This window comes from Aphelocoma coerulescens (assembly GCF_041296385.1).
Source record: "Aphelocoma coerulescens isolate FSJ_1873_10779 chromosome Z unlocalized genomic scaffold, UR_Acoe_1.0 ChrZ, whole genome shotgun sequence".
In the NCBI taxonomy this organism is placed as follows: Eukaryota; Metazoa; Chordata; class Aves; order Passeriformes; family Corvidae; genus Aphelocoma; species Aphelocoma coerulescens.
The window spans coordinates 39,299,708-39,443,886 of NW_027184085.1; the positions used below are offsets into that span (position 1 = coordinate 39,299,708).

The 144,179-nt window shown below is 38.8% G+C and overlaps 1 protein-coding gene across 3 annotated transcripts; it reads left to right on the forward strand.

Moving 5' to 3' along the window:
* Positions 1–45,396: 45,396 nt before the first annotated feature.
* ERCC6L2 (ERCC excision repair 6 like 2) lies at positions 45,397–101,373 on the forward strand. 3 transcript variants are annotated; one of them, XM_069001416.1, is made up of 19 exons: positions 45,397–45,663; positions 48,168–48,592; positions 52,891–53,010; positions 54,466–54,659; positions 57,272–57,433; positions 58,632–58,839; positions 60,226–60,366; positions 61,880–61,993; positions 63,418–63,537; positions 72,686–72,757; positions 73,927–74,072; positions 74,690–74,785; positions 76,179–76,278; positions 78,181–78,333; positions 79,221–79,301; positions 80,692–81,865; positions 82,574–82,728; positions 96,036–96,220; positions 97,855–101,373. In XM_069001416.1, the coding sequence occupies exons 1-19, from the start codon at positions 45,642–45,644 to the stop codon at positions 98,780–98,782; spliced, it is 4,596 nt and encodes a 1,531-aa protein (XP_068857517.1). In that variant the 5' UTR covers positions 45,397–45,641; the 3' UTR covers positions 98,783–101,373. The 3 variants fall into 3 exon arrangements, with proteins under 3 accessions (XP_068857517.1, XP_068857518.1, XP_068857520.1); XM_069001417.1 differs by lacking the exons at positions 96,036–96,220; positions 97,855–101,373 and adding an exon at positions 95,314–95,466; XM_069001419.1 differs by lacking the exons at positions 79,221–79,301; positions 80,692–81,865; positions 82,574–82,728; positions 96,036–96,220; positions 97,855–101,373 and having other exon boundaries at positions 78,181–78,339.
* Positions 101,374–144,179: the final 42,806 nt, after the last annotated feature.

The window sequence follows — 144,179 nt, forward strand, 5'->3', positions numbered from 1 at the left end:
AACATCAGCTCAAATCTAGGCCAGGATAGCAGCCACTGAAGCTCATTATGTCAAGGGAACAATTGTGTATTTTGTTAAAGAGGGGTTGATGAGTACAGAAAGCTTTTTGTTATGTGGACACTACTGTGGAGGACTAATACTACGACGCAATTCCTCTTTCAGTCCTTCCTAGGATGCAGCTCAGCAAAATGAAAGCTAGGTGGAAACACTAGCACTGCCATTACCTGCAGTGTATCACTTGTAAACAAAAAGGGAACATCAAGCCCTACTAATTTAAAGATATAATTTTGAAACTGTATTGGCAGTGTATCCAATCCCTATACATATCTCACTATTTAACTGTCACGTGGATTCCATTCAAGGGGAGACTCCACTGGATTCAGTCAGAAAGGATACAAAATAATGGAGCGGTGCCTTATGTACTCTCAGAGTTTTAATTTTGTTTGGAAAAAATACAGACGTCATGAACTTCAAAGAAAATAAATTATTTATATGTTTTCCTGTTTTTCTTTAGGTGGTTGGAAACAGTCCATCATCATGAAGATTGAAGTTCTCTGGTCATCTAACCAGGCAGATCCCTGGTTATTACTGCTAATACATTACTCAGCAGGGCTGAGCAGACAGCCCTCTATGGCCTTTCAGAATGGGCATTACAAACCACTGCTGTAAAAGGATGTGACAGGCTCCACATGAGGAGAATGACATTTGCTACATAGTGCCATCTTCTGGTGTGGTCTACTCTTGTCTCTAATATCAGTTCTGTGCTGGTAATAATTTTAAAAGCCTTGTCTGCTTCTATCATGAGCCAAAAAACATTCTGTACATATATTACATGTACATTGAGTACATACCTCTCTATCACCACTTTCAGGAATCTCCATTTGAGTGATTTTTCTTTTCCTTTTCTAAATGCGTATAATCTGAGCAATGGCATACCTATTTACACAGGAAATGTGTGATGAATGCTTTTTTTAAGACTGGTTCTTCCTTTACCTGCAGCAGAGGGCAGAGATAGAGAAAATACATCTTGCCTTTGATAGCCAGAATATAGCTGTGAAAGTGATTGTGAACAGTTTTGGAGTTTCACATTGTTCAACTTACTGTTTCTCCAGCTTGAACAGAAGCAGTTTCCTATCCACTTACTGCAACCAACCATCTAAACTGCAATCTTCCCTATTGTTTGTGGGGTCTTTTTTTGCAGATTTACCCTGAATTCAACCATTTTCCCAAGGAGGTACAACATTACTTACTCTTTGCTCACCTGGGCTCTGTTTTAAACTTCTGATCACTTTCCAATCATCAGAGGGCTCCAAAACCTCTGGAGGCAGGAAACATCATTAATCCCCAGCTGGTCAAGAGCATGGGATCCAAGCAGTGAAACCTGACGTGGAGACGACCTTGCCATATGGTCTTTGATTCATTCTGTAGCATCATCAGCAACAAATCACTGAAATGAAATGGTAGCATCCTGAAATTTCTCACTAATAAGCAGAAATTAGTAACACCAGGATTTTGATCTTGTTTCTGTATCTTGGTTCAATGCCTCAACTTTTGAGGATGAGGTCTTGCACTGTTTTACCCCTTATCATTATTTAATTTAGATCAAATCCGCATCACTCTTTAAACAAAAATTTTACTGCTTATTAGTTGCAACAACCCCATCTTGAATAACCAACAGCGCTTTTCCTCACTTGGAAGGTGGGAAACTCAGGCTGATGTCCCTGTGCCAAATGCTCTGACACCTGGTCTCCAGTGATGCTATGGGCTGCTGAGCTCAGAAAGAGCTCTCTGCTTCAGGCATGGAATCTCACAGGCTGGAGCTGCATGTGGTCTCTCCAGAAGAACATTCCAGAAAATAAAAAGATGTATTTTTTGACAAATTCCTTATTGTTTTTCTCTTAGGGCTGACTTTGGAGCATGCAGTCAAAAGCTCAAAACTACAAGAGAGCAGAGAAATAATAGACAGGGAGGTGCCTGCTGAAGACACATAGAACTTGTGCCCTACTCCATCCACTGGTACTCATTTCAAGAGTTAATGAGAAGAGGAATACAGGCTACTGCTTTCTTGTGTCTCTTATTTCAGGTAACTCTGTAGAGCATTTGATCACAAGAGCCAAAAGAAAAATATAATTTTATGAATAAAAGTGACTGGTCCCTTTCAATGGGCCACAAGCCCATTGAAATGCTGTGTGACTTTCCCTCTTGCAGTTGATTTTACTTGCCTCATACTGACATAACAGTAGGCTGTTCCCTTTACTTCATTTATCTAGTTACAGCACACACACAGACACATGCACAGATGAAGGCATGCTGAGCCTAAGTCCTGCAGGACAGAGTTAATGATGACACACATCATTACTACATCTGCATGGAAAAACTGAAATAGGCAGAGATGTATCCCCCTTGCCTTAAGCCTGGAAGTCCACATGTCCTAGGAACATTTTGCATATGCAGCAAGCATATTGTATGTTTATTTCTAACGTAAATCTTGTGCTTTACATTTTGTTCGATCTCTTTCTCAGTTTTCCATGACATGCTTTTTGATGCCTGCAGTGCTGCCAGAAGAACAATCATAAAAGTCCTAATCCTAAAGCTTTTTCTGGCTCTTTGGGTGAAGTGCAGATTTTTAAGATGTTTGCCAAGACAGCCTGTGCAAAGGATTTGTTTTTGCAAATATTTGTGTGCATATGCATGCACGATCCATTTGTGTGGCCTGTGTGAATACCAAGAGCCATTTACCCTTAGGCTCTCTAAGCGACCCTCTGCCAGTGTAGAAAACATTTCCCTGCTTCAACGAAGCAGAATTAAAATAGTTATTTGCCCATTTTTTCTTTTATGTACACCCACTCTGCTCCCTCCCCCATGAACCTCCTTTGCAGTTTTCCTACATGTTCTGAGCAGCAGCTGGAAGTCCCCTTATGTTATCATGCATATAAGGCAGAGCTGAGGAGGGAGGAACAAGGCACTGGAAGCACATTCATTACTGCTCTTTTTCTTGTAGAGCAACTGCTTCAAACTTCCTCCCTGCTGCACCAAGACTCGCATAAATCTATTTTTCCACACATGTTCCTCCTTCCTGGTCTCTAGTTGCTACTCTGTCTATTTCATCTCCCTCACTTTTGATATGCTTTTCTAGCACTGTTAATTGATTTAAGTCTCTCACTCCTCGGAGGCTTCATGATTGAGCTTCTTGGATAGTGACATAGGAGCTCTGCTTCAAGGGCCATGAAAACACTGTATTTTTCTATCCTATTGAACTGTTTCTTCTAAATAACTAAGAGAGGCACAGAATAAAACCATACCAAATTAATAGTTGCCCTTTTGACATGATTTCTACAAAACTTTGGAAGTGATTTGTTTAGTTGCTTTCTTTCTCATGCATGCTTGCTTCTAGGAATCTACTGAGTTCATTTAACTATCAGTGCAAGCAGTTTTATACCTCACTGCAAAGCCTTGGGTAAATACCCTAGTTTTTAAATTTAAATAAAAATGTTGTTGGCATACAAAGTTCATTGTCAAAGTAACGATACCACTTCACTGCTAGTGTACTGAAAATTAGATTTTTCTGTCTTGAAGTCTGAGATAATTGTAATCACTTTATTGTGAGTAGCCTAAAAAACTAAGTCCTGTTTGCTGCAGAGCACAATACTTACTATTCAAATGCTGTCTTTCTTTTAATTTAATTATTTTAAAAATGGTGAGTGTTTTATCCCCATTTTTCTGTTAGAGGAACTGTCATAGAGGGAAGACAAATAACTTTCACAATAATTTGAGAATCTTGCCGGTCTAATGGCTTTCCCTTAGCCTACATCGCTTCCATTTTAGGAAGGCAGATTGCTCAGATTCTTTAAATGTATTTGTGTTCCCCACCTCAAAGCTGCTTTGAAACGATTAAGCACATGGCCAGGAACCACAAGTTCTTCCTCCTTCCACAGCTGGATGCTCGTCATATTTTACAACTATATGAAGCTCTGCACACAGCACTTAACTTTTGTGAGTGGTGGAAAAAGGGTTTGAAAAGAGTGAGGATGCACAACCATCTGTAGAGATACTCACAGCTTTTTACCGGCTAGACTCATAGTTCAATGCCTTAGAAAGCCTCGGGCAGCCTAGAGAGGTAGCACGAGCAATCCAGCATTTCAGTAGCTCTAAAAGTGGCAAAATGCTGATACCACCAGCAGAAGCAAAGAGGGAGAAATACAGCTTTTGGTTTGCCCAATTCCTGCAGTTAGAAGCTTTCAAATAGAAACAGACACAAGATGTTCTCAGAAAGGGTGCAAAGCCAAAGAGGGTGGGCCCCCTCTTTGTCCTTTCTTTTATTCGGAGAAGGGAAAAGGGGAGGAGTGGGGGCGGACCTGGGGTGACCGCCCAATCAGACACTGCTGAAGAGTTTGAGTTACATTTGGTTTTGCCCGCACTTGGAACAAAGGGGTTCAGAGCATACGGCAGAGGCAAGTGTCTTGGGGAGGGGAAGCTCAGAATAGGCAGCAACAACCATCCAGGAAACTGATACCAGTACTTTCACCTGCAGATACAATACAGATATATAGTAGACCACAAAAACTGATGATGAATTTGCATCACTCCTTTTGGTGGAAACCTAAGTCCTTTCACTCTATACCTCTATACCTCAATGGATCCCAATCTTCCTCTTTTCTCTTTATTTTTTTTACTGATTCATCTACATTTAAATTGGTCTGTGTAGCTTCAGACTCATGACACTTAGCGCCTTAATTTCAGACAATTGTTTTCCACTTAAAAAGATCAAGAAAATTTTGCCACAGAGAATCAGGGAAGCATGCCTGTGAGATGAACGCCTCTCACAGGCATATGAAGAAGCAGGCTGGGACTGAATGCTTTTTTATCTTGCCTTTGACAAGCTAAATATTGCTTACTGTTTGGGAAATTGTGATGGAAATGCACACAGGTATTTACTGCCCAGTCAATGAGGTAAACAATGTACTAGTGAAAATCTAGCTGACATAGTGGTGTTGTCATCTGAAATTTTATTGCACTTAATTTCCGTTCGAAATCCTTGTATATCTGAAAGTACACAAAAAACTAACTCAGCATTTTTAAAAGACAAGGCAAATACATCTCTCAGAACCCCATTTGTGCATTTGAGTAGAAAAATGTAATCTTGTGCAAAGGAAATGAAAGTATAGAATAATCTCTCAGAGTATCCTGTAATCTTTACCATGGATAAAAGTGATGATTGAGCAAATAAAACTCCCTTGTGTTTATACTACAGATTTATAAAAGCTAATCTTTGCTATTTAATCCAAGCAATATGCTACAACTGCCAGTGTAGTGTGGGCAGCAGATTTCTCCCTACAGCACACCCTCCATTTGTATTATCACCAGACAAACTGAAATGGCAAGGAATGCACTGCCCCTCAATCTGCAACAACCCAGTAAGTACTGAGCTACTGCCTCAAGGCTATACTGCTCAAAAACCAAATAATAAAATGCTTTAGTTAAGGATTCATACTGCTTTGTGCAAAAGGTGGGGCACTGGACCCATTTTACTGCTTTCAGTGAGCAATTATAGTCTGTTGTTTCCTCTGCTTTCAAATTGTTACTGCATTCCTCCCACCCTCACCACAAGGTTGTGCAGCATTTCATGTACTGTTAAACAGCAGCTTTACTCCACCCTGTGAACACCTGTATTTCATTGTTGATGATCCACCCTGTGGTGATATTGATCCAACCAGTGAAACAACTTGTCCAGTTCCCCTTTTTGTGGAACTCGCTTCATGAATCAAGTGTGCATAGGGGCCACATCTTGTTGGCAAGAGCTGCCACTAAATTGTAGCTATCTACATTCTTATATTTAATCTTTTCCACTGCTGTCATCTCATCATGCTCCTTTAATGTCTGTATTCATATGACTTCAGCTAAGAGGAAAGTGCCACTTTCTGAGCCAACACTATAGCACAAGGAGCGTGGTACCCAGCACTCACATCAGTAGCTCTGAACTCCCTAGCTAGGAATGAGTGGTAGGCCTCTGACTGTTCTTGGGCTTATTCTTATTAAAACTAATTGAAATAAATTCCCAAATTACTTTGCTTTTTTTTTTTTTCCCTAGTGTGAGGAATTGGCTACATGAGAAAGGACATATAGACCCTTTGCAGTTTGCTGAGCAAGACCTTGCTCAACACTGCACGCATCTTGTGTAACAATTGAAGTTGCAAAAAGCTGCATGTAGCCTGCTTAACAACTGAGCTACCATTGAGTTCTTATTGCTGGGCTATGTGTTTTATTGCAGAGTTAGCAAGGTTAGTCTTTGGCAGTAAAACAATAAAATGCTTGTGGTTAGAAAAGACAAAAAAAAGGAGAACTGCTGACCACAGAAGAGGAACTAGGAGGGGTTAGAAATCAGCTAAGACAACGTGAACCACTTAGAATGCGCCTTTACGAATATGCATGAGCCTATTATTGATAGTATATAAGAAGCCTGTGTTCAATCAATAAACACTTTCCTGCTGATCACTCATATTGAACGTCTGGGTTTTCCCTCCATCGCGACACCCTGGTAGATGTAGAAAGCCCACAGAGGTAGCAAAAGTAGAGAGTAGTTATACGAACTATGAATCCATTCTTGATCTAGTTTATCTTCAATACAGACAGAAGTTTCTTGTTCTAGTAGTTGTAATTGATCGCTTTTCTAATGGTAGGTAGATGGCACAAGCAAGCAAGACGAAATCAGCATGATTTCTCCATTGAAAACAACAATTTACAAAAAGCCAGGAGCATAATTGTCATGCACTGTTTTTTTCTGACAGGCAGCAGAATGCTGCCTGAATGTTATAACTGCACTGGCTTTTGCTTCAAGAAGTGGTGAGAAAGTCATTGGCTTCCAAATACGTGTGATGGGAGTATGGGCAACTCCGAAGTAGCTCAGCAATTCACATTGAATTATACACTGTTTCATACTGCAGGGAGCCTAGGATATTTTGTTTTTAAAATGTGGCCAAGGAACTTCAACTGAATTTTTGAAAAGGGGTTGTGTGAGAAGTTCCGCAACACCTATAGTTAGGCGGTTGGTGAAAGGAATGATTTCCCCAAGGGAACTAAGGGAAAGTGGGTCAGGGCTGAGGAAAACACATAGCAAAATGAAGTACAAGTTTCCTCCTGTGCTATCACCTTCCCTACCTGGTATTATTTCTACTGCACTTACTCAGAACAGGTAAACTTCTGTGGTTAGGAACATGCACTGTTCTGGACAGGGTGAAGTTAACTTCCTTCTTAGGTGCCACATTTGGGATTTGTGGATAAAACCCTTGAAAAGTCACCTCTGTTTTGGTTGTTGTGAACAGCCCTGGAACAGCGCCAAAGCTTTCTCTTTTTCCCTCTCTGTCCTCCCAGCAGTAGGCCAAGGGTGGTCAAAAAGTGGGAATGGGGTGGGATCTGGACAGCTGACCCAAACTAACCAAACTTTAGGTTAGCTTAGTTGAGCTTAGTTTAACTTAGCTTAGCTTAACTTAGTTTAGCTGCTGACTGGCTTCAAATGACCCCAGAATGTATTTATTTAAATGAAAAAATTAACTCTTCCAGCTAGAAGAGACATATAATAGGAGGTCCTGGTTTTGGTGAATCTGGAATTGGTCATTGATAAAAGTACTGCTGCACCTACTTTGTAGAAAAAATGTATGTATTATTTAATCTAGCAGATAGCAGCAACATACTTTAGAGAACACTGAAGAACCAGAGCTCATGTCATGCTAATTTGTCTTGAACCAGCACATTATACATGGATTTTGTGTTCTCCTCTAAACTTTCCAGAGAATGATCACTATTCCAATGGATCGTTACTCCAGGTATTACTAGCAGATCTGATTTGTAAATGAGAGAACCATCACGCTTGGACTCTGACAGTTCACCTAATTGTTATTGCTACTAATACTCCAGACTTCTCTAATTTCTTCTCTGTTTTCAACTGAAGAGCTCAGAAATGTTGTAAGAAGTTCTTTTTTCTTCTCCATATGCACTTTCCCATGGGCATGAGCACAAACACAGCTCATCTGATGTGTGTTCTTCAAAGCAGCCACATTAGATATCAGAAAATGACAGATCTGTATGTTTTCTAGATGAAGTACTCACCAAAACTTTAAAATAATTCTTAGTAAGTATTTTGAGTTTTCTTCCATACTGTTAATGTTCTATAAATTTTTGCCTGGGTTAACTGATGTTACACATTATTTGAAAACAAAAATGGTGACAGATTTTAATACTACAAAATTAGCATTTAGCAAAATATTTCAAAGACATACTGTAACTTTAAAATATCAAGCCATTTTTAGCAGAAAGTCTAAGACAAGTAACTATTTGGTAGCGTGATAATTTAGAAGTCAACTAATACTTGTAGCTGAATTATTAAGGGAAGTTGCAAAACCTGGAGAAAAAACAAGCTTAGAATTCTGTTCTCTCTGGTCCTCCAGCTGGGAGTCTGTAGAGAGAGAGATGCAGAAAGAGACAGATCTGAAAAGAGAACTTAATGCCTCTGTTTGCTTACCAAAATCTTAATATTTTGATTTCCCAGAGTAAAAAGGCACTGCCACTACCAAGAGCAATATCTTCAGAAAGATAAGCTTGTGTTTCTTTGTACCCTTCTTTGCTTTCTCTGAGAAGAGACAGACATTCATGGTACATTAATATGCTCTCCTTTCTTCATAAATCTTTTGCCCATAAAACATGTTTGTTAAAGCCCAAGAGAAGTAAGTTCCCCTGGAGTGTGCTTGGAACAGCACCAGCATCAAAGCAGGTGAAGTAATCGTCTCATTTATTAAGATCCAACTCTTACAGCAGTTAATTTCTAGGAAATCAGGAGGAAATTCAGCAAAAGGTTATACTTCTTGCTGCAACTTCTACTTAAATGACATAGGAAATTGGCTTATTTTATTTAGATCGATGTCAGATGTTGCTAGAAGACAAGAAAACTCAGTCATGGGAAACAGTTCCCTAATACAGCAGGGTACTCAGAAGGCTTGTTGTAACTGCTGGCTAAACTTGTAGGTAGTGAAGCATTCAGCCAGTGAACAGAAAACAGCTTCACCTTCCAGCTTTTTTGAAGACCCTTTCCGGCGGTACATCGTACACCTTTGGGTGATTTGTGTCATTTCTGCATAGTGGAGGTCAATGCCAAGGTTCTAATGACCTGGACTAGTATCCCTTAGCAGTCAGGACAACAGTATCCCTAAGAAAAAAATCAACATTTAGCACTAGGTTCATAAACATGTTATACTTCAGTTGCAAAGAAATCTATGAAAATGTTCTAAAACTTGATTAATTCTTGAAGCTATTAATTATTAACATGGAACATGTTTCTCTAGGAAAAAGTTGGTAATATATCTATGCCAGATATGCCTGATTTTCAGTAGTAAAGCACATTTTTTTTTTTAGAGATTGCAATTTCAGAGACTGCAAATTCAGTTACGAAAATTAACTGAAGCAGAACGTAGAAGGGAAGTAAAAACTAGCACAGGTGAGCAACATTCATCAAACCAGTAGGAAATCTAACTGAAGTGAGCATTCTGGTTCAGCTTTAAGGAGAGCCAGTGGGAGAGGGGCCATACTGAGCGTCCTGTTCATCATACTACACAACAAAAATATGTATTTTAAAAGCCTAGAAAGCCTAAGCCAAACTTAGATCTGTCTCACTTTCAACACTTAGAAGTGTTCTCTATGCCTCTCATGTACTCGCCATTTCAGCAGAATAATCTCTGTTCATTTAGCAGGTTTTTTGTGTCTTTTTTTTTTTTTTTTTTTTTTTTTTTTTTTTTGTCAGGGTCCAGGTCCACATATTGAATTTTCACCCACACGATTTTGGTTCTGATACTGGCGAGAGTCTATATGCATACTTTATTTTCACCAGAAGTATTCCCCTTGAGTAACCCCATCATTTGTGAGGCCACTTTTGCATCAATCTATATGTAATAGAGGGGCTTTGCAAACTAGCAAGCAGACCCAGTTGTTTGCATTTAGAACTGTCCAGTTTAACTAGCATTAGTTTATACTTAGTCCATCGCACATTAACTCAATATTTATCTCTTAATGAGAAAAGCATTATTTCCAATGTACAAAATCTGGTAGATTTAATTCATCCAGATTCATGGATACATGGAGGAAGACATTTATTATGCTGGTATACCAGAAATTAAATGGTATGTGATTAACATAAGAATTGGAAGATGTGGAAAACACAAACTAAATAGGGAAACAGTGAGTTATGCTTAAAGGGAAAGTTCCTAACTAAAATAAAGCCATTCAGTGGAAAGGAATTATTTCAGGAAATCCATACTGAGGATAAAATTCATGTTTTATTTTAGTTGATTAAAAAATCATAAATAGGTGTACAGGTAAAAGCATTTACTGTTGCCCTAGAGAGTGGGGGAAGATGCCAATTATCCAGAGGAGAACCACACATGACACAGGAATTAGGCAAGTTTCAGGATGGGAGCCACAGCATAAACTCAACAGTGCAAAAATATAAAGTCATGCATTTAGCATCTGTTAAGAAGAATTTCCTCTCTCCCAAAAGGTCGCTTTTTGGAAGAACAGAACGTCTACTATCTGTTCTGCAGTAAGACTTGAAAAGTACTGATTTTTAAATGAGATGTTCCTGTGTTTATTAATATAACCCAGGTACCCTATCATTGCAGTTTCTCTCTCCTGTGCTACCCATGAGTCAATGCCAGAAAACTGGGATAACAGAAGGGAACACAGGAGAGAGGACAAGATGAAGGAGTGTTTTGAAATAAATGTTTCATGAGCATTTTTATATTAGTGTGACCTCAGTAATAAACTGAGTATAGCATGCCTGAGCCTAGCAGAGTCCTGTGTGCCATATTCACTCACGTTGATGGTATTCCACACAATTTCAGATGTGACTGTATCTCAGCTGTAGCCAGAGGACACTCAATAGTCTTTCATACACAGACAGATGCAGGCAGTTACACACCATGGCTGGCATGCTCACTTTGTCTCTGATGCTAAACAAAAGATCTCTGTATGAGGTCATAATATAATGAGCCATAGCTCTGTTTTAAATAAATTTTCAATGTTTCCATCCCAGTGCAGAACAAAGAGGAGTGCCCCAATTCAGGCCACCACTTTCCAACATCATCATTTGAGTAGAAAAATTATTTTTGTCATCAGTTGTCTCGGCATCACTGTTTCATGGGAAGCAGACTTCCTTATACATTTGATACTGGCTTTGATGTCAAATGCCTGTCATTGCCCTCTTTAATCTTAATTCGTGATCTCTTCTTTGAGCTTTGTCACATTTCTGCACACTCAGTATTATACAAGTGAATATCGTCTTGATTGTCCTTCAAAATTATACTGTTTTGGTTATCAAATATTTGCTTCCTTGGAGTGCTTGCAAGTGTGTAAAATCTGGGGTGAAAAACAAAACACCACCAAAAGACATGCTGGTTGGTTTGTGATTCCATAAGAAGGCGATTTTTCAAGTTGCTCTCCATAATTCAGTCCTTTTCCAGAATGCCAGGTCAACTTTCAGGTCTGCAGGTTCATAACATAGTGTGTTTTCACTTATAGTTTCTATATACACTTTATGTTCTGATTTTGAAACTTTCTCAAAACACTGAATTTCTTCTCGTTTCTGGATTGTAATTTAGGATTTGAACTGCTGCACACTATATCTCAGGTGTGCTAATGTACTCTTTTCAGACAGTATAATTAAACATGAGGGTACAGAATGTTTTTAGGATTCCAACATTAGATTTGCTTTAACAAACACCACAGAATACAGAAAAGTGGTTTTTTTTTCTGAACTGAAGATTATAGAAGACTTCCTACAAATCATCTAATTAATGCTATGAACTAGAATAAACAGTTTTATTTTCAGCTGGATATGTTTGCATCTATCTCACTGCAATTTACAGGCAAAGCAAAATGGAAAGCTATTTTAAAAATCTTCAGCTTTATTTCAGTAATTTGTCATCACAATGGGGCTTAGAGAAGTCTGTTGCATTACAAAATCTGAACTCAAAATCTTTGGCAAATCTCTCCTCCTTGAATAATCCCAGCTCCCTGGCACATCTCAGTTCTGCTTTTGGTCTCTTGTGTTCTTCACTCTGTATGTATCTTGCTTGGCAAGTTTACAGGTAGATGCACAGAAACAAGAGATTAAATGTTGCAGTAAGTATTCTACACACTGTAGTCATATCAGGTTTTTTTTTTCTCCTGGAAGTGCTTTCTGAATGTTTTATATGATGTTGGTCTAAACTTGCAGTAGAAGCAAAAAATAATTTCAGGTGTCACATTCCTAGTATCAGGTAGGTCTTTGCAATTCCATTGCTGAAATAATGCACTTGGAAAATACACTCTATTGGGCTTCTAAGTAATGAAACATACAGACAGATTTTCTTGGCAAATTCTAACACTAACATACCAGCACATTAACAAGGTACTTTATGGCAATATATGGACAGCCAGGTTACTGTGCAAAATATTTAGTTACAGAAACAGCAGTAACTTTCACTATAGCCCTTGAGCTCCCTCTGTTCTGAGTGCTTTGCATGCTTTCACTTACTCTCTTCCAGACTTCCAGAACATGTCTGCATCTTCCCATAGCTTTGATGATCTGAACCCCTTTCTGTGTCTTGTGGGAAGTTCCTGTTGTCTGATGACTGCAGTCTCCACAGAATTAGATTTTTCTTCTCACAGACCTGCATTTGTACTACAGCTCAGACCCAGGCACAATGGTAGGGTTTCAAGCCTCTCACAAGAGACTACCTCAAATATGTGTCACCAAATGAGGCAGAATGTGAAATATTCCTTGAGTAAACAACTCGCTAACCTTCAGCCCTGCTCACTTCTCACAAATCAATCAGGTCTAGGTGTTCTTCATCTCTGCTTTTTCTGAATTGATGGTTTCTAACCCACCGGACCTTTTTCTAGTTATGTAATGGCTTATCGACTGGCATCACATCAAAGAACAAAATGTTGCATGGAACAGGCTGCAATCTGGCTCTTCTGTAGCTGAGCTTGTGTTAGAAAATGGAGGTAGGGAGCTTTGCAGAATGGATGTCTTTTTCTCCCTTCCGTCCTCTGTCTGGTCAAAGCAGGGAGGCTTCTGACTTCTGTTTTCAATTGAGATTTTATTTTGACTATTGTTAAAAACAAAAAGATTCTGTGAGGAGAAAACAGCTTTTAAAAGAACGTGTGTGTGGCTTTTGCTTCTCTCTAGCTGGTGACACAGCCTATGCAATCGTACTTTGAAAACACTTTTCCTGGGTGGGAATGAGGAGTCTGAATGTCTCTTGCAGCATAAAAGATTCTCTCTCCATAATCATAGTAACAAAGACAAGGTAAAATGTAAGGATTTCAGAGATTTGTAAGGACAATTCATCATGATGCACCACTTTAACAAGCATGTTAGATGTACGGCCGATTTCTCTGATCCCACAGTACTGCAAAGAAAACTCCAGTAAGCTTCTCTTTTCCATTTATTAATCTACGCCCCTTCATTATTACTGCCAAAGAAAGCACAAGAGTTTTAACATTTAAGCATAACTGAAAAAAAGTTCAAGGAAAACATCAGTCAAAAGGTCTATTTACAAGGGTCTCAGGAACTCCAGGCTTTTCATTTGGTGAATTTAAAAAATCTTCATGAACAAGATGTAGAATTAGACCTCTCTCTTCAGGACACAGTAACACCACAGTTGTAGAAGCCCTACACTTTTTCTATTTCTTTTGAGTGTTGGAGTGTTGTTTTTTTCATAATAGAGAACTTCAGAATCTTTAAACACTGCTGGGATAGAGGAAACAGAGTAACTGGAGCAAAAAAGCCCTGAACTTCCATGTTTTTGTATTTATTTTAAGCATGACAGGGAACTACAAATAGATCAGGTTAATGTCTGTCTGATAGCTGGTTTCCACAGACAGTTATATTTATTAGTAAACTTCATGCAAAGCCTGTTTTCAAGATATTTCTTGTTTTACAAACACAACTAAACAAGCAAGAAATATAGATTGGGCAAAACTGAGTATTTGATGCACAATCAAAAAATTATGCCAGTGCCAAAGCAAATAAAGAAATACAATACCAAAAGCTTTGGTTTTGTTCTGCTAAATTATAACCTTATTTTGAAAGTTGGTAAGTGTTTTGTAATTTTTTTGTTTTCTTGTTATGACAAAGAACAGCATTCACTGCAGATTTAATTCACTTCAGCATGTTCTTCGGGGATTTTCTGAAAGCTGATAGTCAGAAAACAGCTTCTTATTTTTAAAATAATTTAAATTTTTCTTTTAATTTTAAACATTTTTATAGCATTTATTTAGGAGGCTTTGATTTGAAAGAAAGAGAAAAGGATGGTAGAGAAGTCCCCATGGCTTCTAACACAGATAGAATTATTTTTTCTTTGAAAAATACATTGAGCCAAAGCCTATATTTACATATGTTGGATAAAGTACCAAAAAACTTCAGTGAAGTCAGTGAACTTTCTCTGGTTTTGCAGGTATAACAGGCTAAGTCATACCCATGTGTGTTTATGTTTCATAACAAGGAGTATGCATTTGAAGCATTAATGTATGTAAGCCCTAAAAAGCTCTATCTAGGTATAATGAGTAAATCTTATTTTATGGCTAACAAAGAATTACAAATAGAAGTGCCTCGCTCTTCAAAGAAACTGTTTACTTTTCCTCTGACTCTAGTCCTGATTTATATTTGAGTCCTTATTTTATAATTTTTGTGTTGAAAGGGTCATGATTTTGACAAAACTATTTAAAAGGCCTTTCATATGTTTACAAAATCATCTAGGCTGTCCGTCATTCTGTAAGGTACTGTTTTCCTCCTTAATAAAAATCTGGCTCCTAGAAATCATTAAATATCAAACACTACTCCAGTTTTTTTATTACCAATGGATTTCTGCCTAATATTGTGCAAAATCAGTACCAAAGCATTAATTTCTTAACTGAGGCCTTCACACATTAAATTGCTTGCTATGTTATGCTATACTTCTATTTAGAAACATAGAGCCACAGAATGGTTTGAGTTGGAAGGGACCTTCAAAGACCATCTAGTTCCAACACCCCTACCATGGGCAGGGACATCTCCCACTAGACCAGGCTGCTCAGAGTCCTATCCAAACTGATGTTGAACATTGCCAGTGACGGGGCATCCACAGGTTCTCTGAGCAACCTCTCTCCCCCTCAAAAAATTCTTTACTCACAGTAAAGAATTTCTTTTTTATGACCAACCTAAATCTACCTTCTTTGAGTGTAAAAACACTGCCCCTTGTTCTATCACCTCAAGTTCCTCAGTCTGTCTTAGAAACCCCCTTTATGTATTGAAAAGCCACAGTAAGGTCTGCCTGGATCCTTCTTTATGCCAGACTGAACAACCCCCATGTCTCTCAGCCTGTCTGCATAGCAGACATGCTCCATCACTCTGACAATCTTCCACTGGACCCACTCCAACCTGTCTATGTCTTCTTTCACCTGGAGACTCCAGGGCTGGAGACCCGAGTACTGACTGCAGCACTGCAGGTGGGGTCTCACCAGAGCAGAGCAGAGGGGCAGAATCCCCTCCCTCCCCTGCTGCCCACGCTGCTTTGGATGCAGCCCAGGACACGTTTGGCTTTGTGGGCTGTGAGGGCACATGGCTGGGTCATACGCAATTTTTCATCTTACCAGTGTGCTAAATCCTTCTCCATGGGGCTGCTCTCAATCCATTCATCCCTCGGTCTTTATCAACAGCAGGGCTTGCCTTGGCCCAGGTGCAGGACATTGCACTTTGCCTTGTTGAACTTCATAAGGCTTACTTTGGCACAACTTTCCAGCCTGTCAAGGCCCCTCTGGATGGCATCCCTTCACTCATGTGCAGAACTGGACCACACAGCTTGCTGTCATTTGTAAACTTGCTGAGAGTGCACTTAATCCCACTGCCTATGTCATAAATAAAGATATTGAGCCAAAGAATGACCTCTGAGGGATACCACTTGTTACTGATCTCTATTTGGACATTGAATCACATCTTCAGATGTGGCCAGCCAATTCCTTAGCCATCAAATAGTCCCTCCATCAAACTCAGATCCTTCCAATTTAGTGACAGGGTTATGTAGTTTTTGCAGAAGTCAAATAAAATCCATGGTTTTTCTCTTATGCACCAATGCAGACCTAGAAGGCCACTGGATCAGTCAGGCATAATTTTCCCTATGTGAACTCAAGTTGCTTGCCTCCTTCATCTCTTCACCTGTCATCCCTATGCCTTGACAAAACTTCCAGGAGGATCTTCTTCATTTTCTGTACCACTGGGTATAGAGGCAAGGATGACTGGCTGATAGTTCCCAGGGTCCTCCTATATTTCTTTTTTAAAAATAAATGAGATTCTTTCAATTTTTTTTGAAAAAAATTTCCAGTCATTGAGGACTTTGCCTGACTGCCATGACTTTTGACTTTGTACAGGCTGTAAATGGTGTGGCTGATAACACAGTCTTCTACAGTTACCCTGCTACCTACCTTTTACACAGAATTCTAAGGAAATTTTGTGGTTCTCTTCTATTTACAAGAAAAACATAAATCAAGAGTTGTCAATGTCAAGCTAGAATAATATTTATTCTCCATCCCCACTTAAGAGTATAAATGCTTTTATTTATGCTTAAAATGTTGCATTTCCTTATTTAAATAATTTTGTCTCTTACTACAGTAGATCTTTATCCTTGAACAAAAAATACTGTTTTGCAACAGTTGGTATTGGAGCTTCTGCACCTGTAGTTATCCTCCCCAATCTCTTTTCCTGTAGTTTTGTTTTTTTTTATTTAAATGTAAAATGCAGTAGGCATTTTACCTTTAAAAATACTCTCCTTATGAGAGAGACTCCCATTGCTATAAAAGCCAAACTTACTTATTACACCTTTCAGGAGAAATTCAGGGAATGAATGATCTGTATACCATGGTCCTAAAAATCAGTGAGCTTAGAATACCTTTGGGAAAAAGGGATAATGCATCATCAAGTTATGATATTAGAAAAAGGAACAAGAACAACTTCAGAAACTAATGCTAGGAACTAATGTTAGAATTTCTAACCTTCATACGGTAAACTTAATGTGAATGTGAACATAGACATGCCATGTCTACAGCATTATTCCTGTGAGCTTCTAAGTAGTTTGCCTGTCATGGAAAAAGTTCTGTGTTTTGAGCTCACTGTATCTCTTAAACGAATATCATCATTTACTCCTGGTTAAGACAACTGTAGTAATCCAAACACGAGATGTTAGGACCAGGGAGTCCTATCAGAGAAAAATCATCATGAACCACCAGAAGGATTATGGAGATTTTGATCATTAAGTCCATGCCAGGGAATTTTGGGCCACAGATGTTTCAATTTAGTTAATGAAAGTGGTATGACATACTTCTGCCACATAACTGGATTAGATATTAATTTAGGAACACTAAATATGCTAAATTATCAAAAGATGTTCACTTCATAAACAGGAAATCTGTGCAGGACAGATCTGCAACAGGGTGAGAAGTTACAGAAAACTCAGTAATAAACAGGTTGCTAGAGACACACATGCAAATGCCAACTACTACTGCCAGAAATTTATTGTGATTAGTGTTGAAGATGGGTCAACAGCTCACAGCAATGGTGCTGAGAGCTTGGAAATAATTTTTCTGAAAATAACTTTTTTGGGTATCACAAAATCCTCATTTGAGTGAATAGTACAAGCGCACAGATTTGAAACCAGTAAGACCTGCTACACTGGTTGTAATCTGGAAAGACAGAAGAAACTGGTTCTTAGCAACTGTTTGGACCCACTCAGGTTAACTTAGGAGACAGATCAGTGTGATCAGGAAGGCTGAGGACACATAGGTATTCTGAAACAAAGATCAAGAGTTATAAATCACTGAAGTGTCACAGGAATGGAGCAAGGTACTTATTAGTAAGGGGATTTCTGATCATTTGTGCTAGACAAATGGGCTGAATCTAGATAAAAATACTACTAAAATTAATATATTTGTCTCAGGAGAGTGAGAAAGGAAAGCATTCATAGCACTGGCAACAGGAACTTTAGCAGGTGAGACAAACATTGGACACAAATGCACCGCAAGATAAAAGTAGGGCCTCAGTTCTCCACACTCTATTGATACAAGTCAGGGTAGCAGATGAAGCAAGCTAGTTTTGTTAGAGGGTCTTTTGTCAACTAAAAATGTCAAGGGTGATGGGGCCTTGGTCTTTTCTCTAGATGAACCCATCTCTACTCCTTATGTCTCTTATTGCCTGCATAATGCATTATAGTTCAAATCCTGCAACCACATAATCATATATTTAAGAATAAAAACATAAATTTAATGGCTCATCTAGATGAAATAATTCTACCATATTCTTACAACTGCGCTTTAAAAATTATATTTCCTATAGAAATAAAAAAAAATAATTTCAGAAACTCTATGATACAATAAGCAAACTACTTATCTAGTTCAAAAGAAGTAATTCTTCTAAGTATTATGTGTGACTTCATGTGGAAATCAGGTTGATAATTATTGATATTTCAGTTTTTTTGATGCATTGTATATATGCATTTCTAAAGTCAAAGTCAGACCACAGGCCTTAGCTAGACATATAATACTGAAGGTTTGCAGGCCTAATGCATAAAAACCATTTCCACAGTATTTATTATCAAAACTTACATTGCTCTTCTTCATGTATTCTTTAGCTTAACACTTAAAAGACCTTGTCTTTCATTCTGAATTTCCTTAAGAAAATCAAGACCAAAACATCTCTCTAGGAGATTCTCATGATAGTCCCATGAAATTCTAGCAAACTTTCCATACAAGGATATATTGAATTTTGTTTTAAACTAGTTTTCATCATAGAATAATACTTAAAATGTCATTGAGAAATTTAAAATGTGAGTTCAAATAGTCTGAACAGTTTTCCTGTTAACTGCAATTTAATGGTAAATGATTAAAGCTACAAAACAAAGGATCTGAAAATGGGTTTTGGACTAGTTCAACAGAGATAGGTGAATTATTGAAAAAAAAAATCAGATAAGAGACCTTTAACTCTTCTGTGATATTGTACTTCAGATCCTTACCCTAACCTCCCACTACATTTATCCCCATATTCTACCTTTTCCCGCAAAGTCAGTGTACTATAAATTGTTGCAGGTCTTAAACTGACTTGTCATATTTGGCATCAGTTTAATTAGTTTTGGCAGATGATTTTCAGTGACTCATGGGAGAGTATTTTTGGTCTCTATACTAACAGATGTACCATTTCCTGTGCTAAAAGCAATGACAACAATGTCACATGGCTATAAAATTGCAGGAATTTGCTACTCATAGTCCAATAAAAACAACTTGCTTAAAAAAAAAGTGGAGTAGATAAGATGGAAAATACACATCAGCAGAAATGTCTGGTTGTAAAAGATTTGATCCTTTGTCACTTCTCTAAACTTTGGGTGGTGAACTAGAATTTTATATTATACAAAGAACTAACTGGGTGGCAACCATTACTTTTTGTGACAAAGAACCCCACTGCATTGCAGAAAGCTGCCTCTTCACATTACACATGTGGAATAAAAGGGACAGATATAAACAACTATGACTTTATTTATCAGCCCTGATACAATTTGCTAGATGTTCTCTTGTTCATCTGAGCACATTATTATCCTTATTAAAGACAACCTCTGTAGGGTAATACTACTAGACCAGAGGATGCTCTGCAACAATTTCTAAAGAATGATTTATCCACTTGAATGTCCTTACTCTTCTTCTCTACTTAGTTTATGCAGCAGAGAAGCCCTCAAAAGATACAATAAGAAGTTAAGTCTACCAATTAAAATATGGCAGTTTCCTTTAATGATCCTCAATGAGAAAATGGAAGCAGCATCCTGCCTGCATGCCATATACGTGTTCCAGAGAGGGTCCTGGAGGAGGCCACCAGGTCTTTTCTAGACTTTTAGCAAACTTTCAGGGCAATGCAACTTAAACTACCAGAGGCTGTAGGAAGGATTTTTCTGCCATACCACTCACAACTATTCATTCAAGTAAAGCCCTGCCAACATGGGTATATATTAAGGAAATTTCCTGACCACCCAGGAGCATCTCTGGCAGTCACAGGCCCCCCACCACAGGCTGTCACCACTGAGATTGGAACCCATTCAGAGCAGACAGCTCCAGTGACCCGACAGGAGCCCCACATGGCTCCCTGCACACCCCACTCTTACACAGTCACACCAGGTTTCCTTACCTGTTTGAGCTCAGGTTTCCCATGGCAGAGTCTCAGATGTCTCATTCCACAAAGCCATTTACTCACAGCGTGGTAACACAGAAACAGCTCAAGCTGGTGCCTCGGAGGACAACCCACAGAAAAGGAACCCTGATCTTTTATACCCTCACAGTCCAAGCATGGGAAAGTCTTATTCTTCTCCCGGCTCATGTCCCCCTCTCCATCCACCTTGCTGGCTTGCGTCACCGGCCTACCTCTCCTTTGTTATGCAAAAAGTAGGTAATTCCAGGCTCCTGCTGTTTCTTTCAGTGTCCATTCACCTGGCTGGTGTCACTCATCTTCATGCCCTTTGTTCCCCCAAAGGCTGACAGTTCATCTTGGCTCTTGTCTGGGCTTCTACCCAGAGGTCAATCTGCATTTAAATCTGCATCTCCTGTGGCTTGCAAGCCCGGCTACCTGCATCCTCAGCAATACTCACTAGCCATTTCAATTCCCTTTTGTAAACAATCTGACATTCTTCTCTCTCTTTTTAAGAACAGGAAAATCTTGCGAATCTTCGAGAGAGATTTTCATGTGAACATCTGACCGACTGTTCTGAAATGCTTGTCCTATGGAGAACAGACAAAACCATGCGGCTTCTGTCCAGCTGTATTACACAGTCAGCCCTTCAAGGTGTGGTACAGATAGCTGAATGCAAGTAGAAGGGAAAGACTCTCCTGCTGTTACTAAACTGTGCTTTTTAGAGCTAGCTGAAACATTTTTTAGATAAAATTTGGGGAACAAAGGTTAAAGGAATGCTTTTTGGATCCCTGGAACTGTTCAAGGCCAGGTTTGATGGCGCTCTGAGAAACCTGGTTCAGTGAAAGGAGTCCCTGCCCACATAGGGGGGATTGGAACCAGATGATCATTAGGATCCCTTCCAACCCAAACCATTCTATGATTCTATGATCTTCAATGACTTAATTCCCCAGTGCAATTAACCTGCCACTTTTATCAGAGATGAATTCAGCAAAACAAAACAAAAATGAAGGGAATGTATTCATCACTTAATTACAATTAAAGGTTCAGATTTAGACAAGCTACCACAGGGAGATGTAATTTGCACTTCCAAATATCAGCCAATCCTCCTGTGCCAGAGGGGGCAATTCATCACTGTGGAAGGGTTATGACTGTATTTCATGACAGCTCTGCTGGCAGTAGACTCCAAGTCAACACCTCTGTTAGACATCCTAGTCACACCCCTTTTCTGGACAGTCCTACCTACTCCTTCAGCTGCTCCTTCAGCAGCCTGGAGTACCTAAGACTCTATACTTATTACTTGTATTGAACCAGCAGTTTGCAGCTTTTCCACACATCAGAAAGGGGGGAGGATAAAATTCCTCAGCACTAGAAACATGGCTTCATGTCAAAAATATAAAATCACATGCATTAATCCTTTTAATCATACATGTCTGCATAGAAGAGGACAAGAAAGAAGGAGTCTTTCAAGACTGAAATTAAAGCTGGAATTGGAATAGTCTCAAATGCATTTCTTGAATCACCTTCTTTTATGTTTTCATGGTATTTATCACAAATTCCTTCTTTCTCCTTCCATCTTTTAACATGTAAAAATGAAGCGATTAAAAAAAAAATCTATCTGCCATAGATAATCTGTAATATTTATTCAGGCCTCAGTTAACCAAAGTTTTGTATTTCTCAAGTAACATTTCAATATTTTAATGATGTGTTGAATATTTAATAGAATAGGTTTAGCCCCATTTAACTTTAAATGTGGAAAATCTCCTTAAAATAGAATCACAGAAATTAGATGTTCAATGTTAAGAGATTTTCAAACATGTCTAAGTTTCTTTTGTATGAAATTAAGGTTAGTCTTGACTTTCTTTTTTTGGACTATGTTTAACACAAAAGGAGCTATTTTGCTAATAAAGAAAGCCTACTGTGACCTCTACATTGTCTGTGATACAAAAACCTCTCACCATAACAGAAAGCATTGTCAGATTTAATTTAAATCCTTGCAATTTGAACAGTCCTCAGTGATAACCTCTCTCTCATCAGCAACAGGGGAATACATGTCCAGTAGTTTGGAACAGTGTAAAAACATTTCATGTTAATGAAAGCAAGTTGAGTATTGATTTCCAGGTTAAAAATTTTGGTTGTATAAACTGAAGATGACTAAGCATGATTTTAATGGAATAACAATATCGCATGTCAAAAGACTTCAGCCCACTTTAGGAGTACAAAAAAATTAAACTTGTAATAATTTAGTTTCACAGTGCTAATGCAGATCAGTATAATTGCCTCCCTTTGGAGGCAGAGAAACTGAATGAAGTAAAGACGTCCTTTTCTGAGAGACAGGCTCAGGTAATTTTATTTTAGGCATATAATTTGGAACTAAGAACCCTTTGTTGATATGAAAAGGAGGGCCTGAGTACCTCATTTAGTGTTAACAGATATTTAGATCAGTATCTAATGGAATGACTTGAATCTCAGATAATAATTTAGTCTCCATTCATGTTATTCCTGTTACCTCCCTAGGAATTTGTAGCCAGGATTGAGAAAACTTATTCACAAAATTCCTGGCAGTACCAGATAGTTCAAGTTTTCTCCAATGGACTTACACAAGTATTCATTTCACTACGGTCTTATCACTACTTAGCAGCAAAAACAAAATATAAAACATTTTATCCTCTCCTTGCTAAAAATCTAGATCATATTTCTTACAATTAAAGATTCAGCTATTAAAATGCACTTACTTCATGTATGCACCATCATTATAATATTCCTTTCTTCTGTCTTTCATGTCCACTCTGTAAACAAAGTAAATACTAGTCACAGGAAAAGGATAAGTAACTTTTGTTTAAAAATATTACTTGTATCTTCACTGCTCTTTAAAAAACACCCTAGATTTTATATAAAGTACATAATAAGCTTTGTTTGTTACCTGTTCTTAATATTTTTATAGCACATATCTTCTTCATTTTTCCTTAGGCACGGTTTATGTTTCTGACATTATTAAAACTTGTTCAAGATGGCCAACTAATTTTTGTATAAACACTAAAAATAATCATAAGACATGCTGGGAGTCTGAATTACCACCCAACATGTATCTTAATTTTAGATGTCATTACCCATGCATTTACATTTTTTAGATATGCTTTTGGCTTTACTTCCAACTTTAACTACATGACTAAGATTGACTTCCCTTTTGTATGCAAAGTGAATCAAATTGCAGTCCTTGCTCTGTCAGAGCATAGAATCATACAATGGGTTGAGTTGGAAGGAACCTTAAAGAGAAGATCATCTAGTCCTGACCCCCTGCAACAGACTGGGACACCTTCCACTAGACCAGGTTACCCAGAGCTCCATTCAACCTGGCCTTAAACACTTTCAAGTATGGGATATCCACAACTTTTTAGACAACCTGTTCCAGTGCCTCACCTTAACATTTTTGAAATTGAAGCTTAGCTTCAGATGGCCTTTGCTCTCAAAACCTTAGTTCTTCTACTGTGGAGAGCAAAGGGCTTTTTATTCAATATAACCTTCTTGAAGTGTTGAGCACTTAGATGTAGAAACTGATTGTGATGAGGGTGAGGGTTCGGTCGGGCCCGGCTGGAGATGGACGGATGGACGGAGACGAGAGATCTCTATAAGCAGGTCTTTGGGGCATGCAGTTTATTGCAAAGGGCGTGGGTACAGGGGCACTGCTTAGAGCTGCCAGCTGCAGCTCCAAGCAGGCCCAAGGTGTAGGAGAGAGAGAGATGAATCAAGAGAGCTAGAGCAAGAGGCTGAGAGCTAAGAGAGTAAAGAGCAAGAGAGACAAACTAAGAGAGCTAGAGCAGGAGAGCTAAAGAGTTACTAGCGTGAGAGAGACGAATGAAGAAGAGAGCGAGGTCCTTGTTACAATACAATAAATCATCTTCTGTAGTGAATATTCTAATTCTCACTAGCCAATCTAATACAAGGTACAAATCCTATAGCATTTACATACAGCCTAGAAGAGTTCTTACATTACCATAGAGTGTTACATTTTAACTTCTAAAAACTACTCCTTGGACCCCTTCTGCTGAGCTAGTAGGGTCTGCTCTGACACTTGGACCTTCTGCAAGCAGAGGGTATTGTCTAATCAAGAGGGGATTACCTTCAGCTGGCTATACCATTGTTTTCTAGTTGTTCAGTAACTAAGACTCTATATCTCAAAGGTGGCTTTCATTTCGATGTCGTTCACAGTTTTCATATTCCCAAAATCTTTTGTCAGGTAATCATATTTATAAGGCTTTCCTGTTTCATCTTCCCCAACACTTAGAGACAGTTGTCCACTTCCCCACCCCAGGGAACAGGCACAACTGCCTTGGAGAAAGGCAGAACAAGTGTAATGATAGCAAATTCAACCCTGTAACATTATCCACCAATGGAGGTGAAAAACAGAATTCACATAGCAGCAGGAGATCTGCCACGCAGATGAGGACTGTGTTGACAATCTATTATAGCATAATCCACTAGGAATATTACTGAAACACTACACTTACTGATTATTAAAAACTTAAAAAATTAAACTGTAAGCTCAGGACAAGTCATCATTCTTGATCAATATAAAGGGTAAATATTTCCACTGTATATTCAGTTAATAGTGGAGAATTTTAATTCTGTGAAGTTCTGAAAAATTATCTTTGTATTTACTAGAGTATTGTTCTTAATAGATGGGAAAGATTTTAGTGCTAATAGTCACAGAGGTGTATTTTGCCCATTTTTTTGGATAATCAGGTAAGCCTAAAATCTATAGTTTTTAAAGAATAATGAATTTGGGAATATGTATTTGAGCATATGGATACATACATAGTTTATACAGGACAAATTTTTAATGGCATATTTCTTTACCCAACGGTTTAGAGGTCTTCAGTGTTTATTACATCTATATAGTGAAAAAAAAAATCATCATCTTGATGATCCTTCTCATTAAATGTCACTCACCCACAGATGGGATAGGTATGCACAGCACTCTAAAATGACACTGAAGATTGCAAATGTTTTTTCTGTACTCTCACTCTTGGCAGGTCACAGTGAAAAATTTTTCTTCTTGACCTGTCAGCTTATACATCAGGCATCAGTATCTCTTACAGGATCATAGGTCTGTCCCTTCTTGAATACTCTGAGTTCAAAATAGGCATAAACTCCCAAACTCTTCCATCACTTTTAGATGCAGACTTGCATTAGACTTTTCACTGCTGATAGACTCTACAAATGCCCCTATCTTGCCCAGGTTCAGGCAAGCCTAAATTGTTTTTTTGGCAGCTAAACAAGTAATCATCTCCTATCAACCTTTCCACTGGAAGCAATCTTCCTTAGTTTCTGGTATGCAGCCAATGCTTTTACTACCAGAATAAAAAACTCACTTTTTCCCTCCCACTCTCAAAGCAAAAAAATTCAAAACCAAGCAAAACCAAACCCCAGTGCTAGGCTTCTCCCTTCGAATTTCCAAAGCTCAGTATTGGTTTAAGCTGCTCCAACATCAATTAAGACTTTTTGGGGTATACACCATATGTCTCTTACGTAATTCTGACAAATGCCACTAGAGTTGTCTGAAACTTGGAATGCCCAAATCAAAAAAAACAAAGATGAGGTACCTTTTCTTCTACAAGAAAAAGATGTTTCTACTAGAGATGAAAATGAAGACCGTGTAATCATACATGGTCTGCTCCACACATTTTGAGGCAAATAATTTCTAAAAGCTAAAAGTGCCTTTAAGTGTCTAGATTGCATCTATCATACATACAGATATATTGGAGAAATGTGCAAGAAAAGATAGAGAAATAGGCATTCCAAGTATTTCATTTTACCAAGGAAAGGACAAAGATAAACCTGTGGCAGTAATTAGACCAAACAGTTGTTATCCTGGTGTTAGCTGGCATACAGACAGGAATGCTCTAACAGGTAAGAGGATGGGTTCACAGAATAGGTACCAAGGCAACAATCTGGTAAGATTTTCCTGATACTGTGATTGCTGTTCCAATGCTACCGTGAATTAGAACTAACACAAAAAAGTGGTCTGGGAAGCTGTATCTATGTATATATGCCAGGCTCTGGCAGAATAAAATTTCATACATCAGTTCCACTGCACAGTAAGATCCATTTGTTGGCATTTGTTGACGCTGCTGCGCTGATTTGCCCTAAAAGCTCAACTTTTACTATCAATGTTTATTGTATAAAACAGTGATTCAGGTGGTCAGTATTCCCTATCCAACTCAATATGTATGTTGGGGAAAAAAAAAAAGAAAATAAAAACCCACTCCATTGTATAGCTCTTTTCCTTGTTTATTTTGCTCCTTGATGAAAGACTTATTATATATTGGCTGTGCCAGCTCCATTGCAGATCACATGATTATGTCACTGTTGATTCTTAAATGCAGCTGAATGCCTCATATGCTTGTTCCTATTGGTGGACAATCCTGTAATGACAGGTACAGTAGTGGGAAGTACTGAAATTGCAAGAGCAAGTTCTGAGAAGTCAGGAACATTACTATTCGACAGTTTTGCCAAGTTACCCCACTTCCACACAACACACACATCTTTAAAATAATTCAGAATGGACAGAGGTTTAAATAATGGCCCTCTAGTTATTGGTTGGCTTCTTTGTATATGATTGTGAATCACAGTATATCACAAAGTCGCTCAGACTTGATTACAGAACAACTTCTTTTAAAGCATTCCGTAAATCCATATTAAAAAAAATACCCAATCAGACTTTAAAATGCATTATGTGCTTGGGGTATTCTTAGCTAAATAATGGTTTTGTACAGATTAAAGCAGCTGCTCACCAATACTTGGACCATTCCCTATTACAGTTCATGTTGACAACATCTGGTGTCTGTACTGCAAATACTGTGCCATTGCAAACACCACTTTTCAAATGAGACTGAAACAGTACACTAAGACCAGCAACAATAATTAAAAGACCTATCATCTTTTCTTTTACTTTTACAAGAGTTGTCATGGGTACTATGGCTTTCTGACCAAAATCCAGTCAAGAGGCTCTAATTATCTGATACTTTCTGAATATTTTATTCAAATTAATTAGCTGGATGCAATATGGACTTCCTGACCTACACAGTTATAGCAACAAAGTTCTAAGCACAGTCAAGGAAAGATAGACATATGAAGGCTGCTTTCTGTGATCTGGTGTTCATACATTGTATTGAATAGATTTCTCAGGAGAAGTTTCTATCTTCTGTGTTTCAAGGAGAGGTCCTGAAAACTGGTATGTCAAAACAAACCAGGTTTATCCTTTCTTTTTCTCATTTATACATCCCTCCTGGAAGCAGATCTTGTCTTCAGCCTCCTAAATTTTCTGTGGCTAACAATGCCATCTTGGCAGCATATATGTAAGAGGATTATACCACAAATGAATATAATGTAACTAATGAATCAAACTCTTCTCTTCCCCCGAAATAATGGGTAAGTATGGATAAGAAATTACATTTTTAAACTACTGGAACTGGAGTTAAATGCAAATGGAATTTAAGCTGTAATCATTGGAGTCCACATTGGTCCTTTTGACAATGTTATCTTCTATTTAAGAGCTTCATTCATAAACATATACGACCATGTACGTAAGTTTGTATGTATGTCTAATATACTTTATATAAAATCAATGTAATTTTTTTACAGACAATAAATGTTTTCACAAAATGTTTACTTCAAAATAATCTAGTGATTTTATTCCATCATTATTAAAGTTTTGTATAATTTTTTCAGAGTAAAAAACCCACATTTTTTTCTAGGAGACAATATTTCAGCATGTTCAGTTATTATTATAAAAATCACCAAAGTTTTTGGTGACAGTCTGAAAACAGTAAATATTTCAAATGTGCAAGATTCTCCTGAAGAAGCAGACAGATACAGAAAACACTAGAAGAACATGCTGAAATAAAAATTATAGCCCTGCCAAGGGCAGGAGTTTTATCTAAAGAAACTAAAAAAGGAAACCAGACTTGAGTTATGTGAGTATCAACCTTTTTTTCTCCTGCATTTGCAGGTTGCTGGTTTAAAATATGGTTAATATAAAAATACCTTCCTTTTATTTCTTTATCAGACTAATAGCAGAGTAAGATTGAGGGAACATTCATGTCTGAGCAAACTTTCCATCTTTCATTGCATGTACCTTCTGTTCCAGACAAAGCTTTTTTAGCTCCCACTTTTCCTTTCTGCCCATTTTCATGTTTTATTTATCATCTAGTATCTTTTACAAGAGTAATGTGGTATGGATCCATTGACAGATTGCTTTCAAGCCTTTTCTCCTTATCTTCCTGTACTTGGATGTTCTCCATGTTAACTCACTGAGGATAGGAAGGCTTTCTTCTTGAACCTAGGCTTGAGCTTCAGCACTCCACCTTACAAGTGGGAGCTGTTTACTAAGGAAAAGGAGCACATATATCAAACCAAAATCGAGAACTTGCTTGACAAGAAGCAGAAAAGAGACATAAGATCAGATGGTGAAGTCTAGCTAAATGGGGTGTTGCCATTTCCTCTCACTTGACAGCTAGGTTGCCCTCCCAGATGTTGGTGTTAAATATCAAGCAAGTGTAGAGTGATTTCTTTTGGCTGCTGAGTTAGATTCTTCTGGAGGCTATGTGGCACTGAATATGAAGGACGGGTTATTTGATTCAGAAATAAACTGTATGACTGAACTTTAAATCTGAAAACAAATCCTGATTTGTAACTCTTGAATGCACACCTTTATAAACTTCTATAGCCAAGGCAGTACCGCGTGTAGATTTCAGGCCTAGGGCCTGACAATGTAACATGTCTAACTGAGATCAGTAGGACAAAGCCTTAGGACTTTCAATAAACTTCAGATCAGGATCCTCCTCAGTTACTAAGGAAGCCATAAGGAAGTGGCACAATGCTGATAACAAATGTTATCAATTATCAGACCTTCTCGGGCTGCTTTTAATTTTGTATTTTAATACCACAAAGCAGTTTCAAGCCCGCTAGTCTAGGACCTGTATGCATAGAGATGAGGTGTTAGAACAAAATAGTTTAGGGAACAAAATGCAAGCTCAGACACAAAAAAACTACAGTGGTTAGAATTGACTAAAGTCATAGTTAGACTGTGGTAAATTGGATAAATGACTAGAGAAATCATATTAGTTCTGTCTAGCTAAAGAGTGAACAAATTCTTCAGTAGATTGCTGGAAGCAAGGATGTGCTCGGTTTTGGAAGGGTCAGCAAGCAGGGAAATAATTAATCTTTGGAGCTGAATCTGGTACTGCACATCCTTCTCCTTATTCTGACTTTGCTTTCCTGGCAGTGTGCTTTTACAGAGCACTCACCTTTCCATCGAGTTTGTAGACAGTGTAAACTTTACAAGTAGTGCCCGTAAGAGACTACTCACATAGCATTGTCTGGGTCCTGATAAAGGCTGTAGCCCTTGTCCCCAAACAAAGCAAGAAAAACTGTACAAAACACACAAAAGCCATGTGCAACCTGCTCCTCCCATTTCAACTCTTTTGTTACCCAGGTATCCTCTCTTTGCACAGCCTGCATCTACTGTTGTAGGAGCTTACAGTCACTAATGCATTTCCTGCAGATATTCAGATATAAACTGCATGGCCTTCCCATGAGCTTGAAAGGTACAGCTCTGAAATGATAAATGACAATGCCTCAGGCAACAAGAGGAATAAAGGACAAGAGAGAGACTTTCCTTCAAATATTCAATAATTTCTGTAACAGGAAAAAAAGAATGTTTATTAATCAAAATACACGGAACCCTAAAGACAGCATCTCAGTTGCATCATAAATCTTCTTTTCAGTTTAGCTGGGAGATCAGTTTTTGAAAGCGCCCTCAAAGGATGCATTATTGACACAATCTGCCTTTCAAGAAGTGAAACTCAATTTTTTTTTTTACCATCAAACTGTCTTTGATTCATACTCTTGGCAACACCTGTCAGAGAAATCTCACTGGTGCTGGTCAGAAGTGCATGGTCAAAAGAAAAACTGGCTTAACTCATGATGTATGGAATAGAATATATGAAATAACCTTTTCTTCTCAGTACTAGCAGTTTTCCAAATCATCATTATAGAGAGTGATACTGTAAGCTGAATCTCTCAATCAATGTCCACTTGGGATTCAGATCTTTCATGAGTCACTTCTTGAAGAGCTTGTTTCGCAAAGAAAATGATTTTCATATTCCATAATATTTCTGAGTTTAGCTCCATGAGCACAAAACTAATAAGCCAATATACCCAATTGGTTCATATGTGATCCACTGAGAATAATTTTTGTTACTTTTAGTCACAGTGGACACTTTGGAGGCTGACCTCACCAGACAAGGAGCATTTCCACTCTTTGAAGGGTGCCAGATAAATAGATATGGGTCACAAATAGATCATCTTCTGCAGTATGACAAGCGTTTACCATAAAACACAATACAGGGACTGCAGCCTAATGTTACCACCACTACGGACTATATAATCCAGCAGAAATTATTCTCCCTGGTATTCTGGAGGCCCCTTGCCTATATTCTTAACCAGTAAGAATCTCCTCTCCAATCCTATACCTGTCCTCAGCCCTTACGTTTTCGGCAAAATTAGCAGTCCCCCAAAATGGACTTCTAGGGCCTCTGGCAAGGATTTTCTGCTTGTATTTTGCATATGATTAACAAACCAAGATAGGCAACTTGCTAATAAAACCCAACACTAAGCAAAAGGAGCCTACCTTCATAGGCAAAAAGGTTCGGCATGCGGCACTGTGTCAGGATGCAGCGCTTTGTTTCAGGCCTAAGGAACACCTCATTTCAACCCAGTCTTGAGAATCCACTCGCTAAGTCTTGCAGGTGTGCCTGATGTAGGACTGTACATGACCAAAAATTCCCAGTGTATCAGCAAGGAGCCTGCAGCTATAAATACGTGACAACCTCTTGAACATGAAATAGATGATAAGAATAATTTTAGGACACACTCACCACACAGCCCCCTCATTCTCGTTTTTTGGGTCAGTCAGAATGGCTAATTGAAATGCAGTGCCAAAATTCCAAAAGCTATGTTTGAAGTATAATAATATTTGCGGACAGAAAATGTCTTCCATCTTCATACTATTTCTCATTATGAAAATAGAAATGGAAGTCCCCATATGCCACAGTCATTGTGTCTGGATTGTATTCTCCTAGGGCTAGAGCTTTATGTATTTCTTAGATATAAGCAAAGGAAAACACTGCAGGGAGCATAAAATGTATTTTGGAGGGCAAAAGACCACCACCAAAGAGCAGCCTATCAGTGTTATGCTATCAGTTAGTCCATCGATTCATCATGGCCTTTGCTATTACTCTCAGACTATGTGGAATGGAATACAACTGTCAAATCTTTCAGCCTCCAGACAGTTCCAAACTCCCCCAAACTACAGATATTTCAGAGAAAAAGGACTGTTGGTTCTGTTGAGTTTTGAGTGAAGAATTATCCACACTCAAAATCTGCCTATGCAGCTAATTCTGTTAACCTAATTAAGTACTTTAAATATTTGAGTTACACACATGACTAAGATTTGTCAGGAATATACTGTCCACTACTCCAGGCACTTCATAGGGGGCCTCTGTCCATGGTGCCAGACCAGGCACTTTCTTACTCTCTATCTACTACTTAAGTGGCACAATAGAAGATCAGAAAGCATGAAAACTTTGTGAAAAAGTATCTAAAGAGTCTGAAAGACATAGTTTAAGACATCTCTTTAACTCTCTGGTGGAACTCATGAAAAATCAAATTGCAGCAATTCAGCTTTCCTCTAAAACAAAGGCTGAAGAATGTAACCCCACATATGGAGGAAGTGGCTTTGGTCCCAAAAGTAAACAATACAGTAGATAACAGCAAAAGCAAAATGGCAGAAAGCATGCAACAAGAGTAGAATAATACAGCAAGAAAAAATTGTCTCTTTTCTTCAAATATCCTCTCCATGATTTTTTCCTTCTGTATTAACTGCCATGTTGAAGAAAGGATTTAAAGAAGGAATACGCTAAATCTATTAGCATTAAATAGTTAGAAAATGAAGCTCAGTAATCTCAGAAGTCTGGGGTTTTTTGTATAAAACTCAACCTAGCAGACATGGTATCTTTTAAATTAATCTTATCTGAAAAATACTCCAGGAAAAGACAAGTAAATTGGAAATACAACATAAGGTGTCTAAATAAGAAGACCATTTGTGAAGATGCCATCCCTTTCTTTCCTGTAAAAGTAATCAGGCCCTTACAAACTGCATTATAGCTCCATCTGTAGGAAGCTTGGACATAAATAATTTTGTGAGTCAGTAAATACACATAGGTATATGTCCACCAGCTTTGTGATTTCTTGTACCAGAAAGTGATTTCTTGTGTTTCTTGTTTCAGAGGAAAAACAGGTGAAAGGGAAGATGAGGTAAAAAAATGCAAACAAACCCTAAAGTAAGATCATAACTCTGTCTTCATCCAAGTTCACTGAACTGGTTTGTATAACTCAAACGTCAGAAAAATATCTTTTTGTAAAATACAGGCTTGCAATGTGATTGGAAAACACTTTTCAAAGTTTAGTTCCTGCACTTCAAGCGCTTTAACTTTCTTTGAAGCTAGCCCATCTACAAGAAGCATTGGGAGAAGCATTGAGGCAGGCCTGTCAGCTTGATCTTGGTGGTGGGGAAGGTCATGGAGCAAGTTTTCTGTCACATGGCCCATGCAGGACAGCCAGGGTATCAGGCTTAGCCAGCATGGGTCTATGAAAGGCAGGTCCTGTTTGACCAATGTGATCTCCTTCTAAAACAAGGTGGCCTTAGCAGATGAGAAGAGCTTTGGGTATTGTCTGCCTGGATTTCAGTAAAGCGTTTAACAGCGTCTCCCACTGCATTCTCCTGGAGAAGCTGGCTTCTTGCAGCTTGGACTGGGGGCACTGGTTGCTGTGTTAAAAACTGGCTGGATGGCTAGGCCCAGACAGTGGTGGTGGATAGAGTTATATCCAGCTGGTGGTCAGTCACCCATGGTATCACTAAGGCTCAGTGTTGGGGCAAGTTCTGTTTAATATCTTTATCAATGATCTGGATGAGGGGATCAAGTGCCCCCTCAGTCAGTTTGCAGATGACACCAAGTTGGGTGGGAGTGTTGATCTGCTGGAGGGTCAGAAAACTCTACAGAGGGGTTTGGACAGGCCGGACTGATGGGTCAAGGTTCAACAAGGCCAAGTGCTGTGTCCTTGGGTCACAACAACTCCATGCAGGACTATGGGCTTGGGCAGAGTGGCTGGAAAGTTGCCCCATGAAAAGGACCTGGGGGTGCTGAACATGATCCAGCAGTGTGCCCAGGAGGCCAAGAAGGCCAATGGCATCCTGGCCTATATCAGCAATAGTGTGGCCAGCAGGACCAGGGCAGTGATTGCCCCCCTGTACTCAGCACTGGCAAGGCTGCACCTTGAATCCTGTGCTGTCCAGTTCTGGGCCCCTCATGACCAGAAGGCCACTGAGGGTCTGGAATGTGTCCAGAAAATTACTGGAGCTGGGGAAGGGTCTGGAGCACAAGTTGTGATGAACAGCTGGAGGAGCTGGAATTGTTTACCCTCGAGAAAAGGAGGCTCGGCATGACCATATTGCTTTCTACAACAACCTAAAAGGAGGATGCAGTCAGATAGGAATCAGTCTCTCCTCCCAGGTACCAAGTGACAGGACAACAGGAAATGCCCTCAAATTGTGCCAAGGGAATTTCAGATTGGATACTTGATCTAAAATTATATGCAAACTAAGTAAACAGTATTCCATTTTTTTATCCTTGAGACACATTAAATCCAAAACAAAGAGTGTGAAGTCACGCATGAAGCAATATAGTACCTTCTGGCTACCCTGAGAAAATGGCCACACCCACTTTAGTTGATGTACAAGAATGACTTCTGTGTTTATGTAAGACTGTTTTCTTGGCATAAAAAATGCTGTTTGGCTGCAAATTTGTATATTTTGTATTTTTGCAGCTAAATGTGGAGCTGAGTTTAGGGTCCTCTGACTTCCGTGAGAAACTAATTTTTTTTGTAGAAAACAACATATTACCAGTAAAAGTTCAACTCAGAATTTGAGTGTAGCAGTGAATATCTATAGTTTAGAAATGAGAAACTAAAAATCAAAGGGCATTTTTTTTCCTGACTAGTGTAAGAATTCTTTTTTCTCTGTGGCAAGTCTTTCACTCAACCTCCTCCTGTTTGATTGCTTAGCTGTGAAATACTCTGCTGTCCTCAATATATGCTGCAATGTGTTACTGATTAGGTAGCAGAGATGCCAAGACAGAAGGTATTGTTACCATTACGCAAAATATTTGAAAAAAATTAATTAGCAACCACTTCACACTGTTTATGGTATATTTGTTCTTCAGATAAAGGCTTATCCTGTCACCTGTTTTCCACTAGTATGTTATCACACAGCTGTTTCTATAGCATACAGTAGTTTGTTTTGCATTTGCAAGCTACAGTATCTGACAACAATTGGAAAATTCTTCTAGCATTTTCCCCAGTGGCTTGGTTTGTTTCTAATGAGCAACTCAAAGGCATAAGATCTGTTTGCTTTCTGACTGCAATCTAAATAGCACATTAATATCAATTCTGACCCCTGAGAATGCTGTAATCTAGATTTATCCAGCAGAAAAGCCCATCTAGTTAACAAGATGAAAGAGATTATTTTTCCAGATATAATAATTTCTCACAATCTGTGAAGTGTGATCAGATTGTCAAATGTGATGTATTTAACAAATTGCACACCAGGAGATTTTGAGAGTCTTCTACTGAATGTGTCCTTTAAAGACTTCTGATACCAATGAATTCTGGAAGATCCAGTGAGAGGTGCATGGTGGTTAACAGGATGAACTGTTATCCAGCTATGTGCACTCTGTACTTTGGATCTTTTTTGAGATATTGTGTCATATTGCAATCTTCCAAGTAATTTGGCAAAGCATGTGTGATTGTATTATCTTCTAGTCTCCTCTTGTAATTCTCAAATCTTTGAGCCAATTTCAACTAAAAGGAGGAGAACCTTTGACAAGTCTAGTCCAAAGAAGTTTTGGGTGATTATACATTCAACCTCTTGCTAAAAACAGGACTAATTTCACATTAGAATTTCAGCACAGAAGCTTGAAGAATTTTAAGCTCAAAACCTAACTTCAAGCTTGAAACCTAATTTCAAGCTGTAAGTCTAATTTCAAGTTAGAAGCTTGGCATTTTGTCCAGTCAAGCTTTAAAAATATCTTAAAAAGTGATTATCCATTTCCTAACAATTCTCTTGTTATAATTACATTTCTAAAATTTAATAAAACCTGTCTTCTGGGCAGAGAGGTCAATAAAAGTGTCATTGTCAAAGAAAAGGCACATAGAAGGCAGTTAGTACACATTTTGCTTTACTTTCTCTAGTTAGCTACTCAGCCCATGTCTGAGGTTTATATGGCACACAGAGAAACTGGCAAGAAGGAAGCTAGTGAACACATCAAGGATAAAAAATAAACTTTGCTAACTCTCTTGTTTCCAGAATATATTGGAAAATGAATAAACACATGATGGTAAGCAGAATTTTCATTTCTCAACTATTTTTTTCACCCATGTAATGTAGTTCCACGTCCTGAACAGCATTTTGTATTAGAGATTTAAAAAGCAGATATACATAACTAGTCCAGATTAAGAAATCTTATTTGCAGACCTGTTTCAAATAAATGTAAACCACTTAGATGCATTTTAAGTCAAATTCAGTTTGTTTTGGAAGGCTGAAATCAGATGCAGATCTGTTATGTACCATCCAATCCTGCAATTCTTTCACAAGTCCATGAATGTACTTGATATAAGAGAGGTTCTTTAGAAATGCATAAGAGTAAAAAAGTACCAACAGTACAGAATAAATACCAGTGTCTCGAATGAGGCTGCTAACACTCGTAATTCTGCACAGTCCTACAGATGGGGACTAGAAATAAACAGTCAACGCTGACATACTCAGACTTCAATAACTAGCTAAACCTCAATATATGAGTCAACATCGTGGAAGATGAATGGCAAAAAATGGCCATTTGCACCGTTTATGATTTTCACCTGAAAGAAAAACATTCTAAATTCAATATATTCTTATCATAACTGAGTGATTTTAGACTGGACCTTTTAATGACCCAATCTACTAAGAAAATATGTTTTATTGAGTGGGTGGCTGTCATGTCAGCTGTCTAGCAGTGGAAGACAAAAGTCTTTTTTATGCAGTTTTACTTGAACATTTTATTGCACTTGATCAGACACATTAATAAAAACTATCTTAAATTATTTCATATAATTTAGTACATTACATCGGGGCAGTAACAAAGTTGAAGACCTCTCCAAAGCAAACAGCTTAGGCAAAATTTGTTTTCCAGACTGAATTCATTGTTGTTTAAATTGGTATCTAGCCCCTAAGTATTAAAGAAAAATAGCTTAAAATGATAGAAATAAATCTCAGTTTAGAGCTAAAGGCTTACATTTAAACCACCCTGAGAAATTGGTTATATATAAGCATGGCAACTGTGGTTTCCGCACATCAGCACTGCATCCAGCTATACTTAGCAACCCAGCACTATATATTCTTGAACAGGAGAGTGACATCAAAACCACTAAGCATTTCAGAGATCCAGTAATACAGACTGATTATTTCTCATTTCAGATGTGGAGATTTGTTTAACTGACAAATTGAATTTTATTTCCTAGTCAACTGTATCTTTCAATGACCGATCATCATCCAGCCCTGAAATAAATGTTACCTGATTAAAGTAGTAAAGGTTAAAACATTTAAAACACATGCTGTAGACCTCAGAAATCAAGTCAAGATGTGTAAGGGTATGAATTATTAGAGGATTTATGAAATCCGCCCTGAACAAATTAATTCATCAGTTTAGCCAAAGGCTTGTCAATGAATTCAAGAGCTTTTCAAAAAATGAAACATCTGTTGCATATTTAAAGATTCTGTGTATATGTAAATGTGTAAAAGTTGTAGATTATTCTTTCCAAGGTGAGATATGCAGTTTAAATAAATGTGTTTTGAAATTACTTTGTAATTGCTCGTATGTCCTTGAGGACCAGAGGCAATTCATGAAGGATTCCAGCAGCCTTTGAATTCTCAAGCCTTGGGAGTTATTGAGGCAAATTAGATCTTGAGTGAAGCTGAAAGATACATCCATAAATCTCCATAATGACATCATTGTCAAAACAACCTATTACCCCACAAGAGTTAATAGTAGCTTGCCTTTTTTATTTTTTTTTAAGGAATCAAGATTACATGGCTTTTTAGAAACAAGGTGAAATTCTTTCTGGATTCTGTTTGCTTTCCAAGATGACATAATAACCTAGGGTCTCATTTGTCCTACAACTAAGTACTGATCAATCTCATTCTGTGTAGAAAATAATTTGAGCATCTCAAACTCAGCTGAAAGAATCTGATGCTCTGTCTTTGTTGTGAAAGGATGGTAGTGATCCAAAAATTTGCAGTAAACAAAAGTTTAAGCACTTTTTTCCGTCAGTATATTTATACAAATATTGTGCTGTAAAGGAACACCCCGGATTCTGTAAAAAAACTTACTTGATTGTGATATTTTGTACTAGTTGCATAAACTTAATATGCACACAAGTGTAAATGAATACAGTCACGTACAAATTGAGGTATTTTAATCTTTCTACATTTTGCTTGAAGTATTCTAAGAAAACATTACACGAATGAAAATGAATGCAAATACTTTTCATACCATGTAGATGAAATGGAACCTCAACTATCTGGCTTAGAAGATGACTTCTTTGCCTCAGCATCTATGGTGACAGCTGCTACTCCATTTATTTTTATGTTCCGATTGTTGTAGTAATTAGATGATAAATATCAAGGAAGTCATCATAACAACAAATTTGTCTTAAACCAGAATTATTCCCTCACCTACACATGCAAAGCTAGGTTAATATCTTCTTTAAGAAAAAGTAAAAAAAAAGACAAGTAATACGAGAATGGTTCTTGGGGACATTTTGTTCTGCTCTTTTTTTTCCAGTTAATTAAAGCTATGACTGCAGGTCTGAAGTTTTAGCACATCCTTTTTTGGTGAAAGTCAGAGGACCTCCTTTTACATTTTGCCTAAGTAGTCACTTATTTGCTCCTTTTACCCAAAGACCCACATGGAGAGAATCAGCCCCCAGGTTCAACCACAACAGACAGCTGAATTTGAAGAAGGGCTGGTAAGCTCTGGACTGGCAATAATCTTGAATGTTGTGGGAAGTCCCTGGTAGGCCTGTGAAGAAAGTACAAGCAATAGAATGAGGTTTATTTTAGTCTTTCGTTCTGGCTACATCTGTTTGATTCGGACATTATGACTTAGCTATTATGGCATAGAGGTAAAGTTTGCTATTTTGTGGTTTAATTATGTTTTAATTACTGATACTTGCATTTGAACAGCCTTAATTACAAACTAGGAAAGGGTTTCAGTCTGGTTTTGGGCCAGGAACACACCATATGCATCCACACATATATGTACAAGCCAACAGATTGCTTTGAATAAACCCAACAAAGATTGTTACTTATTAGAGTGATCAGATACCTAGCAAAATTTTTAAGTTACATCTATACATTAAGAAGTACGCATGGCAACCTAATCTTAAATACAGAATGTATTTCTAATGATTTATTTCAATTGAAGTAACTTTTAAGATACCTAGCTTGCTAAGTCCTTTAATGCTTTAGAAATCACATAATGGTATTTCTTCTATTTTATCTTCCGTTTTATTTATAAGCAAATACTTGAAAAAATCTACCAGGATTTTACTGGTATTATAATCTAATGCCAGTGTCACAAAAGGTTTCATACTCTTTTAACGTAAAAATGATCACTGGACAGGGGCTGAAAACTTGTCTAAATCAAAGATATACTTTGCAGTGTAGTTACCATTGTGTTATGAAATGTGCTTAAGTTACTGACTTAATACATTTGTTATATTGAGAGCTGATTCAGCAGAAATAATCTCTGACATACTGGTCCCAGACGTTTGTGGTTTCTGGCACCACCAGCAGTCTGATTCCCCTAGTAAAAGAGGTTAACTGACTTCTCAGAGTCAGGGAAAAATACCCCCAGGGATAGAGCAAAAATATCCCTGCCTTCCACACAAAAACCCAGCATTCTTACATGCTTTAGGGGAGTTGACTGGTGAATTGTTTGACAAGACCCCAGTTTAGCCTGTCTCCAGTTTACATCTCCAGCATATTTGTACACAGCTATAATATTCCCCTAAAAACTGCCACTTCATCAAGCTACCCTACTTTGCTAGATGCATAGACATCACAAAGAAGAAACACAGGAAATAACTTGTAAAAAGCACTGGATTCTACTCACAGTATTGGAATACAATTTTTTGTGTTTAAACAGGAGTCCTGCACTTAACGAGCTCCAGAGCTGCTTCCTAATATGCTTTTTTTGTGTCTATTGTATGTATGTCTCAGCTTGTTTCCTCAAAAGAATAACGCTTTAGGTTATGGCTCACACAATTAATGATGTAAATTGCTTAAAACAGGTCGGAAAGGAAAACAAGTTTTATCTCTCAGAGAATCACTATACAGTTTTTCATTCTTTTTGGATCCTCATAGCAGCCTAGCAATTTACAGCTGGCATTCACATTTCCTATATTTTCATTTGGTTAGAGATATTTTGGCTAAGTTTGACCTGATGATTGAGTCAGATAGCCGTTTACAAGGGCTGCGTATTACAGGTTTTAGGATTTTAGTTATGAGAGATGCATGTCCAAGTCTCCCACACCAGATCACATTTTCATCACTTCTGCTTAGGAGCCTTTAAATGATGATTTTCTTATCTCTTGAGGATAGTTTGCCATGTCACCTTGCACCCCACAAAAAAAGAAAAAAAAAATCTGTCCAGTTTTAGTCTTCTTTTGCTTTCTTTCTGTGTGCATTGCCTTTAAGTCTTTCCCTTCATGCTTTGCTGTCAATCAGACCTCAAAAAATAGCGAAACCCAAGGAAGCAAATACTTTTTATTTTTTCCTCAAGGAAATAGAGATTACGGGAACCAAACTCAATTGCAATAAAGCATAAGGCATTTCTATGACTACTAGTTCTAATGGAAAGATCTGTTCCCTTTCTAAAATAATTTTTATTTGCAAAGTGTAATGTGTAACACATAATAAAAGATCCTCTGAAGAACAATTATGCTGATTTGGTTTAACCAGACCTGGAGCATAACTGAGACTGGTTCACAAGCCTTTCAAATGTTCACAGATTTTTCTGAAACATTCAAAACTGCTCTATACAAATACCTGCTACAAATCCAGTGGAGCTGACAAGTCTCATTATCCAGTTCCCACTCCAGGCAATCATGAAATCTGAGTGTTGCTTACATGATCCATTTACATACAATATTTATTTAAGAACAAAACTTTACATTTTCCTCAAGTCACCCTTTAGCCAGACACTCAAAGGAAATGAATCAATACTCCATAACACTTGTGGAATCAGTCTCTCAGGTTTATTTAAGCTGAGTAACACATCATCTGGCAGACAAACTCTGAAGGACAGCTTCGCAGCAGGTTATAAGAATTACAGTACCCTGGCTTCTAAGAGTTAGTAAGATTTAGGACTAGCCAGAATATTTTTGAGAGAGAATGAGTTAACAATACAACGAATATCTGACTCAGTGAGTTAAACTCTCAAGGTGTTATCTATTTTTTATGGGTTGTGTACATGTTTAGGTGTGCAGCATTTCCAAACATCCTTAGTTATCATTTTCAGGCTTTTATTTTACAATTGAGGGTACAAAAGAGAAGAATGACTTGAATATCTTAAAGCCCTTAAGAATAACCAGAAGATGAGATGAGAAATATGCATACATGTAGGTTACAATTGGTGCTGTATCTTATAGCACTGGGCAACAGGACAAGCTGGATTCTAGCTAAGCAATCTGCCTGGTATGTACAGCTCTTAATTTTAAAATAATAGCACAAGCAGTTAGCCAGAACTCAGTTTGACCTACAGAATTCTTCAAACAGAATGACTGAGGTAGCAAGGCCCTAGCGAACATACAGCCCAACTATCCCTACTCCAAGTAGGGTCACCTTAAGCAGGTTGCTCAGGCCTGTGTCCAGATGAGTTTTGGCTCTCTTCAAGGATGTGGATTCTACAACCTCTCTCAGTGAACTGTGGTAGTGTTTGGCCACTCCCACAGCTGAAAAGCTTTTCCTTATCTTTAAATGGAATTTCCTGTTTCAGTTTGAACCTGTTGCCTCTTGCCTTGGGGACCACTGAGCAAAGTATGAACCCATCCTCTTTATACCCTCTCATCAAGTGTTTGTGCACAGACAAAATCTCCTGAGACTTTTCTCAAGGCTACCCAATTCCAACTACAATCTCTTAAACTTCATAGCCTTAGATTTTCTCCACTCTATCCATGCCTTTCTTGTTGTGGAGAGCCATGATTAGCACTTCAGATGTGGTCTTGCCTGGGCTGAACAGAGCAGAAGGCTCACCTGCCTTGGGCAGCTGAGCAATGTTCCTCCTGACACAGCCCAAGATAGTGTTGGCCTTTCATGCTGCTGGATGCACCGCTGGTTCATGAACAGTTTGCTCTCCACCAGGACCCTTAAGCCCTTTTCTGCAAAGCTGCTTTCCAGCTAGTCAACCTACACTCTATAGTGCTGCACAAGGTTATCTGACTGCTGGTGTGGGACTTCGTTGAACTTCGTGAGATTACTGCCTCCCCATTTTTCCAGCCTGTCACTGCCCCTCTTGCATGTCAGCATGAGTATTTGGTTTAACCACTTCTCCTGATTGAGTATCATCTGTAATCTTGCTGAGGATGCACTCTGCACCACCATCCAAGTCATTAATAGCCAGTACTGGCCCCAGTATCAGACTTCAAAATAATCCACCAGGAATGCATCTGCAGCTGGACTTTGTGCTGCTGATAACACTCCTTTAAGTCCAGAATATCAGCAAGTTTTCAGTCACCTTACTGCTCACTTATCCAGTCCATTTCTCATCAGTTGGTATATTGAAGATGCTACAGGAGAAAACTGTGAAGGCATTGCTGAAATCAAGATAAACAACATATACTGCTTTCCCCCAATCCCTAAACCAGTGAACTCCTGAAGTTCAGGGTCATGATTCTGCTACTTGATTTGCCTTGCTCCCTTCTCTCAAGATCCTGGACTCCAACATCTCATGGTCTCTACAGACCAGGCAGAGCTCCATGTATCCCTGCTGCTGTCTGACATAGGCGGCCAAATCTGCTCCCTACTATCCTGACCTGTCCTTTCTAAATCCTGCCCACATCTCCCCACTGTGGCATTCAGCTGTGTGAGCTATCCTTCCACATCTCTGTGATCCCAAGGAGGCTGTGGCCCTGCAGCTGCACACCAGAGCTCTAATGCCTTTTCTTTGTTCTGTATGGATGTGATTCAGAGCACCCTGTCAGGCTCATTTCCATGAAGAACTCGGAGAGCTTCTTGAATACTGTTGATGGGTAATGTTTAAAACGCTGTGGCAAATGAACTGCTGAAAAAAAAAGGCCTTCCAAAATGTTAATTTGGTGAATACCACGTTGTGAAGTTCCTCTTTGTGTCACTTTTAATGCTGTCATGCTTAATTAATGCCAATTAATTGAACCACCACTTCTTTCTCCTAATATAGAATTAAACAACATTCAAAAAAATTCTAGGTGCCTTTACTTTCTGTGGGTTTTGGTTAGGCTTTCAAATGCCGAGTGTATCTGAGAATCAGTCTTGCTTTGTTTTCAGACACACTGATGTGGACGATGCTGTAAATGTAACCAAGCTGCTCTTTTTAGATGCACATCAGTTAATTTTTCTCCTCTTTCTGTCAAAGAAGAGTGAACAGGAAGGCCACAATGTTACATGTGAAATGCTTTCAGGGATATAGCACATATTTAAAAAGTGCTTATCCCCATTATGGTATTCGTTTTGGTTGTTATCTGAGCTCTTATGAAATCTAAACTAAGTCAGATATGAGCAGAGTTCAAATTTTAATATGGAGTTAGGATATATTCAACTTTTCAGTAATGCCAACAGCTATTCAAAATGAAATCTTTTACAAATCTTTTCCTGAAGAAACACGATGTGAGACATTTTTGACATCCCAGCAAATAACTTCTAACTTGTGCTAGAAAGATTACTGAAAGGACTTTCATATTCCAAAAACTTTTAAAGCTATGTGACAGAGCTAAATATTCTCTGGCCTTGGGAAACATTTTCATTATGCACCCAGTCCAAAGAGGGTATTGCATTAAAGAAGTCCCAGGATCAAGGTGTTATTAGGTACCTGAGGTCATGCACAGTTTACATGTGTTTCTTCAGTGAGAATTTTAAAATCTGGCATGACGCTCCTTTCAGTTTTGGGTTTTTTTTGTAGTTGGCATAGTTCTTGTCATGTTCATTTGGAATGGATGCATGACTACATGCATGTTTTAAAAATAATGTAACATTGGTACTATATTACATTCTACTGCTGAACAACCTCCTGCAATATATGTGGTGCTCAATATTAGTGTAGTTTATAGTTGCAGCAAACTGTATTAGTGCTTTCATGCTTGCTATTTTCCTATCAGTCTAATTTAATTGGCTGTGCAACCACCATCTTTCATTAACCTCTTTTAGAACAAAATTCTGGCTAATGGCAGGCAACTTAAAGAAGCAACTTAATGCTGCTCTAGGCTGCACAAGTGTACATTACTCTTAGAGCAGACAGGCAGCCTTTTGCAGATTTGCTGCAAGCAGAAACAGCATGGAGACCCGTATCTGTATCTACTGCCTTACCTTGCTTCTGAAAAAACTGTAGGATACAGAATTTGGATTAGCTAGTCTAACTATCCATCTTCATTGTACAGAATTTTGTGGCATATGCCAAAGGAATCCAGGTTTTTTTCCTGCTAATTCTCAATCCCTTGTAAAATTCACCATAATTATATAAGTTAAAAGATAATTAAAAACAGTGGAGAAATCATCCCAAACTTGTTGTCTTCTGTGTTAAAAATCAAGGCTGATTTAAAAACAGGTCTTGTATGCTCTTCACAGGTATGTATTTAACTTTCAGAAGTGAAATTACTTAGTATTGCACGGGAAGGCATTTTGTCAAAGTAATAGCAAGGATCTGGGAAGCCACGCCCTTCACGTAACACTCCATTGCATTGCTACTGAGATAGGAGTCAGTTTGGACAGATTTCTTGGTGGGCCCTAATTTTTTTCAGCAAGAACAGGGTAATTGCTACTGCCTTTGTAATCTGCAAATATAACTGTGTCCAGTTCAGCTCTCCTGAAAGCAGAGAGGTTTTCACAGATAGAGGTGGAATGGCTGTAAACGAATGGGTCTCTCTCGACTTTTCCCAAATGTCAGATCTTTGGTTCTCAGCACCCACCACCTCCGTGCAGCTGGCTGCTCTGTACTGTGCCAGCTGTGCCTTCCATTGCACCAGCTCTTTGCCCTGCTTCCTCACCTCTCCAGTTTTTTCATAGAGAATAACTTAAGATCTCTTTCCCCCTGCTGCTCAGAATCACAGAACCAGTAAGGTTAGATGGGGCCACAGGGGGTCATCTGGTTCCAATTTCCCTGTCCAGGGTCATCCGTGATGCACATTCCACAGGACTGTGTCCAGTCAGTTCTTGAGTATCTCCAGTGAAGGAGACCCAACAACCTGTTCCAGTGCATGGTCACCTGCACCACAATGAGCAAGCTCTTCCTCATGTCCAGCTGGAACTTTCTGTGCAATGTATAGATATTGATAAGGTCCCCTCTCAGCCATCTCTTCTCGACGTTGAACAGGCCCAGCTCCCTCAGCCTGTCCTCACAAGAGAAATGCCCCCAAGGCCCTTAATCATCCCAACAGCCCTGTGCTGGTCCGACTCCAAGAGTTCCATGTCTCTCTTCTGAGGAGCCCAGAAGTGGACACAACATTCCCGGACACATTAACGCCCCCCCCCCCCCCCCCCGCTTTACAAGTTTTTCCATAGACAAGGGCTACATCAGGAGGAAACTGTTCCACCGGGCAGGACGGCCCCCCAGGCACCACATCCATACACCACAGCGCCTGCCGCTCCGCCAGGAAACCTCGCGATATTTCCCACCAGCCCGCCGGAGTCTGTCAGCGCGGAGCGCCATAGCAACGCCCTTCTCGCGATACCCTCGCGGCCGCTGCCGGTGCCGGGCGGGGCGGGGTGAGGCCGACGTGTGGCCCCGGCTCCGGGCTCGCTTCCCCCTGGCCGCGGCTCTCCCGGGGCCGGCCGCGGTGCGGAGAGCGGGGAAAGCCGCGGGCCCCTTCTCTGAGGCGCCCCTGGGGCTCCCTCGGCTCCCGTCCCGCCGTCACCTGCCCGGCGGAGGGGCGGCGGTGGGTCCCCAGCGCGCCGGTGCCCGTCTGCCCCCGGTGCCTCCGCCCGCCGGCCCCGTCGGGCTTTGCACGGCCAAAAGTTAAAATGTGTGATGATGGTGTCCCAGGTAAGCCTCTTCCGTGTGTCTTGCTTTACAATATCCTCGAATTTTGTTTTTACAGTCCTTTATTAGAGAGTAAAATAAAAAACCCAAAGGAAAACAAAACCTTGCACTTTACATTAAGTGGTCAACCCTCACTAGGTAGAAAGTATTCGAGATAATTTCATAGAGGGGTAGCGGTTGAAGGGAGCTAGTGTGTGACAGGAGGCCATTACCACCATGATTTAGTATTTAATGTTGACAATGGCACATTTTTTCCACCTGCAGTAAAAGGGGTAAGTACAGGCAAGCATCTTTAATGCCAGCTTTCATCATTGGTGGCAAGTGCACTATACCCATGCTAGGAAGCCGTACCAGATAATTTTCTTTATTTTTAAAGACAGTGCTCCACATAAATTATGGTTCTAATTCAAAAGTCAAGAATTTGGTGAATCAGGCTAGTTAAAGTAGCAGTTCATACTTTGACTTATACAGCATTATTCTCTGGCCTTTTGTAGCAATGGTGTCCTTAATACCATTTTATGTCTTTGCCTTTTTCTCATTCTGTGCCCTGTTTCTCACTAAGTTTGTAGCTTGTAACACTAGTACTATTGTCCGGTGTAATTTATTCCACTTTCCATCTGAACTCTAGTTGTGATGAGCCATATGCAACTCCTTAGCTTCAAGTAAATGCTTAGTTCAAAACAAAAGCTGTAGTCTTAAATCATAGTTTTAACTTGAGAGTCTCTAAACTACATGTTTTATGTCCCTTCACTACTGTAAAAAAAGGAATGACAGAAGTAATTCTGTTTTAAACTTTGATTTGCATATTTAGCAGTGTGCTGTACATAGCTGGTTTCGAATTTTCAATTTTGGTTCCTCTTCTCATGAAATTGCAGAAAGAATTAGATGCTACTGGGAGAAGTTAATGTACTCCTCTTTTTGCATCGAGATGAGAGACGTGTACAAATGCCGTGAACTTTAAGGATTAGTTATATGTGATTTGTTGAATGCTCAGCCTGTACTTCACCCTTTGCCTCAAAAAGTTACATTTAAGCTTCAAGTCTTTGAGGAGATCTGAGTGAATGGCTGAACGGTTTAGAGCAGCTTATGTAGCAGGCCACGAGGTGTGGGGCTGAGCTCCAAGTAAGGATGATGATAGCATTATTAAAGAGACCTGCAGAATGGTGAGTCGAATGGAGAGGCTGCGGTTAATGACCTCGTTAGTGTAAGAACCAGTGGGCCATCAGTTTAGGTCTTCAGATCAAAGTTTGTATCAGGCAAAAGTGTAACAGGTTTGCAGAGCAGACCCACAGTATTTTTAGTCAGAAGTCACCAAATTCCAGGAATCTGCCTGTATTGAAAGGATGGAGCTACTTGAAAGAGAGCAATCTGCTGGGGTTTGCTAAACAGACAAACCACATATGGCCCTTGAGATTTCTGTAACTAAAAGAATACTTTAAGGCCAAAGAATTTTAGAATATGTGTGTTCTGTAGGCTGGTACTGTTTTTACTGTTACCTGCATGTCAGCTTAAGGCCAATGCTGGCTGCAGAATAGTGGGCTTGGCTACGTGGATGTTTCTGTTTTCTCTAAGTGTATATAATTAAATCTATTTTAAAAAATGAATGATAGTTATCACTGATTTAACTAATACATTGTGGAAAGTAGTCCTGTAAGCATACACTTCCAGGTGCTTAGCACGTGGTGAGGAGAACTGGTCTGGCAGTTTTTACATGGAGACATAAAAATGGGTGAAGGTGGAGTTTCTTGCCTTCACAAGTTTTTTCCTTACCTCTGAAAAGTGTCTGGAACATGTACCACCACTGGTCATAGAATGATGAACACTTGCTCTGGTGCAAGATTCTCTCTGGCTCACTCCTTCCTGTAAAAACCATAGGTGCTTCTCACTGCAGTTAATGACTTTCTTCTAAGTATCAAAACTTATTCCAGGAAATAGATAAGAAACAATAAAGGTTCTGAAATGAATCCTGTGTTCCTTTGTTTTGGAATGACTGAGCAGGGGAAGGTTAGAAATTGTTTCTACAAACTCAAAAGAACACCCCGTTTTCTCTCAGTTCAGATTTGGAAAACTGTGCAGCCATTATTTGCGAGGTCTTTTTACTGTGAAAAGTGAAGATCTTGTTTCTTCTGGTAGACGTATTTTGTTCTGGTTTTCATTGTGATGTGGTTCTTTCCACTTTGATACGTACTGCTGTGATTGCCTGTGTGAAGTCGCTGTGTAAACTTAATGCATCGGAATCTGTGTTTTGCTTTTTTTCTCCTATACACCTTCTGGTATTTCTAAAATAGTGGTGTTAGAACAAACTGTGATTTTATGTCTAGCTCAGGGTTTGCTTGTAAACAGTAACTGTTGTCCCAATTCTAGTGCTACCCTCAATAAAGTGTTTTATTTTAAGTTGTATGCCTTTTGTCAACTAAATTTACATCCATAGTTTTGATAGTGAAGAAATTAAATACTCTGTACATCAGGCCAGTTTATCATTATGTGTGTTTGGTTTTTTTTTATAGATTATTGGCGTATTGGGGAGAAATGCCTTGCCCCTTGTCTTGAAAATGGAAAACTTCATGAAGGAACAATATCTTCTCTTGAAAAGGACAAAAATGGAAAATTATTTGCTGTTGTATCATTCTTGGAGTCTGAAGAAAGGAAAATACTAGTAACAAAACTTTGTAAAGTAAAAGATAGTAGAGGACCCTGGAAAAGCTTAATATTTGATGAGGATGATCTGGAAAAGCCATATTTTCCTGATCAAAATCTTCCATCTCCTGCAGTTGCTTTTAAATTATCTGACAATGGTGATTTTATTCCATATACAATTAACAGATACCTGCGTGATTATCAAAGGGAAGGAGCCCAGTTTCTGTATAAACACTATGCTAATAAAAGGGGGTGTATTCTTGGAGACGATATGGGCCTTGGAAAGACAATACAGGTATTCTTTTTGTTTGTTACGGTGGGACAATAGCATGTTTTCTGGGATCTGCAAATATTTTTTAAAAAGCATTGTATTTATGAAGCTTAAACGTCCCTCTGCTGTTGCAGAGATGGATGAGACAGGACATGATGTCCAGGACAGCACTCAGAGCCAAGAGCCCATTGCTGATTTAAGACTCACTCCTTACAGGCCATAAAACTGGGATGTGGGTCCTTTTAGTGTAAGCATGATAGTTAAAATGTTAGTGTGTTGAATTTACTTTGAGGATTGCTACCTGCCCATCGTGAAAGCAATTTGCACTGGAGTGCACTCAAAGAACTTGAGGCCCTTATCTGACTCTTGCTTTTAAATTACCTTTTTACTTTTTTCCTGAAAACAGATAGTTTCACTGTTCTGGGAATGCAAAAGAGCAGGCATTTTTACTCCTATCTCTGGGAAAAGTGTTTTGTTATTCCATGCTACTTCTTTTTGGAAATGCAGCTTGATTGATGAGAGGACAAAGTGTAGCTGGATTTTTTTCATTATGCTTTGAATCTGTGTGACCTAAATTATTTATTTTTTCCCTTGTTTTTTTCTTTCTTGTTTTTTTTTCTTTCTTGTTTTTTTTCTTTCCTGTTTTTTTTCTTTCCTGTTTTTTTTTCTTTCTTGTTTTTTTCTTTCTTATTTTTTTCTTTCTTATTTTTTCTTTCTTATTTTTTTTCTTTCTTTCTTACTTTATTATAATTATGGTGGTTTTATGTGCGGAAATTCTCTGTAGTGTGTCTGGTTTAAAGTTAGCAGCTTGAGTTCTGTGGGGGATAGTCTTTGTTCTACTCTCTTTTCCCTTTCTCCATGTGTCCAATGCAAGCTCATTTCTTCACTGCCAGGTATTGGCTGTGGTATCTATTGCCCTTCCATGTAGGAGAACGTTGACAGATGCCTTTCAGTGCAAAAAAGTGTTGTCTTGTAGCAAACTTAACAAGAGCAGTGGGTAAAGTAAACTGTCAAAACTCTTTATAGAGCATTTAGAGGTGTATCATGGGTTTGTATATATATCTGATGATGCTCTGTTAACAGATGCTTGTTAAAACTAAACTACATTCGTTTTAAGCATGGTCATGTTTCTTGTCCATGGTAGTTGAAGAACTAACTCAGTAGTTATGGAAGACTGTTTCTACTCAGAACTGCAAATAATCTGATTTTATGTAGAAAGGTATATATATATAAGATAATAGTAAACTCAGCAGAGAGGAGCTAAATTTAGTTGTCTTGCTTGCATCTTGTGTGTCTTGAATCTCAGCTGGTTGTCTAGGCACATTTATCACACAGTGACAGTGGATATGTGGAATTCACATCTGATGGCTATTTCTTTCAGTCTGTGTCAAGTTTACAGAAGAAAGGCAGAGATTTCAAAGAATATCCTATGTGAATAACATAATATGTGAAGGGATTCTGTAAGTACATAGGTCAGAAAAGAAAGGTTGAGGAGACTGATCTGAGGCAGCCTGCAAACTCATGCCTGAGTGGTCTGGTGGCCTTATATGATGGAGTGATGGTAATGGTCAATATGGGAAGGTTGACAGATGTCATCTACTTCTGTAGGGCCTTTGATATGGTCCCACATGACATCTTACCTCCAAACTGGACATGGGTGGATCTGATGGATGGACAGTTCAATGGATAAGGAATTGGCTGGCTGGCTAGCTGCAGCCAGAGAGTTGTGGTCAATGGCTCTGTGTTGAGGTGGAGGCTGGTGATGAGTGATGTCCCTCAGGCTCTGTTATGGGACCACTGCTCTGCAGAGTCTTCCTCAATGGCACAGACTGTGGCATTGAGTTCACCCTCAGCAGGTTTGCAGATGACACAAATCTGAGCAGTGCTGTTGACACAACAGAAGGATGGGATGCCGTCCAAAAGGACCTGGACAAGCTTGAGAACTGGGCCCATGAGGACTTAATGAAGTTCAACAAGTCCAAGTGCAACAACTCTGCTGCACCTGGGCTGGGGCCTGGGTACGCAGACATGAGCATAAATTGGGAGAAGTTGTAGAGAGCAGCCCTGCGAAGAGGGACTTGAGGATTCTTGTGGGTGAAGAGCTGGACATGAGCCAGCAGGGTGCACTTGCAGCCTAGGGGTGCATCCAAAGCAACATGTCCAGCAGGTCAAGGGAGGTATTTCTGCCCCTCTGCTCTGCCAAGACCCCCCTCTCACATCCCCCTCCCCGAACACTGCATCCAGCTCTGGGGTCCCCAGCACAGGAGGGATGTGGACCTGTTGGAGTGGATCTGGAGGAGGCCACAAGGTGTTCCCAAGGGATGGAGCACCTCTCCTATGAAGACCGGCAGAGAGCTTTGGGGCAGTTCAGCCTGGAGAAGAGAAAGCTCTGGGGGGACCTCATTGCAACCTTCCAGTAACCTTTGTGTTCAAGGCCAGGTTGGATAGGGGCCTGAACAACCTGGTCTAGTGAATGGCATCCTTGCCCATTGCAGGGATTGGAACTAGGGGATCTTTAAGGTTTGTTCCAACCCTTACCATTTTATGTTTCTGTGATCTTGTGTATTTTTTATAAAACACAGTGATAATGTTCAAGTTCAGTATGGGAAAGGCAGTTCAGTGGATGTGAAGTAAAATGGAAGAATTCACTTGTTTAGAAAAGGTTAGTACATATGAAAAAATAAATTTAAATTTCGAGTAACTGATACAGTCTTAGAAAAAAGTTGTCTTATGCTTGTCAGTTGGCTGAACCTTACTGTTTCTGAATTAGAGGATGGTTCATGAGATAGACATTTCTAGAAATCCTTTGAATTTTAGTGTCCTTTGTACTTCTGAACTGGTTTTTGCATTAAATGGCCTGACCATATGGCTTTCATATCAAGCTGAAGTTTAAGTGAAGGCAAATAGAATAATGTTGTTTCTTAGTGTGATTACAGTAAATCAGTTTCCTATCAAGGCGTTTAGGTTGCTTCTTGCTTTATGTGGAAGAGCCAAAGGTTTCTGGTAATGACTTGCTCTTTCACTGCCTTTGCTACTCTTAGAAATTTGTGATGCAAATTCTTCCAAGAATGGAGAATGTGGAAGAGACAGGGAGATTTATTGTTTAGTTGAATTTGATTCTAATTCTCAAAGGATTAAAAAAAAAAGTAAAGGTCATTAGTTAAACAACATGTAAACTGGCAGTTCATCTCAACCTCAGTTTGAGATACTATGTATAAAATTGTTTGGGTTACTTTTATTCTACATACCTCTCTTTCACTTGATGGCCGTACCTATGATGGATTTCTTCTCTCTTCTGTCCATCTAACTTCTCTTCCCAGGCAAGTGTTTTTTCTGCACTCTGCTGTCCTGACTAGCTCTTTCTCCCCATCATTAGAGGGAGAAGATTTTTTTTGGAAATCAACAGTTGGTAGCTTTACCTCTGTCCTGCTATGAGCAGCTGTGTAGCAGCTGCAAAAAGAAAGCTGCTGGAGCTGGCTGCTCTGAATAAAAGGGGCCTGTTGAGTTTTCAAAAGAAGGGCACCTCTCTGATGATGCATCTGGTCCTTGCTGCTGCTTAGTCCCATGGATACCATTTATCCCAAGTGGATTTTAGATTTACGTGTTCTGGCTGGATCTTTCTCTGCCTTCTTCCTGGTTTGGATTATGATAGGAGCAGTTTGGAATAGCCTGTGCTGGGATGTTTGTCCTTGCTGTGGCGTATTGTAATAAATATCTTCTCATAATCAGCTTGACTGGTTTGAGGCAGATGGGAGAATATAGCACAATAGAAAGAAAATGGTTTTGATGTTAACAACAGGAATTTGAAGGAATGAAACATACAGAAAAAGGCATATTAGTAAAAAGCAAACCTCTAGGATAAGCCTCTTCTTCCTTTTGCAGAAATAATATTGAGAGGATAGTTAGAGGATGTCTGTTCCTTCTGTTTTCTCATCTGAGATTCAAGTACCCTGAAAAGGAGAGTTGCAATGCAAGCGTCATCTCTGTTTTTTCCTGGCTCGTTCATACTGTCTCTTGTATATTTTTATGACTTTTCCACTTAGAGAATGTAAGAGTGAGATAGAGCAATTAATTGTTCTTATCATTAATTCAAGGAATTCTTGGGAATCCAAAGGAGGGAGGGGTCCCAGTTTAAAATCAGATTTATTTAAAACAATCACCCCCCTCCGCCCTCCCCCCCCCCCCAAAAAAAAATCTCCCCGCAGCAAACCAAACCACCTTACTAAGTCCTGTCTAGGATTTTGTCCTAAATGTTTATTTCTTGTGGAATTAATTCAATTGCTTGTTCTGCATAGTCACTGAGAATTGTTTTCTTTCTCAAGGTCATTTCATTTTTGGCTGCAGTGTTGCACAAAAAGGGAACGCGTGAGGATATTGAAAATAATATGCCGGAATTTTTACTAAGGACAATGAAAAAGGGCTCAGATTGTAACCCCAAGAAGGTACAACTTTTAGTGATACTGGCTTAAGGATTTTGATAAAAGGCGGTACTCCGATTTGTTTGTTTGTTTGTTAGTTCTAGGAGTCTATGTACATTAATTTTTAAAATTCACCTGCTGAAGTAGGATTTCTTGCCTTTCCTAAGTGCTTGGGAAGTCTTCAGTTTTCCAGACTGTCATAGAGCCTTCTCATTCTACTTGTTATTGTCTAATTTGTTACCACTGTTCATCTGCACTAATGGAAAAAATTTTGAGGTATCTGGGTTAGATTTGTGGCTAGAGTACATTGAAAAGCCCATGTCAGTGAGTAGAAATTTAGTGTTGTGTGATGATATTTTTAAAGTAAAAAAAGCATATATATCTATAATAAGAGGGTATTTAATTAGGACAAATCCATATATTTAGAATATGTATTGCTAATAGCCTTGTGACCTCCTGTATTTTCTTCATTGGCTGTCATAATGTTGGAAGTAAGTCTGACTGATAATCTAGGTAATCAAATACAGTGACAGCACATAAAAGATACATGTAAAAGTTCTGTGTGAATAAGATAAATCTGAAGATCATTTTAATTTTACCCATTACAGAAACCATGTGATTTCTATTTTCCATTGTTGTTTTTATTTTACTGGAGTAATTAGAAAATTTGATTGGCATGATGGGTTGTATGACTGTAGCTCTGTGAATAATGGATACGTGTTCCTCAGGAAATACAGGCTGAGAGGAAGGGGTAAAGGGATAACACTTCATGTGCAAAGAAACAGGAATGCTTCTGACTAAGAATAAGAGAAGAATGTCACTTTGAGGACATATAATGTTGGAGCAGGTCACAGAGAGCTTGTAGACCCCATCCATCCTTAAGGGGTTTTGAAGACCTCAGTTGGGAAAGCCTGGGTTTGAAGTCAGTGTTGCTACTGCTTTGACTATAAAGTAGGACTGAAAATGTCCCAAGATCACTTCCTACCTCACTGATTTTATTATTCTGTGATATTAAGTGAATCATATGTGCTGTCCTAATTTTTTTAACCCTTTTCAGGACTCTGTTTTCAAGTCACATGATGACTAGACTTGTGGATTTGAGGAAGCTGCTTACCCTCTTCATCCTTTTGTTTTCTCCATTTGTAAAACATTTTGTGATATACAGATGCTATAACAAAGCAAAGTGGTAGTGTTTCACATCTTACTGCAGTTGTTAGAGTATAATTTGAGTAAGTAGTGCTGTTTATTTAATTTTAGTATTACAGTATTTTTATGCTGTATTATATACATACTCAGAGTAAACTGATTACTTTTGAATTTATATTGACTTTAGATATTTTTCATACATGCTTTGAAATGACAGAATTAAACAGTCAAACTGCTCAGAGCAATAGAACAGTAAAGATCTTGACTTCTGTTATTGAGAAATTGCTATATTATCATTTCTCAAGTAATATTACAATATGTATTTGTTTGCAGACTTTCCTCATAGTGGCCCCTCTTTCAGTGCTGTACAACTGGAAGGATGAGTTAGACACATGGGGATACTTTAAGGTGGCTGTCTTACATGGCAGTAAAAAAGACGATGACATGTGTCGCATCAAGCAAGGGAAATACGAAGTTGCTCTTACAACATATGAAATACTTCGCCTGTATTTGGATGAATTCAACAGGTAATGGCTTTAATGTGTTCTTGTATGCACCGATTTTAACTAATTGTGCATTGTTCTTTTCAAGAACTTTTTCTCTATAATTTATTTACTGTTAAATCCATTGATCCACTGTGCTGCAGAGAAGAATCCCTGTACTATTGAATTTATCCTATGCTACTGAAATTAACCTGTATAGTTCTGATGGGTTGACCTTGGCTGGACACCAGGTGGCTACCAAACCACTCTATCACTCCCCTTCCCAGCTGGACAGGGAAGAGAAATAAATTAAAAAAAACCTCTTTAGCTGAGATAAGGCAGTTTACAAAAGCAAAAGTTTAGGTGTGCACAAACGAAGAGGGAAAAAAAATGGTTTATTTTCTGCTTCCTGTCAGCTAGCAGTGTTGAGCCACTTCCCAGGAAGCAGGGGTTCAGCACACATAGCAGTTGCTCTGGAAGGCAAACACTGTAAATAAAAAATGCCCCATTCCTCTTCCTTTCCGTAGCTTTTATACCTGAGCTGATGTCATATGGAATGAGTTATCCCTTTGGTCAGTTTAGGTCAGCTGGCCGAGTTGTGCCCCCTCCCAGGATCTTGCCCATTCCCAATCTGCTGATGTGGAGGAATGTTGAGAGACAGCACTGGTGCTCTGCCAGTGCTGCTCAGCGGTAGCCAAAGCACTGGTGTGTTATCAACACCTTTCCAGCTATGGACACAAAGCACAGACCTGTGAGGGCTGCTACGGGAAAATCAGCTCCATCTCAGCCTGAGCCAATACAACTGTCTTTGTCATGGGACACGTGGTAGCAGTAAGGGTTTGAATAGTTCCCATAAAACCAGTCTTTGCTGGTAGCACACCTATGAAATGCTCTCTGAAAGATGCAGGAATTGCCTGCTGGAAAACTGGTGACAGCTAAAAGATACAAAGAAGGTATTTCTGTCTTTCAGTACAGTGTAAGGTGAACAATCACCTGGAATTTTTAGCAAACGTTCAAAAAGGTATTTTCCTTGTTATTTGCACTTTTCACCAGCTTGATGAAATTATTGAGCCCTAAAAACTTTTGAGATTTAAACCCATGCATTTCTCATCCTATCCTAAAGGTTCTTTTCCCTTATGTCATCTTGGAAGTAGGGTACAAGTTGTGTCAATGGCTGGTAATAGCAGCCTGCCCTCAGCGGCTGATATAAGTGGATCTGCTGATCTTTCAGGTGTTAGGAAAGGTCCAGGCCCCAGAGAGTACCCTAGTTGTTTGGAAATCCATCACCAAAACAATCAGATCTTCATCTCTGTGCTCAGGTCTGAGAAGTACAGATAGAAGCATAAAGCAGTTTTGTTATCAGCTCCCTAACTATTTGTGTTCTTTCTGAGGAACTCTTCATGCTTGAGTAGACTGTGGTCAAGAAATAAATGCATGTGTGGAGCAAATCTGATGTGTGACTGCCTGTAAATGCATTCCTCAGCATGCAGATTTACCAAACTGTTTCTACAGAGCATGTGACTGGATGGGCCTATGAGCTCAACACCAGAAGAAGCTTTGTGTCTTGCTTAACTGCAGTGATGGATTGGCCTCAAAAATAATTAATAATAATAAATAATGAGCTATCAGGGATAAGAATACATATGCTCAGTTATGCATGTAAATCAGTATGAGAGATTTAAGTGGAAGGAGCTAGCATATGAACATCTGTTAGACTTTTTTCAGAAACTCCAGTTTTTAGCATATTTTGGGAATGTAGGAACTTGAATATGAATGAATTTATTTAGTGGGTGTCAAAAATGCCGCAAGACCAGCATTCATTAGTGAACCAAATGCATTTTGCTCAGGAAACTTACTTTCTACTAAACATCTCAAAACATGCCTGTTTCAGCTTTTTGCAGCTTTATCAGGCTGGATATGGTTGTGTTCTGAAATATTCATATATATAAAGTGAACTCATAAAGTTAGTAAATCTCTTTCTAGGGACTTGAAGACTTTTTTTATTATTATCACAGTATACTGGTCATTCTACCTGTAAGTTTTATTGTTGAATTGGCTGCAAAATATCTCTTGGTCACTGCTTATAGTAGTGTTCCTTCTAGTCACAATCACAAAATACTAAAATTCCTCTGCTATACTGGTTTTGTATGGATATTCTTGGGTGATACTTTCTTGTAGAAAGTATGCAGTTTGAAATGTTTTCAGTTCACTGGTAGTTGCACTGGATAATTTTTGTTGGGAAAATGAAGCATACCTATGTTAAGCATATTTCTGTAGTTTACCTTCAGAGACTTACTTATTTTTTGTAAATCTTAATTATGAGTGGGGTTAATTTTAGTGAGATGTGCTGGATTCATTGGTCCACAGATTGAAAGCTGCTTTCTTCACAGAAAGCATTTGATACAGTTAACAGTAGCTCATTTATTTGGTGATGTAGTTTAGCCATTATGGTGAACTATGCTAATTGAATTTACTAAACAAACAATATAAAGAAATGGAGTAGTATAATACAAAAAAAACAGGGAAATCAAAAAGTGATAGTGTGTTATAACGCAATCACAGCTACTTGTGTGGCTGACTTCACTTTTTATATGTATGTGGGATGATGTAATGGGACAAGTAACGTCAATTAACGAAATTGTTTTTTTGATCTGCAGTATAGAGTGGTCTGCTGTGATAGTGGACGAAGCACACAGAATCAAGAATCCAAAGGCACAAATAACTCAAACCATGAAGTCATTAAAATGCAGTGTTCGCATAGGTCTTACTGGAACCATTCTTCAAAACAATATGAAGGAACTTTGGTGTGTTATGGACTGGTAAATAAAATATTTTTTTTATGCTTAAACATCTCTTCATGTTAACTGTGCAGCGGGGGTGGGGCAGGACTGGATGATATGGACCCATCTGTGTTATAAAAGAACAACAACAACAAAAAAACCCTCAACCTCAAAACACCTGCTTATTTCTGAGAATGTAACTGTGTTTATTCTAACACATCTGGGAAGGTAAGCTCCTGGTATTTTGCAGTTACTTAATACATTTGGAGTTCATCCCATCTGGCTTCTTTGGAGAATTTGGGAAGTAGTTAAAATTATTCTTCCCCCACTGCCCACATTGCCATTTTTTTTGGTTTTTTTTTTCTTTTTCCTAAGGACACTCATTTTTTTTTCATTTGTCCTTTGCCCAGCAGATAGGGAATCATTACACAACCTTGACCAACATAGTGCCTTTGCTCTTTCCAGTATGTGCAGGTCATTCTGTCCTACTTGGAGGATGAAAGTAATAATGTTTTGCTTTTTTTTTCAAAATGCACAAGTGTACATATTTGAAAAGTAAGTCTTGTCCAGAAAAGCTTTTAATGGTCAAGGAGAAGTGCAACTGACCATAGATACAAATCTAAACCTCCTGGGAATGCTTTGCAGAGGAGGAACAAAGCAAACATATTTTAAATATAAGGATATACAGAACAGAAATAGCAGGAAGAATATTTTAAGCTTAGTGTTGCATCTCATCCATTAAAACTATGCTGATGTTGTTAGTAAATTATTCCAATGTGTCGTGCTGCCAACAATTACTAAATTCTTTTTACTATTGGGTTTCTCAAGATTTCATTTAGTTAATTGTAATATCTGCATATTCTGATTTAATAAAAGTAGTAAAAATTGAAAACATGCCTGATTAGCTTCCAGTTCAGGCTCCTAAACACTAGCAGCCTTGTAGTTCAGAGGTTCTGTATATTTGTGACTTCTGTTGTTCCGCTAAACTTTTGTTTTTCTTGAGATTGCAACCCTAATCCTAGGGGGTATCTCTTAGCATTTGAGAATCACAGAAAACAGATGAAAAATGGCACCTCTGAAAATAGTATATATGTTTCTCTTTGTACTTAAAACTTTTAGTAGTTTCTCTAGTGACTGCTACTTTAAGATTTCTTGCTGTTAGCCAGAAAATAAAAACAATGTATGGTATACTTTAAATCAGTGAATCAATGCCCCATCCCCTTTTGTTTTTTAATAGGGCTGTACCAGGACTTTTAGGTAGCAGAGAACATTTCAAGAAGAAATTCTCTGATCCAGTGGAGCATGGCCAGAGGCACACTGCAACTAAAAGGGAGCTAGCAACAGGTCGTAAGGCCATGGTGAAGCTAGCAAGAAAAATGTCTGGTTGGTTTCTGAGACGTACCAAAGCGCTTATCAGTGATCAGTTGCCAAAAAAGGAAGACAGAGTAAGAGTGCCTTCCCATTTCAAATGCAATATTAATGAACGTATCTCTTCTTTTTTGTTTTCTTGTTGTATTTTTTCTCTTTCATCATGTCTGTAGTTTATGGTTTTCATCTTATTAACTTAAGAAGAATCCGTAGCCATAGAAAAAGTGCACTTGCAGTAGTGTGCTTTGTTCACATAATTACTATGATTGCACATGGAAATGGAGTTAATCAAGCATGCAAATGCTCAGCTAGTCTTCTGACTAGTGATTTACACATCTGTTTTATGTGTGTTTTTGTCCTTATCTGGGCAAGCCCAAAGCAATGTATGTAAATTTCTTGAAATTCTATGTAAAACTTCTGAATTTGCAGCTTGACACTTTGTGTTTGGAACAGTATACTTTTAAATCCCTCATTTTCAATCCATAAATAAAAGAAAAAACTCAGACATAATGGTGTTCATCTGATGCAATTTTAAATACTATATGAAGTGATAATACTTTATTAATATATCTTGGAGTTCTGCTACATCTTTTCTTCTAAGTAGACAAATATGTAAGTTTGCAGCTGGTTTTGTTTTCAAAATTTGGTATTTATTCTTCATCCTTAGTTTATAATAATGTCATCGAGGCTGTCTTCTGAAGGAAAGATTAACACAAACATCAGTCAGTCGCTTTTCTGAATCTAGCTGGTTTTATTCTTTTCATTATCTTGTTAATGTGAGTATATGTTCAAGTTACTGCTGTATTATTATAGCTCAGCATGGTGCTGCTACTACTATGTGGATAGCATAGGTTAGGGAATGATCTTCAGATCTGTCTCCTGCTGCTTAAGACTAAAGATGTCATGGAGATGCCACCCATGGTCACTAAAAAGAGGGATCAGAGTTTTGGCCATAGCACTGTGTAGATCCTTGCCTTCTCATTGTTTATTCCGTTTGTCCTGCTTGTGGTAGTGCCCTATGACAGCTAGGGCCTGAAAAGGGGAAAGAAAGGGCAGATTAAGCAGCTTGCAAAACAGAGAGAAATCTGTAATTAAAATTATGCATTTATTTCTCTCAATTTTCCTTTCTCCTCCTATTCCTTCACAAAAGCCGTTATGAAGGGTCTTGAGCAAAATAAGAGGAGGTTCTTGTAGCATGATGTTGATATTCTTTGTAGAATTTTGAGATGGAATAAAAAAAGTATGCATACATTTTGGCTACAGTTCATGTTCTTTTGGTGTCAAGACCCACATTTTTTTTTCATTTGGTCGTGGAATAATTTCCTGTAACTATTTGAGCAGGTATAGTATTTATTTCTGCTTTGTTTTCAGGGATCTGTGATTTGTGTTTTTTGATGCAGTGCTTTTTTGCCTTTCATTATATGTTACACATGATAGTGTTTCTTGGGTTTTCTTTTTGGCAGATGGTGTTTTGTTCCTTAACTGAATTCCAGAAAGCAGTGTACCAGGCTGTGCTAGAGACGGATGATGTAACCTTGGTGTTAAGAGCAGGAGAGCCCTGTAGCTGCAACAGTGGCCGGAAAAGGAAGAACTGTTGTTACAAAGTAAGAACTTGGCACTGTTTGTATTTTAGATCGTAGTCTTCTGAATTTCCTGAGAGACTCACTGCTGATGAAGAGCTGATTAAAATGTTTGCCTATGTATAGGCCATCTGTTTGGGAAATTCCGACTGGAAACGTGGGGAGCTGTGTTACCAGTATGATGGAGTTAGGCACTTTGGGATTACTGCAAAGTTGCTTTGCATGCCCTGAGCAGTTGGTTGTTACCTATGCACTAAATTCTGGATCTTTTGTATTAATAAATGCACCTGTGATTTAGTTGATATTGGCAAGGGTACTGCATTGAGACATTCAGTATGTGTCAGGCATGCTGCTCCCAGGTGACTCGGGCAGTTTGTGCAGAAGCTGCAAATGGGAGGCACCCTGAACTCAGCAGGTTACCTGGGCAGTTCGATGTGTTCTAACTGCAGTTGTGCCTTTCTGTGCCATGAAACATTCACTTTGCCTTGTTTCACTGAGGGGAGAACTGCAACAGCAGCCACAGAGCACAAGCTGAACTTCATCCACGAGTAACAGCTTTGCAGATTTCTTCAATCCTCTCTGGACTTCTTTAATGCTTGATTAGTCTAGCTTTGTATTTGTTTTGCCTGTATCACTCAGTAGGCTCAGATTAAGCACATCTTTTAAACATTTGGAAGCATATGTCGCATGTTTGTTTCTCCCCTTTATCTTTCTGTCCTGCTCTGATTCTTGTGTAGTGTTTTGAGTTTTTTTCCAAATGATACAGGTTTTTCAGTCTCCTGCGTCTTTCTTTATGAACAATCCCCTTATCAGCCTTGTTTAATATTCCATGGATACTAGCCCTCTTTGCAGGCTTTTGTTTCTAGTGATGTTTTGTAGAAAAAAAGAAATGCTGTTGAACTTGATTCACAAAGGGCAGTAGGCAGGCCTGAAGATAGTTGAGTGCTTTTATGGACTGTCTTATTCCAGGGTTAACTGTGACATTTCGTAACTTGGGAAGGCAAAGAAAAACAAATACTGATCAAACCAGCCAACCATAACCAGGAAAATAGCTGTTGAGATGGCTGCTGTTGCATTGTAGAGTGCCTGAAGCTTAAATTATGTTATTTGAGTTGTTTATAAAGCTTTCTAGGGATTTTCTGGAGAGAATAGTAAAGTTAGCAGTTGAAAGTAAGAAGTCATTCAGGCTGCTCTGACTTGATTTAATCAGTTGTGAAGTTACCTTTCTGTTTACTGAAGAGCTCTTGGTTATCTCCATGTGATATCTGTAGAAGTTACTATCTGAAATGTTTAGCAAACAATGAACGTAGATGTAGGGTTTTTTCTTGAGAAAATGTTTCTATTACTAGGGTCACAAAGCTGCAGGAAAAACAAAACGTGTTTCATTTTTATCAGAAATACACTACACATCTCTTGGGGATCAATTATAGTACTAAGGATTGTTAATGCATTAAACCTGGTAAGAATAGCATTTATTTGAGATTATTACTTATTTTCAGGAGTATTTGTTTGCATAAACTGATTTTTTTTTTTGTAGGTAAATGCACATGGTGAAACAATTAAGTCATTGCGCTTCAGTTACCTAATGATCCTACAGAAGGTTGCAAATCATGCTGCACTGCTGCAGACAGACAACACTAGCAAGCTGCAGGTTAGTTTCAGAAGTATCTAAAAAATGGACTTGTGGAAAATGAATGGGATGAAAAGTCTTCAATGAAAATTGCTACTGGCCTCTTTTTTAAGTCTTAACTAACTGCAACTAAGATATTTTATGAAATTCCTTTTGCATTCAGTTACACAGAATGCACACCTTATAAAGACATTATACAAAAGACATGTTCATTTAGTTGATGCATACCTGAAAATAAGGGTTATAAAACATTGAAGAAATAGGAGGGAGAGTAGTTTTTAATGATTTCTAATAGTGCCATTTTTGTTACATTTATGAAGAGTGCCTATAAGAAGAATGTCTTTGTGCAAATAAATAAATAAATAATAGATAATTAGAATTTTTTTTCTCTATACTTTTTATTAAGAGCTGAGTTTGTTTAAATAATGAGAAACATGTTTTAGAAGAAATTGGTCAATGAAAGATCAATATCAGTTTATCTTGTTACTGTGGCTAGTAACAAGACCCACAAACGGCAGTTTTTAGAAATGCTTGTGTGAGCCTTAAGATCCAGGAATGAGGAAAGGGATTTAGGGATGTTAGCACTTTCTCTTAGAAGCTATCAGGGAAGAGAAATCAGAATGTCCTAGGGAATTTTGCGAGTTTGTTCCATTCAAGCAGTTTTGCTTTTTTGGAAATGTTAATTTTGGTTTCCAGGGCCTTATACACAGCATATACCCAGATGTTTTCAGTGGGCTTTTTTGTATATTGCATATGTAGTTTTATAACATTTGGTATTTAAATAACCTCTGAAATAAGAGAATACAAGTATTCAGTGACTTACTATCTTTTGTGTCATGCATAATTATTAGTTTTGCCAACATCTACTAAAGAAAGTGCTACTTTATAGTGTTTCAAACCTTTAGTATTGATGGTAATTACATGTGTTATTCTTAAGTGAGAGATGTGATCTTTCTCTCTGGAAAAATGGACTTGAAGTGTGAGGTCATGTTTAAGTTCAGAGCTAAATTTAGCAGTGGAGCTTCATGTGGCTTTTGAACAGCTTAGGTGCATTTCCTGAACAGTTATTATTTTTGTGGAACAGTATGTAATTCCCATACTGGCTTGTTATGCCAGAGGGTCAAGAAAATTGTTAGTACACAACTGTTGGGTAATGCAAACCTCAAGGCAAGAGAATTTTTTGAAACTGACAGTTCTGGCCAGGAGAAGAAATTTTGAATACAATCCATGATTTCAGATTAGGAATCTCTTTTGTTTTTAAATGAAACAAAGCAAAACACATGGGATATGTTTTATCCAGCAGTTTTGTAGTGAACTAATTTAAAAACCACATAACTCTGCTTGAGATACTTTGGCAGATCACGTTTCATCCTGTTTAACTCCTTGTATGGCTTAATATAGTTCTGATTTTTAATACCTATTCAGTCTTTCTGCTTTTCTTCCAGGAAGCACATATCAAACGAGTTTGCAGCCAGGTGTTTTCCAGTTTTCCAGATTTTGTGCAGTTAAGCAAAGATGCAGCCTTCGAAACAATTTCAGATCCAAAATACAGTGGAAAAATGAAGGTAAACCCATTCCTTAGAAGAAAAATAAATATTATTAACAGTAATAGATTTGGCCTATATTATATGGATGTAAGAAAATGTACACCTGATAGTTGTGGGGGTTTTAATCATTCTGTTTATGACTGGTCATACAACAGCAGGTATCTCCTGTCATGGATCAGTATGCATTTGGGCAAAGACTGGGTAAGTGTAATCTGTGATGCTTGGATTTTCTGAGATTTTAGCTTCACATGTTTAATGGTGGGCATGGAAATTACCCTTATAGTCAACATAATTATTGTTTCATGAAACCATGGTGTCCAGTGACAGTCAGAAATATTTGGCAAAGAAAAGGAAGCAAAACAAAATTATTATGGGCTTAATGGTTTGTGCACACCTTCAATTTTGTGTGTAGTTCCAATTTCTGCTCTCAAAAAGCGTATGTTAAGACTTTGAGAAGGTATAGAGGACGGTTCAGAGAAGGGCCACAGAGGTGTTTAGTAACTGTGTGTCAGAAGCAGCCAAGTAGGCTGGGACTCCTCAGCCTGTAAAGAATGTCTTAGGATGAATGTAAGTGGGACCTACACTATCATGAATAGGATGGAACTGGTGAAAATGTACTGATTGCCTACTGACTTCTTGAACCCTTTGGACATTAGGTGAAAATAATAGTAGTCATGCTAAAGGTGACCAAAATAAATATGTCCAGTGTGAATAAAACTCCTTACCTCAGAAACTTTCTGGTTTCAGAAAGGAGCAAAAGATGTTTAATAATGACGTATAGCGTAGATGATGATGGTGTTGTTTAATGTAGATGAAAAATATGTCTAATACAGCTAATTAAAAAGAAAGCTATACTAGTTTTAGTAGTGTTCCTGAGCTGACAGTAATGGTGCGGGAGGGGCTGTTAGAAGCTATGCAGAATTGTGGCTCTCCATAAACCTGGGTATTAACATTTTCTTCTTGGGACAGGTGGCACTGGGAGGATTATGTTGCTGTAGCAGTAATGGCTGTTATCACTTCACTGGTTTGTTACTATGTAAGCAAGATCCTTCTTTACTGTTAATACATATGTGTGAAATACCTGCATGTTAACTTTGTTGTATACATTTAATTTTTGAGAAGGTGAATTTAGGTGTCAAATTAGCTACCAGCAGATTTTCAATGCATAGCTCTAAAAACCAAATCCATCATCTTCAGAAGTTGAAGAATTGCTTATGAAGGGGTTCTGTTACTGATTATTTTACCCTGGCATTATTCACACTACTATTTTACATTTTTGGGGGGGTTTTGGTTGTTTTTTTGGTTTTTTTTCCCATGGCATTCCTGGAAAAGCTGGCAGCCCATGGCTTGGACATGTGCACCCTTCACTGGATTAAAAAACTGGCTGGTTAGTCAAGCCCAGAGAGTGCTGATGGATGGTGCCACATCCGGTTGACATCCAGTCACTAGTGGTATCTCCCAGGACTCAGTGTTGGGGCCAGTCCTGTTTAATATCTTTACTGATGATCTGGGTGAGGGGATTGAGGGTGCACTCTGAGTAGGTTTGTAAAGTTAAGCGTGGTGGGATTGTTGATGTGCTGGAGGATAGGAAGGCTTTGCAGAGGGATCAGTGGGCCAAGACCAATGGTATGAGGTTCAACAAGACCAGATGCCAGGTCCACATTTGGCCACAACAGCCCCCTGCAGTACTACAGGCTGGGGCAGAGTGGCTGGAAAGTTGCCTGGTGAGAAAGGACATGGATGTGCTGGTCAACAGTGGCTGAACATGAGCCAGCAGTGTACCCAGTAGCCAAGAAGGCCAGCGGCATTCTGGCTTGTATCAGAAATTTTGTGTCCTGCAGGATCAGGGAAATGATTCTTCCCCTGTACTTGGCACTGGTGAGGCCACACCTTGAGTGCTGTATCCAGTTCTGGGCCCTTCACGGCAGGAAGGACATTGAGGTCCTGCTGGAGTGTGTCCAGAGAAGGGTGACGGAGCTGGTGAAGGGTCTGGAGCGTCAGGTTTATGAGGAGCAGCTGAGAGACCTGGGATTGTTTAGCTTGGAGAAAAGGTCTTCCCTGAGACTCCTTATTACTCTGTACCACTACCTGAAATGAGGTTGTGGTAAGATGCTGTCCTGATTTTGGCCAGGACAGAGTTAATTTTGTGCAGTAGCTGTGAGGAGGCGGCACCTGGAGTGATGCAGGCATGGCCAGGGGGTGGTTGTTCTATACTACTTCTCTGTCATTGCTGGGACAAGGCTAAGAGACTCTCTGATTTCCAACAAGAACAGAGTGTCTTCCAGTCAACAAAAACATGGCTGGAAGAGCATTGTTTGTTTTTTCAGAGCCTGCAATGAGCATTTTTGCATGTGAATCACCCTCTCTCTTGTACTTTTGTCATTAAAACTGTAAGGTTTTCTTACCTTATTGTTGTTTGCAGTAAAATCTTCATATCTCAACCCATGATCTTCACTATTTTTGCCTCCAGTTCTCAACTGCATCCTGCCGTGGTAGGAGGAGAGAAGGGGGGAGCAAGAGAGTGGCATATGGTTTGGGAGAGTCTTGGTGGGGGCTCTGAATTGCGGAGTACCATTCCTAAACCACGACTCTCTTCTCCTGGATAACAAGTGACAGGATGAGAGGAAATCACCACAAACTATGCTGGTGAAGGTTCAGGCTGAACATCAGGAAGAATTTCGTCATGGAAATGGTTGTCAGGCATTGGATTTGGCTGCCCAGGGAGGTGGTGGAGATTTACCATCCTGAAAGTGTTCTGTGGACATGGCACTTAGTGCTGTGGTCTATTTGACAGGGTTGTGTTTGGTCAAAGGTTGGACTCGATCTTGGAGTTCTTTTGCAGCCTAAATGCTTCTGTGATTAAAATTAATTTTCCTTTTTTGAGGATTTTGCCTCTTGGGGCTATTGCACACTTCACTCCGTATTGCCTTAGAACATGTTAATTATGTGTTTTTTGACACAGAAGTGAATAACACAGGCAAGCAAAAATGCTTGAGTTATTACAGAGATTCCAACATTATGTGCCTTCAAAGCCTGTATCCTTCAGAGCTGCCTGTTGGGAGGAATCTATTCCAAACCATAGCTGTAAGTCTTAAGTTGTTTCTGGATAGCATAGACTGCAGTGTCTTCTCACAGGTACAACTGACTGTGGCTGTGTGAGTTGGATGTAACCTTGGCTAGTGGCAGTAAGGCTCTTCTCATGCTTGTGTGCAGCGGCCCTGGATGTTAAGGTGTGTATCTCAAGATATTTCTTAATATAGATCATAGGTAATTGCAAAAAAACCACAAGCACAACCTCTCCCTCCAAACCCCTCTGCCACCCCAAAACCAGACCACGCACCCCCACCAAAAAAAAAAGGGAGAAGGGGAGCAAAAACCCCACCAGCTCGCCAAACTCAGATCCTTAATAAGCACATGTTCTTGAGAAGAGCCTTGGTGGGTAAAGTTTCCATTTTTTTTAAAGAAGCTCTTTATGTATAGTGGGAAGATGGATTATAAATTCCAATCTTGCATTTTTGAAGTGCTCATTATATGGAAAAATATTTCTTCAATGTGTTTGGTAAATGAGGTGCCCAAAAGTAAGAAAGAAAAGAGAAAAAATTACTGTAGTTCTTTCACAGAACATTTTTTCTGTGACCTTTCAAATAAAGTCAGGTCAAACACTCTTCTGAAGTAGTAGGAGGCAAAGGTACGGAGCAGTATGGCCCTTCCTTTCCTCCAAGGTGGGAAATCATGATCTTGTAGTATTACGATGGTTTCTGCTTGTTCGGTGGGTTTTTTTACTTCATAAATTACAGAACTGGTGTGTTTTCAAGTGCTGCAGTTATGACAGACTGGTTTTGTACATGGTGCTTTATTCTAGAAATCTATAGTGTCTATTTCAGTCCATAAATTAGGATAAAATTTATTGAAAGAATTGCTTACTTTGAGAGAAATTGCTCTGCTTTCTCTTTTAAGGGGAACTTGAATTTTGTGCCATTCATTAAATATGTCTTAGTATAAATAGAATATTCTGAACTATGTGGTGATAGTGCTAGATGTGTTGGGACAGGATGAGGAAGGCTAAGATGAAGCTGGAGTTGAACATGGCAAAGGATGCAAAATAAAACAAGAAGGGCTCTTACAGGTATATCAGCCAGAAAAGTAAAGTTGAAAGAAGTGTGTACTCCCCTGATGAGCAATGCTGGAAAACTGGGAACAATGAATGAGGAGAAGGCTGGGGAACTCAGCAGCATTTTGCCTCAGTCTTCAATGGTGACCTCTCTTCTCACACCTCTTGCGTGTGTGGACAGCAGGATGTGGACTGGGGGAACAAAGTTCCTCCCTCTGTAAGTAAAGATCAGGTTTATGACACCTGAGGAACCTCATTGTACGTAAGTCCATGGGACCCAATGAGATTAATCCCAGAATCCTGAGGGAGTTGGCTAATGTAGTTGCCAAGCTAGTCTCCACAGTATTTGAGAAGTCATTAGTCAGGTGAAGTCCCAGGCGGCTGGAAAAGGGAAACATTGTACCTGTCCTTAAAAAAGAATGAGAAAGGAGTACCGTGACAACCTGTCAGCCTCACCTCTGTGCCTGGGAAGATCATGGAACAGATCCCTCTGGAAGCTATAGTAAGATAGGTAGAGGACAGGGATGTGATTTGAAACAACTATCACAATTTCACCAAGGGCAAGTCCTGCCTGACTAACCTAGTGGCCTTCTAAACTGGAGTGACTTCATCAGTGAACAAGGGGAGGGCTATAGGTGTTGTTTGTCTGGACTTCTGTAACACCTTTGACAAGGTCCTCCATAATGTCCCTTTCTCTAAACCAAAAAGTAATGGATTTGATGGGTGGACTGTTACATGGATAAGGAATTGGGTGGATCGTCACATCCAGAAGGTAGTGGTCGACGGCTTAGAATCACAATGGACATCAAGTGGCAAGTGGGGGGTCCCTCAAGGATTCATACTGGGATCAGTATTTTTTAATATCTTCATTAATGACATAGATAAAAGGGATCAAGTGCACCCTCAGCAAATTTGCAGGTGACACCAGGCTGAGCAGTGTGGTTGACACACCTGAAGGATGGGATGGCATCCAGTGGCACCTGGACAAGCTCAGGAACTGGGCCCACAGAAATCACCAAGGTTCAGCAAATCCAAGTGCAGGGTGCTGCACCTGATTTGGGGCAAGCCCTGCTATCAGCACCTGCTGGGGGATGGACAGATGGAGACCAGCCCTGCTGAGAAGGACTTGGAGGTCCTAGTGGATGAGAGGCTGGATGTGCACTCACAACCCAGAAAGCGAAACGTGTTCTGTGTGGAGTGCATCAAAGGAGGTGTCGCCAGCAGGGCAAGGGAGGTGATTTTCCTCCTGTGCTCCACTCGTGCAGTGTACTGTGTCCAGCTTTCTCAGCACAAAAAGTATATGGACATGTTGGAACAAGTCCAGAGGGGGGCCATGAAGATTATTAGAGGGATGGAACACCTCTCTCATGAGGAAAGGCTGAGAGAGTTGAGGTTTCTCAGTCCAGAGAAGAGAAAGCTCTTGGGTAACCTTACTGCTACCATTCACTGAGTGAAGGAAGTGTAAAGAAATCTGGAGGGAGACTTTTTACAGTGGTAGGACAAGGGATAATGGCTTCAAATTGAAAAAGAGTAGGTTTAGATCAGATAATAGGAAGAAATTCTTTCATATGAGGGTGGTGAGGCACAGGAGCAGGTTCCCCAGAGAAGCTCTGGATGCCCCATCCCTGGAAGTGCTCAAGGGCAGTTAGGATGGGGCTTTGAATCTAGTAGGTGGCATCCCTCCCCATGGTGGCATGATTTGAAACTAAATGGTCTTTAACCCAAACCATTGTATGATTCAGTGATCTTTGTGCCTGGAAGGAGGATAGTGGGTTATGTAGCTGTCATTGAAAATAATCTGGGGTTTGGTCCATTAATTTTGACTTCATGAAACCAAAAACTGGTTTATACATTTTTGGTGTGGTGACTTGCTTTTTTTGTTTTCTGTTATAAATTTTAAAATGGAGGCTGTTTGTGATGATTTTGCATTGTATACTGTGAAAGCAAAATCCTTCAGGAAGTATTTAATTTAGAAAGTTGTCTTACGGTAAGAAAGTAATCACAGAAGAGCCAGCTGGTACTAGAGCTTGAAAACGGCTTTATCAGTTTTTAACATGTTTATTTGGAAATAACAGACAAATGATAGTAAAATGTTTTAATAGCCTTGTTGCACTGTAATACTTCACATTTTCTGTTTCGTAAATAAATTCTAGAAACTAAGTGAAATTATTTTGGAACTTTCATCTGGTAGTGTAAACTACGTAAGTATTACTTTGTCTTTTAAATTAAAATTCAGTGCAGACTACACAGACATTTTGGTACAGGTGATTATTCTTTTCTAGATAAGCATAGTTGCAAAGGAATAGTTGTGGAATTTTCAAAAAATTTATTCAGGGGAGGGGAAAGGGCTGTGTTGTTTTGATTTTTTAATGAAGTTTATTAGCTAAGCAGCTGTAGCTGTTTCGAAGAGTTGGAAAGGTTCTGTCTGTTTAAAGTATCTGTTCTCCAACCAGAGATAAAACACACAGGGAAATATTCTGTTTTGGGATGTGAATTACTTCCGCCAGTAAAACTATATTTGCTTGTATGCAAGGGTTAAAGAGTAGCCTGCATGAGGTGTTTGTGTTGTACCTGTTGCTGTGGCTACAGTCATCTCTGTGTTTTGCAAGCTGTAGCATTTAACATGCCACCCCAGGTTTTCTGTTCTGAATTTTGGATTACAGCAAGAGCCTAGAGAAAACAGTCCATACAATCAAATATTCAACATGCATAATCATTGATGGTATACGTAACATGGTATAATGAGAACACTAATATGTCTGTATTACAGTGGGAGGTGGGTAATACACAGTGATGTGGTCTGAGTGAGCTTCAGCTTTTTTGTGAATAATCCCCTCCTTTTCACTTGTACTGCAGAACATACAGCTTCCAAACTTTGCTTACACATTTTATTACAAGGTGAATTTCATGCTTAGATTTTTAAATAGAAGTAGTTGAATATATGAGAACTGAATGAAAGGAGTGTCCTGCTTTGTTTTGAAACCACCATTTCTCTGTCATGATGTAAGGTAGTGGGGACCTGCAAAGCATAAGGACAAGTGGTTCATTGCTTTTGAAACACAATGATTTCAGGTTGTCCACACAAAACTATTGAAGATTGCTTGGAAAAGAAGATGAGTGAGGATAGCTTCACAAGCCTGCAGTAATTCTCATTCAGACTACCTTGTTGGATTATTTCTACAGTTTTGTTAAAATTGTGTCTCAGAGAGACTCTATAAGCTTTTTAAGTGTAAAAGGTTATTAAATGTCTAGGCCATTGAAATAATTTTTTTTCCTTTTTTTTGTAACTGCATGCATAATATTTTTACAGACATCCATTTGTGGGGTTTTGGAATACTGTTCTTAATACAAATCTCTTAGGAATAACTGTTGTATTGATTTAATTATTTTTGCTTGGCATATCATCATTCAGTAGAAAACTGGAAATCTGTTGGAGCACTTTGCAAGGAATGGTAACCTCTACCATTAAACATAACCCTGACCCAGGCAGGCTGGGCTTTGAAAGCTTAAAAAATACTGTAGGCTGACTTGAACATCTCTAAAAAAAACCCTCTCAAAAGCAAGAAGTAAAATTTAATCACATACAGACGACTCACGATGTGTAGCAATTGGGTGGTGTATGTTTAAATCCATGTGGACTCTTACAAAGAAGGTATTACTTTTGCTTGAGTATGATCAAGTATTTCTGGTTTGGACTAAAAACATACAGGATAATATTCTGGTGTGCAAGTGTAGAATTTACTTCTCTTTGGTGCAAAATCATTCATTGGTTTTCCCTGTTAGAGTTGTTTCTTACTCCAGAATACCTAAATTCCCAATGGGGATGAAATTGCATGGATTTATTTTTGTATTCTTCTATAGGAAATTCATTATTTGACCTGTACTTTAATAATAACAACAATAACACAGAAGCCAATTCCATCTAGTTTAAAAGAATGTCACTTCTGTTTCTTTTCTTAATGTGGCTAAATAAAATGCAAATGTAAGTAGTATAGCTCTTGTTAAATTGCCTGTTGTGGATTTTTTGCCCCCAGTAAAATAAATCCTAGTTTGTATGTTCATATATAGTGAAATGAAGCAAAAAAATCTGTCATTTGTACCTTGTTTTCACTTGTAACAGGCTGGCTAACATTTATTAAGGAGCTCATAAGTGACATGTAATTACCATTTTATGTTCTAGATATTGTCCAGAATTGTAACATTAATATAAACATTCATCATTATTTGATTGTCAAAGATTTGTTAGGCTTTTAGTGCAGTCACTCTTGATGAACAGTTTATGTATTTATCAGTGAATAAATACAATTTCAGAAATATTTACTGCTCAGTGGGAAAAAGCTACAGTCATGGTACAGAAAATTCCTCTTTTCCCATTGTGTATGGCTTCTGCACAGTGCTCTGGAGCTGCCATTGCCAGATGTGGACATGCTTCTTTTGAAAATAACAGTATCACTATTATACACAAGGCTCTGGATTATTTGCTTCCCCACCAGAAGAACGTTGTGTGTGGGCGGATTATTGGCATTTCAAGGTCTGTGCAGAGTCTGGGAAGCTGGATCCTACTGTAAACAGAGCAACAGATGAGAGTGGGAGCGGGGAGGGGCATACATCTCACTGATTATTTTAAGAAGACAAGTTCCAAGAAGCTCTGAACTCAGATGGAGGACAGAAAGTTTAAACAGACCTTGGAGTTTTCAGGACAAATACATGCATTTTTTAAATGCAGAAACTCGGAACCTGAGCTGGTGTGTGACATGAGTAACTTTTTGTTGTGGTGTATATACTGACACAAGTAGCTTCTGAATTTACCTCTTAGTGGTCTGATGACATTTTTACAGTAGGATTTCCATGTGGATCAAAGAAAAATGCAAAGGTCCACCATCTCCATTACCTTTGGCACATCTATTATGTTAGTAATGATTTTTGTTACAGTTCTGTTTGGCTTTGCAAATAGTTAAGTATGGTGTAGCCTGTTTGGAGGTTGAAAACATGAGTGTGTATGAGATGACCTGTAGATAAAAATGTCTTCATTTTTCTGCTGTGGTTCATTTACAGGTCCTTCAACAGCTTTTAAATCACTTCCGAAAAAATAAGGATAAAGTTCTTCTTTTCTCCTTTTCTACAAAGGTGAGCTCCATGTGATTTTTATCAATTAACTGCAGCAGTAAGTTCTGAATCGTGAATCACTGAAGTGACGCCTTGTCAACCGCATTTCCTTGTTGTTTCTGTGAGAAGTAATTATGAGGACAGTGTGCTGTACTCCACAAGCATATTGAAACCTTATGTTACCTCATGATAAAAATCGTGATGGCAAAACAAGTGTAACACTCTTCTGCCTTCCCTAGAGCTTTTTGAAATAGTTCTGTTACTTGAGGTGCAGATAGCTGAGTTCAGCTGGTATGCCTTGAGTCAGAGCACTGTCACAGCACCGTACGACTGCAATATCATAAAAGCTTTGTGTTAGCACTGAAAGTTGTTAAGTTTCCTCATTCTGCTGACTTTTGATCATCATCAGCAATGAAACTTCAGTTCTTGCTACACCAGTTGACTTGAACTGAAAACTGTCTAACTGGAGCAAGAGATATATGTACATTTTACTTTTTAGGGGCTTGCTCCTTGATTGTCTTGTTAGGGAATAAGGTATTTCCTGAAATAGTGCACTCTATAGTATCGGGGCTTTTTATTTAAATATTTGTAATGATAGCACTAAAAAGCATTTTAAAAAGTAGTAATTTGAATGGTCGTTCAGAGTCTTAAATACCTCTCTTTTTTTGGCTTTAAGAAAGAGTGCAAGTTTAATGTTCAGATGCAGTAGTAAAGTACTCAGTGTGTCTTAGGCTATGTTTTATGGTGTCCAGTACCAGATTGACTGCTGGTTACTGCGGTCTCTTTCACTCCATGCCCCTGAACTCTGACTGTGCACTCTGTGCTGGCTGTGGTGCTCATTTACTGTATTTCAAGTAATTGCAACTTGCTAAGATGGGAGGAAGCTGCTTAAATGGACTGCCTGCTTATTGGGTTGGATTGAGTGACAGAGGTGAAACAGGCAGCCATGGTTGGATGGTAGACTGAGACCACAGCAGACCAGCATTAATCACCTTGAGTGCTGTAGAATCATGGCTAAAGAGAATCATGAATGTTGATAAGAAAATGGCAGAGATGTAGTCTCATTTGCAGTGGGTGGTATACTGAAAATATATTTGATAAACATGGCCCCTGTTAATCACGTTTAATTTAAAAGATAGTATTAAGTACTTAACTTTTTCTTTCCTTTTTTTCTTCATTTTTCCACTCAGTTGCTGGATGTGTTGGAACAGTACTGCATGGCATCTGGGCTAGATTACCGAAGACTTGATGGAAATACAAAATCAGAAGATAGAATCAGAATTGTAAGAGAGTTCAACAGCATTCAGGAAATTAACATATGTCTTGTATCTACAATGTAAGAAAATTTAACTTGTGGTTTGTTTCAATATGTCTGTCTAGTGTTCAGTAAATCGGTTACCCTGTAACTATACAAATACACTTGTGTCAGTTGTTAATGCTTACAGGTATGACTTAGCTGAGGTTGTGACCATTTTAGTGGAAGCTGCACAGCATTATTGTCAAAAACTATGTACTGTGATTAGAGGAAGTAAAATTTCACCTGTAATTTTCCTGCTTCCAGAATGTAACTGGCATAAAACTGGTTATGAGTTTAATTATAGTATTTAGAGGAGTTGGCCTGTGTAGGACTTAATGGGAATGAAGTAGCAACAGGGATTTTTACTGAGTAAGTTGATAGTAGTTGGTTAGGACTCAACTATTCATACAGTCTGTAACAATTGTGATATTTACATGAGAAAATTGTTCAGCATTTTGTAGCAGTGGTTATTTGAGTACTTGGTTATTAGTACAACAGTAATGCAAAGCTGTACTGCACTGTTTTCAGTATCTTTAATGTGTTCTTTTTTTTATGTTGGGGAAGAGTATGCCAATAGGGACCTAATACAGGACGATCTAGTTTCAGTGTTTTTCTGACTATCATATAGTTATGTTTTTTCATTTTTATGCTTTTAGGGCTGGTGGATTGGGTCTTAATTTTGTTGGTGCCAATGTTGTTATACTGTTTGATCCTACATGGAATCCAGCAAATGATCTTCAAGCGATTGATAGGTACACTCTCAAAGTACAGAATTTGATCCATGTTGTGCTCTTCCTTTCATTCTGTAATTTGATTGTCCTGCTGAAACGTTTCCTGAAGTAAGAAATTTTTTACATAGTCTGATTCATCCACAAGGCAATAGGAAAGGTCCAGCTAAATTAGTTTTTAGCTTTGATGTGATTATTTATAACCCTAAATTTTACAATTTATTTTCCTGTATTTCTTTTTTGTGGCAGAGAGCCAAAAAAAACACCTCAACTAAAAACTCCCCGTGGTCACTCCGACTTTTTTTGATGTCTAGAATATGTGCATGTAGATGACATTTTCCTTGCATTTTTCATGACAGAGTACATCGTAGTTGACCCTGGTTCACGTGATGTTTTGAATTCCAAAACCCTAAAAGATGAGGGCTCTTTATTTTCTCTTCTGCTTCACCATTGTGGTGCTTAGTGTCTTTTTAAAAGCACTCACATCTATCTCTGATATTATGGTGTTGGAGTATTTCCAGTTATATAGATTTTTTTCTTTCAAGGCTTTTCAACTGTAAGATGTTTCCCTAGGAATCCAAGGAAGACCTTTGAGTAACTGAAGTAAAGAATATTGAAAATCTTCAAAATTCAGTGGATTTACATATTTTCATGAGCAGAAATAAACTTGTTTCTGTTATCTCATGGAGTTACGTAATTCTGTTTTAAGGGTCTTTCTGATTTCTAGGATGTCTTTATGTGCACCTGTTCTAGAGAAATATTGGCATCAGAAACATGTATTGGGGAGTGTCTTTAAAGAATCTTTGTAAGATCACATTACTATGAATTGTTTTAGCCTCCCGTGAATTTTGTGGAATACAGTCTATTAGAAGACTCAGAATTTACCATTTGAATAGAACACTTGCCAGTTCATTAGCTGTTTTTATGATGTTGTATCTTGTAAAGTGATTTATAAAGTTAAGAAAGAACAGACTGCTCCAAGTAATCTATGAGATAATTCCTGTATAATGCAAATGGGAGAATACTTAAGAAAAAATAGGTGGAGACAGAGAGGGGGAAAAAAAACCCAAACAAACCTGAGATAAACAGAATGGAAGATGTGTTTTCTGGAGAGATGGGAGACAGTTCTTGTGATATAAAATGAGGAGAGAGCTTTTTAAACTGGATTAAACTTTTTTAAACTTTTTAAACTTTTTAAACTGTGGAGAAATATGAAATACTGAAGGTAAAGGAAAAGGAAATTATTTACTGAGGAAAATTTGGAAAAGTAAGGAAAACAACCGAATCGACATATGCATGATTTAGAATAGTCCTGTTTTATTAGAATGCTTTTATAGATTTAGTTTGTTTGTTATTTATTGCTACCCCTAAGAGCTCTCATTTCTTAAAATGTTTTTAATGTACCATGTCCTTGCAGAGCTTATAGAATTGGCCAATACAGAGCTGTTAAAGTGTTTAGATTGATATCCTTGGGAACTGTGGAAGAGATGATGTACTTGCGACAAGTTTATAAACAGGTAAAGTTCACAAACTGTTTAAATGGGAAGCTCTTCCTAGTAGTTTCAGGGACAGAAAGCTAATCTAGTCTGTAGTAAAATTGTAGTTTACCTTGAGTTTATGGTATATGATGTTAACTTACTAAGAAAAGGTGCATCATTTAGCGATTCTCAAAGAATGGAACAGAATTATATTTGTATTCAAGTTTTTCTGTAACTATTGACAGTTCAGTTATGCAATGTACCTTATTTGGGTTATACAGAATATTTTTTTATTTGAAGACTTGTAAAGTACAACTGTGATAGTTGTAGTTAGTATCTGCAGCAGTCTGATTCAGGCAGCTTTTTCTCATGAAGGTCTGGAGAAAGTAAAGCAGAACTCTTGCTGGTGCTATAGAAGAAAAGCAAGAGGCATTGCAACTTTCCTAATTCTGGAAGCTTGCTTATAAAAGGAGAGGGAAGTGCTGTTGGTTCTGTTACAAAGATGAGAAGTGATGCTCCTCGCTGGACCACTTAGCCTGGATCACTTGCACTCTCAATTTTTCGACTTGCTAAGACTAGGCTAAGATCTGAATAAGTGACAAATAAAAATAAGGTTCTAAGATCATCTGATTTCACAGAGCAGATAGTCATAAAAGGAATTTATCCTCAGGAAGATCAAATCTTGAACTCTGTTAAGTAATGTTTGTGGTTTGCTTTAAAATGCTACTTTCGGAAGTGTAACAATGACTTTTAGCTCACTTAAGGTCAGTGTTTTGTAGAAGCCAAAAAGCCATTAGAGTTCTGTTTAATTTTGACAAAATTATCTAAATAAAAAAGAGGAAACGTAAGGAAAAATTATAAGGATTATGGGAGATAGACGGAACAGGTAGCTGGGAAATTTGCAGAGATTCTGTATGAGACACTCAGAATGCAGATGTTGTAGTAGTTGAAATAATATACTAGAATGACAAGTTAAATATAACACATGGTAAGTCCTAAAACAGTATTTGAGGGACAGTGTCTAAAAACATAAAAGCTAATAGTTTAGTTTTTTAACACATCACAAATGTACTGCTGTATGGACATTAGTAAGGTTTAGAAGAGTGTTTATTACAAAAAAACTCCCTAAACTTTATTTATTCTTTACATGCACATTCATGGAAAAGCTTGGAGAGGATCCTGTTCCAAAGTTTCTCTTGTGCAAAGTACTTTTGAGAACTCCTTTCAAAAGCAAGTATCAATAGGAGAAGCCTCAGAAAGGCTAACAAAATGAGCAATAGCTGATTACAACCAGCTATATTCACTAAAACCTTAATGGAGGGGAGCCTGCTTCGCAGAGATCTTTGGAGTTGGTGATCTTGTAGAAAAAGACGACCTGGATATTGTCTCTTTGGATTCCAAAAAGCATGTATAAGTCTTGAAAGGGGGTATCAGTATTTTTCTTTTCTTTCTTTTTTTTCTTCTTTTTTTTTTTTTAATTGACTTGTATTTTTCAAGTTGAATAAGCAGCAATAAACAGAGTAATTATAAGTCTGAGGGCTGGGGTTTTTTTGGCTATACTTGAATTGCTTTCCCTTAACAAGTTAGCATACAGTGCAAAGGAAGGTGAAAAAAATGCTAATAATTTAGTATAGTGGAAGCTGAGCTGTCAAGATATAGAGGAGTGCCAGCAATATGTATGGTAGGTGTCTGATAATAGGCAACAATGCAGTAAAAGTCTTCGAATATTCTATTTTTTTTTTATTCAACAAAGCCAAGCAGGTTCATATTATACCACAATCTGTTATACCAACATCTGCCAGGGAAATTAAAACAAAATATCCTCTCTAAGGAATTTCTGCTTGTTCCAGCTAAAGCTGTGTATATAATGTGGGTGCCAGGAAATTCTGACGTGTTGTTGTAGCAAACACTTCTGAAACCTCTTGTGTTGTTCTGTTTTAGCAACTTCACTGTGCAGTGATTGGAACTGAAAATGCCAGGCGGTATTTTGAGGCAGTGCAAGGATCAAAGGAACATCAAGGAGAGCTTTTTGGGATTCATAACCTTTTCAAACTTAGGACTCATGGGTCCTGTCTTACCAAAGACATCCTGGAGGTGTGAAGTACTACCATTTAACTTTTGGATATTAGTTTTACATTTTTCCTTTCCTCATGAGACTTTTTGGTCATTGTCTTGAATGGAAACACTATAAAACAGAATGGTAAAACTTAATCAATACTTGTCTGTGCCATGACTTGAATGAAATAGGCATGCTAATGTCTCATTCTGGTACTCAATTCTCATTCTGAATTTATCTGAAAGATAAATTCCTTTAAATCAAAGAATGGAAAAAGCTTGGATTATGATTTTCATGAATTTCCTAATATATATATTTTTTTAATAAAAACTACATCACTTATTTTTTGGTACTTTCACGCAGCTTTGTGCACAGATATCTTTTATTCATCAGTAACTCAGACTGACCTTTTAAGTCAGAATTCTGATCATAAAAATATTTTTTATGGTCACAGTAACCTCTTTAGAGTACTTTTTGCGATGTTAATAACTGTTTTAAAAAAATGTATTTTATAATGTTGTATTTTGAAGCATTACAGGGTGCAAGTAAATAACTGAGATTTCATATTTAAAAATTAATTTCTTAATTACTCTAAAAAGACTGTTGGCCTAATTCTATAGTGTATAGTGTATGTAGTGTAAACTAACTTTAAGTATATTCAGTATTATACCTTTTTGTATGGAGCATGTTTGCTGCAGCTGGCTTGCATCTTCAAATTTACTGCAGCTTTTTTCCCTGTTTCTTTTTCTTTCCATCCGTCCCTTTATTTTGTTATTTTTCTTCTGCTAGGAATTTAGTCTGGACCTTGCTGATTGTACTTCAGGTGCTTACACTTGTGTAGAAAGAAGGAAACTTCTTTCCTGTGCTTGCCTTTTTATGTAATAAAACCTGTATCTCTTTATGTTAACATATTTGATTGTTTTAGAGGGAAGGGCGGGTAGAAGCAGGAGTCATAACGGCAGCTACATGGCTGAAGGAGGAGAATCGTTCATGCAGCTCAGAAAAGGTGAGAAGTGTTTGTGGACTTGTAGACCAGAGCATGACAGGCCTCTGGCTCCCAATATTACAGTGGCAAATGTAGGAAAATATGTCATTAGGCTCATAACACTTTTACCCTATTGTTTTGAAGATTTTGTTTAGGGAATTGTGGAAAGGACTATAGTTGGTTTAGATGATTAAACGCTTCTGGTTTTGTGGAACTCTAGAAGACGACCTGGCCTATTTAGCTGTTGTAGTCAGCCAGTCAGACAGTGATTCCCACCAAACCAGTGGTCTGTTCAATACTGTCTTTTTTATTTTTAATGTATGTAATTATCTAATGGTTTCCTTCTGGAATAAGATCTTATTTTTTTTATTTTTTCGTGCAAAGGTCAGTTTTGATAGGAGCATTGCATTTGTAGGAATGTTTTTGACTGAGAGCCATGTTCAGGTACTTTGGGAAGTAAGCAGTTAGGTCTGTAAAGTGGGCTGTACAAGTAAAGTTGTCATTAGATTAGATCACACTGAATGATAATTACGAATTAGCCACTATCTCTTATGTCTGTTGGAGATTTTTGTGAGTAAATGTCAGTATTTAATGTGTGCCCTTACATTGGTCTTAATCTCATATTGATAATGCATCGCTAGATGGTCATGATCTCACATACGACTTGCTGACAAACAGTAACTTTTTAAGCTTATGTTAAATGCTTTTTGATGAGCAGAATTGTATCAGGATTAATATATTCATTTTTAAATGTTTCTTTGAGTACAAAATTTTAGTATTTAGTGTTCTGACTTTCCATTTACATGTTGTCATAATTCTTATCTCAGCAGTGTGCAGTCTTGGAGCTGTGTTCTGGACTTTAGTATCTTAAAAATGTTTTAAGATTGCCTGGTCATAATTTTGTTTGATTACAGTAGGCCTAGATGAATTTCAGAGTGGAATGTTATGTACTCATGACTTTAATGTTAGCCCCCATGTACAAGGAAGTTTACCACTGCACTGAGATTTATTTTGTGTAATGACACATGATATTAAGGTTTAAATCATGAAGTCACCTTCCAAACTACTCTTGAAAGCTGAAAAGTAGCAATGAGATTAGTATAAGCTTGAAAAATACGGGTGTGGATTGGGAAGGCATAAGTTGTTTTAGCAGTGTGCAGCATATATCGTCTCAAGTACATAATACTATTGGTTATTTTCTGCTTAGTTGTTCTGCTAAAAATTTTCTGCTGGCAGAGACTTCAGTAATTTCTCATTATGAATTATTTGGCATTTTGTAGTACTATTTTATGTATTTTTTGCTTGAGTACCATAGTGGAAATCCACCTCTTTTACACTGCTTTGGGATTAGGTGGGTGGTGTATACCATTAATGTTAAATAACTTTGCTTTAAATTTTTTTTTTTTTTTAGTATGAACAACCAGACTGTAAAGAAGATGGAGATCCCCAAAGCATTCAGGCACAATTAAAAAGAGAAGACACAGATTTTTGGGATGACTTCAGTGATGATGATATTCTGGAGAGTTCTGTAAAAAAATGTGACAGAAGGAAGCCAAGCAATGGAAATAATTTCATGGTAACAAAAGGACAGCTTTCGTTAATGCAGTGCGGATTCTCTAAGCTGTTGCAGAGAGAAATTGAAACTACCAAAGAAGGGGATGATAATTATAATTCTCATAATTCAAGTTCTGATGATCACACTGTAACAAAAATTGTAAATAGCAAGCATGATGATTTTCAGAAACGTCAAACCATTGTGCCTGTTTTGGAGCATGGGAAAGCTGTTCTGTCACCAAGTGGAACTGATAAACAAGATATGCATAGTACAGACTGGCTTGGTTTATCAGGCTCTGAGGAGGAAGGGGACAGAAAAAGTGAGGATCAAGGCATTTCAAAGCAATGTGATATAGTCATGGAAACTGAAAGTAGTTCTGAAGAGGATGATGATGTCATCTTTCCGACCCAAGTTGAAGTATGCCAGCAACCAGTGCTTACTAAAGAAGTTGAAATACACAGGTCAACATCTGAAAATTGTGAAGAGTTAGCAAAAGAAAAAGCTGGATTTGTATTTAAGGGAAACAGTAGACAATTTGGATTCCCCAGTACTGAGTCAAATTTCAGCAATGCCATGTCTTTTGAAGACATCAAGAATGACACAGATTTGAAAGCAGCAAGCGACGTAAGTGATGAGTCTGATGATATTGAACTTTCCCGTAATTCTGAATCAAGAAAGCTAGGAACTTTGAACTTTCCAAAGTGCAAGGAGATAGATAATGTCTCCAAGTCTCTGCTACAAGCAAAGAAGCCCAATAGAAAAGGAAAGGAAGGTGGTTCTCAGAATATAGATGAATTCTCATCCTCTGAAGATAACTTTCCAGTTGAGAAAATTCATGGCAGAAAGCAAAGTTGTAAGCATAAGCAACGGAGAGGCAGAGTTCAGTTTGGGTGTAAAATGCTGTGTCCTATTCAAGATACCTCTGTTGCACAAATGAAGCCTAGCAATTATGCTATGCATAGAACTTACGCAAGTAAAACTGTATTTGAGCATCAAGAGCAAAAAATGGAATCAATGGACAAATATTTAGGTAACTATTAACTGAACTTGTTTGGGTTTATTTCAACTAAAGTAGTAACATATGTTTAATTTACCATTGTCAGCATGTTTTAATTTCTTCTTCCTCTACATATTTTTTTGTCACAAGATGTAATAAATGCTAAGTTATTGTTTAGTAATATCTTTCTGTATCTCTCTCTTTACATATTAGTCTTACTTTTCTGTCTTCTGGGGTGACAGTCTGCTTTGTAATTCTTGGTTAAACTCTTAACATATCTAGAAGTATGCTGAGGTTGAAGATTTATTAAGAAGTCACAAACTAAGTATTTGAACTGTAAAATCTTAAGAGTCTTGACAGAGCTGTTAAACAAAATGTACAGAAAAAGAAAGTGGTGTGGGAGTTTTAAACATGATATAGAAGACTTGATTCCTAAAGACTTAATTTTAACCATTGATGTTGCAGCCATTAAGCCATAGTTGCTTTGAAACATCTATGTCCATCTGAAAATAACTACACTGAAATTGAAGTAGTATTAAACTGTCTGAATAAATCCAAATAAGTCTAATGATTGTTGTACATTTCATAGAAACTTGGTGCTGAGTGAAATTATAACAAATTTTATAACTTTAATGTAAATTTTTGGGTTTTTTAATTGCAATATCCTTCCGTGCAAATGTGTACCTTCAGAGTTTTGGAATAACCAACATCTTTGATTGCATTTTTTTTGTAATGTATCAGATGGTGTTCAAGAAGTGGCATATATTCATTCAAATCAGAACGTGGTTGGACCCAGCAAGGCTGAAAATCACTTGAGCCGGTGGGCAGTGCGAGATGTATTTGAGTTGAAGCAGTTTTCCCAGCTCCCTGCTAATGTAGCTGTCTGTGGTGCCAAGGTAAAGAAAAATTTTTGGAAATGTCATTTAAAGTTTTTTTATCCTCATTTTTCATCTTAAAAAGTTCTAAAAAACTTGTTTTTCTGTTAATGGCCACCATGAATGATCAAAGGTACTGAGGATGGGAGGAAGAGAATGCTCAGTTGGAGGTCTAATAAATTATTTTATTTTTTGGGGTGGCTTTTACATTAGCGAGCTTTGAAAGAGTTGGGAATTAAACAGCACAGCTCTGGGTGGAATCCCTCTGTGGGCTTTTTCTGTGAGAGAAATGGTAAGATTAAAGACTGGGTTTTTGAAATCAAATTCTGTGCTGTTTTTCTGATTTGAGCCTTGAAAAATCTTCAGCTTGTCCTGGATCCAGTTAACAAAAATCCAGTTGCCGCAGTTCATTCTGGAACCCCTGTAGCATTGAAATTTCAACATAAATCAGTTTGCAGGCTCTCTTGGGGAGGTGAACATATGCAGTTGCTACAGTTGAATCAAGTTGTCTATGTTTAATATCTTAAACATAGAACTGGAGTTTACTGGGGGTGCTTATTTGCAGCAACAGATATGTTTTATGTTTTTTGTTGGTCCTGTATCTTGTTTAATTGCATTTGGAATACACACAAATCTGGAATAAATTCAGGTACAGCTTCCAGATTTTTGTTCTTATTACACTGTGTTTTTAATCTGCTCTGATTATCTGGGTACTTTGTTGTTTGCCTTGTAATAAACATTTGCAGTTTCCCGGGCTGTTTTTTAAGACAAACCACAAGCACAGAATAAGTGATTGGTGAATGTGCAGCTTAGTCTTTACAGACATGTTAGCAATCATTGCAGAAATTGTAGACATACGACTGTGTTGTTCTGGGGTGTTGAACATCCGCAGTGGCTAGAAGGGTTTCTTCCAGTGCTGTTGTTGTACTGCATTTAATTAAGCCATTAGCAGAGTTGCCAAGAGTTTTTATACTGGGAAGATGAAGCCAGGAAAACTAGTAAAAGTAAGGCCTTTTCAATTCTAACAGATTTGCATTAGAATGTCCCTCATTGGCAGAAAAGTTGGTCAAAAATACTCAAAGAGTACTGTAGGAAGGTACTTATTAATTGGCAATGGCTAACAACATTATTAAAACCAAATAAAAATGAAAGAAAACTTTGAAGAGAGTACTTTGAGTAAGCATCTGTTGATCCACCTCTGTTCAAAACTAGTTTGTGGTGTTCATGTAACTTAGAGCTTATGGTGTAGAGTTGTGTGACTGCAAGTATTGCAAATTAACTTCTCTTGATTAACTTGTCAGTCAGTTTTTTTAAGGTGTGCATTTTTCACTCAGAAGCAACATCTCTTGGAGATCTAAGTAGGAAGAAAAACAAAAATTATGGAGAAGGTTGCCTCTTTTCTTCACATCCTGTTATTCATTTACGTAAAGGCACTAATGTAGAAATAGAATCTAGGTGACTGCCTATTCTTAAATGTGGCATTTTGAACTTTTTGTGCTCTGCTTAAAAAGAGAGCTTCATAGACAACTTTCTAAGCTGAAAGAAGAAAGGTTCTCTACTTAGAATTTTACTGCTGCTGTTTTTCTTTCTTCATTACTTTGTATTTCCTTAGAAGACATTTTGTGAAAGAACATAGTCATTGTTGTGCTTCTGGCCATCAGGCTTTGCTGGTCATTTTTCACTTATTTGCCATCAGTTTAAGTTAGGACATTGACTGTCTGAACATCTACTTGTTTTATCATAAAATAATGCTACCTAATAAAAACCTTTTTCAGTAAAGTAGCATCATGTGTAATATTAAAAATACAACTGAGTCGTTTAAATTTCCATTGTTGTTTTAAGTAAATAAAATTACAGTTTTGAATGTTGGAATGTTAATTGGAATCTGATAGTTACTGAAAGAAAAACAAAGTTTTGTCAGCTGAAATTTCTTATTGATGTAGTTTTCAAGTGTCATTGGTCTAACAGTTTCTCAGAAACTGTTGTGTAGCTCTTTCTATTGGGTCTGAATATCAGTGATATTAGACTCTTGATTAGAAGCTTTTTTTACAGTGTATTTAGGTTGAAGTTTTATGTAGTACTATCATGAAGACACCTGAATAATATTTCTGCTCTCATTAATATTTATGTCCCTTCTTAAGCACACTTAATCAAATTGTTTTATTTCTATGTAGAAGAGATCAAGAAAGGTTATTTTCATTTCATAGATAGGTCTGCTAAGGACAAAAAAAGTATTATGTCCTTTGTCTTGTTCATTTTACCTATGCCAACTCTGTCTTCTTGCTTTACAGTTTCATTCAGTAAGCAGTCTGTAATAATACATTTCTGACGTAATCAATTTTAAATACATTTTTCAAGCAGTGACTTATATCTGTGAAAGGAGGTCAAGAATTTTGAAAAACTAGAAGTATTCTGTTGAATTGGATGAGTTGTAAATTGGGAAATACAAATACCTACAAGTGTTGGTGGAAGACTGACATTTTTGTTTCATGCTTACATAGAAATTTGGAATGACAGGGATATTAAAGCAATATTGTAATAAGCTAAAGTAATTAATAAAGAAAACCCCTTGTAAGAACATTGACGTGTTGATTTATTGCTATTGACTAGCCATCTAATCACGTTTTAGGTTCACTACTTCTCTTAAACTTTTAGAACCTGGGTTAAGGTCTTTCGTTTCAGTAGCCAATTTATGGAAATTCTGTGAGTATGAGTAATAGAAAAATTAATTGCTGGAAAGCACTAATAAAACAATGTCTTCTTCCTGGTTGTCTACCTGTAGTAGATAAAAGTATAAATTAGTTTTATTAGTGCTTCATTTATTGTTGAATCGTGGAGACTAATGTAGTTGCTTAAGTCGTAGTAACTGCTGAAAGCTGGAGCAGACTGCAAAACCTGTGAGGTCTCTTCTTTGAAAGTGAGGGAGGTTCCATAGGAAGAAGATCCTTGAGAGCCAAGTTAGAAGGGATGTGAGACAGCAAGTCTTGTTCCTCAAAAGATAACTGAAGGTATGTAGAACATCTTAAGAACATGAGTAATTAATAAGCTTGCATTTGAATTGGTTGTAAAAATAGTGTAGGACTTGAACACCTTTTTTTACCTTGGATTTCATCTTGGTGATACTTTTTATTTCCTTGAGTTTAGAAGGCCGGTGTTAGATCTGCACAGTTGGCACTACTGTAGTCCTCAGTCAAGTCTCTCTTAACCTCTTAAACTGTAGGCTTCAATCAAGCTTATTTTTTTATCCAGTAGTAAGTATTCAGTCTATCCTTAATTTTGCCTGTGCCTAGTGTTGATACATCCTAGCTGCCTTTTCTCTGAACATATTAGAACATATTATTTTAATCTGCTATTGCTCTGTACCTTTAAAAAGGCTTAAGGAAACAAAATTTTGATTGTTCTTACGAGAAATAGATCTTGCTACTATTTCTTTTTTCTTGCTTGCTTTGTTCTGCAGGATCCATAACAGTCCTGGATTCAAGACTTCAATGCCCTTTACACTTCTTTCCCCAGAGGTGATAGGGAATGCAGTCATATTGTCTATATATTATATGGTTTTTAAAGAAATTTTGCCAACTGAGTAGTTTAGCTAGAATGTTCGCATTTATAGTACTGAGTGCTTGTTTAGTCTGTATTTCTGTAAGTACTGTATGACTCTGGAAAAGTGTTTGGTAACAGCAATCAGAATATAAAGGATGCCATCAAGAAACAAAAAAAGGACATCATGAGAGCTCTCTCACAACTTAGCAGCTATGAAAGGTGATATAAAATCCAGAAGTAATAAATGTAACAGTATAAACGATGCATTAATTGTACAAGCAAGAGAATAAACTGTAGTTTGATTGAATATCATTATTCAAAATAAATCCTGTCCAACATCTGAATTAAAGAAAGTTTGTGTATGACAATAGTAGTAGCAAACATATGTGGAAAGGTATTTTGTCACATTATTCTGAAGATTATCTGTATTCTGATCATTGCCCGCAACTGTCAATATTGTATTGCTGTAGATTTTGAGAAGAAACACTTAAGAACTATAGAATATGACCCTTAAGTTCATCTAGTTCAAACTCCCTGCAATGGGCAGAGACATCTCCAACTAGATCAGGTTGCTTGGAGCCATATCCAACCTGACCTTGAATTTTTCCAGGGATGGGGCATCCATCACCTCTCTGGACAACCAGCTGCAGTGTTTTACAGTCTTCACTGTAAAAAAGCCTTCTTCCTTACGTCTAATCTAGATCAAAAACAGGCTGTGCTAAAAAGCATTTCTCCATCTTTCTTACAGACCCCTGTTAAGTATTGAAGGGTCATGATAAGTTCTCTCCAGAGTCTTCTCTTCTCCAGGCTAAATAACCCCAAGTCTCTCAGCCTTTCCTGATAGGAGAGGTGTTCCATCCCTCCAGTCATTTTTGTGGCCTTCCTCTGCTCTAAGAGCAGAGGGACAGAACCACCTGCCTTGACCTGTGGCCACACTTCTTTTGATGCAATACAGAATACTATGATAATCTTCCCTCAAAGAGTTGATGTTTCTCATAGTACTGCTTATGTGGAAGGAACTGATGTGTCAATACTTGGAGGTGTTTAGAGTCTTGATAATCAAAACAAAGCTGGAGATTTCTCTTCCATGCAGAAGTATGGCAGACAGCTGTTTCTGAAGAAATTTTGGAGATATAGATTACACTGTATAATAGTTTAGTAGTACATCTTATCTTCCTTTATAGTTACAAGCTTTGCTTGCATGTCCCAGAACCTAAGTGTCACAGAAGGTAGTCAGATGTGTCTCTGTGCAGTCTGAGATCTCATCCTACTCACAATCTTTCCTAAGAAGTCTTGAGTATTAAAGCATGCAGGGAGAATCACACCAGGCTATAGTATTGTAACACCTTGAGGTAGAATATGCATGTCATTCGGTGTGGCACACAGCCACTCCAGTAAAAATTACTGAGAGCTGCTACATGACAACAAAACACACTTGATATACTGCTTCACTGAAGATTATTCATAGGGAGGGTTTTACAGTCTATTATATACAAGTGTGAAGGAAGGAGATTATATTGAAAGTTAATCTACTGGAATAAATAACTTGTTTTTTTCTAGATTATTTTATTGGGTTTAGCCTGGTTTGATGACATTGAGCAATCTGTGTTCTCCACTTGAGTTGAAATTCAAGTCTTGTGCAGATAGACTTATTAAACATTCATTGTGTTTTCATTAAACAAATGGAAGATTTCTGTCTCTATTATCACATCACTATATGTTAAGAACATAGATGAAAACAAAAAAGAACTATCTTGTGTAACCACAGAAAGAAACATGTGGAAAATAAAAGCTTCTTAAAGCAAATATGTGAAATGAACTTGTAGAGTGTAGATGGTGGACTTGCAAAGCCAGACTGTTAATTTTCAGCACAGACCTACAGTTACTTCAGAGTAACAGAGCCTTTCAGAGAAAAAAAAAAAAAAAAGTCTGGAGTAATTCATGTGATACTTTGCTCAAAATTATTCTGACATTAGTTTTGGGGGGAAAATGGAAGTGTTAACAAACTCCGTAAGGCCTTAGTCATCTACTGAGTATTTTTAGAGGTTTTGATTTTCATGGTCTTTTTTTTCTGGTGGGCTCTGGGTTCCAAAGCAACATGACTGATTTTCAGTGCAGAAGCTTTTTACTGGCTTAGGTTTTTTGATAATTTGCACTATTTTTTGTGAAACCTTTTCTTAGCTACCATAAGAAAGAGAAACCTCCCAGAGGCAAGACTTAAACATCTCCTTCTAATGTTTCTAGTCTATTCTGAATTAAATGACTGCACTCCTTAATGAATTTCCTAATTAATTTCCATGTTAATTGGCAAAAACAGCTTACGTTAAATGTTTTGCACAGTATGGAAGTCTGGGATGGGCTTTCTCTAGTTCTTATACAACTGAATTTGTGTAGTATTTCTTCAATAGGAATCCAGGGTGGTGGCGGGGGGGAGCTGTGTGAGCGTGGGGAAGTCTTTGGAGAAGGCTTGGAGGTTTCACAAAAAAAGATGGAAGATGGGAACAGGACATACTAAGTAATTTGAAAAACTGATGATGTCCCACATTAGAGCTAATTTGCACTTTTTAATATGTGGAAAAGTATTAGTCACAAGAACTTGTACTATAACCTCTTGAATATGTGGAGTCTTTTTTTCGGTCAACTGCATGTTTTCAACTTAAGTTTACTTAAAGTTTTACTGAAAAGAAATGTACAAAGACAGCCATTCAATTGAGGATTAATCACTATGGCAACAGAAATGTGGTGACTGAAAAGGGGGAGGATGTATTCTCCCCTTAGCTTCCTGCCAGCTGTCATATTCAACCTCTGCGGCATGAATTCAGGCCAAAATATAGACTGTGACCAGCTCTAAGAAACTTTATCTGTATTTTTATAAATTCGTACAAGAATTGCACTATAAAGGAAGACTTAATCCTCTGAATTAGATGACAGACTTTTGGCACTATTGCCAGTGTTTGACAGAGAAATAACGAGATGCTTTGTAGTAAAACCTGGATTAATGGTAAACCCTTCTTTGTTATTGCAATGTGGTGTAAATGAGAAAACTAAGCATGCTGTCAGCCTAGCAAAAAACATGCCCTTTGTATCTCCAATGCAGATTTAAGTACTGTTGAGAATACTGTAAATACAAAAGTTGTATCATTAAGAACTCTGCTTTATCTTATTTGTATTACATTGCCATTTTGTAGATTATTTAAACAAAGACTTCTATCAGTTGTAGGAACTCTGATTGCAGTGTGTTTGCACAGCCTTCGGATTCAACAAGTTTAGATAGTTGTTTACAAAGAGAAGGCTTTTCAGAGATAGCATGCCTTTGTCCTTGCTCTTCTAGGATGGGGAAAAATTCAGCTTTAAAGTAATTGTTCCTGAATGATTGGCCTGTAATGCTGTTTTATTGAGTTTACTGGTTCAGTTTGCAATTGAATTAACCATTCCACCATTCCGCTTTCGGTTGTGTTTTTTCAATGTAGTGAGTTAATATGTGACATTCTTTGAAGCTTGTAATGGAGTTTTCATTATGATGTATGTGCATGGCCTTTGGTTTTGCTACTCTTTGATGGAAGGATGAGAAGGTGAAAGAAGATGGGTACAAGTCCACAAGCTTCTGCTGGAATAAGCAATTACCTTAAGCTTTGAATTCAGAGACAGACTGAGTATTTCCTCTCATTCTCAACAGTAGTAATAACCATATTGATTCAAGATCAGCTTTTTGGTGAAAGACATTGATATGTCTTACAGGAATTATTTTAGCTAAAGGTTCAAAATTTAAGTAAGATTGCTCCCAATGAAAAATTCTTGCTCTGTTACTTGATTGTGGAAGAAACAGACTCAGAAGTAAATGTGAAATAGAGAGGATGCAATCTGTTCTCACTTGATATAGTAGTCAATTCTCCCCTACCAAGCAAAATATTAGAGTTTATGGAATGTTCTTGGTCTGTTTATTTATGCAGTAAAGCTACGTGCAACAAATGGGAAAATGACTACATGTTACTCTAAAATTTATTTAATTTTATCAGCTTTAGTTTTACTGGTCTCTTGGTGTTGGCAAAATATTTTGGAGGAGTAATTTGGATCCGTAATAAATCTTAACAGTTTTAATAACTTGAAAAATATTTCTGCTGTTAGTCTGCTGGGATACATTCAAATATTAGATACACTTGTAGTCATAGCCAGCATCCTTTGTTTAACTCAGAAAGCTTGATGTAAATATAGTTATCCTAAAGTATTCTAAAATTTTAAGGTAGGTTAGCTTCATTTTCGAAGACAATTAAGGTACTGACTGTTAGCTACACATTACTTGTAATTCTCATTCTACAGCCTAACTTTGTTATAACAGCAGATGTATTAATTCAGAGACTGCTTTTCCATTAAGAAAGCTAAATTTGAAGGGAAAACAAATGTCCACATCAGAAATAATTCTGAGATATTGTAACATTCAGGCTCATTTCAAACTGGAATTTATAGTTCACCATAAGGCTATGAAGTACATAGTTTGTTCAGTAGTGTGTTCTTGGTAAGTAGAAAAGTAATTCTGGTTTATTTAAGAATCCTGTGAAAGTAGAGACATTTTTTGCTAACTGTATTCATGGTCTTCACCATGTTGACCTCATTTTTAAAGAAATCACATGAAATTTTATGTGGACACTATTACAATTTATCTTCCCTGACATGTAGAATAATTTAAGGAGAAATTCTTGTATGATATGTACATGTCCGAGATTACCTTTAAAAGATCCCTTCTAACTCAGACTACTCTATGATTCTGTGTAGAAGAGAGAAAGAAACAGGACCAAGAATGAACAGTCAGGTATCAAACATTTCTTGGTACTTTGTGTATATCCTGACACCAGAGAAACATAGGTAAAATAAAAATAGTGTGCAGGAATAGCATATGTTAAAGAAAAGCATATAGAAGGGTCATAGTAATTAATATATATAATCAAAAAAACTGCCAAGGGGGAAAAAAATCCCAAAACAGCAAAAACACCCAAACCAAACAAAACACAAGGAAAACTGCAAAGGGGAAAAAATTAGCAGAAATAATTTAGAATTGTAGTTTGTGTAGATAAAGGCACTGGAATGCAGTATCAAATAATTGAATTAATAATAATCACCCCAAACCAACTTCAACCCTCAATGTAGTGGGAAAGTCATGTGTTTTCTCAGGTTTTGAGGAAAGTGGGAAAATATAAATTAGGATATGGCATAATGGTTTGTTATTTGCTTGTAAGATGTGTTTTAAGAGGTCAATCATACTGAATTTACTGTGTTGCTTTTGTATTATTTGGCTGACTGCAAGGCAACTAGACATTTTAGAAGGCTATTCTTGTTTATTTTAGAAATGTAAACAAACAATGAAACTGCAATGATAAGTGTCCTGGATATCTGACAGCAGTGGTTTCATGCACACCTAAGGAGAAAAATCTTGTGACACTGGAGGCTAGTCAGAGGGATTATTGATGACTGAAAGTCAGTATCTGGCATGATAGTTACTGTAGGGATACTTTGGGTAATGAGGCAGTAAAAGAGGGGAAGGTGTTTGAACACCGTGCAGCTATGGATGAAGAATAATTACACAAACATTTTCAGCTTCAGGCTTCTGAAGGATGTTCGTTGTCCTCCAGGTCTGGTTTCTTAACAGATTGCCACAGACATAAGACAGCTTGAAAAACAAGTATCCCTGAATCTCTATTTCTCTTTTTTCTCTATGTGTCTTACTCCCAGCTTCTGCCCACTTACTCTCCCATATCTTTTTATCTTGCTGTATTTTAAAAGGTGAAACATGGTCGTCCTTTGCCTTGCTTGAAGGGACTAAAGAAAAGGAAGTTACTGGCTTAAGGTGTCCAGTCATCTCAGTCATGTCTGATGGTGCTTTTACATGGACTAGCATTCATTGCTCCAGAGTATAGAGCTGCCTCTTTATGCCTGTTACGGGAAGGACAGATACTGAAGTTTTGTACTGTCAAAGATAGACAAAAATTGGGTTTGGTAGATGTATACTGTTTTTAAATAACTGCTGTAACTAGACAGCGGGAGGCAGATTGTCACAGAGAGCTAACAGATCCAAGAGTTGTAGATTCAAGGTGGAAACTTGAAGTAGAAGTTACTGCTGCATTGTAACACTTTAATTTTTACTTGATGCCTATCTTCATTCTTCTTGAAGTGTTACCCTTAAATGGGTTGTGTGACACTAAATGTGCAGATACTACCATTTTTCTAGACTCTTGATTGCTGCATCCTCTTAGATAATACATAAATCAAAGAAATCAAAACTCATTTTTGGTATCCAAAACTCGATATATACTTTCAAGAGTAAGAGATATGCATAACAAGAAGGGATTGAAACTATCGTAGACTAAATGGAACATGAAAGGTGTCAATAAATGCTTTCTTTGAAGTATTTTTCAGTTGTAGTAAGAATCCCTGGGTCTTCTGAACATTTTAGAAACCATTTTCTGCACAACTACTTAATTATCCCTCTTCTTTCCCATTTCAATATATAAAAAGTGTTTTAAGAGTAAGTGCAGCAGATCAAGGGGGAGTAGAAGAAAACAAGGATAAGACAGGAAGGGCTGGCTACAGTTTTGTGGGTTTTTCCCTAGTTCACAATAGCACTTCATAATTTAATTTTATTGTACTTTCATTAACTGCTTCTTTGCATGTAGTGGGTTATTTCTGGAGTACAACTTCTTCTCATTTAATTTTTTATATTAAAAAACACTGCCTTCTACTAAACCACTTGCATAGTCTTTGTCTTATATGTATGCCTTTGAAAGTAAATAAAGTGTGCATTTCTTTTGAACTTGCTGTGAAGGCTTTCTTGACAAAATGGAAGTGCACAAAGTTTAATAAAGTAGTAAAAATATTTCATTTAGTAATTAAATCAAAAATTTTTATCTTTGATGTCAATGTAATTATTTTGCTGCACCTCCTAGCCCTCACCTCAAAGTTTGTGAAAACAGAAATGTATAATGGTGTTACAGATATTTCAATATAGACAAACTTCATTTATCAGATGACCTATAAGTATGTGGTCAAGTTTAAGTGAAACTTTTCCACTTTGATCAGCAGAAATTTTAAAACATGCACTGCAAAGGCATACTGTGTTTAATTTATTTAAATATTTAGTAAAGCCTTTCCTGCTTGCTGTCATTCTTTCTGTCAATATTCTTTTAACATACAGCAGACACTGTATGTTACAGCATACAGTGAAGGATTTTTTTTTCCTTTATTATTCCATTGTTTTGGTCATAGGGTTTACTGATTCATAAAGAGTGTGACATTCAGTAATATAAACAGATTAAATGTGCTAGTGTCCATAGAGGAGCAAGAGTCAAGAGGCTCCTTGCTGAATCAAGTCATCTTAATTTCAGACTTGTTTTGTGAGATTATTTTATGCATGTGATAAGTGTGATAATTGGTACGAACATGACCAGCACTATACAGTCAACATTGCATTTCATGTAGAAGTGAGAGGTGTGGAAGCAGCACTTTGTTAGGGAAAGTGCTTGAGGAACAGAAAAATACAGAAAGCTGTTGAAAATAAATTTTCATTATGAGATCAGTGATTTAGAGAGCAAATATTGAAAGATAATTGAAAAGGTAGTGGCCATGAGAGGAATGAATTAAGGAGGGTAATAAAGGAAGTCAAATTCAAAAGAAAGCAAAATAGTGTAAAACCTTGACAGTACTGGAATGTTGACTGAAGTTCTCACTTTTTTTGATGGTAGTGCTAATAGAAAGATAGAATATTTTCATCTCATTTTGCAAATCTTACTTCTACATAGACCCTCTCATCCATTATATCACTCAGAGTAATAAACATCAGATTTGACCTTTAAAAAACATGGAGACATCTAAAAAACTAAGTGTTTTAGGTTTATATTTTAAAAATGTTTTTCTAAAAAAAAGGGCCTGGATTTGGGGGCGGGGTTTTAGGCTTTCTAAAATGTTCGCCAGTTCAGCAGAGTCAGTTGTGTTTCAGCCTGACTGGGTATCATTTAACCAACTGCCTTTGCTCCAGGGAGCTGGGAAGTTTTTCAGGAGTAACTCACAATGGCTGCAGACTTTCACTGGAATTAGCTCCTGCGGTTCTTGTGGTAATTTTTTACAGTAACCTTTTCTACCTTGAGTTAAAAAAAACCTCACCTTTGAGCAACTTATTTAAGTAGAAGAGATGATCTTTGTATGTATACACTGGTATTTTGAAGTTGTTCTTTTGGGTGGGGCAATGTGGGTCATTGTACCTAAAATTTTATGCTTCCAGAACTAAGTACGCCTTTTGTGCATTTATATGCAATTAGCAATACTTCTATCATTAAATGTGGTTCTTTGCAAAGACAAGCAATTTTATGACTTTCAGTGTGTTTACAACATTTGGCTTTCTTCCGAAAGACATTAAAAATCTTCTGTGTTTGAACAGATGTGTAAATGAAAGTATTACTGCCTCTTATGCTTTGGTCTTGTTTAATAAGAGGTAGATGGATGCACGTTTATGGGGGTTTTGCATAACTTTAAAACAGGCATTGACATGGTTGGTCTTGTATTCTATTCAAGTCATACTTTCTTGAATTACATTATACAGCCCTGATTTCCTAACAGAGTGACAAATATGCTAAGTCTTACTATAGTGAGGTTGGAATACCATGAATATTTTTCATGCAAAAAATCTATAAAAATAAATATTTTTTGAAACTATGATTGCTTTCTTCTACATTTTCCAAGTAGAGAACTGTATGACCCATGCATACTTAAAAAAAAAAAAAAGTTAACGAATATATACAGAACCAGCAAGAGAATTGTAGAATATTTATGCTGTAAGTAATACCTACTATTTCAATCTTAATTTTGTTACTAGTATTATACTGTTATTGGGAGAATAGGATTTTTATCTTAATTGAGGTGGGATTTCAGTTTTGTGTAGAGTAACTTATAATGATGAAGTAAAATTTTAATCTTTGGAGCTGTACATTTGTCTTAAAGTGCAAATTTATGCCTGTAGGTTCTGTAATATTGACACCTCTCTCTGTATGCTTGAGGTTGCTGAGTTTGAGGTTACTTACACAGGTAATGGGGTGAGAACACATGTGAGATCCTAAAGCTCGAGAACATTGTGAACAGCCCATGGAAATAAAGGAAATGGACCATGGATCAAATAGAAAAACAGCTGGGAAGAAACAGTGTAGATCTGAAACCAAATTTTGAACAGCAGATGACAAGGTGTGAATACAATTTGTGATTTCATCTCTAAAGTAGTATTCGTAGGGAGACAGGACATCACTAAGCAGCTATTCTTTTCCATGATCTCATTTGAAAAAACAAACCAACCAAACAGAACAAAATAACCCAACCAAAAAAAAAAAAAAAAGGAAAAGCATCACCAAACCAACAACAAAAAAACCCCGACAAAATACTTTGTAGCTTTTTTTAATATGGGTTTTTCTTCTGTTTTTCCGTGCTTTTCAAGCACATTCTTTAATTTTCTTATTTCCTTTGACTGCCCTTTCGACAAAGGGGAAATTTTGATGAGAATCTGTGAGAATTTCAGAAAAATAACTGAGGTGTAAATAGGATCATATTTTTGTGCAAGATGTCAAAGAACCATGACTTCCCTTCAATGTCTGTGGAAATACGCAACTGAGTAGGGAGTCGACATTTCAGCTCTGAATCCCAACCCTAGCATTCAATCCAGTTATGCTAGCTATGAGTGACAGAATTGGGTGCACTTGGGTGCGTTGTTGTATCAGAGACACAGCTGTTCTAACGATTTCAATGTCTCATTTTACTAGAAAAATGATGAAATCCCAGAAGACAATACTTCTGAGAACACTGTTAAGGAAAGGCAAGAAATGTTGATGAACAGTGAGCAACATCATCTCTATGTTATGCATCCTGTGATCCAGAGAAACAAAAAAGTACACAGACTAGGTTCAACCACCTTCTTGATTGGAAAGACACCCAAAGGAATACGCAGGTGAGACTCTTTTGGTGAGTTGGAAGTAAAATTCAAAGGTTGAAACCAACTTCCCTTTGAGTAGTTGCATTTGTCTTTGTTTCAACTTTACTCAGGGAATACTGTTATTTTCTGTGGCAAGAGTGGAACTAGTAGGAAACTTCGACTTACACTACTCTATGAGTACTGTAATTGATTAATAAAATTAATTGAACCCACAAATTACTTGAACATGTTGATTCAATGGTCATATATTACATAACTGTGTAGATGTCATCACCATGAGTGTTTGTGGTATGTGCATCATGGGCTACTACAAAACAGTATGTAAACTGTATAGAAATGAGACATCTTATCATGTTAGCTTCTGACTGCCTGCTGGTTTTGCCCAGATCTCATCACTTTCATGAAAGGCTGTTAAAAAAACTGGGCTTCATGTTTCTTTTTTAGCTTGGGGCTCAATATTTTTTGATATCTCTTTCAAGACTTTTTCCCCCCCTTATTTTTGGAGTATTAATAATTTTTCTGTTTCCTTGTTTTCCTTTTTTCCCAAATGATTGCTATGGATATTAAATTCCATTGTTACGTGGATAGGAGTTCAATAAAAATAGCCCAGTGGTTTGTGGAAATAGGAAGTGGAAAGCTGTAGCTTAATCATAATCAGTTATCACTAATTCATTGAGTTAAACTTTCAAAGGCAGTGAAGTGACTAATATTCCAAGATCCTAAAGCCATATCTAGCAAAAAACTTAAACAATTCACTCTTGAGCATGAAGCAGGTTGTCTGTTAGCACCTGACACACTGCTAGACTTTGTAATACATGTGGATGTACCATGGAGTGAATGAGGATGATTAAGTACCTGAGTTTGTTGTAATTGTAGGGCAGAGTGGGAAGCTGTCTGCAGTCACCACATTCAAATAATTGGAGCTAGCCAGTCAAATAGTATTTGAGGCAATCAGGGGTAAATCTTACATGATTGAGGGCTCTTCTGGAGCCCTCATACAGGAAAGGCGACATGTTTCATATCCTTTCTCTGACATTGGAGTGTAAAACCTACCTCTCCGGCCTTCCAGTAAGGTTCCCTGACCCCAGACTAGGGCTAACTCAACTAGAGTGATGTCTTTTAATTAGAGCTTGGCTTTTTAGCAGAAACAAATATTCCATAACTCACTGCGTAGGATGATGTGGACAATGTTTGTCTCCTGTGCATGCGTTTATCCAATTTTTGTTTAGCAAAAAGAGGACTTTCTTTAAAAGGACTTTGAACAACTATTTCTTCTCCGTTCCCCCACCCCCTCCAGCAAAAAAGAAAGAAACCAAGTAATTCTACCGCCTGTCCATCTACATCTTTTTGGTAGCTAAATATGTTCTGAAACCTGGCCCTTTGCCATGGTATCTTACCTACATTGAAATTCAGTAAATCTTTGAATTGTAAGCTAAGGAAATGAAAATGTAGCTTGGGATTCAGTTCTTCTGAAGTCATTATTCTTTTTTCTCTTTGCTAATAAAAAGAAACAGTAATAGAGAAGTTAGTTTTGATGATTGCTTTCTAGGTTATGTGAAGGAGGTGAATTGAATTAATTTCTTGAAAGCTGCTTTTGTTTCTAGTTAAGGGTGTCAACATAACACATTTTTCCTTCTTTATAATTACAGGAGACAATTTGAGGAAATGGTATCCCACTTTAATATGGGATCAGTGAAAAAGCTTGCAGAACATATTGTAAAAGCTACATCAGAAACCAGGCAGAAGATGTTGAAGGAATTCTATGTTTCCAAGCATCCAGAGATGGAGCCTTTCTTCTCAGTTGAAATACCAGCACAAGCTTCATGTGACTGTGAGGAACGAGAACTGGGCACAACACACTCCAGAAAAAGAAAATCCATTGTTAATTTTGGAAGATCTAAGTCTAGACCTTCATCAGCTAAAGGACTACTTCTGAGTGGAACTACAGAAACACAGACCCAAGAGAGCCATAAAGGAGAACAGCTTCACAATGACTCCTACTTGCAAGATATGTTTGTTGATGCAAAATATAAACAATCACCCACTGTTGCTGCTCAACATATTGAAAGAAGAAACAGTCAGGCATTCAGGGATTTTATGGCATCTGGCTCATTAAGCAGTAAATCAGAAATAATTGAGGTGCTGCCTATAAAAAGTTGTGAAGGACAGCAAGACTCAGAAGGAACACAGCTGCCAAAAAAAAGATCCCTGTCTCAGTCAGAAAATGGAGAGAGAAAAACTCAGATTTGCAAGAAGAATTCTTTTGTGGACTTACTTGGAGATACCTCTATTCTTGATGACATCTTCAGAAATGATGGAAATGGGTCTACAGGACCACCAAGGAGATTCTCTTCAGGACTAGCAGAAAAATCAAAGGGGAGACCAAAAGATTTCTGGGATATGCTGAATGAACAGAATGAGGAGAGCCTCAGAAAGCTCACAGATATAGCAGTCATAGAGAAACTTTGTGAAAGATCCCCTCATTCCGCAGTGGCAGAAGAGAGAGAAGTGTGTGAAAGTTCTCTTTGGAAAAAAAATGAAAATTTTCTATGGAAAAAATACAGTGCAGATGATTGAGATGAACTATCCACTGCTAAATCTTACAATGTATTAAAACAAAAGTTTTCTATGTAAGTTGCACTATAACTGTTTTATTTGAACTTTGACAGCACTATGCCACAAAACATGATAATTCCATGAAATTAAAGGTAAAATGATGGATTTGTATTTATAGTGATATAGAATTTTACAAGTGTGAATTTGTATGCAATTACATATGCAATGTATAGTACATATGTGCATAGTCGTGCATATGTATTATATATTGTAACCTATAATATATAATGATTTTATATTAAAGTTTTTTAGAATTTTCTAAGTGCACTTTGCTTTCTGTAATTCTGTTTATATTCCTAGGCTCAATAGCAGTACTAAGTAATTTTTTCCCTTTACTTAAATTTGGACATTGTCAGTCATCTCAATGCAATTTAAAGATAACAGGATTTGACAATGATACTGCATATATTTTCTGAGGTACTAGAGACTGGAGTATGTTCTGAGATAGGGATGATGTCTTTGTGTCTAATTGCTTTTGATGGATTCCCATCCTCCATGATTTTGCTCAGTCTCTGAAGCTGTGGACCTTTTAAATTTTCATAGTGTCCTATAACAGTGAGTTTCTCAGCTTGGTTGACGTGAAGAACCAGCAGGTTTTTTTATTTGGTCTTTCTCATTAAATAATGTTAGGTGTCAAATTTCATCTCATTATACTTTCATCTCCCTTTTTTTATTTTTATAGACTTCTGTCATGTTTTTGTCAGGGAATATGCAGCACAATATATATGTTGGAAATACGCAGTACAGCATATATGTAGTGAGGAATTTCAACATGCTGACAGGTTATCATCTTGTGGAATGCTGGATGTAATAAAACTTCCAAATAAAAACTATGCATCACAGATTGGAAGGGTGATTGTAAGATACTCAGTGTCATATCTTATTTGCCAAGTAGTCTCACATTTTTCAATGCTATGGGATCATGTGAAGAGTACTTTGTAGCACATAACCAGAAGAGGCCAGGGCTTCATGTTGCTCTGGAAATCTTAACCCTAATTTTTGATTTTTGTAAACATTAGTATAGGGGTTTACATTGAGTATACTGTATAAATTGTTTTATGTGAAGGGTAAATGTTATGAAATTTTAAAACCTTGGACACTGAACCTGCACAGCAGCAGTCTGTGAATGGTGGTAGTTTTTGTGGTCTGGAAGACTGCCCAATGGAAAATAAGCTTAAATTTGATCTGAAGCAGCTTCTACTTTAGGTCATGGGAAGCTGTTGTAGACTACACTCTGTCTCTGTGTTAACCATTGTGCACATATTATAAGTGGAAGCCATGTAAAATCCTGATTGTGAAATCTGACTTAACTAAGGAGCTGAGTATTTAATATAAATGTTAAGTAATAAAGCCTTGGGTTTTAAAGGTAGCTAACATAAGTAAGATTAATGTGTTCCCTAGCTTTTTCTTACCTTGAATCTATGCTGTTACCACTTACTTTATTGTACCAAATGGTATAATGGTCAGTTGCAACAGCTTTTCAAGAAGAAGTATGAACTAAGAAAATAAAAAAAGAAGCTGTAAACTGTTAGTCATTGGTACATTTGAATTATGTACAGCTAAAGGAAGTCAGCTTAAGTCAGGGAATACTTACACCCTCATTGATGTTAATAAGTATGACATAATTAAGGCCTTCTGTTCATGGCATCAGTATTGATTTTCTTTACAGGTTAGGATTCTTATGCTTAGAGAGGCAAATTGCTCCTTAGGTAAGAAAGAGAACATTTGGTGGAACAAAAAATATGGTTATCAAATAAAAAATTTGCTGCATAGAGGAAGGGAATAACCCCTTTGTGTCTCTAGCCAAAAGAAGTTAAGTGGCTTAAATTTCACCAAAGATAATTCAAGTTAGATACAGGAAAAGAAACTCTGTAGGGAGTTAGGAGGTTGTGTAGTGCCAGTATCGGGCATAATCAAGAATAGGAGAGAAAAATACCTGTTAAAAGTTGCACAGATAAAACTGTCGGTTTTTTAGGCCAGAAGGAGGAACCGATAACCTTCATCTGTGGGCCAGAAGGGGCTAGATAACCTTGTTGATTTCAGCTGATACCGGTGTACTGAAGGGAGGCTTCAGCTTAGCACCATGTTTGTCAGTCATGGTGTGAATCAACCTATCTAGTAGATACTAGAGAGGGCAAAATTGATTGAGGTAGGTAAGATTTCTGTTGATTCCCAAGTATGAAGCTGTCATCATTTTCCTGAAGTAATCAGAAAATTACGTTTCTCTTCTAAGGTGAAGGTATGCATAAATCAAAACTTCTATAGATGTGCATGTTTTGTTCACATGTATGCCAAATACTGACAGTATATTTGTGGAAATCTATTTGTTATATGCAATTGAACTGAGCTATGGGAAGATGTCTTGAAGTAAGATTTATGTCACTCTGTAGCTTCTTGCGAATATAATGTGTTTTACGAGGATAATATGACCTAAGCCATAAATACTGTGATTTAGAGCCCTAGGGATCTGTCTGTAAAATATTGTCATGAAGAAGATGTCTGTGTAATTTTAAAAAAAGAATCTGATCAAATTTAAAAAGAAGCATTTTACCTCCATTCAAAGACATAGTCTTCAAATATTAAAACTGAAGACATCAATTCTTAGAAATTTGTGGTTATCATTTTGTTTGGCTTTGAAAACAAGAACGGTAGTGTGGAGTTCATACTTTCATATACAGGTTCCTGGACAGTTGCAGGGAGCCATGGACTACAGGAAAACTCTAACAGCCTCCTGGCATAAGGAAATAGCTTCATGGTAGTGGTCACCTGATCTGAATATAAATCATCCAGGAGATGGAGTGTCATCGCTTTCATGTGGAAATGGCTTGGTAGGTTTTACTGTTCTTTATTGCAGTTCCCTTGTTCTTTTACTCAGTGGAGTTCCTATTGGTCTGGCTGTGGGTCCCTGACCTTGCAGGTGGTAGCAGTATTTCCTGTTGCCTTCAATGGAAATTCTTTGACTGGAAAAAGATTAGGTGAAATAGTAAGAAATCTGTCTCTGTCTATGCTAACAAATTCAGCTATCCCAACAGCCACCTTACAAGACCTAGTTAAAGACACAGTGTTCTGAGTCTGATTTGCAGTGTAGTTTGGATTGTAAATTGTTTTGCACACTGGGGCTATACTTAGAACTGCATTTGGCAGCAGGTGTGTGGTACACAGATTTCATATTTGATCTGGGGGAGGGAGACTGGATAACTTCAGGTAATGAATATGTTTAAGAAAGTCTGGGTGTGGATGCAAACATTTGTCAACGCATTAAGGCAGTTCAAAAGGATGCATTTGCTTAGCTTTAGCAGGTCATGACTTCGAGCACCAGAAGGCAGACTGATGCCAGTGCCGTGGCTTCAGCATGCTGAGTAAAACCAGCATTAAGAGGAGAGGGTGATTGATAATAGCATAATCAAAGTATCACATATTCATACATATTCAAAGTATTACATATTCAAAGGTAGTAACACAGTTACTACATAAGAAAAAGATGACCTAAGTTACTTCCTTAGAAATCTTAACTGCAGGAGGAGAGGATTTTATTCTTTGAAGGAAGCATTTAACTGCCTTTGCTGCTACATATTTTCCCAAACCTGCAGTGTGCTGCATATCTTATTCACTGTATACCTTCCAGCTTATGCAACAAATGAGGTAATACTGTTACAGATACTCTCTCTCCTTGTGTTTGCACATTCTCTGATTCAGTACATTGTGACTTGGTCCATTCTATTAGAAAAAGAGTAATGACCACTTAAGTAGAATGCCAGAATCTACCTTCCTGATGAGGGTACCTGAATAGTAGGTAATTGGTTAGGGATGACTAAGGAGATGCAATTTCTGCTATTGAAAATGGATGTCTAGATAGCAGATGAGAGAGGCAGGCATTGATTCAGAGCATTTAAGAGGCATTCCTCTTGTCCTGTAGATGATGTGTAGATTGTAGCAGGGTCCTCGTTAGTCTGTATCTTGTGTGTGGTTCTGACAGCTGATCCTGAAAGAGGAAGAAAATACATCTAAACAGATTATTGGAGGGCTTCAGAGTTGTTTGCTTGGCATCCTAACCTTTGTTTAGTTGGCATCCAGAAAGCTGAATTTCCTTTTCAAAGACCAAATGAAGATTGTACTCTAATATAAAAGACATAATTGAATGTAAGCATGATGGATATGCATGATATTTGAGGACAGATTGCCTCAGTTGTTCTCTGAGTTTGCCTGAGCTGGGAGGATGGAATTGAGTGTTCAGAACCTGACCTAGTGTCTGTGTCAACACACAGTACGACTGAATTGAGATTGCCCATATAACTTGCACAAGTTGGAGCATAAACAGGCCCACTGCACTAAAGCATTGTTTTCCAAAAATGCACAGAGGCGGCATAATTCTGTTACAATTTGCATTGGTCTGTTGTAGCATGCTACAATGACTGAATGTTGTTTATATATTTAATAGCAACATTCTCAGTCCCTAGAAGTGTACCCAGTAAAGACAATGACTAATTGGTGGGGATAGCTGGGATGCTAAACAAATATCAGCTAACCTCAGAATGAATCTGTTTTTTTCTTCAACAGAATTGTTTATACCAGAGGGATTTTATTCCTCTTTTGTTTGATACTGAGTTGTTTCCATCAAGTGAATGCTCATGTAAACATGATCTCCCATAACATCCTGAAAATCATTCCATGCTAGTTACTTTAAAAACAAATACCAGATGTCTATTTATGTTGTTTGAGGTAAGTGCTCACAACTGTCAGCAGCACTTGCCACTCCATGATTCAGACTATGATGGAACTTCTGTCACAGTTTCTGCTTGTTCTGGTTTATAATTATATGGTAAGGAAAACATTCATACTGTGGTCTAATTGGAAATGTAATTTAAGTACCTCTGAGAAAGCTGCTTTCTTAAAATGTCTCTTTTGTGCTTTTGTCTCTTCACCTCCACAGTAGGCTCAGAGATTAGCTTGTCTTGGTCCCTCTATACGTGTACACTGTAATAACATAACTAGAGGAATTTATGCTCTTCTTGCCTCTCTGCCCTCACTGTTCTGTAGTTGCAGTTATATATATTGCTGTAGTTACAATACCCTAATTCTAATTTAAGGGTCTTATACTTGGAGGGAGCATTGAGGAATATCTTTTCATTAGTCAGATGCTGAGGTTCTTTTCTGCTTCTGATGTGTCACTCTGCACTATTTAGAAAAAACAGAAGCTATGTTTGTTGTAATGGACATTACTATTTTACATTACTATGTACCCTAGTCATTAGAGGTAGATATGTATTTTACACACATATATATATACTTACATGTGTACTATCTTTATATTATATACTATACATATGATGCATATATAAATTAGAATTATATTTTAAATTATCTATGCAATATAATCAACTTCTAGCATACAGTAAGAGAAATTATGATTGTATGAAATAAGTACTTTATGCCTAAGGCAAAAGAAGTATTAGGTATTTTACCTTCATACTTGACATACTGCTGTTTGAACCTTGGGAACATAGAATAATTTAATGGTTTAGAATTTCGTGGTTCTGTCAGATTGTTGTAACTGGGTAGTTTGCCATCGGATAGTCTTTTTTGTCAAACTCATAAACTTTAGGCAGATGAGAACCCAATGAAAACTTCTAACATCAGAAATACTTGAATTCAGTGCCATTCATCTCTCTTGTTCTTTGTAAGCTGCACAGAAGAGAACGTGCAGTCTCTTATTTTGTTCTTAGACTGCGCAGTCTCCCATTTAGTTCGAGAAGAAACTAAATAGGAAAATGTGCTTGGACCAACTGTGGTATTTCTCTTGAAATATTTCTGGATATATATTAAAGAATTCTTTTCATAAATTCCATTTCACTAAAAGAAGCAGTAGGAAGCCACTTAAAAGGGAAAGTTGGACTTACTATTGCTTATGTAATGAAAAAGTTAAAACAGTAGTTTAATATTTAATAATTAAATAATCCTCTTTAGTAATAAGAAAAGCCATTTAAAATGGTGGGAGGTTTTTTAATGTTTTCGTTTACCCTTTAGTTCAAGCACTCTGTATTAATGTTCATGAATGCCAGTAAAAGGAATAACCTAAGTAGTGACTGAAAAAGCCAGAGACATGGAACCTCTTTGCATCTAGACACCCTGATGTGCAGTGTTAAAACTGTTCTGCCACCCTTACCCCAAGAAAGGTAAAGGTTTAGGCCTTTTTGCAGAGTTTACTCTTCATGGTTAGGTATTTAGGCTGTGATGGTAAGCTGAGCATGGTTTTTCATTTCATACATGAAGTCTTAGCTTCTACCATGAGAAGACACATCTGTGACTTGGTAGTCCTGAGGATAATGTCTCTGAAAATAAATCCTGGTAAGAAAATAATCTAAGAAATTTTAAGGGAGTTTGAAAAATAGAACAAGACACTTTCATTTTAGTTTCCTCACCATCAAAATCCCAAGAGTCATCTTAGAAGATGTTGTGTTTAACACCCAGAGTGAGCAATAAAACCCTCTGTAATTGAGTTGCTACACTTTAAGCACGTCACTTTCTAAGCAAAAGTTTATCTTTTGTTATTTTATTCCTTCAGGGATGAGAAGTGGGTGTTCAAAACCACTCGGAAGCTGCAGTGAGTCTGTTCTTCCTGGTAGCAGAAAACTTTCATTTTTAACCTTGCAGGATTACAGCATAACACACTGGAAGTGTGTGATCTGTGTCTGGCTTTATCTTTTGTTTTTGTTCAGGCAGGGAACTGGGAACTAACTGGAAAAGATTATAGCTACCCGGTAGCTTGGTTTGGATACATTGAGGTGGTAGCCCACACTGCAGCTGTGCTTCACAGCTGCAGAGGCTGCAGCTGATGTGGTGCAACCTGGGATTTCTTCATCCTTAGCTTTGTGCTGAGACAGTCAGAGGGGAAAACTATAAATTTTAAAGGAAAAGAAATAAAGGGATCTCTTTAGAAGTGTGGTGATCTGCAGAGAAGGAAGGTGATGTCTCTGGGAAAAGTTAGTATTGCTAAGCATACAGTAGATGAAAATGACAGAATGCATGAGTAGTTGTAATGCTGTTGTTTTCTAGCTTCTGAGTGTTTTTATAACTTTATTATTTCCAGCGCAGCTTTAACAAGGTACTTTTTGAAAACTTTCAAACAAAAGAGAAAGGTATTCCTCTACTCAGAAGTTATTGATTCCCACATGGATCATTATGAAAATTTAGAATCACAATTTCAATTACTTGACCAATTGGAGTTGCTAATAGCAGTAGATTACAGTCTCTTTTGTGCACTAGCCAGTTAGGCGAAGAAAGGATGTAGTTGTTAGTAGATGTCACAGAAACTGGTTGAAAACAAAAGAGTGCAGGCATCTGTGAAATCTTGGTTCTATTCTGCAGTCTGGAGACAGTGTTTGTGTATTTAACACAATGGATCATTATGCCTTGGCTATGTTGCATCTGTCTCTTGAAGTCTGCTCTGCTTTTCTATTTCTTTCTTGTTAGCCCAAGGTCTTCGGCTTGTTTCCATGCTAATGAGCTTCCTCAAGTGTACAGCATGGGCACCATTAATGAGTATTGGTGGAACAACGGGCAGGATTTCTCATCTCTCAGTTCTGGTGCCACAGCAGCTTCTGGGGACCAGTACCATAAATTGCATGAAAAGACACAAAATGCTCTATAAATCCTTTGTAATTGTGGAATCAGTCAGTTAATCTGGGGGAAGGATGTGCACATAGTATGGTGATGGATAAAGTGTATGAGGTCAAGATAGTCTGTTTTAGTAGAGTATTCAGAAAATAATGGTGCTTCTCTGTAGGAGATTTGTATGGAGCATGGGTAAAACACAGTGTTTAGAACTTGGCCAAAATTTGGCAGGTTTTCAGAAGGCTAGTATTGGGCATGGTTGCTTACAGTAAGGTAACCTCTCGTGCCACCCACAGTATCTTTTCCCAAATATGCAGACAAAACAGATTCTCAGTGAAATGGCTATAGAAAAAACATGGGGGAAAGTGTTACGCAAACTTAAGTATTGGTGGAAATATGATCTGAGTATAGATGTACATTTGTATGCATAAGCAGATGGCATCAATGGCTCAGTTGTGTGATGGTATTACTGATCAGGTACAAGGCAATGGAAGAGGCACAGGAGTCAGTCTGTAAGCACCTTTGCATGTCCATTTTAAGCTTTGCAGGGGCAGTTCAACAGTGGTACTACAATTGTAATGCAGGAGAACTCCTTACCTGTTGAAGGCATTAAAGCTACTTCTTTTAGTCCAGCATAAAGGAAAAGTTTAAGGAGAGCTGACCAGGGGTCCAGCTGCTGTGTTATTATTTAAGTGTACTCATTTGGTGTAAGGCTGTGAAGAATTAAGCTTAGGAGGGGATAATGAAGCCATGGAGTAACAGCTGGGGAAAAGTTTGCTGTTTGCCTCTTCTGTGTGTAGTTTGTTCTCAGCAGCCAAACAGTATAGTTCCTCTGCCTAGGAGAGGAAAGGGTGTGATTTTTTAATATGCAATGAACTTATCTTCCTGTTTTACTTCTCTGGATTATGATGGAAAATAATATTTGAAACACTCAATGGTTTTAGCTTAACTAAACGAGTAGTGACAGAACCAACATTAGTGTCTAGGAGGGTTGTGGGAAGGATTTCTCCTCATCTCCCTATGCAGTAAAAATAGCTTTAATATGTTTGCATCAGCAGTTTCTCCTCTTGAAAGTATTTAGATGGCACAGGCTTTTTGCTGTTTCTCTTTGGCATGTTATGCACATACTGTAGTAATCCATTTTTTTCATCAGCGTGTTACTAATAATGTGCCACCTAAGCTCTGAAAACCTCCTTCTGCTCTTAGCTGTAAAAGAATGCTTAAAGGATTTAGGGATGTCAGTCATCATCTGGTTTTTTAGCAGGGGTGTGTGTATGTGTGCACAGGGACGAGGGGAAGAGAGCCCAAGCCGGAGTTCAGAAATTACACTCTGTGTGTGGTCTGAGGTTATTTCTCATTTCATGAAATGCACGCTTCATTCCTGGCTCAGACAAACTTGCACGTCACTGAATAAGTCCCTTATCCAGTTTCCAAAACACTGAAGATATTTGAAAGGGCTCTGTGGGTGGACTGCTACTATCAGCAAAAGCAAATAAGCTAACCTATTTAGTTAAGCATTTTTTAATACTTAAGCAGAATAACCTTCAGCAACACTTGAACAGTTGTGGCCAGCCAAGGGAAGAGAAGGGGGGGAAAAACCACACAAGTTTAAGCAGTCATACGTTAATTAACATTAAAGGCTGCATTATAGTTCCTGGTGTGTGAAGGTGCTGTCTGATCAGTCCAGGAAGAACATTAGGGAATGATTAAATGAACTGGGTGTGCTGCAAGGAGTTCCCTGTGGTCTGCTGGTCACAGTTTATTCAGCATTTCACCTTCCTTTAATCAAAAGTGGTGTAAACTTATTACAGTAACCTGCAAAAAGATGAATCCAAAGTATCCTTGTATCAAGGTGTTTTGTTGTCCAAAATAAGTAAATGGCTCTACCCTGGAATACTATGAATGTCCAGCAGCAAAGCATTATTGTAGCAAATTCCAGCTCTGTGATAAATCTCAGTATCCAAAATAAATGATGGCAGAGAGAAAATACAACAAACAAACAAAATGTTACTATTCATTCAATTTGAAATTATTTGGCCAGAATTGGGTTGAGTACTCCAAGTCCTGTTTTCAATCCAGTATTCAGTGATCAGAATATCTCTGATCTTGATGCATTGACTCCAAAGCAGCAATGTAGCCAGCTCCACAATTGCCTGATCTATGTGTTTACACATAGATCTGAATTAAAAATAAAAGAATCTCTTTCAAAGTGAATCTCAGACAAAAATCTTGTATCCTGAGAGATCAGGATCTGTGAAAGCCTAGGTAGAGCAAAGTGTGGTAACATAATTTGATGGAAGCATTCTGTCACAGGTATGCAACAATGGTGTCCTTGCCCTGGGTAGCATGGCCTGGGTCCACACCTCTCGGAGATCTAGCAGAGTGCAGGGCTAAAGGCCTCTGCCCAAGGAGTGAGGTTCCTGCTTCCTTGTAGCATGAGAGATGAAATCATCAGGTCACAGATAGGGGGTTTTGCTGAAATCTTTGCAACCCAGAATGCAACTTCAAATACTTCTCACCTCCTGGTGCTAATGTTAAATTAGGTCCCAAGGTTCTCACTGTTCTGAACAAACAGTAGAGAAATGAATGTTGCCAAGAGGCTGTTGAATCACGAGGAAGAAGCAAGAGGTATTTGACAGTTTTGTTTCCTTTATGACATTAGCAACTCTTACTTGCCTAGTGCGGGCCAAAGACAGATGAATTACCAAGGCATGTTGCTTGTTGTCTTTTCTGGATGCATCGATCCGGAAAGAACTGGTGACTCTGTGCAGCTCTTGTCTGTGTTTGCAGGCCACTGCCACAGGTCGTCCCCATCACATCTTCAGTGTGGGAAAGGGGGCAGGCTTACCCTTCTGTTTGATGGCAGATCTGCAGCTGTCCCTTGTTTCTCTCCCCACAGGGAAAGTGAGGCAAGAAGCAGGCAAACTTAATGTGCAAAAAGCTCTGTGATGGACCCAGGCTGACATAGACCTGAGCTGTGATACTGTTCTTCCTTTCTTAGATTGTGCAGTGTGTGATCTCCCTGTGGGAGATTTCCTGCTGTGCTGCTTGACAGATCTGCTGAACAGTAGGCACTGGAGGGAGTTGTGACACAGAGCACATTCAAGGATGAATGGCATGGAAATCCCTAAGGCATGTGCAGCTACTGTCTGGACAGGTTAGACAAGATAGACCCTGAAAAAATAAATTTGTTAGGGCATACATAACTAAAATTTAAGGGCAAACAAATCTGGGCAGTGAAACAAGTTTAGCTGATGGGGAAAGGTGGCTTTTGAAGACATTTTTAGGGTTTACTAGGACCTTTCACAAAAGGTCCAGAGATATTTGAATAACAGAACACTAATTCACTGCAAGTCATTTTATGTTTTCCCTGCTCTTAGATGACAGCAATTGCCGCTGAATATTTTCACATTTTCACCAGCCCCAAAGCTGAAATTTGCTGTATTGTTGTTTATTTAGTCTGACTAGTTCTGGACAAGGTGTCAGCCTTTCATTCTTTTGTGCTTAAAGCACAGCAGAGAGTCCAGCTGCTGAATATAGGACTTTCCTCAGCAGTTGTCTGCATTAGTGTCTGGCTACTAAGACCAAGCTGTGCTGCCAGACTTCCACAACACTGTCCAGGCAAGGCTTTCCCAGAGTTGGATGAGCCTAGGAAGTAAACCCACCAAACCCAAAACCCTCTTCGAGAAATCAGTGCTAGTTTCAAATACCATACTTTAAAGAGCTTCAGCTTGTGAAGCTAGCAATCAGAAAACCTCTCTCTGTCTGGAAGAGGGGTCTGAACCAACCCCTGTTATAGGACCTGATGCTGAGTTCTTGGTGGTAAATGACCACATTACTTTTTGGGGCCTGTGGGTGTCAAAGAAAAGATGCATGTGAGAAAAGTCACTAGCTGAAAGCATGGATAGGTTTTGAACACTGGAGGTAGTTTAGTAGCCTGAGCCTGTTTCTAATTAAAATAAGAGTTCTTCAGATGAATGGAATGTAAACCACATACCAATTATTGGAATCCCATAAAGGAAACTCCCTTTTCCGTCTGTCTATCCATCCATCCGCCCACCCACAAAAGTACAGTGTCTCAGAAATATCCCTCGGCAGAAATGATGGAAAAATTCTGTACTTGCTTCTTTTTTCTTTAACTCCCAGGTGCTGGATGACAACTAAAGAGATGAAATTGCAGTGAAGCCACTTAAACAGTTATCAAAGAAATGGACCTGCTAATTAAAAGGATAGTATTTCCTGGCACCAAGAGAAAACACATGAAGTCAAATCTCGAGGCTTTCCTCAAGCAAACTTCTGTGGGAATGTGACTGTGTGAGGGCTGCAGGAACAAGCCTTAGAGTAAGACCCACTCGAAGTAGAAGCATTAGATCAGTGCGCTCATTAGAAAAAAGTACTAAGACATGCATATACCTGTTTAATTTGGCAGATTTCTCACTCCTGTGCATTCCCATTGCACTTTTGAGGCTTTTCCATGTAATTGGTTGCAGTAATTAATGTTCCCATCACTTACTTCTGTGAGGCAGGAGGCGTTTCTCCCAGGTCAGCTTTGCATTTTAAATGCTACAGTGTCTGGTTTACAGATGGTAAAACTAAGACACAAAGTTCAGAAACAGCAAATCAGTGCTGGAGCATGTTAGAGTCCCATTCCTGTCTCTGACCACAATAAACACTGCTTCTCCTAAGTATGTTCTAATCTCAAACACGCTGCTTAAATGAGATCTTCCCTATATGAGTGAAGGCAATAGATCTGTTTTCATGAGCACTTTCTAACATCCCTGACACCACATTAAGTAATCTAGATCTATAGTAATGCTATGAAATGCTTCTTTACATTACCACTGTAGTTGCAAGACAGTTCAGTCTCATTGCAAAAAGCAGCCTTTGGACAGCTGGAAGAAGTTTTAAATGTTAATAGTCTGGGCAAGATTTGGGTCTACAGTAGTATTATGGTCTAGTTCATGGTAATTGTTTTTTGATACTCTGCTGGCCTCTAGAGGGATAATTTATACAGGCTGAAGCAGTAACCAAGGGATTTTAAGCAATCTCGCCTGCTCTTCAATCTTCTTGCCAGGTAGTTCTTTTCTATTTGGCAAGGCCTTTAAGTAATGAGGCTTTGTAGCTCTTTGGAAACACTTTCTCTTTTAACTTCCATGATTTCCCTTCTCTCTGGGCAATACATGTAAGGTATGTTTCTTCTGCTTAATGAATAAGGGTAGAAGATCCTGGTGATAAACACCTCTCAACCACTGAAGTGAGAAGCTCTGAGGAAAATGTGCCGAAGGGACAAGTGAGAGAGAGAAATGCAGAAAAGACAAGACAGCATTTTGTGTATAACATCCATAATTTAAAACCTCTTAAATACTACGAAATCTTTTCATGAATCCTGTCATGTTTACTGAAAATAATAACTGCACTGTAAAAAAAAAAAAAAAAAAAAAAATCACGACTTTGGAATTCCCAATAGTCAGCAGATCTTCCTTGGCTTCTTCTGCTTTATTCACTGATTTGCTGTATTCTCCAACTCATTCCCAGACTCTATATTCATGTTTTTCAAGATATGTGTATTAAATCTGAAAAAAACATTGAACAGAAAAGGTGTAAATTTACTGCAGAGAGCAGATAATGGTCTGTAAGCAGTAAATGCTTTCAGGAAATGTTGTTAACATTAAGTACATATATTCTTGATGCTGAAAGTGTAACTCTGTAACTTCAGAGTATAACAGGCATCTTGATACATCTATGTGAAGGTCTGTGTTATTGTTTCAAAGTCATTTAGACCCTTTATCCAACAGTACACATCCTTCAGGTCCTAAGCTCTGTCCTGGCCCTTTGCCTCCATTTGCTATGGCCACTCTCACCCAGCTGAAATGTTTTTCTCCTCAGGATATTCCCATTACCAGCTTATTGGCAGTTGTCCACTTGGAGTGAGGTTGGCTTGCTGGACCCCAGTGCAAAGTAGTTTTTAATTAATCTGGGCCTAGGGATATGATACTCGTAGGATACGTTTCTATTAACTTCCCCTTTTCTCTTTGACTATCAGAAACTTTCAGTGTAGGGAGGAACCTTGTCTGGAGATCATCCTTATGTCAAATGCTATTTTAATATTCAGGTTGACATATGTGTTGAACAGTTTCTCTCACAAAGTCCTTTGCACCATTAAAATATGTATGGCAAATATTACTGGCAGCAAAATGTGCAGTAAGGCCTTTGTGGCCTTACTGTGGTAGGATGCACATCTATCACAGGATTTGCTCTAGCCTTATTCTGATAAAATAGTGAAGGAAGCAAAATCCCGTAATAACCAAGATCTGTGGCTGCAATCTACAACAAAACTAGTTTTGCCTTCCAGTCTTTTGTGGAAAACCAAAAGATTCTACACCAGTGTACATCTTCTGTAGAAAGATTTCCTCTTGTTCCTTCCCTGTGTTGTTGTTCTGCAGCTATGTCATCAAAGTTCAACCAACTGAGTTACTTATCAAAATTTACAGATTTTGATAAGTACAAATTACAAGATACAAATTACAAAATATACAAAATTTACTCTTCAACATATACGGGAAACTATTACATCAAAAGAGTGCAATATACTGGAGTGACAGGTAAACATTTGGTGGAAAGTTTTAAAATTATCTGAATAAATACTGCTGCTTGCTATGTGCCACTTGAGAAGCCAGACAAGTTAGTCTGTATAAATCTGATCTTCATGTGGATTTGTATTTAGTAAGAACAACTGTCAAAGTTCATGGTGCACGTATGTAGTTCACATGTGCTATTAGTAAAAAATGTGTTTCCAAATGGAGAACAATGAAACAAAGGAAATTCTGGCTTTTTGATCCAATTAAGAACGTTAAGAGCTGTGTAGAGCTGCAGAGTTTCAACATGGTTTTGCAGCCTTGGTTAGTGTGTGGTATATGAAAGGAGGCAATCAAAAAGCAGTGATTGGCTGACATGGCCCTAAAATAGATACTAGAAATTACTGGATTAGTGGTGATGGTAGCTACAGGCAGGGAACTGCAGCAGTGACACGTCATCTGTGCAGCAAATAATGGGTCAAAGAGAAAGCAGAAAGACCGCATTCAGAAACTCTGTCCTTTTGTTGTGGGAAACAGCCTTAAGCCAAATGCTTATTGGTTTGAGCAAACCTTGAAGAAACTGCTGGAAATTTAAACATATTCAAGAAATACAAAGGTCAGTGTGAGCCTTTCAGGAATAAAATGCCAGGGTGTTCTGGATTCATCAGATTGCAGATAACAGCACAGAACTGGCTGAAAATGTTGCAATCCCGCAGCTGCTACGTGACACAGCAATAATCAACATGTTAAATGAGAGTTAAAACAGAGCTTGATGTAACCTCCATGTTTCCTCCAGCTTCACAGCTAGACTGTCACAGATGACCTAGAGGGATGAATATGCAAAAAATCTAGATGCTATGAGCAACTTAAACAGAGGAAATCCATCTCTTTCTCTTGGGTGTTATTACAGTGACGTTCTCATGTAGTTGTAAAAAGCTGACACTAAAACTGTCTTGTGAAGTACAGGGGTGTTGAGTTCTTTGGCAGAGAGCAGAAAAAGGATATTCATCCGATCTGCAGAAGTACAGAATATCCAGGCAGCTTACCACGGAACCTATATTATGTGCTGAATCTCACCACCTTCCCTCACTCAAGGTTTGGTCTGAATCACTCATTATACTCTTGAATCTGGAGGCTGTAGTAGGCACGCAGTGTTAGTGAATATGGCCAAAGTGCCTGAGGACATAGAAAGAAGGAGGAAAAAAAATAATTCCTGCCTAAATAAAAGTGGAGCTTCAGTTTCAGTTGTGTCACTGTTGGATCAAAACTTCTGGGAAGTCTGAGAAGCCCGTTGTAGATTTATGCACATGGATTAAATTCATACCATGTGCAGGAAGGTCCTTCCACTCCTTGCCTTTCAGTCTTCCACATCAGCAAAATGTCACAGTGCTTCACAGAGGAATTTAGCAGCTATTAAGGGCTGCTGGGTAGGAAATTATTTTCTTGTATTGCAAATAACCAATTTTTAAATCTTGCTCAAGGAGTGCGTGTGAAGGTCTTATGAGAATGACTGAAAAATGTGGTCATTTATGGTACCAGCTATTATGATACTCATTCCAAGCTAGCTGTCAAGTTACAAGTGTTGGTTGTTTGCCAGTGGAAGAAGGAAGTAGCAATGGTGACAAGGAGCTGGTGAAAGTTACTTTGTGTCATAGTCTGGTATGATAGGGTGAGATCTAATACAATCCCACACTGACTAAACAGTTATGGCAAAAGGATTGGCTCATATACAGGAATGACTGCTCATAGCATTCTTTAGTTGAAAACAAGTTAGAGTAGCTAATTGATTGTGATTGTTGCCATGAATTGTGAGTCTTCTAAGCCTCAAGTAACATCAAGTTCTTGGGAAGCTGCTGAATCAGGAATCTCTGAAAGATGTAACCAGAAGGGAAAATGCCCCTGTAACTTTTTAGTATCTTGCTATAGATTCATAAGAGTTTAAAACCAGAAGTGACCATTAGCTTCTTCCACAACCATTGAATCTCATTTGCTTTACATTAGGTCATTAAGCATACTACAGTACAGGTATGTTAAACAGCACACTGAAGGCTGTTTAAAGGTCAGCCAGAGCAATGTGTGCATAAATAGCCTTCATTATAATTAGCAAATCTTAGTATTTGAAAGCCAACCAACATTTCCACATTATTTTGCTGAATCAAGAAGACAAAATATATGTAGAGCCATCCCATTGGCCATTCTTACTCATTGGTCTACAGCGTCAAAACCAAAAAAACTGACTTCCAGTAAGCCAGTAAACTTTTGGTTGGTTGGTTGTTTTGTTTTTGGAAAACAGGAGTACAGGGATCCATGATGGCTTTGTATTTTCCAGACTCCGTCCCACTGCCTTGCTCGGTTTGAAATTGCCAAATATCATTTCCAATGGGAACTCTAACATGGAGTACACCTTTCATGACTGGATACCTTTTCCTCAGTGAGATTTTAGAAATTTTCCAAGACAGGGAAGAAGCTGATTGGAATATTAGGAGAAAACTGCTACTTTCAGTTTGCATTGGAGACTTTTTCTGGCAACCATCTCAGTGGGCCAGTTCAGCACACTGAATGCAACAGCACAAGGGGCTGGAGTCATTAATGGAGTACTTTGTTATCTGCAGGGCGGTTTTTTAGCCTGCATTATTGAGGAAACTGGAAGATGTTTACTGACTCAGGGAGAGGTCAGATGATAAAATGCTGTTGCTGACAACTGAATTCTCTCTCTCTTAATGCCTTTATTCATCATACTGTCATAGAATCATACTGTCAAGAATTTAGCAGCTTATTGCTTACTGCAGAACTGCAGAGCACTCGAGAGCCATGAAAGTCAATGGAAGGGATACCTGGGAAATGTAAAATGCCTGCTAATTCCAAAAAGTTGGAAAAAAAAATCTAGGAACCTTGTTGTAATGCTAGGTTTAGTTTAGTAGGCTGCAGCTTTCCCTTAGAGCTCAGCAGGGATGCTTAGGGCAGTGCGACCATTGTTGCCCTCCCATAGTCCATTTCGGACAGCTCTGCAGTTTTGCTCTGGCAGCTATCAGAGTTACAACCAGTGATGGCAAAGGAGGCAAGAAGGGTCTCCCCATGAGGGTTTAAGAGGACTTTTAATAGTTACATCTTGTCCCGGCAACCCCCAGAGGCAGAGAGACCTCCTGATCCCGGCGCAGGGGGGTTTTCTCAGGGCCCAGGGGTGGTACACGGGCAGAGTTGGGGTACAGGAACCAATAGGGAGAGCCCAAGGGAGTGGCCAGGGCTAGGGGCAAGGAACAAGGGCAGAACAATGTGGGATAGGAAAAGCAGGGGGCAAACATTGCCACAGAACCTCACTTTATACGGCCTGAAGAGGTCGGCCTCTTGGACGTTAATCTGTGAAGCTGTGCTTCAATTTCCATCTCTTATAGTAGTCCCTCACTTCATAGGTTTGTTATAAATGTAGTCTGTGAAGCACTCAAGTATTATAATGAGAAGGAAAACAGAGAGATGTGCAAGCAACTCAGCATTTCTGTCTTCAAAGTTATCTCTGAATTATGCAGAGATGGAATGCTGAGGATGGGATGCAGCGATGACTAGCAGCCCAATCTGTAAACCCATCCCGAGGTACATACACAAATGACTCCATGTTCTAGTATTCTTCATTTTAAAGAACTGAGTCTGTGACTTCATTGTAGATTTTTAGTCCTACATGTGTGCACCACACACACAAAATAATGCGTCCATAATAGCTTTTCTTTTCATCATCCTTATGGTCCTAATTGGAGTTTCCTAAAATATTCCTTATATTTCTGGACTTCTCTTTTACTAGAAAACTGCTTGTGGTTTTTCTACATCATAACATGTTTTATGTCTAAACCAGAGAAATAAGTATTTGTTTGTCTGCAGCATACCCACCCTGCCTCCAGAATCAGAAAGAAAATCTAGGTCTTTGCATCCTGTAGGATTGTTTGGTCCTTACCTGCTCTGGTTCTCACTTCTGCAAGTGGTCAGTTATGGAAAAAGACTTTTCACCCAGAGGGTGGTTGGGCACTGGAACAGGCTCTCCAGAGAAGTGGTCACAGCACCAGCCTGACAGACAATGGTCAGGCACGTGGTGTGACTCTTGGAGATGGTGCTGTGCAGGGCCAGGAGTTGGACTCAATGATCCTTGTGGGTCCCTTCCAGCTCAGCTTATTCTATGATTCTATGATCCAGCTGACAATTATTTGACATCTGCTTTGTTTCCACCTCCTTACTCCCTGCGCTGTCCTTCTTTCTGAGGGTGTCTTGTCTGGTGTTTCAGTGAAGGGATTTCTCTGATAATATTAGTATTCACAAAAATTGCCTTGTACAAAGCACAAGACAGTACATTCTTTTCCCAACACAGTATGAGTTGCATTCTCATCTTTTCGTGTAGGTGGTACTTAAATTTGCTTTGTGTCCCACTTTAAGTCTATCAAATAGTACAGGGCTTTGTCTTCCAACAGTAAAGGACGCCTCATAAATTTTTAATGGCTATCTTTCAGTATATTTCTTACTTCAAAGGCACCACTATGACCTTACTGGAATTTCCCTTCTTGAAGCTATATCTATCAAAATTGTTGTTATATATAATCATCACTGCAAAAAATAAGAGGCTGTCTAGATACAGTATACATTTACAGTAACCGTAGGGACATGGCCGAAAGATCACACTTATGGATGTAAGCCTCAGGGTGTAAGACCCTCTTCCAAATGTCTATCCGTAAAACAAAAGAATTTTGCAGTATGCTGCTTTCACAGCCCAAGTCAGTAGGACATTTCTCATTGATTACATAGAAAATAGATTAATTTGTAATGAAGCCAACAAATCTCTAGCTCATGCATGTGCTGTATTTGACATTCTATGCTTTGTTTTGTGCCTGTTCTTTATCTAGTTCATAGAAACCAAATATGGTGTCCTTGGGTGAAACATTAGACCAGGGGACTGCTGGGTTCTTCAGGATTTGCAGCTTCCAGATGTTTTTACACAAGTGTTCGAAACTGAGATGTTGAGTGTATGGCTTTAATTTTGTTTTTCTACATAATGCTCTTTTGCTCCTTTTTCTCCCTTCCTTTGTGTGGTATTTGAGATGGTTTAAGGTAAGGGTGTATATTAGCTATCCATTTTTATGGGGCTCTGGATCCAATCAGTGCTGCTAGTCGTTGAATGAACTTCTCCATCTACTAGTTTTCTATAAGCTTCTTTACACTGTCTGAGTAGTTGTGTCTTTTTTTGGCAGATATGTTTGACACTGGTAGATTGAATGAAACAGAAATTTTCAAATTAATTCATAAACTCTGCTAATGAAATGATGTGAAAAAAATAAATCACTGCTTTGAAAAGACCAACCTCTATGTTCAGATGTTCTTTAGTATGAACTGTATTTATTTTTATTACTCTTCCTAATATCTAATAATGAAACCCTGTATTTATGTGCCTCATTTCGAAGGTGCTTTGAAAACTTTTTTTTATCTGAACATCTGCAGGATGGGATGTCCTTCTGCTACACAAAATAATCTTAAATGAGTGTAGCACAACTTTACCACATGCCAGATTTTGGGAGGATGATTTTGCTTCAGCTTTATCTACCATTTGCCCAAAGGTTTGCAGCATATTTTAGACTTTCTTGGCTGTAGATTCAAACATGCTATAGCAAAATAATACATTTCTCTATGACACAAAAATTGAATTTGTTTCTTTTGCATCTGGAGTTTTCTAATATATGCTACTTGGTTGCCTTAATCTCAGAATCCTGTGAAATTCTAATGCAACGCAAATGTGTTTTAAGATGTTCCGTTCCATCTGGGTTTATTTACCATGTTCTTCATTCACTATGACAAATTTGCATTTTTACTGTTGGTTTAATTGTTCCATCACACTCCAGTTACAAGAATTTAATGTGTTTCCTGTTGCGTGACCTGGACAAATTCATGTCTTCTACATGAGTCAGACTTTGCCTGTATGGTGTTGAAGGGGAGTTTCAAGCAAGTAAGAGCACCACTGATTGACTTAGTTGTAAAATGTTCCCTCCCCAGACCAGGACTGTGGTGCCTACAGCTGCAGTGGATATGTTTAGTGTCTAACAGGGCTACTCCCTGCCACCATTTGTGATTAGCCCGTGATTATCACCTCCCAGCTCCAGAGACAGAATGGTGACAGAGCGCTCTTTGATTCCCTGCCTGCAGAGCTGGCTATAACCTAGCAGTGAATTAGGGGGATTTTCTGTGATTTGTAGCTAATAGGAGAGTATTGTCAGAAAGCAAAGCAGCTCAAGAAATCCATAGCCTTCTCTGTTGGGGAAGATGAAACAGGAAAGCCTTATAAATATGATTGCCTGACAAAAGATTTTGGGAATATGAAAACTATAAGCGACATCGAAATGAAGGCCACCTTTGAGACATAAAGTCTTAGTTACTGAACAACTAGAAAACAATGGTATAGCCGGCTGAAGGTAATCCCCTCTTGATTGAACAATACCCTCTGCTTGCAGACAGGTCCAAGGGTCAGAGCAGACCCTACTAGCTCAGCAGAAGGGGTCCAAGGAGTAGTTTTTAGAAGTTAAAATGTAACACTCTATGGTAATGTAAGAACTCTTATAGGCTGTATGTAAATGCTATAGGATTTGTACCTTGTATTAGATTGGCTAGTGAGAATTAGAATATTCACTACAGAAGATGATTTATTGTATTGTAACAAGGACCTCGCTCTCTTACGCTCCTAACTCTCTTACGTTCTTAACTCTCTTAGCCTCTTGCTCTTGCTCTTAGCTCTTAGCTCTTAGCTCTCTCTCTCACTCTCTCTCTCTTACACCTTGGGCCTGCTTGGAGCTGCAGCTGGCAGCTCTAAGCAGTGCCCCTGTACCCACGCCCTTTGCAATAAACAGCGTGCACCAAGATCTGCTTATAGAGATCTCTCGTCTCCGTCCGTACCGTCAGAGCCTTTACCATCTGAGTTTCTACACTTCTCCACAGCATCTCCCATAGATCCTTGTATGGCAGTGGAGCTCAGGAGTAGCCTTTTGTATCAGTGAGATCACACTGCCAAAAAAAAAAATATTAATTGAACTGGTAATCAACTGAACACTTGCTCTTGGACTTTGTATTCATTGGGATCTCATGTTAATTGTATATGCCTAGTTTGTTCAGTGAAACAAACAAAGAAAAAACCCTCCAAAACCTCAATTTTGCTCAGACTTTTCAAATAAGAATATAATAATTCAGCTGACTGAAATTTGGAGCTGAACTTTCATCTTCTGCTCCTAAACAGTCATTTAGGGCCTACTTGAACCTATTTAATTTTTCTTTTTTCACTTCAGTTCTTTGGTAGTTGAGATTGGGAAATGGCAGATGAATGTGTTTTATGGGAAAGTTTAAAGGAAGGAGTTCATGTGCAGCATGTTATCAATCATGTCCTGTAAATATGATTACAGCATTTACACTGCTTCACATCAAAAGCCAAATGTTTTGTGACGTCTCCACCATCATAAACTTAAGGGAAGCTTCTTTAAAGTATAGCGATCTGCTCTCTAAAACGGGATGCCTGCTGTCAGCAATGAAAGCAGCAGCACTCTGATCTGAAAGAACTGGTAGCAGAGGGTGCAAGTGCCAAGCTGTGGCTGCCTAGGGAAGAACCAGAGATTTGCCATCACTTCCACCTGCAGTGAGGAAGCTGGCAATTCTCCACCTGTGCTTTTAATGGAATCAATATGGGTGCCTTGCTACAGCATCTGTCAAGTCATCTGTCTTTAACAACTGCCCCCCATTATCCTAGTGGGGCTAACTTTGATTAATCTCCTTGGGTGTTTTGTTTACAGAATTTGGTTTAATTTTACTTGAATTTTACTTGAATTTTACAATGATTGCAATATTTTTTTTTTATTTGTAAAAGAACAGAGAAAAAGTAAGTTTTGTCACATTGTGGCTGGGGACATGGATGTGAACAGAAAGATTGGGTCTGAACTTTTTAATTGTTATGGAGGTGAATTTAAGTGCAACTATTTCTGGTTTACATTTAAGTCTAGTGTCACTATCACCCACTGTGTGCACCTGGACAGTAGTTTTTATGCAAGAAAAAGATCCTGACTTTGACGAACACAGGGACTGAGCATGATTTATTCTTCACTAATTAACTATTCATCTACTCCCCTGTCAAGGATTCTGGGTAACGTAGTCCACAGGGACTCTGCTTGGGATAAAGTGCTAGATTGTTAATGTTTGTGCTGCAAGAAATTGTTTGACAAAGAGCCTTAGGCACAGGAACCTAACACAATGCAATTGCTCTCCAAAGAGTGGGCTGTGGGCCCATGCTGTCTACAGAGGCTGTTTCTCAAAAAGAGAGCCCGTGAGACCCTATACAGCAGGACTTATGAGCATGGGGAGGTAGAACAAGGACATACACTGGACAAGAAGTTTAGCCTCTGGGTACCGGGAGATGCAGGAACAATGGGAACAAAAATGGTTGGTAACTGGGATTTCTGTTCTAAAGGAAATTCCAATGGTTTCAGACAAAGCTTTATGGGGAATTAGAAGGTAGAATTGGGTTGTGAGCTGTAAAACCTGCCTGCAGAGGCACATGGCAGCACAAAGGAGCACATGGCAGCACAGAGAGGCTTGTCTCCACCAGGCCCTGGGGGGAGGCGGTGTCACACGGCAGACCTCTACAAAGTGTGTTGCTGATGTGGCAACACGGGATAGGTCATGCCCTATAAGGAAAACTGTGCCTTGGAAAAGTGTATAAAACCAGCTCACTCCTTTGAATAAAGGATTCAGATTCCCTGCCCGTCTGGGTCCATGCCTCAGTCGCCGACAAATGGTGCCCCATGTGTGAAATTTATTATATGCCTATCTGCGTGTCCATCAGTGAGCCTCATGGGACTTGAAGTGCTGCTGCAAGAAGCAGGAACGCTGGCCAGCAATAATCCCTACAAATTGTAGGTGAGCCATGAGGGATGTAGGGGATGGAGTATCCCAGGAACAGAACGTCCCAGAGACGTTAAAACAGATTTTAAAGAAACGTGGCAGGAAAGTTGAGTCTACAGATTTGAACAGACTCTTCTTCTGGGCAAAAGACTGTGACTAAACTTTAGATAGTACCAATATTTTTGATCCTTGGACATGGGACGCTTTAGAAGGAGCGCTGACAGAGCTTTTGTGTCCGTGGAGGGCTGTGTGCAAGGCGCTTGGGGCACATGTGGCACCCAGAGACCAGACAAAGAAAGTCGCTTGTGCCACTGCAGCAGCTGCGCCGAGCCCTTCTGTGCTGCCAGTGAGCGACCGTGAGTCTGTCGGGGCTGTGGGAGGAGAACCAGAAGATGGCCCCTCGTCCCCCCCTGCCATTTGACCCTGGAGGGAAGCCGGATGGTACCGTAAAAAACCTCACGGTACCCCACACCATGCGGCATCAGCTGGAGCCAGGTTGCGGCGAGTGGCTGGAGCCAGGGAAGAGCATGTTCCCTCTCCATTTGCCTTCTGCAAGAGTGCAGTGGTGGCAGCAGATGTGGCGAGGGGAGAGCATGCGGGGCCGCGGTGCTGGCGAGCAGCCGCGCTGGCGAGCACATGGCAGAGCCTCGCCGCGGCCGTGCCCGGTGGCTGGCCCCACACCGCGGGCAGGTGGGATCAGGGCACTGGGAGCTGGCAGGGCTGCGGCTCCGCCCAGCTCATGGCGAGGGCCACGAGTGGCTCTCTGCATAAGAGGCAAGCCGGCAGGACCGTGCTGTTACAGCCAAGGCTCCTGTTCTCTGTGGACTCTGAAGACCTGATACTGTGCTAGAAGAAAGGACTAAGTGGACCAATAGCCCCTTTCACAGGGGTGGGGAGGCTGCAGCATTCAGCATTTGCACCAGCTTATGCAGGAATGGCTGCAAGCTAGGCATGTCGTTCCTGCAGCTGGTCCATAGAACTCTGTTTTTGTTATTCAAAATGTTGCCACAATAATTGTAATTTTCCAAAATCTAGATTTATACCCCGCATTGTTCTAATTGCTTTTTGTTAGAAATGCTCGTGTAATAACTATAATTTGTAAGCTATTTTTTTAAGCAGGAATTAGACTTGTTACCTTTTGAAACCTTTTAGAAAGTTCATGTTATTATAATTGTGATTCTCCCAAGACCTAGATTTATATATATTCCATGAAACAATGAAGTATTTAAGCAGTTGAAAATAACTACCTTGCTTATTTTTCCTCAGTGAGTGCTTGTTGTTTTATTAGTGATGCCTTGGATCTTGGCCTTTGTGTTTTTCGGGTCCTGTGCTGCTTGGAGTGTGGCTCTGGAGTTTCGTGTGGCCTGTTGCTTTCTGCTCTCTCAGACTGGGTAGACATAACAAAGCCTCTCCAGGCCTGCACTCCAAGGTCACCCAGACCGTCCTAGGCCCAAAAAATATAATCCAAAGAGCTTCTAAGAGGGGCAAGCTTGGGGAAATTACATCATTGAACTGAAGCTTTAATTGGAGAATTAAACCTGATATGCAAATGAACCAAACCTATAAAGGTGTGAAGAACTCGTGGCCTGTCGTCCATCTTGGGGTCCATTTTGGCAATAGCCTCTGGCTCCCCAGGGGGTACCTTTGAAGGCCTTTCAAATAAATACCTATTTTATTCTTTTACTCCTGTCCAGTCTCTGTGTCTAGGAGGCCTCTTAAAGCATGATTAGATGTATTATTTTACTGTTCATAGTAAGAAAGCTGCATGTTATGTTACACATTTTCCTGAATTTAGTAAGTTGAAAGATGTTCGTGTTACATATTGTTAGAACAGAAAAGGGGGAATGCAGGGATGGGTTGTGCCCCCTGCGAAAGACTGCAAAGAAGTTTGTATGTTCTTAATTTTTCAATTGCATTCACAATGATATTAATAAAGTTTTTAAGCAGTTTTATGAGTATTTTAGGGAAATCCTCTCAGTCAAGGCTTGAGGCTCTGGCCGAGCCCTAGCCCTGGCTGACTAGGGAATTATACCATCAGACCCAGGTGTTTCTGCTCTAAAAGTATAATCAAGTCATTTGGACTTGCTAATTTGATCTTAGAAAAGCTGGACCCTCTTTCAAAGTTAACTTGAAAGTCTTGCTTAAGAAAGACTTTCTAAGTCATTTGGACTTGCTAATTTGATCTTAGAAAAGCTGGACCCTCTTTCAAAGTAAACTTGAAAGTCTTGCTTAAGAAAGACTTTCTAAGTCCTCACTGTGAAACAGGACCTCCCAGCCACTGCAGAGTCTGAGTGATGGTGAAAGTTTTAGACAACTTTAAGTTGTTTCTCAAGGTTCTATTTAATCACTTATTCTTATTTGTATAAAACAGAAAAGGGGGAATTATAAGAGAGAATTGGGTTGTGAGCTGTAAAACCTGCCTGCAGAGGCACATGGCAGCACAAAGGAGCACATGGCGGCACACAGAGGCTTGTCTCCTCCTGACCCTGGGGGAAGGAGGTGTCACAGGGCAGAGCCCTACGGAGAGGAGCCTGTCGGGAGCTGAGGGAGGAGTGAACAGTGAGTGATCATCCCATGGAAGGACACTGAGAAAGTGTGTTGTGATGTGGCAACACTGGATAGGTCACACCCTATAAGGAAATGCTGTGCCTTGGGAAAGTGTATAAAACCAACTCACTCCTTTGAATAAACGATTGAGATTCCCTGCCCGTCTGGGTCTGAGATTCGATCTCTGACAAGCTTATTCCGAAACAGAATAAAATGCTAACATGTTCCCATTAAACAAAAGTATGACAGGGTTTGATTACTGTGGTAGTATTAAAAAAAAATTGTTTCAACTTTAGTGTTGTAGTTCTATGGAACTTTGAAAATTAAATTAGCCTATAGTCTACATAATGTTCATAGTATGTAACTATTTAGCATTGTCTCTATATAGATTACAGTGTTACATAAACTTTGTCACAGTCTGAGCAACTAAAGGTTAATTGAACTGGAGAAATAGAAGTTGTGTATTCCAAACACTTCCTAATGAATTTGTGGAAGCCAACCCATTCCCATAAAGCTTTCTCATCCTGACAAACTGGATATTTTTAACTCATCTAAGTGGGGACATCAGCACTTAAGTTTCAGTTGTGACCTAATGGAAGCAGTTCCTTTGCTACCATCTGTAGAAGGTCAAGAGCTGCTCTGATAGCCTCATCCAGCACTGCTGTGCTAAGTTCAGATATTCAAGAATCAGGATTTAGCAGATTAGCAGATTTTGTATGAATTTCCTCCTTCACTTCAGTTTGCAAAACCAAAGTGATGAGTTCTAGGCAGTTTCTGTGGCATTGCTGGCTGATCAGACATCTGCTTCAGCACTTCATCACATCAGGGAGCAGAGGCCTGTTCTAATCTGCGTGTTCCTCAGTACAAACAGTATTAGACTTTTTGTAGGTAGCACCAACATTGTCACAGGTGAAGCAAAGCTATTGTAACTGTTACATTTTGAAAAATCTCTGGAATAGCAATTTAGTTGTCCATGACAGATTTTCAAATTTTGTTGTACAATTCATGATGAGAATTTCCTGTAATGCGTGGTTCTTCCTTGATTTGCTCAGGGGCACCATGGTGCATCTTTTTGGGAACCAGCACCTGGATCCAGCAATTAGAAAATGATAACCCGAGTTCCATGAAAATTCATATTTGTGGGGCCATAATGTTTTGGCCTCCTGACTTCTAGCAAATTGGATATTTTGCATTCCCAGCAGGCAGTAGTGAGAGATCAATCCATCTGTCCTATCCTTTGGTTAGAACTAAACAGAAAGGACAGAGATGGGGATAAACCATTGAAATAGCTTTTAGCATAGTCTCTGTACCAAATTTAGATAGTAAATCAGGACAATGGTGATTTCATCAACCAGGTGTTGATGAAGAAAAGGGATAGTAGCCTGAATCTGCAGTTGGGGCTTATGTTTGTGCTGGTAATTGCAAACTTGATGTCATTTTTTAAAGGGGTATATGCTAAAAGTGGCCATGATCTCCCACTGGATGTCACAAGGTATCACTGAAATCTGTGCATCTAAAAAAATTGTACAATGTGTCTCCCTTCACAGAAGGAAACCATTTGAATTTGTATATATCCACCAATGTGAATGGAACCCTTTACATGCGTATTTCATGCGTACGTGGACATTTAATCAGGTCAGCAGGAGCAATGGCTATGCCTTGCCATCAGGAGGGGTAAGTGGGTAAGTGTGCCCCATACTACCAGCGCACCTGACCCACCGTACATACTGACAGCAGTGAGCAGCTGTCCTTCTGGGAAGAAGAAGCCATGTTGGGGAGCTTTGACCTAGTTGACAGCCTGTGAAATGCAGTTCCAACAGCAGAGGTGAACAATTTCTCATATTGACAAAATATATCAGTTGCCAGAGCTCCTTACACAATGTCTTATCATGTGTCCTGCTCCATGTCTGTCCGGCACCTCTGAGACACATCGGACCACCAAGGCTCAGACTGGTCTGTACATTTCTGGCAGCTTTATATCTCTGTCATCACTCAACTACTCTACATATTGACAATGGCCAACAAAATGAGGCTAAAGTTGAGGTAGGTATAATGGCAGAAGAGACCTTTTCAAAAGGTTCAGCAACTTTAGCTGCTAGTAGATACACAAAGCATTTTGTAGCTTGAGAATTCATCTAGATTTGTCATTGCTTCATTGTAATCTGGCTGAAGTAAAGTTTTGCTCCAGTTCCTTATGTTATAGTGGGTTTTGTTTAAACCCTCTTTTGCTTTTGTTTGACACCATATGAGACATTCAGCTGCTCAAATGTGTATGTCTAGAGTAATTTCAGATGCTGTGGTGAACCATGTCTTACCATCAGCTGTGGTCTTGGATGGCTACAGAGCTCCCACAAGCACTTTATGAGGGTTTCAGGTGTCCACAGTAGCCTCCTGCCTTGGTGCAACCGCAGTTGGTGCTGTAGTTGGTCAATGTCTCCCATGAGGTACCTTAGTTATAACACTGCTGCTGTATTATGGAGTAATAGCTCTGGATTTTCACCAGTCCCAAGCATTTATTAAGAAGAGAAAATTGATGCACTATTGCACAAGATGAAAAGACTAACAAAGAAAATTTGTATAGTTCCTTGTGCTTTTAGCGGATATTTCGGGAAGAAATTACTTCAAAGCACTTCACATAGAGTTTGTTCAGCCTAGAGCTCCAAGTATTCATTATTCACCTTTCTGAGGTCCAGAATGCTTAATCCCACTGCAAAATCCCATCTTCCACCTCACTGAAGCCCACTCTACTCTGTCTTGGTTTGAAAGACAGGTGTCTGCTAAGGAAGGCAGAAGCCTCCCTTGGAATGGCAGATGTAACCCCTTTCCTTCTAGTTATTATAATTTTGAAATCAAGGGGCTTTTAGGCAAAGATGTGGAAAATAGGAATAACAGTTCTTTACTATTCTATATCTATATGTGTATAACCAGTCAAACAAACACCAATAACTGTGGCAGTAACAGCAAACACAAACCCAGTCCCAGCCTTCTCGGCTGTCGGGCCCTTTCCCCTCGGGTGCAGTTCCGCTCGCAGCCGGCAGGGGCGCTGGCGGCTCCCGGTGAGCAGGGCAGGTGCGATGGTTCCCCCGGGGCTGCAGGGGGCGCTCCGGAGCGAGCTCGGGGAGCACGCGGCACTGGTGCCCTGGGATCCCGGGGAGGGATGGGACAAAGGCTTCACAAACCCCTGGGCAGCTGATCCCAGTGTCTGGCTGGACCCTCCGGAACAGCAGGCTGGAACGGCAGAGACGAGCACAAATCCCGGATGGCAGATGAGGTGTATCCAAACGGGGAACCCTCCCGGAGGTCTGGGCAGGCAGGGTGAGCACGGCTACAATGTAGCGAAGGCTCGAAACAGCGGCGGGGGCAGGGCAGCCACAGCCCGGCTCCGAGCTGGGCATGGAAGGCAGGCTTGGGATCCCGGGGCTTCTCCAGCAGAAAGAACAGCAGCCGAAGAAAGCAGACTCCCTCTCTCCCGAATGCTGAGACCGACTGCCCTCACACCCAGATGAAACAAAAAGAGCAGCCAGGTCTTTTGTTTTTCTTAAGTATCCGGCCATTTGTTCTCCATGCAACATGTATGGGGGGAAAATTCCTTTAACAGAAAAAAAAAACCAAAACCCCAGGAGAGCTCCTAAAACCCCAGCATACTCCTTGGTAGAAAAAGGGCCCATGCAAGTGGCAGCCCTCTGCAGATCCATTGAGGTGTACAGGGTCCCAGCCTACAGCGCACCCATGCTGCCCAGTGCTATCAGCCCCGATCTTCTGCTAGCCAGAAATTGCAATGAATCAGATCTGGGAGGCTGCCACCAGCCAGGTTCCTGTGTAGCCAGATTTGTGCACATGCCACTGACTCTCTCCGTACGTCCTGTGAAATCAGCTCTGCACCATGGCCGTGACTCTGTGCTTGGCACAGGCTCTCCCAGCTGAGAACACAAAGCCAAACAAAATCCTCTGCCACCCCTGGCTGAGCTTTTTAACTTTGTTACTATGCCAAAAGCTGTCACTTGTAAATTCAGTGTCCTTCTGTAAGTCTACTTAAAATAATAATCTATTAACAATCAAAACGTAAACAAGTTTCAATCAAACCTTCAAAACTCAGCAAGTGAACTTATCAGTAAGCATGTAAATGAAGACCTCCAGAGATGTATTTTCCCCTTCTTTGGGAATTAAAACTCTCTGCATCTGAAAGGAGATCTTTACTTCATATTCTCCTTCTAGTCCCTTTATACTCATCACTTCAGACAATGTTTACGCTTTTCTCACCGTTCCTGTCTTGAACTGTTGTCCTCTGCCATGCCTTCTGTTTGTCATGCCTGATTTAGACCTAAATTCTTAGGGACAGGGAAAATATCTGTATTTGTAAAATGTCCAGTAAATTTATGGTGCTGTATAATTTATGATTGTAAGTGCAGGACATATTTCAGTCTGACATTCCAACTTATATTTTCAAAGCCATAAATAAAGTATTTATGAGCAAGATCTTGAACTTTTTTTTTTTAACACGTTATACTTGAATGTTTAATTCAAGGATGGATAAATATTGAAGTTATATGGCCAGAACATAGTCCTCACTTTCTCCTTCTTCAGGCAATATTGAGGGGCCAATGCCCCCTTCATTGCCAGAAAAGGGATATTATACTCTGCTTATGAGGATCTAGCGTACTGTGTGTTACCAGGAAGAGTGAACAATGATGGCTTCAGCTAAAAATGACTTAGGAAAGGACAAACAATGACTCCCTTTCAAAAGCACTTGTGAATTAAGCTGATACACAGAAATGTTATTTTGATATAGCACAGAGTGAGTATGAATGTTCATTTCTTAAAAAATATTTGAGTGAAGCTGTTGTTCTCTTGTCCCATATGGTTATGCTTTTCAGCATGGTTTGAACTTGAAGCATTTTCCATTTATAAAAAAGAAAATAATTCTTTAACAAAATCTTCTCTGCTTCTGATATTTTTCTAATCAGTTAATCTCTTGTTCTCAGGTCCCTTGCCCCCTTCTTCCGTTCTATATGCATTTTATACCCACAGCTCTGAAATGTTCCTAACTGGTTTGAGAGTGTGCAAAGGTTAGACTGCCTTGCTTTTGCCCCAGAGGATCTTAAGTTACCTGCTGTTAACAGTGTGTGAAGTCTCACAGACCAGGTGTGCTGCCTCTTTGTTACAGACTCAAACCCATCCGCTGTGTTAATGTGCTCACTGACAGCATTTCCTGCTGTATTTGCCTCTGTGAGACTGTCCTAAGCTCAATCCTGGGCTGAGGATGGACACTGAGGTCATGTATCACATCATTATGAAAAGGAAAAATCCCTTTAAACATGGGAATATGTTCATGCCACCTGGGCCACCATGTTCTGGGCCACTTGGCAAGGTAGCTGAGCTGGGAGCTCGGCTCATTTCTGCACTGATGCTGGAAGCACAGCTGTAGCCAGGTCATCTTCTTCTGGAGGTGACATTCTGCAGGGCAGGGTAAACAGACACCCTCTCCAGCAGCCATGCCGATGGGGCAAAAATGTGATGAGCCTTCTGAGAAAGACAGGTAGACTTTAAGCCCCATTGTCACAGCCATAGACTAGAATGTTTGTTTATTAAATGTAATTTTTGAGCATCACATTATTTTAATGAAAGTGAAGAAAATAAAAGCAGTTTGTGTTTCCATATGTAACCTATTACTGACTGAATCATAAAGACATATGTTCTTTCTATATCTGCTACTCAGGTGAATTTTTATAAGGGAGATGAGAACATAATCTATTAAACTATTTCATATTACTGGGAATATTAAATGGCTATGATACATGGCTGATAAATTAATATATATTCTGAATTGGCCAGTTTCTGCTGTGCAAGCAGTATATGCATGATAAAATAAGATACTAGATTCTGTTGTCCCCTGAATATCCTATATGGATTCTCTGTGGTGGTTTAGTAAACCTGAATTAGTACATCTGTAACCTGCCACCATCCACTGCTCTTAATCTTTGCATTCCATGTATGACCTTAAGAAATGGTGGCACTTGGAGCCTCATGATAACATTTCTGCTTTAGAGCACTTCAGCATAAAATGGCCGGCTAATGCAAATTACTGGGGGGTTTTGTTTGGCGTTTTGGTTTGGTTTGTTTTTTCTTTTTCTTCTTTTGTAAGTGTTCTCTGCATTGGATGTGTATTAACACACCACCTTTCCACCTATAGCTTCTACTGCTCACTTGACAGAGCTAGGAGGTGGCATTCAGTACCCAGTTTGAAAGCCACTTTGAGAAGATGTGAAGAGAAACAAATGCTTGATACCAGCAAAAAAGACTCTGAGTGATGTTGTTTAGATTGAATAGTTAGGGATCCCATAAGACTAGTATTACTGAGGACTAGACAACAGCAGTGTAGGCAACAAATTATGGGTTTTGCCAGTTCCAAAAATCAAATGATAATGGATCAAGCCTTGAGAGTTTCACAAACTGCCACGAATCAACAGTTTGAAAGTATATGAGAATGATAGTCACATTCTTTTTCTTTCTTTAAGGTTTGTGGCTGCACCTCAATTTTCAAAGTCTTATTTAAGTAGCTCAGACACAAGTCATATCACTTGATTCAGCTATTTAGCTTCTCAAGGCTTTAAGAAAGACGTTACAGAGGCACCAGGGTTGGTGTGGACCACAGTTTTGTCCACAAAGGCTTTACTCAGAGTGCTGAGAACCAAGAAGCATAGGCAAAGTCATCAAGGATTCCATCAAGAACCCCACTTCCCTCCCTCTCTCTGTGATTCCTTACAGGCCTTCCAGGTATAATAGCAACCATAAATAATTAGGCTTCTTAAATGAGAGGAAACATCACAGACTTGGATTCTTTTTTGAGCTTGCCCAACATCAGCCATCATCTGGCTAACCATCATCATGCAACAAGTAACTTAGATCAAAAAGAGAGCTTAATTTACTGTCCTCTCACTTAAAGGCAGACTAGGAAAGAGCTATTTATGTACCACTAAAGCTAAAGCAGTACAAAGATAACTTGATCTAACATTAGAAAAAAATCTGTCCGGAAGAAATTCCACTCTCAGGAAAGGCTTATTATAATTTTTCCTAGTGCAAAGTCCAGGAACCCTAATATATTTCAGCAGCTAATAAAATGACTCTTCAGGATTTTTAAAATTTTCTCCTCATTGTGCTTATATGTTCCAGGGATTAAAAGGACAAATGCATCAATGCTCTGAAGAAATGCTGTCTACAGTGGAGCCATTCCACCTGAAAACAAATTGACTGCAATATTACAATTACCTAGCTGTGATACAGTAGACACTGAGGTGGTTCACAAAGAAGTCATTATACAGGTGGGCCAACTGCAGCACAGTCTCAGGGAGTGGTTTGTGAAGGTCACTGAGCACAAACCTGCTTTCAGAACAGCAGAAAATATGCCCAGCAATGCACACTTACCAGGCTGGTTTAGGTGTGCAAGTCTGCTTTGCTGCACAAAGAGGTGAACACAAAGCAACACCTGAGCATCCAGCCAGGGTTTCTAAGACTGACAGTGACAGGCTAAAGAAAAGCACAAGATTAAATCCAAGTCTCCTTAGCCTGTCATGTTCATCAGCATATTATCTGCATCCCTTTCCTTGGTAAATCCACTGACCATGTAGTGGGAAAGAGTACGCACTGTTTACTTTGCAAGAAAAATGGGATTGAACTTTTGAGATAACACATGATCTGCTGATGTGAAACTCTTGCAAAAATGGTAAATGAACTTTGCAGGCTAGGGACCGAAGAGGAAGAGGCACATACTGAAATAGAGGGAGGCAGGACAGCAACGTACACTTTCTTGACTAAAGACCTGAAAATACAAGTGGTTCTAGAGCATGCCTGTGTACTCCTGGCTGGGCTGACCAAAGTAGGCAGGTGACAATTTGTGTGATGCTGCTTGGATCAGAGGAAGGCAGGTGGTCCTTTATTTCTTGTTTATTTTTTGTGTGACTTATTTGAGATTTCCAGATGGCATGGCTCAGGGATCTCAGTAGCTGCTTTCCTAGCAGACCAGGAGTGTGGAAGTGATGGGGAGTCTCCAGTTTCTTTTTAACTGCTGTCTTGGTAGTGTGGCCTCCTTTCAATACTTAATGCCCCTGGTTTTTACTCCTACATTTGTCCATGTTGAGCCAATATAGCATACCTAGAGATACGTACTCACCTCTCAGAAACTCTATTTCACCTTAATACATAGCAATTGCTCCTGCAGCTGTTATTGCCTCCCCCTTCTGCTGTACTGAATAACAAATAAGAAGCGCCAGGGAATAGAAAGGGCCTCCTTACTGCTGCATATTTTGGTCACACTGTAGTGAGATGAACAGGAGAAATGTCTGACTACTGACCACCCCAGGGGTTATGCAGGAGGGTGGCTGCTATTGTTTCTCTTGGTGTTGCTACAGCTGTTGTTCCCCAGCAGGGCTACATTGCCAGTATTTTAACTCTATCTCTTACACAGGTCTCACTTCCTCTGTAAAATACGCATATGCGTACATACACACATAATTATGTGGTTCCCACAGTTCGCCTTTCTTCCTGCCCCTTCTCAAATCCTCCGATACTTTACCTGGCTAAAACTTGCTTTGTTGGTTCCCAGCTTAGCAATAGCATTTGTGGAGGGCAGACTTCTGGCTGGCCTGGGGAGTAACTAGCCCTCCGAGAAGCTGCCATGCTCACAGTGGATAAATTGGCCATGCCGCCCTCCTGTGTCCACTCACTCGCTTGGGCTCCAGTTCCTCTGCAAAGGGAGATTAAAACTGCTAAGGGCAAGGAGGACAATGAGCAGCACATCTTTCAGTTTCATGTCTAGTTAACTTGTGAAATACAGCTGTGTGCAATGAGCACTAAGGAAACACTGAGATACAAAATTTAGCAGGGGCAGTGCAAGTGTAGCACAACTGAAGAATAAATCAAGAGGAAAACATACCCCCAAAGCTTCCTTCACACCCCAGCTATTTTTTTGTTGTTGTTGCTTAATTACATTGGGTTTTACAATTTTTTTGCAGAGACCTTTAATATCGAGTCTCTGCATGGATTATTGTTAGCGTGAGACCAACAGAACTTTGTTACTTACTAGGGTTGGTTGCAGTAATGCTTCTTTTCCTTGCTTATTTTTAAAAACTTTTAGATCTTTGCTGTCTATTATGCTTTTATTTTTTTTCCTATGAATAGCACCACATTTTCCTATGAATATACCACAACCAGCCTGTCAAGAGTTTAATTTGCTAATTGAATGTAAAATCATATTCAAATTGATAGCAATCCCCCTCCCTTTAGCTTGCCTCTGCATGCTCATTGGAATTTTGCTTTGACTGTGAACCAAGGTTTGATGAAAAAGTCTTCACTTCTCATGTTTACATCCTGCAAATGTTATGTCTTGAATCCCTCTTTTTTACCACATGACTTCATGTGCTAGCAATTTGACTTAATGAGCAGCTACAATAAATGTACAGTATGGAAATATTGTTGTAAGTCTGCTAGAACATTCCCATGCTTAAACAAAGTGTTGCGTTGAAAGAGATGTAAAATATATAGTTACACTGAAGCCTTGAACAAAATCCTGCTTCTTATTTCATTCTTACCCTTTTTTGGACAATGTGACTAGTCCTTGTTTATGCCTTCTTTTTCGACAATATTGCTGAACTTCTAAGCATCAGAGCTTTGCTTTCCCTATCATCATCCATGGATGCTACTAAAATGAATAGGTTTCCTTGTGTACTGTTTGTTTTATTTGAAGGTCTGCCAGATTCCTTATGTACTGATGTCATTTTAAAAAGTCTCAGATATGCCCATTGGTAATTTTATCTGGGAATTTAATTTACTGGAGGCAACAAACAAACAGAGCCTAGAATTAAAGACAATGAGATTTCCTCTCTGGTTTATTTACAAGTATTAGACAAGTTAAATCTGCCTTCTCCTCTGCTTCAGTGCCATCCTGCTCTGGTTTTGCTTGCCCAGAAAGGCACAAGTCATGGATGCAAGTGTGCATTCCACACATAAGGATTGGGATCTATTTTTTAATATTTTTTTTATTTCCTTTGCAAGCCACATCTTTCAAAGATTAAGGAAGTAAGTTAGTGCTAGCTTATAAAGTAAACAGATTCAATCTGTCTTGTCCCCAGCCTCCAGACTTTGGAGAATTGTGTGTGTTTGCTGCATTTCAGGGAGTACCTGAGTGTCATTTGCAGGTTTCTGCCTGAGGTTTGGTGAGCTGCCACGCTCACAGTCTGGATTTTCCACTGACCTGGTACTGCTAGCGAGGATTTCTCACCTGAACATGTGTTCTCTCTGTGACCTGAGTTTTCTCTCCTGCATTCCAACCTTCTTTCTTTCAAGACGCAGTATAAGCCCTAAAAATCCCTGGCTGTAGTGTGTCATAGGAGATTGAACATGGCTGGGCAGTCCTGCCCCATGAGCCGTGAGACAACTGCATTTCAGCCCTCATGCTGTCAACTGCATTACCAAAATGGGAATACTTCCTGTTGACTCACATGTTTTGGTTTGTCAGGCAGACATTTACATTATTTCTAATGGAAATTTAACATTTTCTGTTGCAAACAGACATTTTTTTGGTTGAGACTTCATTTTTCCTTCAAGAAGGCTTTGATTAGAAGTCCTTTGAGCTATCACTGCTCTGCTCCCCCACCTTGTTAGTTTTAGATGCTGCTCTTGAGTTTTGTGCTAAACTACCTTTTTTATCTCTGGGCTAGGGAGCTTATATCTGCTTTTATCGTTGTTTACATCTTAGCATGTTTCAGGAAAATGTTTCCTTTCAGCATTAATGTTGCAGGGAGGCCTGGGCAGCCTAGAAAAGGCATGATGGGACATTTTGCATCAGTGCTCAAAACCAGTTAGTTAAATCATCCTTGCTCTTGGCACCCTAGTTCTTCTTTGTAAAATTGAGATAACAGTTTTCTTACAAAATGTCTGTTTTCTGTTATGCCAAGGGATGAGAAAGGACTGAAAATCCCACAGGAAGTTTTGGCAAGCCCCAGACTGATCCTGGTCCAGCCAACAATGAGGAATGCAGCATTGCACTGGGTCCTGGCTCACGAATACCTTTCCTGAGCAGGTATAATCTGCCCTGAGGTCTCCTGCTTGCTTTACATGACTCGACATCACAGACCCTCTCTCCTGAGCAGCTCCTGAGAATATTTTGAAATGCTTCTTCAAAACACTATTTTAAGCAGTTTGCAGCACCTGCACAATAATAGCATTATCACACTGTTTTACAAGGCCGTAATTTGGTTCCCTCCCTGGCATAAACCAGGAGAACTTTAGTCCGGTGGTTTCTCCACTTGGTGACTGGCTTATTGCCTTGTAAAACAGCACGATGGGACTATTACTACTGGAGGAAGGGACAGGCATCAGGACAGCCGATTGGTTGACACCTCTTTTTCATTTAGCATAATATTTTTCTTCTTGGAAGTAGCATGTAAACCAAAATGTTTGCAACTGTAACACCTCATAACTTACTTTTCCCCTGCAATGCAGAATAAATTTTAATATAGTTTGCTTAATTTATAATCAACCTACCTATACTATTATTCATTGTTTATACATCACTGTAAACAAGGAGGACACGGCCACCACACACAGGGAGGGAGGACAAGGTGGCCATGCCACCTGACTGTGACCAGGAGCATTTGCATTGGATGGAGCAGTGGCTGGTGGGAGGGCTGCAAGCTTCTTCCTGCAAGTCTGCACTGGGTGGAAAGGCATGGGACTTTTCATAACACTGGCAGTGTTTTTCTAAGTACCCTCATGGCTCCTTCTGAAAAATTTGTTCACTTACACCTGCAAGACTTCAATGTGGTAGGGAAATACTTACTGTCCCTGTTTGACATATGAGCATTTTGGGCAGAGAGGGGCAAAGGTATGGACTGGCTAATGTTTGGCCACCAGCAACAGTACAGATTCCATGGACAAGCCCTCTGCTGTCAATTCTGCTTTGTCCCCATCCCAGAGAGCATATGTGTTCCTCTCCTAGTGATGCCCCACATGCCAGATGGATCCCAGGATTCTGCAAGCAGCTCTGAGCATTAAAAGTGTTGGGCTGTAGTGCCTGGGCACAGAGAGGAGGGCTGTGCTACCACTGCAGCACAAGGACTTTCACAACACCTTTACATCCTTTAAAACTAGATTTTTGTGATAAAATGCCTCTTTAAAAAAAAATAATAGAAACTGCTTTCCAGAACTCAGAGCCAGGGCTTCTGTGTGTGTAAAATTTCTCATTATTCTCTACTTTTCACTGTTTAACATATTCAGCTTGGACCAATGAATTGTCAACCCAGTGCTGATCTATGTGTAGGAAAAAGAATTCTCATCTGGAGAAATGCCACCTAGGCTTAGTTCCTGGCTAATCTGATCCTGATTAGCTTTTTCTCCTCATACCAAACCAGACTCGGTCTCTGTGGAGGACATAAGGAACAGCACTGTTGCCAATGTTGCCAAGAACAAATTTTGCTAAACTACCACTTGACAACTTCTTTTTCTTTTTTTTTTTTTTTTTGTCCTAATTGGGTTTTCTTCAATGCAAATTCTGAGAGCAACTGCCCAGCACAAAGTCAGGGTACTGCTGCTACTGCTCAGATAGTGAGAGTCTTTTTCAACATCTTTCCTGGGAACCTGGATGGTGTGGAAATCCCCTGCAGATGTTAGGGTTGTTTATTAAGTTTCATTTCCTTCTTTCATGCATCCTCTGACACAAGGGACCTTTAGGGGATGGGTCAATATTATTTCAACACAAGAGCATACTCCAGCAGTACCTGGCTAGTGTGGGACTCACGCAGCTACAGGGAGCAGTAACAAAACAAAAAGTCTGCAGCCTGATACAAGCTTTGCTAGAACTAATTCAAATCAGATAATTAGCTTCCTTTTTTCCCCACCCTTAACCTGGCCTCATACAGTTAATAAATAATACTTCCGAAATGTCATACATCCTGAGGAACAGCATTTGCTCTTCTAACTGCGCAATTGCGCATCTCCTTGCAAATTTGCCTAATTTCTTGCTAGCTGTACTTGCCCCCTGAACTGCTCTCAAATGATTGCTTTCAGGTTCTCTTACTCTGTGTAGCTGCCTAAAAGTTGCCCTGAAGGCATGTTCAGTCACACATGTGAAGGCCTGTCATGAGAGTGGGATCGAGCTCGTCAGTTCACTTTTTTGCATTTACATCTCTGGTTTGAGTCTCTCAGGAGCATTATGGCACTGATCAGTGACTGCCTTTGAGAAAGGCTCTGCCCTGCCAATCCCTCCTGTGCCCTGGCTGATGCTCTCTTGCCTGATTTTGCAGTGGCAGGATGCATCTTGACTGACACCATGTGTCTCACCTGCCGGCTGCCATTCCTGCTGCGGAGGAGCGAAGTGAGCTGTGTGAGGCACCGCAGTTCACATCCTACCGTGTCCCTGTGAGCCCCATTAATGAGCTTATTGAAGGGAACACGAACAGCTGGGCTATGAATGATGGCAGTTGAGAAGCAGGTTAGATCATCCAGACCCATCTCAGCTGCAGGGGTAGTAACCTGCAGCTTGGAGCAGTAACCAGAGCTAATTCCCATATAAGCTTGAGTCAGATCCCTTTAAGGGACGGCATGCTAATGCACTTCCAGCAGACCGAGACAAGTGTATCAGAAAAAAAACATGTGCATTCCATCTTGAAAATGCCCTGGTAGCTGTACAGCAGTAATTTAAATCCTTTCCGAATCCCACCAGTAAGTTTCCCTGTTAAATCTGACCTGCTCAACATCTCTGCATTGCTACCCTGCTGAAGACATGCAAAGTGTGCTCCACTCCATGGGCCTCGGGGGTGGCAAGGCAGGGCTTTGGGCTGAGCTGGTCCCGTCCTGTGGCAGCAGACTGGGAGTCTGGTGTGCCTCCGTGCAGTGAGTGTCCCGCTGTCCCGGGGGTGCTGCCAGGCCCTGGCCACAGCAGTGCCTGTCCCGCCAGCCCCAGGACAGCCTGAGGGTGTGTCGGAGGATTCTGGGTTATGTTGTCAATGTCAATATTTTTACAAGAAAATGGAACTTTTTTATTTAAATTGTGGAATACTTCTCTCTAAGGAAAAGCATGGAAAACATGACTCAAGCTCACAGATTAAAATCTAACAAGTTTATTCAAATTTCACATCACTTTTTTTCGCTACTTTTTTTTTTTTTTTTCAGTTGAAGAAAACATTTTGTACTGAAAGGACAGTCTAGTTCCCGCTAGTTAATGTTCCCAATGCGCTGCATGCATCTTGGCTGTATCTCAGAGAGACTCTTCAGAGTGCTGCTGACAGGATTTAAAGCTCGCCAGTGCTGCTGGGCTGAGTTTAAAGCTTCGGCTTTAAAGCCAGCAGCCGTGGGGGCTGTCTGTATTTGCATGCATAGTTAATCAGACATCGATTAACATCTTTAGCACAACAAATCCCTGTGGATCACAATTTAATGGATCCTTTCTGGGTGAGAGGCATAGTGCAGTCCACTTGAGCTCGCAGAAAACTGGCTTCTGACAGTGAAGTGGGATTGTTTCTTGTCATATCATCAGCACTTCAGACAAGTTTCCTGCTTTTGTAAACACATTTGAGAGAGGGGCCTTTTATTTATCAGCCATTTTCCCCGCCATTCCCCCTCCCTGATGCAAATGTTAACAGTTTTTTCCTTTTCTTTCCTTTTCTTCAGAGCTTTCAGTTAAATCCACAACTGATCATTTTGTTGGCCCAGTGTTCCTACTCTGAGAGATTGCACACCTGGACATTTTTACAGGAGTTTAGTTTTGGTCTAATTCCCACGGGGTTTTGTACCTCTCTCTTAACAAGAATCAGAATAGCTTACATTCCTGCACCATGCTTTCCCTCCCAAAGGACCCTAAAACCATTTACAAACTATAAAAGCTGCTTTTTCTCCAAACAGAAATCACTTTACCCATCAGTGAAGTGCAGCCACCTGGAGGGGAGGGAGAGTGGAGAGCAGCAGCTGCTTAAAAGCTCCCAATATTGTTACATTTTAGGCTGAAAAGTGATAAGTACTAACATCCAGCTGAATGTATGGCTGGCATTTCAGAAGGTAGGATGTAATTTTTCAAACTGTAATTTGACCTAGAGAACATACCCAGCTCTTGCCCCAAGTACAAAGAGGAATTTAATTTTAGCATGCAGTCAAACAAGCAGCTTATGACTTATTATAAAGAAAACCAGGACCTCTGGCAGGAAATTATCCTAAAGTTATGTAGAAAGGAAGAAAAGAACCAAGTGGATAATCAGCTCCCAAGCACAACTGTGTAGTATTATTTCATGAAGGACTAAGTGCTGAGCAATCTCAGACTGTTTGTTTTCCAAGACTCAAATAATTACAGCCCTGGGGATAGGCTGCAACAATACTCTTGACGGCATGCAGAAAAATCGTCTGTCTCATCATTATCAGAATATACTAACAGTGACTGTAATAATGATGATGATGAAGATGATGATGATGATAATAGCAGCAACAACAACCACAATAATAATAAAACCCCAACAACTGGCATTGATGATACAAGTTAAGCCAAGTTCATGTGAGCATGCTTGAGGCTGGTTTTCTCTGTTTTCAAAGAGACTACTTTTTGATGACCCAGAACTGCTAAGCTCTACTATGGCAGGTTGTGTACTTGGGAGCATGTACATGAAAAGTACAGAAAAGTCACCCAAAGTCTGGAGTTGTCACATGCATGTTACCCAGAGATGATGTGCCAAGGGAGAAATCTATACGCATTTTTAAATGCTGTGACAAGAGTAAAGGGTTTAAATGAGCACCCTGCTGAAAGGGAGTTGCAGAGAAGACATTTACAGCTACTGAGCCTGCAATTGTATGGCCATCATAGCAGGAATAATTACTGCTTATTTAAGAATCCTCATCTGGGCATTTCCCAGCGATCCTGAGGGACTGCAAAAGAGACAAATGTCTCTTACACCCATAAAAGTGATAAATAGGCACCATTCCTCTTTTAATGGAAAAACTCTGATTTTTTACAATTGTAATACACTGCTATAGGACAGTCTGTCACAGGCTATCACACACCAGGTGAGTCCCAAGTGTTGCTCCTTTTGCTGAGCCTGGTGCTTGGACTTGCTCTAAAAAGAGACATTACTTTTGTAGACCATAGGAAGGAAAGGAGTTAACACTTCTTTCCTTAATAATATTTTCTTTATTTTACTAAAACAAAAAGATGTTAAAGCCCTGTCATCTCGTGAACAGCATAATAAACAGGAAGCATGAGGGAAGAGCTGAAATAGGACTGAGACGGCATATGGGCAAAAGGGAGCGACCTGACCTCAAAATAACAGAATGAACCTGTGTTATTCCCTCTGCATTTGTCCCAGAAATATCTCAACTCCACATATGACTCCTGTGTCCTGCAACAAATCAAACCTGCATCTTCCTCTACTGTCTTCTCTACTATCCATTTGAAATGCCAGTGTTAATACACTTTAACCAGAGTGCTCATTGCTGTTCTGGAGTGTTCTTGTCAGAGTTTGAAGAAAATGACACTTTTTTAACAGCCAGAAGAGCTTCGGGCAAAATAAAACAGGATAAATTAATTTTGAATATCTAAACAAATCATAAATTGCAGAAGTGAAAATAATTTTTAAAGTAGTAAGTTTGCTGTGTAGCTCATTTTTCTTTTTCTCACGCTGGTGAAATCCCCACTGATGTCAGAATGGTTCCATCATAACAGAATCCCTATACCCAAACACCTAGCAAGAAGGTTTTCTGCAGTTTTACTCTTCTTGACCTAGACTTTGTTGCTTAGTTAATATCTTCTCTATAAATTTATACTTTTGTTCAAAGGTAAATTACATTTTTCTAACTACAATGACTTCTTCAAAAGAAAGCATGCTAGATGGTAAAGTTACAGTTAAGGCAAGCTGACTAAAACAATTGTTTTTCTTTTATTAGCACTAATTGAAAATAAATCCTTTTATTCAGTTTGCTTCCCATATGCTGTTTCCATGTTAGAAGGTCATTCACAAGGTAGAAGTCATAATTGGGTTCACTTAATGGAAAGACAGAGCATGTAATTCTTGCAAGGAGATCAACTGATATTTCATCCCTCAGAGATAAGAGTCCACAACAGAATGAAGATAACATCAGAGTCATTGAGGGAAAGAGTAACTGTACCTGAAAAATACATGATGATCAAACCCATAAAGTATGTCTGCAAGAAACCTTAGAAGGTCTTGATGTTTTTATCAACTCTATCTTTTTAAGTATTGAAGTGATATAAATGCAGGAGGAAATGATTATAGAATTTCAATTCCTTTACAGTATTTATTTCAAAGGTCATGGGTCAAGTAAAATACAACAGAAATAAACCTGGTCAAATTTATTTGAAAAGCATAAGTACAACCTGGAAAGCTTTAGAGACTCATTATTTTAATTATGAACTTTAAGTTTCTTATCAAACAAACATTTATACACCCTCTGATTTTGAGAGTCTTCCATCAAAATCAGCAAGCCTAATAGATTGCATAATTTTAAGCACTGTTCAGCATTTAAAGATACTTTTTATCTCTACTTCAGCTCTATTCAGTAGATCATACTTTTTGTATACAAAGAGAAGCTCATCATGCTTTGAGAAACCTGCCTAAGTTTTGTTAATTTCTATAATGGAGAATAAAGAATTTGTACCTTGGACACCTGAGTGAAATGTATGTATAAAGTGTACTCTAATATGAGGACAATCACATTCTTGTAGCGGAGGAATAAAAGTGTCATGATGAATTTACCCATTAGCCTGCAGTTTTTGTGGACTTGGTAGAGGAGACACTTGGGCAGTTAGTGTTCATATTATCAAAGCCGTTTTCTGAATGTATTTGAAAAATTACCTTTTGGCAAACATACAGCCTGGGTTACATTACAGTATTAGCATAGATAATTCTGGCACAGATAAAGTATGGCAATGGATAGAGTTTGTAAATGTGCATCTAATTTTATACCTTGAGGGTAAAAACAGCCAAAGTGAACTGTTTTCCTCGGAAGAGGTGTCTGGCATCTGCCTCTTGTTTTTTCCTGCTAAATACAAAAGGAGGTTTGTGGATAGGGTAAAAAAGCTTTGGCTTTGTTAGAAAGCTTGCTCAAAGAGTAATGATAAAAAGTATTTAACTTACAATTGGGTAAGTAGCATTTGTTGTGTGAGTATATAGTATCTCCTGTAATAACTCAGTGGGATGTACCAAATGAAAGGGATATTTAACAGGTCTGTTTTTATCACTGTATCTGCCTGATGATCTACCACATCTGCATATCATGTGGAAGACATGGGCACCAAATAGGCAGACTTGGAGTAGGTACAGGACAATATTTTAGCCAAAATTGGAGCTTGGGTTCAGAGGTAGGCTCAAGGTCAGCCTGAAATCACCTTTACTGCTCTTGTAAGATTTCACATTGGCATGGTAGGCAAAAGGCATGAGAGGACTGGTTTTGTCACTAATACTGAAAATTTCACTTGCTAGCTGTTCTGCTTGTGACTGTCTGCTGCTTGTCCCTAAAATTTCAGAAGTAAAGGTATCTTCAGGAAATTCTGCTTGCATTTTTGCTCTATGAAGAAGAAGCACTTTTAGGTTTCACATGTTGGCCAAACCTGTGGAGGAGTTCTTGCTCTGAGAAATCACCCAACTTTCACCTAATCCTCATGACAGAAATGATTTGTTGTACTGAGTATGACCTTGGTTCTGTAGTAATGTGATATGATTGTAAGGAAAGCTATAATAATCTTTCATAAGGCTCCTGCCTCTTCCTATTCAGTAACAAGAATATAATCCCCTATTACTACAAGGTAATCCAGAAAGCCTCTGTTGCTTTTTATGGGACATTTCGATGGCAATGTGTTCTCTTTACTCTTTTCCCTGGCAGAAATGCTTTGTGATTTCAAATTGAGTCCATCCCTCAAATCATTAAAAATTAACTGGATGAGCTATATGACATGCAGTGCTATATAGCACCTTCCTTTAAACCTGGAGTAAATAGCCAGCCTTTCCCAAAATGAAAGCTTTTCTCATAGTCACTACAGGGCTTTAAAAATATTTAAATCCTCATCAAAGGTGACTAATGCCACTGACAGCAACAAGTGGATCCCCTTTTCATTCCGGTAAATGGCATCTCTTAGAAAAGTGTAAGGCTTGAAGACTACTTCTGGTAGTGTTTCCTTCATGTTAAATTCTGGGTAGTCACACTACAAGGAAATGCCAGTATTCACACTGTACCCTATACAGGCCAGTTCCCACACCTATTTGAAAGTTTTACCCATCAGCTGAACCATTTCCAGGCACATGAAAAACAAGGAGGAATTTTTCTTTTTATTCTTCTGATCCCTAACACATGAGCTGTCTGATTTAAATTTGATACTGTAGATGCAATATGGTTACTGAATTTTTTTATATTATGGAACAAAAATGATATTTTCCAGGGGAAAGTCTTGCAATTTCTTCTTCTTAGGAACCCAAGTGTGTATTTTTAATGCTTTATTGGTGCTTTGCATATTTTTAAATGGATCTGAGTTTATAGAATTCTGTGAAGTCTAAACCAGATTTTCCAATCATTCATGGAAAAGTATCAGGGCAAATTCTCATATGGACTGTGATCATCATCAACCAAACCCAGACCTCAGAACTGAATATGTAGACCTACAAAGGTTGCTTGGATGCCAACGTGGTTTTCGGGTGGTATTGAGTTGGCTTGGACGCTCTTCTTGGATTCTACTTCTC

What these genes read in the sequence shown, in the direction of transcription:
- ERCC6L2 (XM_069001416.1), top strand. Translation starts at nt 45,642, where the DNA reads ATGTGTGATGATGGTGTCCCAG. An exon ending in TATTTGGATGAATTCAACAG is followed by an intron (nt 54,660 to 57,271) that starts GTAATGGCTTTA and finishes TTTGATCTGCAG; the next exon opens with TATAGAGTGGTCTGCTGTGA. An exon ending in TGCCAAAAAAGGAAGACAGA is followed by an intron (nt 58,840 to 60,225) that starts GTAAGAGTGCCT and finishes TCTTTTTGGCAG; the next exon opens with ATGGTGTTTTGTTCCTTAAC.